This window comes from Lissotriton helveticus, chromosome 2_1 (genome assembly GCF_964261635.1).
Source record: "Lissotriton helveticus chromosome 2_1, aLisHel1.1, whole genome shotgun sequence".
Lineage (NCBI taxonomy): Eukaryota > Metazoa > Chordata > Amphibia > Caudata > Salamandridae > Lissotriton > Lissotriton helveticus.
In genome coordinates, this window is record NC_136059.1 from 342,738,052 (window position 1) to 342,882,230 (window position 144,179).

Sequence of the window (144,179 nt, forward strand, 5' to 3'; positions counted from 1 at the left end):
TGAAGTGAACTGTATTTAATGCTATGTGTCTTTAGGCCTTTTTTCCCTTTGTAGCTATACGTTGATACTGTTTGAAGTGAACGGTGTTTAATGCTATGTATCTTTAGGCCTTTTTTCCCTTTGTAGCTATACGTTGATACTGTTTGAAGTGAACTGTATTTAATGCTATGTGTCTTTAGGCCTTTTTTCCCTTTGTAGCTATACGTTGATACTGTTTTATTAGCCAGTGTAGCTGTCCTTTAGAATTTTTTCCCATAGGTCGTCGTATTTATTAGGTATGGGGCATGCGGTAAGGTCATTATCGGTGAGCACATATTTGAGGTCTGAGGGGGCGGGCATCATCCTATGGAGGTTCCCGCCCAGGGGGAGGGGCCTGCGGGCCACTCCCACAACTCCAGGGGCAAGGTAATGGATGCTACAAAGCAAAGGAGCGCGGGTAGGAGTAGTTCACGCTTTCCTTAGGCTGGTAGCCACCCCGCGCGCGTGGACTCACGACGCCACCGGCGCAGAGTAAGGGCCCTCCTTCAGTGGGTAAATGGAGTTCAGGGCGTAGACCGGGCAATTCCCGGGGTAACACTGCGCATGCGCACATCCAGAGGGGAGGCGCAGCTTGTAGGACCTGACACCGGTAGTGACCCTGCCATATGGCCAGAAATGTACAAAAATTCTAGATGAGGATGTTTAGTATAAGTTAGGAAAACAATCTGTATTAGAGTTGTTAAAGTCAGGCTCTCAAACTTATTGCTAAACCTAAATGTCCTGCTGAATTTTTGTATAAATTGTTGATTATGCAATTAAAAACCTTTTTTAATTTCATACTTTAATAAATACGGCCGGGCGACTAGCGCCCGCCTTCCAAAAAGTAAAGACGTCTCGTGTCCACGTTCCTGGGTATTGGGTGCCGGATTGGGGGGGAGGCGGCAGCTAGTCGCTGACCATGTGCACAGAAACAATCATTACAAGCGCTCACGGACTTGTGTGTTCCTCATCGGTCGTGGCTATATCTTCTGCTATTCTATAAATAGCCAAGCCCTTCTCAGAACAATGCTTGGCTTCCTGACTGTTCCAGGATTTGGGCGCGGGCTGGAGATCGCGGCTTTCTTTGATTCAACGCAAGCTGTACCTCGGGTCTTCTTCCCGATTTGCAGCCCTTAAGGCAGAATTGGAATCAGCGTCTCTTGAAGGACATAAGGACCGGTTAGAGCCAGGAACTACGATCTGAAGCTAAGTGCAGCACAGCCATCTTTGTTCTTAAGGAAACAATTCTTGTTGGGATTTAACCTGTGTTTTCCTGGCACTAGAGGAGAACTCTCTTTTGTTGTATCTACGAGGACAGATTTATTTGAAAACTCTTAATTAGGGTAAAATCGTAGGTTCGCTTCTTGAGAGAATTTAAGGCAGTGACACCTGTGTTTTTATATTACATGTTATAAGTGATGCAACTTGTAAAGAGTATTCATGAGACAGCATATATTGGCCAAGTTTGACCGAAAAGACAACTGAAGAAGGAATCTTCATGTGCAGAGATTCTGGCGACTACTACAGAGAATTATTTTAGGAATCTACGTGATATTAAGCAGGGTAAGAACCGCATTATTTGACTGCATAACTGGTTGGTTACTCATGTGACCCCTGAGCTAAATTTCTCTCATTTATATTTATACGGTGTTGTACCAAAGATGGTGCTTAAAGGGTATTAGAAAACTGTTGATCAAGAAGGTGTCGCCAGTTATCAATCCATTGAACTAGAAGGCATTTTAAGAACTATCAGCCTGATTCATGTAGGTAAATTGCACTCGCAAAGTGTCCTCAATAGCGAATCGCTATGATTCGCTATTAGGGCCACGCAAAACGGATTGTACATGAATCAGGCTGTTAGTTACTGTGCAATAGATACTGAGATAATAGAGGAGAGACTTTGATTATATTTATTCTTTATGGTTATTCTTAGTAACTAAAGACTTCATTCCTGTCACATGCTCTGAACAAACCTCGGCTGGTCCGGGTGAAGAAGCAGTGTACAAACAAGTCTTCAATCTCTTGTTTCTTTCTCAATCCCATTCCCTTCGGGACACCTGCCATGGGTCCTGTTGCATCAGCTGCTCTGAGAGGTGCTCCGGAAGGGTTGGAGAGGGATGTATGACATTACAACGCATGCTTTTACCACGCATGCCTTTACAGCGCGGTTTTTACAACGCAAACCTTTACAACGCATAGCGCTATGGGGTGCTGGAGAGTGAATAGTTTAATTTACTATTCCAACTCCAGTCCCCGTGGACACTAGGGAAGGTGTTGGATAGTAAATTAAACTTATTCCCTATCCTAGAGCGCCCCCCAGCGCAATGCGTTGTAATGGTTTGCGTTGTAAAAGTTGCGTCGTAAAGGCACTGCATGGTAAAAGTTGCGTTGTAAAGGAAGTTTCCTGTTGGAGAGCAAACATCGCCCTGCAGACGGTCCTGGTTTTCAGGTGAGTGCTTGGTCATTACCTGACAGCAACCATATCCAATCTTCCTTCTCTATTCAGACATTCCTTCTTCTTATCTTTTCAGGTCCAGGAGTTTTCTGAGCAGTGCACTTTTGATGGCACATTTATGTTCAGTGCTAGCCTAGGTGTGGGGGAAATTCCTAGCCACTCCTTAATTAAAACCTTCCCGGGGTGACCCTACCCACTTTGGCAGCACTTCCTGAGTGTTTTACTGTACATCCAATATGACAGAACATTTGTTCCCTGGTCAGAGCTCCGTGTACCCACTCAGAGGTAAGGCTAAGATAATGGGTACTATAAGCCAGATCTGGGGCAGCTTACACCGGTGCACTGGGTTTGGAACCAAGTTGACTAGGAAGACTTAATTGCCTATTAGGATGGCGGGCGGACTTACGTCTGCCCACCAACCCTGCGGAGCTGGGACCATCCGCCATAGGTGCGCTGGTCCCGGCCACCAAATTAGGATGCGCCTGCCACACTGGCAGGCGAATCCTGGTAGGTTAACATTGCGGACGGTGCTGCTGGCTGCAGCACCGTACACAATGTCAAAATACCATGTTTTGCATTGAGATGCACAACTTGGCAGGCACCGCACGGTGCCTGCCAACTTGAGCATCGCAATGTAGGGGGGTACCATAGGTACCCCCAAGTGCAGCCACTCCCCCCCTAATCCCCCCAGGGCGCCGCATTGGGCCCTGCGGCGAAAGACCATATGCCTTTCCATGGCGTTATCGCAGCTATGGAATGGCCAGTTAATGCTGGCATCCTAAACAGGTGGACGGTGCCTGCTAGGCACCGCTACCATTTTGGGCTCCCTGGACCGTCCACCAGGCAATCGGAGCGATTGTTGGTGGCGGACGGTCTTTGCGTCTGCTGCGGCCGACTTCATGTTCTCACCGCCATCCTAATCTGGCAGTGGGAAATATCCGTTCGGTGGCAAAGGACTGCCACGGCAGGGCCTGCGGTTGCCACCGCCGGCCCTGCGGTGGCAGTACTTCTGCCTTGATAATCAGTCCAAAAGTATGGTAGACATGAGTGTGAGCTACATCTGCCACTGACAGTGTAGGCACTCTTTGAATTTCAGGAAGGGGCTGGCACATCCCCAGGGCAATCCTACTCAAAGTAGATATGCACCTCTCCATACTCAAGGCTTTTGTCTGCTGTCTAGGAGCATTACACATAAAACCACAGGAGCCATTAAGAGTCAGGCACTCTATCAATCAATCAACAAAATTTGTAAAGCGCGCTACTCACCCGCTAGGGTCTCAAGGCGCTGGGAGCAGGGGGAGATGCTACTGCTCGAACAGCAAGGTCTTGAGTTGTTTCCTGAAGGAGAGATGGTCCTGGGTCAGCCAAAGGTGGGTGGGGATGGAGTTCCATGTCTTGGCCGCCAGGTAGGAGAAGGATCTTCCTCCGGCGGTGGTTCTGCTGATTCGTGGGACGGAGGCGAGGGCGAGGCTGGCGGATCGAAGCTGGCAGGTGGGTGTGTAGAATGTGAGGCGGCTGTAGAGGTATTTAGGGCCTGTGTCGTGGAGAGCCTTGTGTGCGTGGGTGAGGAGCCTGAACGTGATCCTCTTGCTGATGGGGAGCCAGTGGAGGTCTCTCAGATGGGCAGAGATGTGGTCGTGGCGGGGATGTCCAGGATGAGTCGTGCAGAAGCGTTCTGTATGCGCTGGAGTCTTTTCGGGAGTTTGGCTGTGGTTCCCGCGTAGAGGGTGTTCCCGTAGTCCAGTCGGCTGGTGACGAGGGCCTGGGTGACCATCTTCCTGGTTTCGGTGAGGATCCACCGGAAGATCTTACGGAGCATGCGCAGGGTATTGAAACAGGATGACGAGACGGCGTTGACTTGTTTGGTCATCGTGAGCGAGGAGTCCAGGATGAAGCCCAGGTTGCGTGCATGGTCCGTTGGCTTGGGGGCGGAGCTCAGGGCCGGGGGCTTCCAGGAGTCGTCCTAGGCAGAGGGGCAAGGCCCCAGGATGAGGACTTCTGTCTTGTCTGAGTTCAGTTTCAGACGGCTGAGCTTCATCCATTCCGCGGCGTCTTTTATTCCTTCCTGGAGGCTCGTTCTGGCGGTGGTGGGGTCGTTGGTGAGGGATAGTATCAGCTGGGTGTCGTCAGCATAGGAGTTGATGTTGAGGTTGTGTTGGCGTGCGATGGCTGCAAGGGGGTTCATGTAGACGTTGAGGAGGGTGGGACTAAGCGAGGATCCTTGCGGAACGCTGCAGAAGACTTCGGTGGCCGCGGAACGGGGGGAGGTGGACTCTCTGGGTTCTTCCTGCGAGGAACGAGATGATCCACTCCAAGGCCGGTCCTTGGATTTCGGTGTTGCTGAGGCGCTGTACTATGGTGCGGTGGCATACGGTGTTGAAGGCTGCAGAGAGGTCTAGGAGGATGAGGGCGGCTGTTTCCCTTTGTCGAGCAGGGACCTGATGTCGTCGGTAGCTGCGATGAGGGCCGTCTCGGTGCTGTGGTTTGCTCGGAAGCCGGACTGCGAGGGGTCGAGGGATCCGTTTGTCTCGAGGAAGGCGGAGAGTTGTTTGTTGACGGTCTTCTTGATGACTTTGGCAGGAAAAGGGAGGAGCGAGATGGGGCGGAAGTTCTTGAGGTCCGTGGGGTCCGCACTGGCAGAAAGGCACATTTGAATGAGGCAGACAATTTTCTAAAAGAGGAATTTCTAAAATAATAATATAAAATCTGGCATGTCCCTTAAGTTGCATTTTAAATTCCGATTTAATTGAGTCCTTAAATCATGGTTGTAGCTGCCCCAAAACTGAAGTTAAGCATTATTGAACTAAAATCCAGTGTTTTTCTCTGGGAGAGTTAGCCTCGCCACAGTGAACAATTACATTGGAGGTTTTTCACTGCCAGGACAGGTAAATCATTAAACATACATGCCCTACTTTTTAAATACCCTGCACCCTGCCCTATGGGCATTCAGGACCTACGTTAATGGGGACATAGGCTTTAAAAATAATAATTGTCATTTTGGCAGGTCAAAATGGCAGTTTAAAATTACACACATATGCTGCTAGGGCAGGCCAGGAGATAATATTTTACAGTGCTACTGTAATGGATGCCACAATGAGTGCTGCAGGCACATGTAGCATTTAATATAATGGCCCTGGGTCCATGTGGTGCCATGTACTAGGGACTAAATTAAATGTGACAATTATCTGTATGCCAATTTACCTATGTTTACAAGGGGGGGCGCACAAACACTTTACCTCTTTTTGGCAGGGCTATGGACAGCAAAAACAGGTTCAGCAAAAGGGCACAAAAATCTGGGGGAATGCCATGCAAAAGATGGTCTGCTTTAACAGTTAGGTTTTGCCATTAATATTCACCAACTTTCCTGATTTATGGTCTGCAGGTTAAGAAATACATACTCCACTTCCCATTTACCAATGGAATAGAAGCTACCAAACCTGCCCTCAGATGCTTCTACTCACCTCTCCTACCTGTGCATGGACTGAAGTTACCACCTGCTCTTTAAAGCATATGTGCATCGTTAAACTGTTGGATTAATCTTGTAGGTAATGTATGAACCACAAATGAGCAAAACAATTAGGTAGCTGCAGATGTTCAGCAAAACACGTCCACAGAGTCTGCTGGCACTGGCCCATTTTGATACATACTTTCTAAAGTATCTACGGACTTCAGAGTGGGTCTTGTGTGCTGTAATATTCCATTGCTTAGGTGTGGTGGTCTGTTTGATGAGTATGAGTTCAGTGTTTGTGAAAAAGATTTAGAAGATGTTAAAAACAGAGCAACATACTGTAAAACATTGGGTTACTGGCTGACTGGGGTGGAAGTCCTGGTCAAGCAGTAATCACAAATCTTGTCAGGGTGAAGCACTAGCACACCCCAAATTAATCTGTTCTCACCCCCTATGTAGCTTGGCACAGAGCAGTCAGGTATAACTCAGAGACAATGTGTAAAGAGTATGGGGCTTATATATGTATAAGCCCTTTGCGCTGCCATTGAGTCACTTTATATATGGGGGAAAAATGACATCCCAGCGAAGCAAGGAGCTTGTAAAGAAGACCCCAATGTTTGCAACACATCAGACAATAACGCAGTGACAACACCACAAAAGGAGTTTACACTGTATTAGAAAAAAAGTGATTTTTACTAAATAAAATGACCAAAACAACAAAAATTGAATTACTAGAACAAGAGATATTGAATTTTAAAGTATTTAGAGAAAATAGCACCAAATTGCACAAAGCAACAGCTGTGGATATTTAGACACACCGGACTGCGACAGAGTCACAACTTCAGGCTGACTGAGGTGGAACGTGAGCTGAATACAGGGACCCAGTTAAGCCAGCTGAACAAGTACAATAAATCCTGGTTGAGGTGAGTTATGAGGTTCTGTGCAGAGGATGCGCCGTGAAGCCAAAGTGATGGCTCGGATCCTGGATGTGGCAAGGTTGTGTGAGGTCCTGTTGCATCAATGTTAAGGACCCTATTGATGGAGCTTGCGATGTGAAGTCAGGGATGTGGTGTGCAGTTCGGGTAATTCATCGATTCCAAAGAACTGTGAAGCGGCAATGTGGAGTCCGACATCGTCGTCGAGGCTACTGCTGATGAGAAATGTGAGGGATGAGTAGTGCAGAGACGGTTATAAAGGAGATGTGTGTTGTGGCTGTGATGCAAGTCCCTGCAACAGTTCCAATCCACGCAGCAGTGGAGAAATGTTTGTTGAGCCGTGCAGCATAGGAGATGCGTTGGTTCTGCTGGATCCACAGAGGCTGGTAAAGCACCTTGAGCCCACTTCCAAGGGTCCAAGACTGGGGTGGCACCACTTGGCACAGTAGACTCACAGATGGCAGAGTTCAGGTGCAGCTGTAAGGTTATTGGAAGCCAGTTATGTCCCTGAGTTCTCATTTCAGGAGCTTAACCAACTAGCCCTTGAGTCACTCTGGGTTCAAGAGATGCAGGTCTAGTCTTTCTCACCCGGGTAAGAGGGCGGCACGTCAGCAAAGCAGGATTCCAGGAGAGTGCAGTCCAGCAGAGTGGCACTCCTTCAGCAGCACCACAGTCCTTCTTTCTACCAGAGTATCTATAGGCCCAGAAGTGCACTGAAGTGGTGGTGTCTAAGGTCCGGCATTGAAGTGGGATAGAAGCTTCTGCAGGTTTCCTTTTGACATCTCCGACATCCTGCTTTCCCTGGCCTAGCTCCAGACTAACTACAGAGGCATGCAGCCCTTTGTGTGGTGACAGGATACAACCTATGCAGGCATTAGTGAGGCTGGGCCCAGCTGCTCCCTCCCATCCTGCTACTGATGGCCCATCCAGTAATACTTAAGCACCCATTGTGTGTAGCTGTCTGGGAGAAACACAAAGGCCAACTACACCCAGGCATGTGACCATAGACAGACACCAGACATCAAATGGCTAATGTAAGACAATGCTGAGTATTGGGAGCACGGTTCAGCTCCCAGTCCAGAAGCACAGCGTGAGTTATGCCGGTTGCAATAAAGTATACCACACTTAAACTGCATTAGGTTTCTTTTATTCACATTCTATTCAAGTATTTTCTCACTTCTTTTTCGTTTTCTTTTGTCACATGAAAACCACCATATTATGTATGTGTAATTCTAATGCGGTAGACGTGTCCATCAGGACTTTCATTTTCTAAAGCAGGAATATATACATAATTCATCCTCAATAGTGTTACATCTCCAATGCATTTCGGGCCTGTTTTGTTGCCCTTCGTCAGGGATTCACTATAAATGTAAACAGGAGCATTAGACTCAATATGGATACAACCCACAAGTTTAAACAATTTACAAAAACACTCGCTTATATGATAGCATTTTTAAAGAACGACGTTTCCCTCTAACTAATCATGGTTATGGTGTAACCAAGTATCGTGACTGTCCCTCCTTTTTATCAAGCATTGATTAACAAAGCAATCTTTAAACTTTTGTTCCCTTGTTTTAAGTTTATAAATTATAAGGTGTCCCAACATCGTATACACTCCCCTCTTACCTATCTCGCAAGTATTCACCTCTTTCATGGGTCTACAGAGCGTCTAATCACTTTCAATCACCTGTTAACCTTATAGCTTCATGGAACGTAACTCCTCCTCCATATGTTCAAAGTCAGTCATTATACTACAAACCCCATGATTCAACAAAATAGATGTGCATAAACGTAAAAACATTCATTGATTAGATTACCCCTGCCCGCCCTTAAGGTGTAAACATCCGCGCCGTTATTTCAAAACGATATGCTTTTGTAATGTCATTCCAAAACGTATGAGCTTGGTACAAATGTTCAGGAATTTGGAGTCATGTCAATATTTCCGCGATGTTCGTTAGCGTTGGAACAGTTCGAATGGCTCCCTACAACGAGGAGAACTGGTTAAACATGTGACTGACGAATTTTTGTTCCTTTATTTATTTCACCGTATGGTCCGTGGGTGCTACCTCGCACGTAGGGCTGAAATTGATTGTCACAAAGATAGATATTCGGGTGCACTCCTTTTTAAATCATTCAAATTCCAGTGAGCTGGTTTCAATTAAATTCTTTGCGTGCATCCTGGATTTGTGGTACGCCCTTCCACCACATGTGGTAAATATACAACGCTGAGTATTGGGAGCACGGTTCAGCTCCCAGTCCAGAAGCACAGCGTGAGTTATGCCGGTTGCAATAAAGTATACCACACTTAAACTGCGTTAGGTTTCTTTTATTCACATTCTATTCAAGTATTTTCTCACTTCTTTTTCGTTTTCTTTTGTCACATGAAAACCACCATATTATGTATGTGTAATTCTAATGCGGTAGACGTGTCCATCAGGACTTTCATTTTCTAAAGCAGGAATATATACATAATTCATCCTCAATAGTGTTACATCTCCAATGCATTTCGGGCCTGTTTTGTTGCCCTTCGTCAGGGATTCACTATAAATGTAAACAGGAGCATTAGACTCAATATGGATACAACCCACAAGTTTAAACAATTTACAAAAACACTTGCTTATATGATAGCATTTTTAAAGAACGACGTTTCCCTCTAACTAATCATGGTTATGGTGTAACCAAGTATCGTGACTGTCCCTCCTTTTTATCAAGCATTGATTAACAAAGCAATCTTTAAACTTTTGTTCCCTTGTTTTAAGTTTATAAATTATAAGGTGTCCCAACATCGTATACACTCCCCTCTTACCTATCTCGCAAGTATTCACCTCTTTCATGGGTCTACAGAGCGTCTAATCACTTTCAATCACCTGTTAACCTTATAGCTTCATGGAACGTAACTCCTCCTCCATATGTTCAAAGTCAGTCATTATACTACAAACCCCATGATTCAACAAAATAGATGTGCATAAACGTAAAAACATTCATTGATTAGATTACCCCTGCCCGCCCTTAAGGTGTAAACATCCGCGCCGTTATTTCAAAACGATATGCTTTTGTAATGTCATTCCAAAACGTATGAGCTTGGTACAAATGTTCAGGAATTTGGAGTCATGTCAATATTTCCGCGATGTTCGTTAGCGTTGGAACAGTTCGAATGGCTCCCTACAACGAGGAGAACTGGTTAAACATGTGACTGACGAATTTTTGTTCCTTTATTTATTTCACCGTATGGTCCGTGGGTGCTACCTCGCACGTAGGGCTGAAATTGATTGTCACAAAGATAGATATTCGGGTGCACTCCTTTTTAAATCAAAAATTCGTCAGTCACATGTTTAACCAGTTCTCCTCGTTGTAGGGAGCCATTCGAACTGTTCCAACGCTAACGAACATCGCGGAAATATTGACATGACTCCAAATTCCTGAACATTTGTACCAAGCTCATACGTTTTGGAATGACATTACAAAAGCATATCGTTTTGAAATAACGGCGCGGATGTTTACACCTTAAGGGCGGGCGGGGTAATCTAATCAATGAATGTTTTTACGTTTATGCACATCTATTTTGTTGAATCATGGGGTTTGTAGTATAATGACTGACTTTGAACATATGGAGGAGGAGTTACGTTCCATGAAGCTATAAGGTTAACAGGTGATTGAAAGTGATTAGACGCTCTGTAGACCCATGAAAGAGGTGAATACTTGCGAGATAGGTAAGAGGGGAGTGTATACGATGTTGGGACACCTTATAATTTATAAACTTAAAACAAGGGAACAAAAGTTTAAAGATTGCTTTGTTAATCAATGCTTGATAAAAAGGAGGGACAGTCACGATACTTGGTTACACCATAACCATGATTAGTTAGAGGGAAACGTCGTTCTTTAAAAATGCTATCATATAAGCGAGTGTTTTTGTAAATTGTTTAAACTTGTGGGTTGTATCCATATTGAGTCTAATGCTCCTGTTTACATTTATAGTGAATCCCTGACGAAGGGCAACAAAACAGGCCCGAAATGCATTGGAGATGTAACACTATTGAGGATGAATTATGTATATATTCCTGCTTTAGAAAATGAAAGTCCTGATGGACACGTCTACCGCATTAGAATTACACATACATAATATGGTGGTTTTCATGTGACAAAAGAAAACGAAAAAGAAGTGAGAAAATACTTGAATAGAATGTGAATAAAAGAAACCTAACGCAGTTTAAGTGTGGTATACTTTATTGCAACCGGCATAACTCACGCTGTGCTTCTGGACTGGGAGCTGAACCGTGCTCCCAATACTCAGCGTTGTATATTTACCACATGTGGTGGAAGGGCGTACCACAAATCCAGGATGCACGCAAAGAATTTAATTGAAACCAGCTCACTGGAATTTGAATGATTTAAAAAGGAGTGCACCCGAATATCTATCTTTGTGACAATCAATTTCAGCCCTACGTGCGAGGTAGCACCCACGGACCATACGGTGAAATAAATAAAGGAACAAAAATTCGTCAGTCACATGTTTAACCAGTTCTCCTCGTTGTAGGGAGCCATTCGAACTGTTCCAACGCTAACGAACATCGCGGAAATATTGACATGACTCCAAATTCCTGAACATTTGTACCAAGCTCATACGTTTTGGAATGACATTACAAAAGCATATCGTTTTGAAATAACGGCGCGGATGTTTACACCTTAAGGGCGGGCGGGGTAATCTAATCAATGAATGTTTTTACGTTTATGCACATCTATTTTGTTGAATCATGGGGTTTGTAGTATAATGACTGACTTTGAACATATGGAGGAGGAGTTACGTTCCATGAAGCTATAAGGTTAACAGGTGATTGAAAGTGATTAGACGCTCTGTAGACCCATGAAAGAGGTGAATACTTGCGAGATAGGTAAGAGGGGAGTGTATACGATGTTGGGACACCTTATAATTTATAAACTTAAAACAATGGGAACAAAAGTTTAAAGATTGCTTTGTTAATCAATGCTTGATAAAAAGGAGGGACAGTCACGATACTTGGTTACACCATAACCATGATTAGTTAGAGGGAAACGTCGTTCTTTAAAAATGCTATCATATAAGCGAGTGTTTTTGTAAATTGTTTAAACTTGTGGGTTGTATCCATATTGAGTCTAATGCTCCTGTTTACATTTATAGTGAATCCCTGACGAAGGGCAACAAAACAGGCCCGAAATGCATTGGAGATGTAACACTATTGAGGATGAATTATGTATATATTCCTGCTTTAGAAAATGAAAGTCCTGATGGACACGTCTACCGCATTAGAATTACACATACATAATATGGTGGTTTTCATGTGACAAAAGAAAACGAAAAAGAAGTGAGAAAATACTTGAATAGAATGTGAATAAAAGAAACCTAACGCAGTTTAAGTGTGGTATACTTTATTGCAACCGGCATAACTCACGCTGTGCTTCTGGACTGGGAGCTGAACCGTGCTCCCAATAGTCAGCGTTGTATATTTACCACATGTGGTGGAAGGGCGTACCACAAATCCAGGATGCACGCAAAGAATTTAATTGAAACCAGCTCACTGGAATTTGAATGATTTAAAAAGGAGTGCACCCGAATATCTATCTTTGTAATGTAAGACAATGCCATCTTCCTAAAGGTGGTATTTTCAGAATAGCAATTTAAAATCTGATTTCACCATAAGTTAGGATGTTAAATTGTGATTCTAGAGATACCAAACTTGAACTGCTCATCTCGTCCCATTTAAAGTTACACTCATAAAATGTAATGAGTCTACTCCAATGTTATTCTATTGGAGAGATAAACCTTGCATTAGTGAAAAATACATTTTAGTGTTTTTCACTGCTAGGGCATGTAAAACTTAAAAGCACATGTCCCACCTTTGAAATAAATTGCACCCTGCCTTCTGGTATGTCCAGGGCCTACCCTAGGGGTGACTTATATGTACTTAAAAGGAAGGTTTGGGCCTGGAAATAGGTTTAATTTGCAAGGTTGAAATTGCAGTTTAAACGGCACACACAAGCTCTGCAATGGCAAGTCTGAGCTATGATGAAAGAGCTACTAAAGTGGATAGCACAATCAGTGCTGCAGACCCACTAGTAGCATTTAATTTACAGGCCCTGGGTGCAGACTTACAAGTAAATTAAATAGGCCAATTTGATATAAGCCAATATTGACATGTTTAAAGACGAGAGCTCTTGGCACTTTAGAATTAGTAAGCAGTAGTAAAGTGTTCAGAATCATAAGGGCAACAAACAAAATGGTCAGAAAAAGTGGAGGAGAGAGCAAAAAGTTGTGGGGGGAGACAACTCTAACACATAGCTAAACTGGAAAACAACCTACACTGATCCTTCTCTGTAGACTATAAAAATTCTGCTCATTCGTTATCCTCTTTCTTAAGAAAACTAGCGCATATGTCATTTATTGCTAATTTGTATTCACGTTGACATGACCAGACCACTGAGTAGTGGATTGAGGCCACCCAAGCATTCTACATTCACCTTCAAATAATGTCCCATGTGTTCTAGATTTGAATACTCTGTCCTACGACTAATTTGATGTATCGACCTCTGGTTAACTATCTGCCCAGCCAATGTCTAGACTAGTAAGGATAGTGCTTGAGTCTGTCTGTGGAGCAAGAAAAAACCGAATTATATGTATGTTTCCTACTTACTTAAGGCATGAATAAAAAATTATTTTTCTTATCATTATATCTCAGTTTATAGACACCTGTAGCTGTCTGTTAGAAATCTATTGTTTCCAATACATTACATATTCTGAAAGATGGCTTTGCTTTCTATCTCAATTTCCTGCTTCTGATTTTTTGTTTTTCTACCCTCCAAGTTGCATTTTGCAATTAAAGTCTTTGAATGATGGATCCTTTTACTGACGTCACACCTTGATTTGCTGTACCTGGGATGGTCCATTTTCTCTCCTTATCCTTCCTGATCACTTTCACATCTTCCCCTTCTCCTGAACCCTCTCTGGTATACCACCCACCCAGCATCCTCTTGCCAACATAGATGACCTTCTCATTTTTCAATACCTGCCATGCTATCAGCGTGCGGCGATCTCAAAATGTTTTTCGATCATTCTAGGATGGCTGCCCAACATGTGCATTCATGCACAGCAGGCATCTATAAAAGGATTTTGTTTCATTGGAACAATTCCCATTCTACGAAATCCAACACTGATGCTCCTATACCCACAGCAGTCATCTTTAAAAAACACAATGTATTTAAAGGAGGACACCATGGATGCAGGTGCATCTGTGGCAACCATCTTGTAATGCATTTTTCTAGTATGTTTAAAAATCTTATTGACAGGTCTAACACATACAAAAACTGGAAAACAACCTACAGTGGCCCTTCTCTGTAGATAATAAAAACTCTGCTCATTCGTTTGTTGTCCTCTTCCTGAGGAAGCTAGTGAATATGTAATTCATGCTAATTTGTATTAGCGCTGAAATTACCAGACCACTGAGTAGTGGCTTGAGGCCACCCAATCATGTTACATTCACCATCAATGGCTGTCCCATCTGTTCTAGAATTTGAACACTCTGTCTTAGGACTGATTTGGTGTATCAACCTTTGCTTAACTATCTGCCCAACCAAAGTAAAGATAGTGCTTGAGTCTGTCGAGCAAGAATAAAACCTCATCATATGTATTTTTCATACTTACTTAAGATATGGATCGAGCCACTGTGGATACGTGCACATTTGCATGCCTAGCTAGGTAACTGGTTAGGGAAAAATGTTTCACGGATGAGGCTATTGGACTTGCCAATGCTTGTTGTCTAAGAATTTAACTTAGGCTGTCGCACTAGGACAAGTTGGGCTCAATAACTGACACAAGGACTGTAAAGTACAAGTGCAGTGGACAACTTTCTATTGCCTGTCCTTTATCACCTTCCTTACCTTGCCAAATGGTTGAGGAGCAATTAGACTATTCCATTTCACATTCACTTTTAGGTATGATTATTAACAGCTTTAGAAAGCTACTGACCTCATGCTATCAGTTCACAAGCGTAATATTAAATGCAGAGTGAGAGAGAGTGTCTTTTAGGTCACCTTCTTTAGCCATTAGCTTTCATTCGTTTTTTTTCATGGTTTTCCATTGCTGATTTGGCTGTTCTGAAAGGCCAAAGCATTTTGAGAAATTTTACATTATCCCATTTGTTTTCCCATTAGGTTTAGGTGATTTAGCCAACCATTAGACCTCTTTTGAGGAATGCAGATGTAACATGCAGCTAGTGTTAGGAATGTGATACTGGGAGGTTCTAACTTCTCAGAAATATTCCTGGGCGTAAAACTCCGCTCCGCTCGCGCAGTTTGTGGAATTTTGGCAACTCCACATTCCGCATAGAACGCGGAGTTGCCAGAAAACTCGTCAACGGAACAGAGTGTTTTTTGTGTTTGCGTACCCAAAATGCATTTTCGCGCAAGCAGGAGCGACTTACCGGGTGCCTGCGATCGCCGGCAAGATTTACAGCGCCGCTTGCAATCGCCACAAGATTTACTAGGCAGCCACATTGTCCTGCAAGGGTTTGCAAACATCCCTCATCAGCCAGGCTAGCTTGAATCCAGTGGCAAAGTGAGCTCGGGACCCACGTCCTCTCCTAGTGTTTTCTTTGTTCGCCCTAAGTATGCGGGGTATGCCCAGATGTGGGTCCCGTGCTCACTTTGCCACTGGATTCAAGCTAGCCTGGCTGATGAGGGCTGTTAGCCTGAAACCGGTCCCAGGATGCTTCTTTCCGGTCTGGGGAACACATGGCTTGGCAGTTCAGGCTGGACTGTTCCCATGGGGCACAGGGTCACAAATGATTTGCATATAGCTGTGTCTGAACTAGGGTGAGGAAGTGAGCTAAAGAACGATGATGGATTCAACCCAGATCTGTGACTGGGGGGAGTTTCTGAAAAGCTTCAGCGCTCCGTCCATCATCTCCTTGTGTTTGTTTTATAATAATAGTGGGCCAGCATTTGTTTGGCTGAGCCTCCCCATGTGGCCAGGGGCCATTTTGTAGAGTCTGTGTCCACATAGGCCTGCTTGAGTTTGATAGAGCAAGGTGGCAAGACAAAATTTTGTGTACCCCTTGTGAAATCAAGGTTCCATAACGTTAATATTTACTAATGGTATGTTGTGTTAAGTTAATCAACCATAGATAAGTTGCATACATTTTTACACACCGGAATACTAATTTTGCCTGCATGATGCTATAAAAATTAACTAATATGTGTTGTTATCGTGTTGTGAATTAATGCACAGCTTAGATATAAACAAACGCAGCTTAAATGTGCTTATTGTTCACGTTTTGTGCTAGAAAGTGGTCGGATATGTAAGTATAAAGCGCATTTATGTAAGCTTATTTGCTAGGTAACAACTAATGGGGAAACATTAGTATGGTGGGAGGTAAACAGAAGGGTTTTAATTCCATATTTAACATGAATTTGTGTTTGTTTCTATGATAGTTCCAAAAGTGGCCTCTGAGGCCTGTAAGAAAATGGCTGCTCGGGTAAACTGTGAGCGAGAGCTGGACAGCGCAGGCGCACCTAAAGCCTGAAAGTCCGAGTGAACTGACTGTGCTCGGGGAGGTTCAATGCTACCATGCCCCGGACCTTAGGATGGGTGCCAAACATGGATGATTGAATGTTCTGGTCCTGGGAAAAAGTCCTGAAGTTGCAAGTGAAGGAAGTAACTAGGCCATGTACTGTCCTAAATAAAGTCCCTTTATTTTTCTGCTGAATCATTATGAAGATGATGTTGTAATGGTGAGAAGATGCTCACCCACCCCAAATTGTCCAATCAGAACCCAAAATGGTAATGTTAGATACTTTTTAGATAGATTGAGTTAGGAAATTAGTGTATAAAAACCCCTGTTTTTGTCTAAGAGTCATCGCTTTTTCAATTACCTCTCGAAGTGCTGCCCGACTGAAGATCGATTCCTGGATGTAAGAGAATTCTAATTTACTCTTTGTTTGTTTTTCAGGATATTAGGATAAGATGAGGGTGTTAGTTAGGGATGTTAGGAGAGAATGAATTTGGAACTATCTGTTCTTTGTTAAACTTTTAACTGATTTCTAAATAAACGATATTTCCTGAGCTCTAAATAAAAGGATCATTTTGAAATAAAGTTTAAGATTTTACTGAATAAAGAATTAATCAATGCCTAAATGTCAGACATATTAAAGTTTTGCTTTTAATAAAATTGGGAAAATGGAATTTTAAAGCTGATCTTGTGATTTTCCTACGCCTAATTTTCTTTCTAGCAGATCCATTGCCACTATGGTGGTGCGTCTGAATAATTAAAATGTTTGAATAAAACCATGGTAAAGTGTAATAAACTGTAGGTGTAAATAATAACTGATTAGATAGGTTTAGACACTCCACCAAATGTTACAGCATTTCTCCATTGTGATTCACCAAAAGCCCTGAAGCCAAGTGTAAGTGAACAGAGTAAACGTGCAGTGTTATGGGCCCCACTGACGAATGTTTGCGTGTTTAAAGGTTTCAGGGAAATGGTGAGTACTAAGTAGAAATGATTTTTGGAGTCCCGCTGTAGCAAGTTCATTATTTCCAGGCCTCCTGCTTCTTGTTGTTGTGACTTGTGAGTGATCATGTGACTGGTGGACATTTTGTGGTGGCAGTTAGTCTGCTTTACTGTGCTTTTGCCAGAGCCCTACAAGTCTTAACTTTGTTCATCTTGGCATATTGCTTCCATCTATTGTCAGCTGAAGCTCCCCGAATGCTGCATCCCACATGATACACAATGCCAAACCGTTACATTTGTATTTTTGTTGTTCTTCTTCTTTCCTATTCTTCTTGGGTGTACTGTACAGTACACCATGAAAGCCTTTCTTCTTGTCAAAGTCTCACCAATGGCTACACTGTATTCTTATGTTTTTTTTAATAACTGAGGCAATACATTTAATAATATTAATAACACTAACAATTGTGACCACATGCTAAGTTATATATCATAAATGTGCTTTTGTACTACTAGTAATTACACACAACAATGAATGCCACATTTCACTGATGTTCTTCTTGCTTCTTTTTCTTTTAGGTGTAGAAAAGAGGAGGAGACGACATCACCCATTGTACTGCCAGACAGAAGTCCTGCTGCTCACCACGTCACATGACGTGTGACCACAGACATCTTTTCAACTTGTACCGCTGCCTGCTGCTGACATCTTCAAGATGGCCCCAAGAACATTGCCAGTGCGAAGAAGGCATTCCCATTACCAAGACAGGTATTGGGAAACCAAAAATTGCGCCTGCTGCAGCGGTTTACGGGGCGCAAGCTGGTAGCAGCACCCCCGCATTAGTGGACCCACCTCACCAACGTAGGCCCAAGCCCATGTCTGTCACGGAGGCAGACAGTCTAATCATGAGTTCAACGTCGAAGAGCAGTGATGTTGAATTTGAATTATCGCAAAGTAGTACCCAATCAATGCAGGAAACTCAGTTAAGTTGGCAACAACAGCTGCAACCACCCCCAAGAGTAGTTGGACCTCCTGAAGTAGGGGCAATTCAGGAGATCGAGCTTCCTGCCGAGGAAGAAGAGCAAGCCACTCTTTCAGAAAATTCCATTGTCTTCCAGATCGCCAGCACGGAAAAGGAGGGTTAGTCCATCAAGTTCTTCTCCATGCCCCCTTCTGATGATCTAGACACCAATAGTATCCCGCCTCAGTCTTAGAGTGAGGCATGCCATGCCCACAAGACAAGGCTAGGGAAAAGGAAGGTTCCGGAAAGCCTCAGAGTTATGGAGGTAGGTGTATAAGAGCAGGATGATGAAGAGTCAGTCATCATGGACATTAGTCCTGCCCCAGTGGAGACCAACATTGCAATCATCCCAAATTGCTGTGAGGCATGTGGCATGGATACCACCAACACAGATACCACCAACACCACCCCCAGCTTCCATATTTGCAAAGGCTCAGCAGCGGCCTACATTCACCACAACCACCTCAGTAGAAGTAGGTACTGCAGAGAGTCAAACGTCATGCCCACCTACCTGTTCATCCGACATTGCAGGTGGCACCAGCAGCGCCAGATAATTGACCTCCCCAGTTTGGGCCTTTTTTTCGGTTAGTAAGAAGGAGATAAACATTTCTATATGCTCCATTTGTGGACACGAAGTTAGTCGGGGTAAGCTCGGTACAAACTATGGTACCGGAGGTCAAACAACCCATCTGAGAAAACACCACTTGATCCAGTGGGAGGCGCACCTTAGCGGCCAAAAAACTGTTGGAGGTGGAGGGGATGAAGAAGAAGATCTGATTTCGGTGAAAGGTGAACAAGAGGGACGCATTTTCTCTGTTACACAAAACAGCCCTGTCCCCAGCAGTGCAGTGGTACCTTCCACATCATTATCAGCAAAATCGCAATGGCACAAGAGTCAGGCTGAGACACCGATGGGTCCAAGGAAAGAGAATATTGCAATGAAAAAGACGTGCATTAAGCCTAACATCTGTCAAGAAGTCACCTGCATCAGTGTCACCAGAAAAGAAAAAAATCCAGGCTATCATTCTCAGCATGTTTAGGTCAGAGGGGCAGTACAACCGCAACCACCCATCGGCACACTTGTACAACACAAAGCTGGCTAAAATGTTAGCTCTGAACCTCCTCCCTTTTTGAATTTGTGGCAGCCATCTGCCTGAAATGGAAAGTTACCAGCCGGTCCTATTTCGCCAGAGTTGCTGTTCCAGCACTACATGTCGACATGCTGGAGTTGCTTGTATAAGCTTTGCAGCAGAGTGCTGTTCACACTATCCACCTGACACCAGACAATAACATGCTTGTTGGGGAACTACAGGGACAATCATCAATCAACACAACTACCACTCCATGAGTGCTACAGTTTCTCTGTACTTCTGCCATGGTGTCCATACCTTCTTTCCTTTTTTAGTGCATCCCGTACTTTTATAGACAGTCTCTTCTGCCCTATGGCACCAATCAAGGTCACGCCTCCAATCCTCCCACCACGGGGTGTCTGCGCCCCCCTCACCCTTGCAATATTTCGTTTCACTACACCCACAGCCAGGGCCAACCATATGTCCACATATCTTGACCAATCAGTTTCCCCTTTTATCATCAACAAAAGCCACTTCGGGTCCATTGGAACCGTCTTCCCCACTACCCTAGACATAGTGTCAGTGACCTTCGTCCAGAAGGGAATCATCTCCGGACACTCCCATAGGAAATGAAAAAAGGAGCCCTCCTGTTGACAACCCCTTACACGTGACGCCGACTGGCACTTTCCCCATGCAAACAGGTCTGTATGAGGGTAGTAAGTACGGTGGAGGATTTTAAACTGCACCAGCCTGAACTTTGAATGGATTGCTATCTCTCTAGGACCCTGCAGCGCATCCTGCCAGTCTTCCTCGTCTAAACTCCCAAGATCCGTGGCCCAAGCTGTTCTAAGTTTGACCAATGGGTCCAGCATATTATTTATTATTTTCAGTAAATGGTTGATGTGGGTTTCTCCGTTATGGGGTCAAGCAACAACCTGTCTTCCATTTGGGAATATTCTGGAATAGATGTACCACTCGGTATATGGGATCGTATGGCGTATAGGAGTCGTATGTGGTGATATATCTGTGAGGGATGCAACTCGTACTCCCTTTGGAGTAACTCGAAGGAGTGGGGGGAATCCCCTTTTCAGACATCCCCAAGATAGTCGATGCCGATCAGCTGCCACCCCTTAAATCCTGTTAAAGCGGTCACCTCTCACATCTGTTAACCCTGCCACAGCGGTGTTCTCCCGGTCAATGTGCCTGCCCAAACTAAAATGTATTTGCCTCTCTCCAACACTGAAGCACTACCTTAGTATGTTCAGGCCACGTTGTTTGGTGTCTCGGCGCATAAAGAAGAGGTTCACCATTGCCCTTGACATAGCCAGCCTATCCACCCTGTGGGAAGGTTCGCTACTGTCCGTGTACACTCAGTCATTTCTCACCTGCAGCTGCGAGGCCCAGTAATATAGTTTTAGTCTGGAAGTGCCAGCCCTCCATCGTAGACTCCCTTGTGTAGCTTGTTTAACACAATCTTAGGGGACCCACCATACCACAGCAAGGTCTGCACCACCTGCGAGATTCGTTTAAACACGCTTGGGAGGGTAGGGCGTATTCTGTAGAATGTATAAGAGTCTCGGCAATGTAAGCATCTTAAACAGTGCTGGTCTACCCATGAGAGAGAACGGGAGGGTATGCCAGTGACCGACATTGGCGCTCAGGCGAGTCAACTGGGACACGTGATTTCTATCAAAAAATTACTTCTTATCACTCATGACATAGACGTCCAAGTATTTAAAACCCTCGGTAACCACCGGGGCCGAACAGCTAGAGGGGATTAAAGGGGAAGAACCTGACAATGGACAGATCACAGATTTCGACCAATATAGTATAGCCAGAATAACTGCCGAACAGCTCGAAGAGGTGTAACACCTGGGTGATTGAGTAGTATGGTCTCGCCAGATATAGTATGATGTCATCAGCGTATCGGGATATGCTCTTCCCACCCGTCCGTCGCCGCAAGGCCCCAAATCGCAGGGTCCCGCCTGATCCAGTGGGCCAGTGGTTCCAATGCAAGTACGAATAGGAGAGGAGACAGGGGGCATCCCTGCCTAGTTCCTATCCACAGTCCAAGTCCATGATACTGCCCCATTAACCCGCACCCGGGCCGTCGGTTGTTCGTAAAGAAGCCGCACCCAACTACAGAAGATTGACCGAACCCCAACCTCTGGAGTACCATGAACAAATAAGGCCATTCGATACTGTCAAAGGCCATTGAGGCGTTCCGCGCCATTAATGCCGTTTGAGTGTCCCAAACATCCTCTGTCATGTATAGCATCCCATAGAGGCACAGTAGAATATGGCGGTTGCTTCTGCGGGGCATAAACCCTGATTGGTCTACATGTACCAATTTCATAATAATCGACAGCACCTGATCTGCCAAGACCTTGGCGAGCACTTTAGTCTCCACATTCAGTAGAGATATCGGTTGGTACCACACACTGATCCGCCAGCTTCCCTGCTTTATGAATCACTACTATCATGGCTTCTCTCTGATCAGGGGGAAGCCTCAAAGACACGCGTGCCTCATTAAACATCTGGAGGAGGAATACTGGAACCGGCTGTCTTAGTTTCTCTGGATGTCACTTGATCGGGTTGAATGGGCTTATCTATTTGCGGTTCTGGCTAAAATGGGCCTTGGGTCGGAGTTTATTGGGTGGGTTCGATTGTTGTATGCCGTTCCTTTGGCCAGAGTGATTGTGAATAACTGTAAATCAGCTGTTTTCGCCCTTGGCAGAGGCACGAGACAGGGATGTCCCTTATCCCCACTTCTCTTTGCACTGGCATTGGAGCTGCTGGCGGCATGGGTCCGATGGGACCATTCGATACGCGGTTTGCGGTGGACACCGGAAAGGAGGATAAAATTTCGCTTTATGCGGATGACATCCTGTTATATCTTACTGACCCCAGTGCATCCTTGAGTAACTTTTTGGCTGTCCTGACGATATTTAGTAGGTAGCCAGTTTTCAATAAACTGAATGAAGTCAGTATTGTTTGTTATATCGGGTGATCCACCTGTGATCACGAGGTCGTGCCCTATTAAGGTCGAACTTGTGGGATTTAAATACCTGGGCATATACGTAACGCTAGATCCAAAGGTTAGGTATGCTAATAATTTGGAACCCCCCTTATGCCGGCTCAGAAGAGATGTGGAACGTTGGAAAGCTCTCCCCCTGTCATTGCTTGGAAGGACGGTATTGTTCAAGATGATTGCCTTGCCTCAGTTCCTATATATACTTCAAAACACTATGGACCCAGTGCCTGTTACTTATTACAGGGAGATTGAGACACTCCAACGCCGACTCCTTTGGGAGGGCAGGGCCCGTATTTCCTTTGTCAAGCTTACTCTTCCATGGTATGGCGGGGGCATTGGTCTCCCAGATTTGAAGAAATACTACTGGGCCGCCCATCTGGTGGCTGTGAATCCTGTAATTTATGGCCCTCCAGGGGACCCATGCTATGCCATGGACCATGGGCAGGCTCCGGGTGGGGATATAGTTTGAGCTTTGTATGCCAAACCGGAAAGATTCACGCTGTCGCGCCCGATGGCACACGCACACGCGGTGCACGTCTGGCATGCAGCTACTAAGGGTTTGAGGTGGGAAGGGAAACTGACGATGGCCACCCCACTGTTTAGCTCAGAAAGGCTCGGTAACCTGTGGAGGACTAAAGGGTTTGATAAGTGGGACCTCATAGGCATTAGTCAGGTTAAGGATGTGTGGGGAAAGGGCGGTGTGCAGACCTTCGAATCTCTCCAAAAGCAATACCGCCTACATGACAATGAACACTTCCGATATCGCCAGATTAGGCACGCCCTTCTTGCCCACATACCTCCTGGCACTGAGCCCTCGGAGGCCTCCCCTCTTGAGGACCGGGTGCTTGATGGTTACCTCCCAGAAAAAACAGTTTCTCTGATCTATAAGAAGCTAATTAATAATATGGAAGATCCACTGGGTGCATTCGAACAGCGTGGGGGGTGGATGGCTTGGAGTTGGATGATGAAGATTGGGTGAAAGCAGTCTCCTCCCCCAAAGTGGTTGCGGTTCAGATGAGGCTTAGGCTGGTACAGTTGAAGATCTTACATAGATCCTATGATACAGGGCCGAGATTGATGCATATGGGGAGAGTGGCGAACGGAGACTGTAGGAGAGGTTGTGGTGAATTGGGCACCTTCATGCATATCCTATGGCACTGCGATGTGATACAAAATTATTGGATGAAAATATATGATGTGATTAAAGATGTGCTGGGGGCGAAGATACGACCGGAGGCCCGCAGATGTATATTGAATGTATGGGAACTCACGGATCAGAATGGATATCAAAAACAGTGGGTGACGTTGGCGTGAATGGTGGCGAAGCGTAACATTGCTCAATTATGGGGAGCCAGCCAGTCACCCCAGCCTACCAAGTGGGCCCAGGATTTAGATTGGTCTATGTTTAGGGAGAGGGCTGTATATGTAGCTATTCAGCAATACGTGCCATTCCAATGAGATTCAAACAGCACAACAAGCGACACCCCACATTGTGAAGCCTTCTCTGCTCTCTTTAAGCTAAAGACCGACAACATAAGAAATGACCTCATCATGGATGTAAGCCGATTCCCCAACCACACCAGAATGTCTAACACTCAACCTAAAAACAAGGCATCATGGCTGTACTTCGACACCTACTCGGAAGAAGCAATACACAAACTGCTCTGCACCTTGAAGCCCTCTAATCACCTCATAGACCCCCTACCTGCTAATGCTGTAAAAGACTTCATCCCCTTGCTCCTCCCACTTTGGACCAAAATCATCAACAGCTCCCTTCAACAAGGTCTCATTCCAGACTCCCTCAAGGTGGGGCAAGTCACGCCTATACTCAAGAAACCTACAGCTGACCCGTCTGACCTGAACAATTACCGTCCTATCACCAATATCCCCACCCTGGCCAAACTGCTGGAGAAATGTGTCCAACTCCAACTAACAAAACACATTGACCAATTTGACCTCCTCAACCCTCATCAATCAGGCTTCCAAGCGAAACATAGCACGGAAACAGCTATGACACACATAATTGATGACGCCCTCCAAATCCTTGATCGCAATGAGTCCTGCCTCCTCATCCTTCTTGACCTCTCTTCAGCATTTGACACGGTCAAACATGAGAACTTACTGGAGTTGCTAAGCACTAGAATGGGTCTATCGGGAACTGTTCTCAATTGGTTTTCTTCCTTCCTTCATAACCGGTCTCAGAAGTTCAAGATCGACAATGTGCTATCTACACCTGTGCCTGCAGATCTAGGTGTTCCACAAGGATCCTCCCTCTCCCCCACACTGTTCAACCTCGTCATGGAACCACTCGCCACCTTGCTCCAAGCATCCAATGTTCAATTCCATATGTACGCCGATGACACACAACTTTACCTAAAGCTACAATCCCCGGAAGATATCAAACTTCTGAATTCCACACTTATTAACACTCAATCTTGGTTGGCCGATAATCACCTCAAAGTAAATGCTCTGAAAACTGAGTTCCTACTCATCTCACCTCCGGCGAAAATTTTCACCACCCAAACCTGGCTCAATAACCTAACAGCACTCAATGTCCAACCTACCATCGTGGATTCTGCGAAATCCCTAGGCATCACACTCGACGCCAAGCTCAACATGCAACAGCACGTTAGCAAAGCCACAAAAGGAGCTAATTTCCAAATCAATACACTGAGGAAACTTAAACCCTTCCTCCCTGCCAAAGACTTCCAGACTCTGCATCGCTTTGTATCATTGATCACCTTCTCTTTTGGCACTATACTCCTACTTGATGGTGACACTACTACGCTACTCTCATACTACCGACCAATATATGATACACTTTGGCTTATTGAATCACCCTCCCGATGCCCCCACCCCGTGTTCTCTCTATCCTAAGAAATTGGTATAAGCCATCCACACATCCAAGATTTACCTGAACCCTTCTGTAGTGGGATCAATGACTTTTGCCGTCTTATATTACTTGTTTACCTGATTGTATATTGATATGTTTTAAGTACGTTATTGTTATCCTATTATGTTAGTGACTATTATACTGCTCCCATTATCTCTGTTCATTCCTGCTGCCCCTACCCCTGTCTCTGTGAAGCGCTCTGATATATGTAAGGATCTTGTTCGCGCTATATAAAACTTTGAATACAATAAAATGAGATAGGTGTCTTCCTTAGCCCTCTGCTTAATTCTGCCCCCTCTGCACCACCCCACCGAATCACCTCTGCATGCCAGTCCATTGGGGATGGGGGTCTGGCCGACTTCCACCGGGTGGTCACCGTTCGTTTGGCCAGAAGTAGTGCTAGGTTAACAAAGCGCGTGGAGGGATTTCCCTTCTTTGCTCGTGGCCCCAATCCCAGGATGCAATAGTCCAGGAAATCATACGGAGGCGCCGGGACCACTTCTGCCAGGCTGTTACGCACTGTATTCCAATAGTGCCCCAGCCTAGGGCAGGACCACAGCATGTGCAATAATCAATGGGAGAGAGATAGAGGCTCTGAGAGACACAGGAGCCAGTGTTACATCTGTGAGGTGTCAGTGGGTGTCTGAAGAGCAGGTCATCCCCAATGTACTCCGCCCTGTAGTGGCAGCTGACAGCTCAGTGCACCTCTACAAAGTGGCGCGTGTTCCCTTCGAATGGGGAGGGGTCTCTGGTCTCTTGGAAGTTGTTGTCAGTGATGCCTTGCCTGTAGACTGTCTGCTAGATAATGACCTGGAGAGTTCTCTATGGAAGGATGTGGAGCACCAAACTCTTTTGGAGATGATGGGTTTGCCTGCGTGGATCTGTGTGGCCACGCGTGCTATGGCAGCCAGTAAGGGTGATTCAGCAGAACTGGAGCCTGAAACAGTGGCCCAGAGACCTGCCAGGAGAGGAAGAGGCAGGGGGCGCGGTAAACCAGCCCCAGCCGTTCCCACGGTCCAGGAAGGAGCAGAACCTGAGGGGGATGCCCTAGAACCTACAGGGGAACAGGTGGCCGAACTGGGCGGCCTGCCTGAGCTGACCCATTGGCAGCAAGAAAGTGGGCCCTCCAGGGAGGAATTCTGCAAGGCGCAGAAAGAGTGTCTTTCCCTCATTGGTGTGCGGCAACAGGCTGCAGACCAGGCAGCAGGTGGAGCATCCAAACATCATCTCATTTACTGGGAAGATGAGTTATTGTATAGTGAGCCTAAGTTTGCTGAGCCCTGTTCAGCCCGTGTGCTGGTGGTACCGAGCGCTTCAGGAACTTCCTAATGGGTCTGGCTCATGATGTGCCTCTCGCAGGACATCTGGGGCAAGACAAGAACTTCCAAAGGCTTTTCACCCACTTCTACTGGCCCCAGATGAAGAAGCTCGTCGGTACCTTTTGTAGAACTTGCCAAACATGTCAGGCCAGTGGCAAGAGTGGAGGGAAGTGCAAGGCACCCCTCCAACCCTTTCCTGTGGTGAGCACCCGTTTTGAGTGGGTGGGCATTGACATTGTGGGGCCCCTGGACCCCAAGACAGCCTTAGGCAACAGGTTCATCCTGGTGTTGGTGGACCATGCCACCCGGTACCCGGAAGCAGTCCCTCTCCGGACAATCACAGCACCCGTGGTGGGTCGTGCATTGATGGGGATCTTTTCCCGTGTGGGGTTCCCCAGAGAGGTGGTCTCTGACCGGGGTACCAACTTCATCTCCAGGTACATGAAGTCTGGAAGTTCTGAAAAAAAGACCGGGGATCATTATAAAACCGGCAGACAAGGGAGGGGCGACGGTTATACAAGATACCGCAGCAAACCAACAGTCTTGTCTGAACCTGCTAAGTGATACAAAATTCTACCAAAAAATCAACAAAGATCCAACAGAGAAACTGAGAAAAACCATCAACACAATGACAACGGAAGCTCTAGATAGAGCCTGGATATCAAAAAAAGATCACGGGTTCTTGAATCAAGAGGAACCGAGGATCCCGTTGTTCTATACTATCCCGGAGATACAAAAAAACAAAACGCCCCCACCGGGAAGACCCATTGTTTCAGGAATAGGGTCGATTTTGGAACCTTTGTCTCAGTACACTGACTGGTTTTTGCGACCATTAGTGAAACAAATAGAATCATTTGTACAGGATACGAAACACTTTCTTAACCTTCTGATGGACATCGAATATGATCCAAATGACAGTATACTAGTGTCTAAAAAAGAGGAGGGGTCCAAAAAGACTCCAAGGCTATATCAGTCTTCACGTAGTTTAGTGTAAGCGGGACACACTCAGAAAACTCTGGACCTCTTGAGTTTTGAACAGTAAAGTTTTTAAAGGGGATGGTGAGTGTGCTTCCATGTTCATGTTTTAACTAGAAGCAATAAGATTCCGCTGCACTCCTAAAGTTAACCAAAATATTCAAATCGGTGTATACGAGGAAAGCAAAGTCTCTTAGGGTGCTCAGGGTGATGCTCCAACTGTCCCAGGAGAGCAGAACGTATAATGCCTGAAAGAACCCTGTAAGCACAGGGTGGTTGACCTGAGCACACCTGTGTGCTTTAAATGAGCAAAGGTGATTCGAAGGTTAATGTTCAAGAAAAGTTTTATTCACTTTTTTGTTTTAAATATATTCGTTGATCTGTATCATAATTCTGTTTCGGAGCAGTATTTTCAATGAAAATTCAAATCATAAACGAATGTTCAAACAGTGAATACAGATATATCCAAAGTGTTCAAATTCCATGTAGTAATGTCATACATAACTCCTCACCCCGATGCATTTCGAGCCTAAGGGCTCTTCGTCAGGGGGTACACTGTAAGTAAAGTAAAGGAAGGTAGTATCAGTATGGAGCTGGATCTGTGTGAGAGCTAGCAAATAGTGACATTCAGAGCTATAGATATCTCCAACATGCGAAGTGCTTTTAGTCACCTCCTGGTGCGCGTGCATAAAAACGTTAAATGAAAGTTAAATACAACGAGCCTGAAGGGCTAAATTTAAAAGTGGAAGGTTCCCTGAGTTTAAACGTGAGGGGTGACAAGGGGTTTCATAACCAAAAAACGAAAAAGTGAAAAATAAAGTGCATGCATTAGATGGGCGAACCTGCATAATCCACAGTGAACTATGTGGTGCGCATTTGTGAAATGCCGTTCAATCGCACTTACCGAGGGTTAGAAGGGTGGAAAAACCATGCATCACAAAGAAGCCGTTTGTGAAATACGCTAGTGAAAAACGCCAACAGACGTGCGTGATGGTGTACGCGAAGCCGCAATGGCGTTTAATGAAAACAATCAGTGCAATAGAAGACGGGCTGTGAGCGAGTCAGGGCCGGTAAACACAAACAAGGGACTAAACGGGAATACACATATCGGGGAAGTGAGCTAAATGGGTAAACAATGTGGAGGGAATGAAAGACAGAGCTCAAAAAGATAAGTGAGAGCTGTATGTAGAAAACCGCGAGGGAAAGTAAGGTTCAGGATATCAAGAGGGTCAAAAAGAATCAAAAGATAAGGAACACAGAAAATGTGTGATATAAGGTGACTGAATACTAATCATCAAATAGATAATCAGAGCATATACAAAAAAGTTAATCAGAGCATATACAAAAAAGTTGATCAACCAGCAGTCAAATACAGTTCAAAGGTTAATATGTGTTGTTATAGGAAGCTGCTAAATTCCAGGCGCTCGTTGAGCCCATGTGGCACAGTCGTTCCCAGTTTGAAAATCCAAAATAGTTCCCTTTGCAATAAGAATTTTTTAGGATCCAGGCCCTCCGGTTTGTTTACAGTTTCAAGGACCAAAAAACGAATCTGACTGTTCGTGTGATTTTGTTGTGTAAAATGTGCTGACACGCAGGACTTCAAGTTCTTATTCCTGATGTTGCTTCTGTGTTCATTAAGGCGTGTTTTTATCTTACGCTCTGTTTTGCCTACGTACGGTAGACCGCAAGGGCATTTTAAGAGATAAACCACATTGGTGGAATCGCAAGTAGCATTGGTTCTCAAGGGTATCAATTTGCCCGAACTCGGATGGTTGACATTAATTCCTGGTATAATATTGTGGCAATTTTGACAGTTGTGGCATGGAATAGTTCCTTTGTATGTTGTAGATTCCTTTCTCTGTGGTTTGATGTATGACCGTAGGTTTCTAGATCTTTGATAGGCAAATATAGGCATGTCATTGAAAATCTTATTGAAATCTGGTTCTAATTGTAGCAGTTGCCAATGGTTTTTGATGGTTTTTTTGATCAAGTGACTTTTGGTGGAGAATTTGGAGACAAACACATTGGGTTGTGTATTCGATTTTACTCTTTCTTTGGGTTGCAACAAAGTAGAACGAACAGTAGATCTGACACGCTGGTAAGCAATGTTGATGATCCTCTGGGGATAGCCTCTTTTTGTGAACTTTGTCATGATGGTAGAACTGTCCTGTACAAATGCCTCTTCAGTGGAAGCTATTCTTTTTGCTCTGAGAAGCTGTGAATACGGTAAATGCGTTTTGAGACTGGATTGGTGGAAGCTAGAATAGTGTAGATAATTGTTGCGATCCGTAGGCTTAATGTGCATTGATGTTTCCAGTTTGTAGTCTTTGTTAGTAATGTTGACATCCAGAAAAGTTATGTTGGAACTATTGTATTGGTGGGTGAATTGAATTCTTTCATCAATGTTGTTCAAATCAGAAATGGCGAATAGTAGTTGTTCCTCTGTGCCTGTCCAGATTAGAAAAATATCGTCGATGTAACGATAGTAAGTTTGCAAGTGATTTTGCCAATGTGGGACTGAAAGGATATGTTCATTTTCAAAATCCTGCATAAACAGGTTGGCATATGCCGGAGCAGCACAATTGCCCATGGCTACTCCGGATAATTGGCTGTAAAATTTGTTGTTATATCTGAAATAGCTATGCATCAAGGTGAATTCAATCAGTTCCATTAGAAAGATTTGCAAATTTTGTGGTTTGTCTGATCGTAACAGTGCTGCTTCTGTTGCTTGTATTCCTAGATTATGAGGGATGGAGGTGTAAAGAGAATTTACATCAATGGTACATAACAAGGAAATTCCATCAGACCCAACTAAGGAGTATGCTGCTATTCTTCAGACAATCGTTGACAAATCTACACTATTCTAGCTTCCACCAATCCAGTCTCAAAACGCATTTACCGTATTCACAGCTTCTCAGAGCAAAAAGAATAGCTTCCACTGAAGAGGCATTTGTACAGGACAGTTCTACCATCATGACAAAGTTCACAAAAAGAGGCTATCCCCAGAGGATCATCAACATTGCTTACCAACGTGTCAGATCTACTGTTCATTCTACTTTGTTGCAACCCAAAGAAAGAGTAAAATCGAATACACAACCCAATGTGTTTGTCTCCAAATTCTCCACCAAAAGTCACTTGATCAAAAAAACCATCAAAAACCATTGGCAACTGCTACAATTAGAACCAGATTTCAATAAGATTTTCAATGACATGCCTATATTTGCCTATCAAAGATCTAGAAACCTATGGTCATACATCAAACCACAGAGAAAGGAATCTACAACATACAAAGGAACTATTCCATGCCACAACTGTCAAAATTGCCACAATATTATACCAGGAATTAATGTCAACCATCCGAGTTCGGGCAAATTGATACCCTTGAGAACCAATGCTACTTGCGATTCCACCAATGTGGTTTATCTCTTAAAATGCCCTTGCGGTCTACCGTACGTAGGCAAAACAGAGCGTAAGATAAAAACACGCCTTAATGAACACAGAAGCAACATCAGGAATAAGAACTTGAAGTCCTGCGTGTCAGCACATTTTACACAACAAAATCACACGAACAGTCAGATTCGTTTTTTGGTCCTTGAAACTGTAAACAAACCGGAGGGCCTGGATCCTAAAAAATTCTTATTGCAAAGGGAACTATTTTGGATTTTCAAACTGGGAACGACTGTGCCACATGGGCTGAACGAGCGCCTGGAATTTAGCAGCTTCCTATAACAACACATATTAACCTTTGAACTGTATTTGACTGCTGGTTGATCAACTTTTTTGTATATGCTCTGATTAACTTTTTTGTATATGCTCTGATTATCTATTTGATGATTAGTATTCAGTCACCTTATATCACACATTTTCTGTGTTCCTTATCTTTTGATTCTTTTTGACCCTCTTGATATCCTGAACCTTACTTTCCCTCGCGGTTTTCTACATACAGCTCTCACTTATCTTTTTGAGCTCTGTCTTTCATTCCCTCCACATTGTTTACCCATTTAGCTCACTTCCCCGATATGTGTATTCCCGTTTAGTCCCTTGTTTGTGTTTACCGGCCCTGACTCGCTCACAGCCCGTCTTCTATTGCACTGATTGTTTTCATTAAACGCCATTGCGGCTTCGCGTACACCATCACGCACGTCTGTCGGCGTTTTTCACTAGCGTATTTCACAAACGGCTTCTTTGTGATGCATGGTTTTTCCACCCTTCTAACCCTCGGTAAGTGCGATTGAACGGCATTTCACAAATGCGCACCACATAGTTCACTGTGGATTATGCAGGTTCGCCCATCTAATGCATGCACTTTATTTTTCACTTTTTCGTTTTTTGGTTATGAAACCCCTTGTCACCCCTCACATTTAAACTCAGGGAACCTTCCACTTTTAAATTTAGCCCTTCAGGCTCGTTGTATTTAACTTTCATTTAACGTTTTTATGCACGCGCACCAGGAGGTGACTAAAAGCACTTCGCATGTTGGAGATATCTATAGCTCTGAATGTCACTATTTGCTAGCTCTCACACAGATCCAGCTCCATACTGATACTACCTTCCTTTACTTTACTTACAGTGTACCCCCTGACGAAGAGCCCTTAGGCTCGAAATGCATCGGGGTGAGGAGTTATGTATGACATTACTACATGGAATTTGAACACTTTGGATATATCTGTATTCACTGTTTGAACATTCGTTTATGATTTGAATTTTCATTGAAAATACTGCTCCGAAACAGAATTATGATACAGATCAACGAATATTTTTAAAACAAAAAAGTGAATAAAACTTTTCTTGAACATTAACCTTCGAATCACCTTTGCTCATTTAAAGCACACAGGTGTGCTCAGGTCAACCACCCTGTGCTTACAGGGTTCTTTCAGGCATTATACGTTCTGCTCTCCTGGGACAGTTGGAGCATCACCCTGAGCACCCTAAGAGACTTTGCTTTCCTCGTATACACCGATTTGAATATTTTGGTTAACTTTAGGAGTGCAGCGGAATCTTATTGTTTATAGTTCAACCTTTCTGTCCAATCCGCTTTTGCACCCGCCTACTAAATCATGTCATATGCGGACATTGCAAATTTGACATCAAACAAAGCTGATACTTTCGAATTTACAACAGATGATACGGAACGGATCTACACTTTAATTCAGGAACCGGAATGTGTGAGCTCTAGTACCGGATCTACACAGTCCAACATTCGTCAATTACTCTATGCAGCAAAAAGGGAGATCAACCAGCGTCTACACGCTAGCACACTGATTCGCTACCACAAAGTGTCAAGAATACCAAGGGGTCTACGTATTCCTTTAAAATCCACATTGTGTAAGAATAACAGCAAATTCACTGAAAGATGGTATGGGATACTAAATAAATGTTCACTTGACTTGATCTTATTGATCGTAGAAGAACTCTCAAAAATGTTAGATGACCTTACCACTGAAGTAAAACAACTAAAACAGGAACTCAGCTCTAAACTCACTGGTGAAGAACTTAAACAAACTTTAGAAGACATAAACACCCAATTGGAGAAATACACCAAAGAAATAAATGAACGCAAACTGCGTAAATTCAAACGGGACACCGTTGATTATAAACTGGGGGAGGTGTACAACTGGGCGGAGATCTACGCAGCAAGACGACAACAAAGGACTCAACAAAACAAATCTACAGAAGGAGAAAGCTCCTCTTCAGAGGATTCTAGCCGCTATCGACAACCGAGACCACCATTCCGTACGGCTCCACATCAACAAGGAGGCCCCTCGGCGAGTACTCAACCACAGAGCGCTGCATCAACAAGTCAATCTACTACACAAAGCACTGGGCCTGTTCCTTTTTTAGGGGTAGGCACAGACGCAGCCGGAGATCCCGGAGAACACAGTACAACAGAACAACAACGCTCGATAGCCCAGTCAACGAGGAGCCACAGAATTTGATCATAAACATTTCTAACATGACGATTTCCTCTACTCAAAACAACGTCCTACAAAAAGGGATCTCTTTTGTCCCCACCTACAATTTGAATGACCTTGAAATTCAGACCAGTTTGTTCAAATTCATGCGAAATTTGCGACTAAGACACTTCTTCTCTAATATTTGTCCTACTCCCTCCAGTACAGAAGAACATACATCTTTAGATTTACGTCCCAAAAGTACCTTCATGGCCCCTGTGAGCCACAAAACTTTGGATTTATTTGAAACCTTGGTACAAAAAGATCTAGACAAAATCTGCAAATTACCCACAAGACAGAAACAAAATTTGAACAATCAAGAGAAAATGGCACTAAAACAATTAGCTACCAATGATAACATCACGATCTGCCCCGCGGACAAGGGAGGATCCTTAGTAATCATGGATAGCCAATTCTACCTTGATAGCGTACAGAAACATCTTGTAGACACCAACACTTACATGGAAATTCCATCAGACCCAACTAAGGAGTATGCTGCTATTCTTCAGACAATCGTTGACAAATCTGTAACCAATGGAACCATCACGACCAGAGATCGCAGCTACCTTATCAAGAACTATCCCAGTGTCCCATACTTGTACATGATTCCCAAAGTTCACAAGCATCTAACACAACCACCATTCAGACCCATTGTCAGCACCATCAATTCCATTCACGAACCAGTTGGAACTTACATCGACCGTCATTTACAACCATCTGTTAAATCCATGACCAGTTTTCTACAAGATACCACAGATTTTCTAGCTAAACTCAGCCAGATAACCATTGATCCTCACAAACCCATCTTGTTATGTACCATTGATGTAAATTCTCTTTACACCTCCATCCCTCATAATCTAGGAATACAAGCAACAGAAGCAGCACTGTTACGATCAGACAAACCACAAAATTTGCAAATCTTTCTAATGGAACTGATTGAATTCACCTTGATGCATAGCTATTTCAGATATAACAACAAATTTTACAGCCAATTATCCGGAGTAGCCATGGGCAATTGTGCTGCTCCGGCATATGCCAACCTGTTTATGCAGGATTTTGAAAATGAACATATCCTTTCAGTCCCACATTGGCAAAATCACTTGCAAACTTACTATCGTTACATCGACGATATTTTTCTAATCTGGACAGGCACAGAGGAACAACTACTATTCGCCATTTCTGATTTGAACAACATTGATGAAAGAATTCAATTCACCCACCAATACAATAGTTCCAACATAACTTTTCTGGATGTCAACATTACTAACAAAGACTACAAACTGGAAACATCAATGCACATTAAGCCTACGGATCGCAACAATTATCTACACTATTCTAGCTTCCACCAATCCAGTCTCAAAACGCATTTACCGTATTCACAGCTTCTCAGAGCAAAAAGAATAGCTTCCACTGAAGAGGCATTTGTACAGGACAGTTCTACCATCATGACAAAGTTCACAAAAAGAGGCTATCCCCAGAGGATCATCAACATTGCTTACCAGCGTGTCAGATCTACTGTTCGTTCTACTTTGTTGCAACCCAAAGAAAGAGTAAAATCGAATACACAACCCAATGTGTTTGTCTCCAAATTCTCCACCAAAAGTCACTTGATCAAAAAAACCATCAAAAACCATTGGCAACTGCTACAATTAGAACCAGATTTCAATAAGATTTTCAATGACATGCCTATATTTGCCTATCAAAGATCTAGAAACCTACGGTCATACATCAAACCACAGAGAAAGGAATCTACAACATACAAAGGAACTATTCCATGCCACAACTGTCAAAATTGCCACAATATTATACCAGGAATTAATGTCAACCATCCGAGTTCGGGCAAATTGATACCCTTGAGAACCAATGCTACTTGCGATTCCACCAATGTGGTTTATCTCTTAAAATGCCCTTGCGGTCTACCGTACGTAGGCAAAACAGAGCGTAAGATAAAAACACGCCTTAATGAACACAGAAGCAACATCAGGAATAAGAACTTGAAGTCCTGCGTGTCAGCACATTTTACACAACAAAATCACACGAACAGTCAGATTCGTTTTTTGGTCCTTGAAACTGTAAACAAACCGGAGGGCCTGGATCCTAAAAAATTCTTATTGCAAAGGGAACTATTTTGGATTTTCAAACTGGGAACGACTGTGCCACATGGGCTCAACGAGCGCCTGGAATTTAGCAGCTTCCTATAACAACACATATTAACCTTTGAACTGTATTTGACTGCTGGTTGATCAACTTTTTTGTATATGCTCTGATTAACTTTTTTGTATATGCTCTGATTATCTATTTGATGATTAGTATTCAGTCACCTTATATCACACATTTTCTGTGTTCCTTATCTTTTGATTCTTTTTGACCCTCTTGATATCCTGAACCTTACTTTCCCTCGCGGTTTTCTACATACAGCTCTCACTTATCTTTTTGAGCTCTGTCTTTCATTCCCTCCACATTGTTTACCCATTTAGCTCACTTCCCCGATATGTGTATTCCCGTTTAGTCCCTTGTTTGTGTTTACCGGCCCTGACTCGCTCACAGCCCGTCTTCTATTGCACTGATTGTTTTCATTAAACGCCATTGCGGCTTCGCGTACACCATCACGCACGTCTGTTGGCGTTTTTCACTAGCGTATTTCACAAACGGCTTCTTTGTGATGCATGGTTTTTCCACCCTTCTAACCCTCGGTAAGTGCGATTGAACGGCATTTCACAAATGCGCACCACATAGTTCACTGTGGATTATGCAGGTTCGCCCATCTAATGCATGCACTTTATTTTTCACTTTTTCGTTTTTTGGTTATGAAACCCCTTGTCACCCCTCACGTTTAAACTCAGGGAACCTTCCACTTTTAAATTTAGCCCTTCAGGCTCGTTGTATTTAACTTTCATTTAACGTTTTTATGCACGCGCACCAGGAGGTGACTAAAAGCACTTCGCATGTTGGAGATATCTATAGCTCTGAATGTCACTATTTGCTAGCTCTCACACAGATCCAGCTCCATACTGATACTACCTTCCTTTACTTTACTTACAGTGTACCCCCTGACGAAGAGCCCTTAGGCTCGAAATGCATCGGGGTGAGGAGTTATGTATGACATTACTACATGGAATTTGAACACTTTGGATATATCTGTATTCACTGTTTGAACATTCGTTTATGATTTGAATTTTCATTGAAAATACTGCTCCGAAACAGAATTATGATACAGATCAACGAATATATTTAAAACAAAAAAGTGAATAAAACTTTTCTTGAACATTAACCTTCGAATCAACTTTGCTCATTTAAAGCACACAGGTGTGCTCAGGTCAACCACCCTGTGCTTACAGGGTTCTTTCAGGCATGTTTTAACTAGAACAATAAAGATTTCCTTTCTATATAAAAAAATTGACTTTTGACTCAATCTATACCAGTATACTAGTGTGCCTGGATGTTGAGGCGCTATATACTAGCATACCACAATTGGAAAGTATCAGCGTCATAGACGATGTACTCAAGAATGGGGAATGGGAATGGTCAGCGCCTGTAGAATGGGTTGTATCCCTCATTCTTCTGACGCGAACTGAAAACTTTTTCAAATTTGAAGACCAACTATATCTCCAGACCCACGGAACATTGATGGGTAGTACTTTTGCCCCGAGCATTGCCTGTCTATATATGAGTCAATTTGAGGAGCTATACATCTGGGCTCCCAATCCATACACCACCAATATCTGTAGATGGTACAGATATATCGACGATGTCCTCATGGTCTGGAAAGGGGACGAAGGAAGCCTGAGGGATTTTGAGAGCTGGATTAACCAGATAAACCCACACCTGCACTTTACAATGAGTAACAACAGGGCGACAGTGCCCTTCCTGGACATCAACATCAATTCTAGAAATGGCACATTAAACAGCTCTCTCTACACAAAACCAACGGATAAAAACAGCTTGCTGAGGTTTGACAGTGTACACCCTCGTACTCTCAGGGAAAATCTACCAGTAGGACAATTCCTAAGTATTCGTAGAAATTGTTCTAACATCCAGGACTACAAAAAAGAGGCAAAGATTCTTACCCACAAGCTGGAAGAAAAAAAGTATCCAACTAGGATCATTGAAAATGCCAGAAAAAGAGCCCGAAATACCCCAAGGGAAGTACTCCTTGAAACTCATGAACGCCAGAAACGAAACAATTGATCTGTGTCACAACTTACAATTCTTCTTCTAATGAGATAAAGAAGATGGTAAACAAAAAATGGGACATTCTTACTTCCAATCAGTTACTATTTCAGAGACCTATGTTCTCGTTCAAAAAGAATAGGAACTTAAGAGATACGTTGGTACACACCAACAGTTTCCAACCTAAGATCAGTATTCAACCGACCCTCTGGAATGCACAACAGTTATGGGACATTTTCCATGTGGCATGTGCATAGTCTGCGAATTCACGGAACACACTAAGCATCTGGATTTGGGCTTATCAACCCCTTGGGAACAGAGGTCACATACAAACTGCAATACGGAAGGAGTAATCTATCTCATAAAATGCCCTTGCCACCTACTATATGTAGGGATGACCTCACACAAAATAAAGACCTGCATTTGCGAGCATAGAAGCACTATCAGGAGAGCGATCACAGCGACAAAATTGACAGCCCATTATGTGGAAAAAGGTCATAAAGACACAGACATTGAATGGACTGTTATTGAGAAGGTTAAAGCTACAAACAACTTTCAAAAAATACTATTGGAAAAGGAACAACGGTGGGTATACCGTTTGAGAACTCATGAAGTGGGACTGAACGACTCTATATCATGGGGCCAGCTGCGCAAATGATTTTTGATACATACGAGGGGACAGGGCCATGGGAACTTGTCTATGATTTTTAGTAGAAAGGAAAGATAGTAACATGCATTTTGACCTTCATCGTCTGGAACAATAAAGCAAAATCTATTATGGGTGATTCCAACCCTACGAGCATGTGACATCACTCCTTACTCAAGATAACCTCTTTCTTCTTCTTTTCCCCTATTTCATAATGCAGGCGTGTAAAGTGCTGACAATAACCTTTTAGCCGATTGAGCAAACATTGACACCATTATTCACCAACTACGGTGGACATTGATAAAGAATCTTAATTGGTTGCCCCTACTGTGGTGGATACTGACAAAGAATCTTAATTGTTTGCAACGACTGTAGATGGTGCGTTTATTATTGTCACCTAACGTATCAGCAACCTTTCATGTCACAATATGTAATAAGTTGCTTTACTCTTACCAGCTACACCTAACAAAAAACATGTAAAAAATTACAGAATATTAACAGAAGACTGTTTGATATATTGTTAATATTCGAACTCAAACTACTCATATTCATATCCCAAAATATCGCTACCCAGGACGCTATAAACTAGCAAAGAAAGGCTGTGCCTGTGTCCCGGCATTTTTGGACAATAAAGTTCAGTTTTGACCACTGCGGAACTACGACTCCCATTATCATTTTGGCCAGAAAACATGAACTCCCGAAAAAACCGCAAAGGAACGCCATTACGTCACTTCCGGGTCACGCGTCACTGCTACGTGGACCCCGGAAGCTAGGGAATACGACCGGTGTTCCTTTAAGACCAGTCTCCCAGCTGCATGTTCCTGCGATAAGGTGGGGACCGGGAGGAACGAAGGTTACTAGATGGTGAGGCCTCGAACTGAGTAAGTTTTAGATACGCGCCTACACGATCTGGGCATAGTTGATGATCAAACTAGCCCGACATGTTACCGCACTTTAGTTTTTTTGAGATTGCGAGGCATTCAACTCCTCGTAGTTACAGCCCCACACTATGATTTTGTTTGTTATTCCCTCACTATATAATTAAGACCACTACACTGCTACCCTCGTCCTTTGAGTGGCACAAAGCCCCCAAAATTTGGGTAAGTGCTAATGACAATACTAACATGCACATGGTATGTTTGGACAATTGAATTACTGAAAGCACCATATGAACAAACTAACGCGTACGTGGTATGAATGTACGGATGGAGTTCTGCAAGCATGACAGTATGCTTATGCGTCCCTCTGCAATTGAGACTTTTTTACTGGTATTTTATTCACTACGCCACATATTCTCTATACCGAACTGGCACTAGAATACAACGGATGACTTAATGAATGTGTCACTTCAGTAAGCCGGTCTTTGTCACGATATGGATGACTGGCACTGAGTGGGATCAAGCAAGCCACTCTTTGGGCATGCACACAAAAGAGAGCATGCGTGTTTGTGGATTACGCACTATGCATCAACCGTAAATTCATAATGTATATATGATTATGTTTCTTTGTAATCTTTTTGTGCCCTACAGATGGAGCCTGGCAATACAGAGTCACACTCATACACCAATAAGGAGAAGATACTCTTCCCTTGAAAGACAAATAGGATAGGGACTTCCTTCCTATAATTCCCTACACATAGAGGGGGATTCTACAACTGCCCTGAAGAAAGTCCTGGACCTTTACGGCCCTCGTGGACTGAAACATGTCGGCACTTACACTAGGGTCTTAGGACCATCGAAATCCAAAGAGACCCGTTTTTTATAATTTTTAATAACCCTATCTGACCCAAGAATGAAGGGAAACCAGGGGTCAGATTTAGGTTTCTTATATTTAAGTCCCCCTGCCTTCATCTAATTAAGAGCTACCCAACACTGTGGTTGAGCCTACCTCAACTTTTAGGGGTCGGGGTGACCCGATGATGAAGCACGACACCACTAGGGTGTGTGAGGGTAACTAAAAATAACTAGTTTTTTTTCCCTTATACAGCAGGGACATGATTAGCATGATCCCATCTCCCTAAGTGGTTAGGTGCATATTCCATACCACAATAGATGTTCATCCTTACAAAATACACTATTCGAGAACTGGTCTCGAATGTAATTGGAGTATTTTTTGATTTCTTGGGGAGGACATACTCCAGTCTCCTTCCTCTCAAAACCCCCACAACCACTGGTGAATTTACCAGCGATCCCTTGTGTAATTAACTTATAAGTTCACCACTCCTTACCACCCTCAGGAAATGGGTGGTTGAAAGGTTCATCCGCACCCTGAAAGGTATGATTATGGGCCTAGCGGAGCCCTTGATGCCTATTGTTTGCCTACATGGAGGTGCCTCAGAAGTCCTTAGGGTTCAGTCCCTTTGAAATCCCGTATGGCCACCCTGTTAGAGGACCTCTCACACTGGTGAAGGAGGGGTGGGAGAATTCCCGTGGGAAGACACCCCAGGATGTGTTCAGCTACGTGCTGGCCTTCGGCAACTAGACGCAACGCTTCAGGAAGCTCACACAGGAGAACCTAGAAGCTAGCCATGAAGAAATGAAAAGATGGTAGGACCAGAATACCACTCTGGTCGAATTTCAACGTGGGCAGAAAGTGTGGGTGATGGCGCCAGTGGAGCTTTGTACGCTCCAAGACATGGACTGGGCCATATCAGGTGGTGGAGCGCAAGAGCGAAGTAACCTACCTGGTTAACTTGAAGACTCCCAGGCAGCCCGTGAGAGTCTTGCATGTGAACCGTATCAAACCCCACATTGAGAGGTCAGAAGTGACAATGCTCATGGCTACAGATGCTGGAACGGAGGAGGATAGTGATCCTCTCCCTGACCTCCTGGCAGCCAAGGAGCACGACGGGTCAGTGGATGGTGTGGTCCTCTCGCCCACCCTGACCCCAGAAAAGCAGATGGACTGTCGCCAGGTGTTGGGTCAGTTTGCCACTAACGGGTGCGTCCATGATGTGGACGCTGGAGATAGTCTGCCTGTGAAACAGAAGTTTTACAGGGTAGCTGACAAGGTCAGGGCCAGCATCAAGGAAGAAGTTTGCAAGATGTTGGCGCTAGGGGTAATTGAGCCCTTCAGCAGCCCCTGGGCTAGCCCAGTGGTCTTAGTGCCAAAAGCTGCTGCGCCCCGTTCCACTCCAGAACTCCGGTTTTGTATGGACTACCGTGGGCTCAATGCGGTCACCAAGACTGACGCACACCCCATCCCCAGAGCTGATGAGCTCTTGGATCGGTTGGGACCTGCCCAGTACCTCAGTACGTTTGATTTTAACTTCTGGGTACTGGCAGATTGCCTCAACTGAGGGTGCCAAAGAGAGGTCTGCCTTCTCAACGCCATGGGGGCACTTCCAGTTCCGAGTCATGCCCTTTGGGTTGAAGAATGCCCCTGCCACATTCCAGAGACTGGTTAACAAGGTACTGACCGGGCTGGAGGAATTCAGCGCCGCATACCTGGATGACATTGATGTGTTCAGCTCCACATGGGAAGAACACTTGAAACACCTATGTGAAGTGTTGAAGGCTCTGCGAAGGGCAGGCCTTACTATCAAGGCCAGCAAGTGCCAGATAGGGCAGGGATCTGTGGTGTATTTGGGACACCAGGTGGGGAGCGGCCAGGTGGCGCCCCTACAGGCAAAGATTGACACCATTCTGGCTTGGGAACCCCCCAAGACCCAGACAGAGGTGAGAGCCTTTTTAGGTCCCACCGGGTATTGCAGACGGTTTGTCAAGGAATATGGCACCATCGTTGCCCTCTTGACAGAGCTGACTTCCAAGAAGGAGCCCAGGAAAATGAATTGGACCGAAGCCTGCCAAACTGCTTTTGATGCCCTGCAGACTGCCATGTGCACAGCACCGGTGCTCAAGGCACCTGACTTCTCCAGTGAGTTCATAGTGCAGACAGACACTTCAGAGAATGATGTGGGAGCAGTACTCTCACAGATCAACGACGAGGGCTGGGACCAACCTGTAGCTTTCATTAGTAGGAGGCTACTCCCCAGGGAACAGAGGTGGAGTGCAATTGAAAGGGAAGCTTTTGCTGTGGTCTGGGCACTGAAGTAGCTGAAGCCCTACCTGTTTGGAACTCACTTCCGTGTTCAGACGGACCATAGGCCCCTCAGATGGTTAATGCAGATGAAGGGTGAGAACCCAAAAATGTTGAATTGGTCCATCTCCCTACAGGGAATGGACTTTACAGCGGGACACCGCTCTGGCACAGAACACTTCCATGCTGATGGTCTGTCCAGGTTTTTCTGCTTTATTGAAGAGAACTCCCAAGAGGGCGGGTAGTTCTCCCCACTTTCAGCTGGAGGGGACACGTGTTAGACCTGGCATCCTTGGCATGGTTTCCCCCTATCGTTTTGCCTCTACCTCCTGTGCTGGATTTCGTTTTTGCTGGTTTAGATGCTTTTGGCACTTTGCCACTGCTGTTCAGTGCCAAAGTGCAAGTGCTCCCTGTGTAAATTGTTATTGTGATTGGTTATCCATGATTGGCATATTTGTGTCACCAAGAAGTCCCTAGTAAAGTACACTGAGTGTGCCAGGGCTGATGATAACAAATGCTACTAGTGGGCCTGCAGCACTGCTTGTGCCACCCACATGAGTAGCCCTAAAATGGTGTCTCAGGCCTGCCACCGCAGTCCCTGTGTGCAGTCTGTGAACTGGCATGTCCTCCTTGTCAGTGTCCCCACTAAGGGCCTAACCCTTCCCTTTCTGTACACATTGGTCACTCCTATGGAAGGCCCAAGGTACCCTCTTGGGCATGGTGCAGTGTAGGTGAAAGGTAGAGCATGTACTAGTGCAGGTGACATGCTCTGGTAGTGAATTACAGCCATTTTCGTTTTTCACTATTGTAAGGCTATCTTGCCCTATAGGCTATCATGAGGAATGCTGGTTACAGTGGCTACCAGCATATATTCCCATAGGAGCAAGATAGGACACACAAGTTTGCTATCCCTGAACTCAGAATTTAAAAACACATCTTTTAGGAAAGGTTGTTTTTAAATCCTGTGTTTGAGAACAGCACTTTTAGAAAGTTGCTGTTATCTTGTCTGACCTTTCTGTGTGCCTTGGTCTGTTTGTGAATTGACTGTCTGGTTTGAGAGTGACAGAGGCCGGGAGCCCCCAGGAGGCTGGCTGAGTCAGCCCTAGACTGAATGACAGCATCTGCATCTTGAGTGGTGGGAGGGAATAGCACCTGGACCTGAATAGGGCTGTGCCTGCCTCCCACAATGCTGGCTCCACCTCCTGCTGGGCGGCTGATGACCCTGCCCCTCTCCCTGAAAGGAAAAGAGAGGCCAGGAAAACAAAGTGCTCAAGGAACACCAAGAACTGGTTCTGACCGGGCTCAGAGCCCTCCAGCACAAAGAGATCAAAGACTTTTAGGGGTATAAGTACAGGACCCCTGACTACAGAAAAGTAGATCTTCCTGGAATCAAGAAGGAACCTCTGCCAAGGAGAAAGCTGAAACTGAAGAAGGAAGACTGTCCTGCTGTTGCTCTGCTGGACTGACCTGCTGTTGCTTTGCTGCCAAGGAGAGGGGAAGGACTTTGCTTTTTGCTGTGTCCCCTTGCTTGAAGTAATCCCCAAGGGCCTGAGAAGAGCCGGCTCCCTGTTAAGAAGTCCCAGGAACAAAAGGACTTCACCCCCAGCTTCCCTGAACTCTGCTGAGAGAGTTCTGACCTTCCTAGAGTGCTGGGCCAGTTGTTGTGCCTCTGGAAGTTGTACCTGTGTTGGGAAGCTGGAAACCAAGGACCTCATTTATGAAAAGTGACGCATCGCTGCGTGAAAACAGCGATGCATCACTTTTCACTGCGCCCTCCTTGCACCAATGATGCGTCCTATTTACAGTATGACGCATCATTGCGCAAGGAGTTACAGATACGTCAGTATTTCCAACGTATCTGTATGGCGCAAAAGTGGCGCATTGCTGGAGTGTGTCGCAAAAGCAATGTATCCTTTCACATGGGGCAAGCCCCATGTAAAAGGGCTTGCATCAGTCTTACGCCTGCTGTGAGGCAGGCGTAAGAAATTGACGCATTTGTGTCCTAGAAGTGGTGCAGTGAAATCACATAGATTTCACTGCATCACTTCTACGACCCTTTCTTGCGTCAATACGCCCCCTTGCATACATTATACCTGGCGCAGGTATAATGTGGCGCAGGGGTTTACAAAGTGACGCATCTACCTAGATGCGTCACTTTGTAAATATGGCGCAACAAGGCGCATTTTTTAAGCCACTGGTGCGTCACAAAAAGTGACGCACCAGTGGCGTAAAAGTGACACATAGCCTCATAAATGAGGCCCCAAGATTTTAAGGAACTTTTCTGCAAGTTTTATCGCATCCCCGGCATAGCGAGCAAATTCCCGCCGCTACGAAAACCCAGATCGTCGCAGCAGACATCGCATCCTTCGTTTGCGGGAAGATTTCCGTTGCTGCGAATATTATCGCAGAGCCTGTCGCCGCTGGGTGAGATCACCGCATCCAGCGCTGCTAGAATGGTTGCAGAGCCATCGCATCCAGGAACTGCAAGTGAAAGATCGCCGCTGAGCCGCGCATCGTCGCCCCGGAGATCGTTGCAGTCCCTTAAGATCGTCGCTTTGCGAGTATTTTCCTATGGAACCTCCGCACCGGAATCCATACAAGGTATCGCCTTCCTCCCCATACAGACCGGATTCGTCACAACACGCCCGCTAAGTCCAGCGGGGTTGTCGCACCGCCTCCTCAAGGTCTCAGGAGTGACGCATCGCTTGTTTTCCACCGCACCAGCTTCCATTTTGGAACTTTGTCGCATTTAAAGGTACTGTTGGCTAAACGTGACGCAACTGTGGATTATTTTATCTCAACTTTAAGAACTTTTTTGAAAAAATAATCTTGAACTGTGTATGTTGGATTTTTATAGTTTTGGTCGTGTGTAGTTTAGATTAAATACCTTTATTTTTCTAAACTGTTGTGGAGTCAGTTTGTGGTGTTTTCACTGTGTTACTGTGAATGTTGGTAAAAATACTTTACACATTCCCTTTGATAAGCCTCGACTGCTCGTGCCAAGCTACCAAGGGGGTGAGCAGGGGTTATCTAAGAGTGAATTCCTCCTTACCCTGACTAGAAGCAAGGGTCCCTATTTGGACAGTGGTACCTACCTCTCCTAACTAGAGACCCCCAGTTCTAACAACCTCAGAGCAAGGACTTGTTTCTGTGCTCCACCCAGGCATCTCCATTCAGCCAAACTCTTTCTGGCCAAAATACCAAGGATTCACCGTTCCAGAATGAGCACCTTCAACATGGAACATACTCTGTTTGGAGTTACAGAGCATTTCAGTTACCTCCCAGTTTGAGAAGAAACTGAAAACATGGCTTTTTAACCCCTTCGGCGCTGGGCACATTTTTGCCCTGTGCGGGTGATTTAAATAGTAAACGGGATTCGGACGGCCCCTGGCCATCCTCTACACACGCTCACTGTGATGCATGATGGCCAGGGGCCGTCATGCGCACCGAAGCGGTTACGCAAGATTAGTGATTATATCTTTCAGTCATTTATCACCGAGGTGCAGAGCACGAGGCCACACCTTGGAGTAACAGATTGGAATAGAAATGTCCTCTACATTACATTACCTCATCATGTCCCCTTCTCTAAGGCCAGTAGTGCATCCCTCCCCTCACTATGAATGTGCCTCCCAGGGCTGCCCCCCAATCATCTTCAGAGACCCTATTAATCTCCAGAGCACCTCCTAGGCTTCAAACCACTTTTCAATGTCATTTCCCACAACACAGTTAGGCACTAGTTCCTTGGGAGTTTGTGCCCTCTTGTCTCCAGAAGGCTCTGTGGATATGCTGCCACCATTATTACTAGACTCTACCTGTTTATCTCTGATGTCCACCTCACTGAGACTCAGCCCATGGGCCATCCTTCTCTGCTCCATGACTAGTCTGTTTTCCCCCAAGGCTCTCTCAACGTCAGCCTTTTCACTTGCTAAGGCTCTCTCAGCCTCAGCTTCCTCTCCTTTGCTTCCAACTTGAGCTTGGTCATTTCAGCTTGAAATCCATTTCAGCCTTCCTGTCCATCATCTTCTCTGGGGACAGGCCTTGCGAAGACATGCTGCTCTCTGCTTTGGAATGGAGTTCCAATGCAGATTTCGAGTCTTTCCCTCTTCCCTGAGTTCTGCATTTCAGGACTCTCATCCTGCTCCTTCATATCATCTTCCTCACCTGCTGTAACCAGTGATTGGTGAACTTCTGCTCAGGCCCTCAGCGCCTTTGGGAGCAATAGCTTTCTAGTGTACCTCTTGGCAGGAAATCTCATCTCCTTGCAGAATTCTTCGAGCTCAACCACACTGTAGTTATCCAGGGTGGCAATTTCAAATTCCATCAAATACACTGCACCCTGCCCTCTGGGCTGAATAGGGCCTAGCCTAGGGGTGACATGTATGTATTAAAAAGGAAAGTTTAGGCCTGACAAAATGTTTATTTTACCAGGTCAAAATTGGAGCTTAAACTGCACAAATAGTTTGCAATGGCAGGCCACCCACAAGTTAAGTGGGTGGCACAACCAGTGCTCCAGGCCCTCTGGTAGCATTTAACTTACAGGACCTGGGTAAATGTAGTACCACTTTACTAGGGACTTGCAAGTAAATTAAATATGCCAATTCTGTATGAATAATGTTACCATGCTTGAAAGAGATAGCACAAGAGTATTATTAATGTGTTTCTTTGGCTTGAAGACAAAAGATCTGATGGTATGCCCCAGAGCCACAAACGTGTCAACCTTAAAGGTTGAGCCTGGAGTCGGTTTAAGACAATTAGTCAGCAAATCCCAGTGATCGATCCAAAGCCTACACTGGATGTCATTCAGGTTTGCTGTCCTCCATACTAGCCTTTGACTATTATCCCCTGAGTGTACATTCATATCCCTTACAGCAATATGCCGAGGACTAGTCTCAGGACATTCCAAAGTAATTATAAGTGGCTTATAATCGCTGTAGATACTAGGAGATACCGTCCCATTAACAATACAATTTAAAAGGTTCCCAGAAGAAAAAATGTAATCGATTGTTGATGTATGCACCTTCTCCCATTAAAAGAAGAAATTGATAGACATTGAGGTGCTACCCATTCCAATGCATTACGGAGATCAATGTTGAGCATGTAAGGATGCAACATCATGCCTCTACGATCAGTAGGACTGATAGGGCTATCCAAAGGATCAAACTCAAATATGTGTTCCTCTGGTGCTACTACCCCATAGCCAAGTTTTGCAATAAAATCCTCAGCATAAATATTATTATTGTCAACTCTTCTATTGTAAGGGCTGTGCTCAAGTACACCTATGAAATCAAAGAGGGATGCAAAGTTGGGATTGTCATTAGTGGAGAAGTTGTCATTATAAATATTGATTAAAACACGTAAAGCTTACAACCATTTCCCTTAAAATACCTGGATTAATCCACTATCCATAGGGATGGGCAGTATAGAACAATCAAAGATAATTTTCGACCAAACAGTTAACCCTGTGTGAGTGCTCCCAGCCTCAGAGGCATAGCAGGGGCTGAAAAGGTTATACAACTTTCACAGAATAAATCACCTGGGGCCCACGGTTCCAGTTGCATAACAATATCATAGGAGGTAATTGATTCTACCCAGTTCTTCATTCAGAGTTTAGCCGAAAGCCCCACAATATTCCAGCTCAAGAACTAAAACCTTTTTGCCGAGCAAGAAGTAACCAATGGAGGTTTAGCTATTTGGAAAATGCCTTCCTAAACAACCACATCTTTGTTTGTAGGCCTCATAGTTGCCCTTTAAGTGATAGAGACACCTGTGGTGGCTTTGGGTGTAGAAAGTGGAGTTGCTCCCAGATGTGAATCATTGGTGCACTCCCCAGCCAATACAGAAAAACTGTTGTTAGTGGGCACAAGGGAAAGCGCAACTTCACAGGAGTTGTCAACTCTGTTGGGGCCCAGGGCCTCCTACCAAGGTCTCTTTAAAAGTGCCCCAGTGGAGGTACCTCGACTCCACTTTGTCAAGTAAGGCCCAGATAACATGACTGAATCAGTTCCCCTGCAACAAACCAGGTTGCCAAAACTGATAATGATACAATCCCCACGTATTCCTTTTTCATGGGTTCCACCCATCCCATTCGGCGAACAAACAAGATGTCTAAAAACAATTGAGCTTTGTAGCAGATATTAGAATGTAGCCAATGAGTCACCTTATTTATTGACTGATCAGTACTCTTAGTCACCTGAGGGAGCACTGTGGGAACACTGGCCACTTACGGGCAGGAGGTAAATGGCACACCGAAGTACTGCCCTTTATTCTATCCAAGGAGTAGCTCAAAGCGCATTGGAGGAACGGGTGATCCAGCTACTGGTACAGGTTGTGTTTGCCGAGAAACCATGTAAGAATGTTGTGAGACTTTGGGCCATATGTATCAAAGACGTGTTTTGCGATTCTCAAATTGCGATTTTTAGGGAATCGCAATTTGAGAATCGCAAAATGCAATGTAAGTAGGATTTGCTAAATGTTTTGCGAATCCTGCATATTCCTTATTTGCGAATCGCAAATTGAGATTCGCAAATAAGGAATACCTTCCCATTCATTCCTATGGCCCTTGGGAAGACATTCTCAATTTGTGATTCCCAATTAGAGAATCGCAAATTGAGAATGCAATTTCAAGGCTTCAAGGGTGTCAATAGTACACCCTGTTGCACCCCTGAAATAAGCATGTGTGCATGTATGTGCGCCACATGGCACTTTTAAAAATGCAAAAAAGTGATTTTTCTAAGAAATCGCAAATTACCACCAGCCTGAAGTTGGTGGTAATTTGCGATTCCTTAAGCCAAAATGACACAACTTGGGTGCTTCCTACATTGCATTTAAGGAGTTGCAATTTGGGATTCCTTAAATGCATTCGCAAAATAGGGAATCGCAAATTTTGCGATTCCTTATGTTGCGAGTGGGTGTTTGTGTGCTACATTGCACACTACCTAAATTCTGCGAATTTCAGAGTTTGTGATCGCAATTTGGCTTCATACATATGGCCCAGTGTCTTTACCAGTGGGGGAGAGTGTCTATGGTGTACTGGTAGCAGAAATTATGTTGGGGTCTGCTCTGTGGCATGCCACTGACCCAAGCCCCATGACCTCTGTCAGTTTACTTTCAATGGATAGTAATCAATCAAGCACAGGTCAGAGGCAGGCACTCAAGGTGGGTTTAAGTCTGACAAACATCCAGGAAGAGAAAAGTCATCGGCGTCAATGTCCGTCAAAGAAGAGTCAGAGGAAGGGTCAAAGGATTGCATCACAGTTTGTCCACAGCAACATTCACCAATCTTGACTGTTTCCCACTTTTGTTGTGTTGTGCAGGGGGTGATTTGGCTGCAGAAGGCAGGATTGGTACCTTTGGCAGAGAGCAATTTGGGGAGTGTGAGCTATTTGTAAGGGCAAATTCTGAACTAAAACTTTGATCCCCTCCTGGTAGGGCGAGCAAGTCACTAAAACTAGTCACTGAAACCAGTAGATGGGGACTGTTCATGGTTATCAGTTGCGAGGATGAGCCACCTTTCGACAAGCAGTATTTATTTATCTAAACCCACAGCCAGGTCAATAAAACCATCCAGGGTAGAGCTTTTAGCTTTCTTTCAATTAGATGTCCCCACCTTGCACTTGCCCTTATTGCTATCTCACACTCTAGCAGTGTCAAAGACTAATCATGTGATGTCACAAACAAGCTATCATCTTACTAGCTGTGAGGATATTAAAATTCCGGGGTGTATACATAATAAGCACTACAAAGTTCCCAATCCAACCTTACCAGAAGGAAGTCTGAGGGATTGACGTACCATAAAAATAACATAGGGAGCTATACTTACCAATAGCCCCAAAACCAATTACCCAATAACCAGTCTGTTGGCAGTGAAGAAAGTTCAATTGTTTATTATACAGAATACTCTACAGAGGAGCCTCTCCCATCCTCACCCATCCAGGTGCGTGTGGAAGACTGCTGGCTTACATTCAAAACGACACATATATACTTTCGACATAGCGCATGAAACACCGTAGAAGGAAAAACACTACTTGGCTCTTGGCCCTCGAGGAAGGACCATATATGGCACACATGATTAGTACAAAGCCCTGCGTTAGTTATTATTGGGAGGTCAGGAGGGGTGACTCCCGTTCGTCTCAGTGCCCGGGAGTGCAGGTGCGGTGCCTTCAGGAATGCGCTTATCGCACCCAAAGCAAGATGCGACCTTGAGTCCCAGGACAGAGAAAGAATAACGGGTATTCAGCTGTCTCCTGCAAATCAACTAAGTTAGGGCCTGACAGCCATTGGAAGGTAGTACGTGATCCACTGTTCATGCTTAACGCAGAGGAGAAAAGATGGCGTCTGTATAGTTTTCGGCCTATGCAAGTTAAACGGGACACACACATACATATATCCTTACTAACTTAGTTAAAGAAGTTATAGATTACATTCTGTGTATACCTGTATACTAGAAATATATAGATACATCATGCTAACACAATATACATATACAACATGTGGTACACAAACAAAGATGCGTAGTCCAGTTGTAGTAATAGATCCCTCTTTATTGACAGGTAGTAAGGTGGCAGGTTACAGGATAGTTAGATACAAGTAGAAAACCCCACCAGGAGAGAGCTTCCAGCTCCTCAGCCTGAGATGACCAACTGACTCTCTAGCTAGAGTCAGGCACTTAACATTCCATGATGTCACAGGACATTCTGATGCAGTGGTAGAGAGGGAAAATACATAGAACTATTTACCACACATCCTCTTCCGTTAACAAACAACAGCAAGAAAGAAGTCAAGACGGAGCAGAAGGATTCAGAGGAGACTGTAGACTTCAGAGCTAGTAAAAGAGACAATTTGAAAAGCAGGAAAGTCAAGCATGAAAGTAGAAACAAAGAACAATAAAAAGAGGCATGTAGAAAGATAAACATAAGATGCACAGAAGAATTAAATGCAAATTACATAACATGCCCATCCACTCTCCTTAATAAACAAGGTAGCGATCCTAGCAAATCAAGCAGAGTGTAACAACTTAATGACAAAATCAGTGCAGATGGAAATAAGCACAATGAAAAGAACATAGCAACCTACACAGAAAAGGAATGCCTTGCAAAAGAGACTAGTGCATGATATGCACTGACAACTTCCCCATAAAGGGTACACATAGAAAGGCAACCTTAAAACCGTGGAACAAAAAAAAACTTCCGAGGAAAGGGAACACCAGAGGAACCTAACACCCCTGGAGCAAAGTAGACAGTGGCCACACCAAAGTGGCACAACTACACCAAGAGGTAGCGCTGACAACGCACCTCAACTATCCACACAGAGTGATGCAAATTAGACCAACACAGATAACCTCCCCTAACAAAAGGGTACACCATTGAACAATGTAGGAATTGTTCAAGATAACATCACTAAATGGCGGCGCTGACAACGCACACCACCTTCCCCAGAAAAGGGTACACAAAGATACTAATCTTTGAAACTTTCTAACAAACTAGTTACATGCAGACTACCTCCCCTAATAAAAGGGTACACCACGTGAAAATGCGCAACGTATCTTCTCCAAAGGGTGACAACAAGACCCTAGGAAACAAAATGTAGGTACTGACTAGCACCATAACCCCACAATCTCCCCTAAGTAAGGGTACACCATAAGTACTAACCCTACGTACATGGATGGAGTAAGATAAGACACAAACACCCTAGCCGCCCAAGCAGGGTGAAACACAGGATACACACCCTGTGAGACTAAAACCACAACATCCCCTATATATTTAAAGGGTACACCATAAAGTACAACATCGCCCTAGTTTCAAAGTATGGCATTGACTGGCCACAGACCCTCCCCTAAATAAGGGTACACTTTAGGGTTAAAACATTGCCTTAGGAACCAAACCCAGATGGTAGGGTACAGCACAAAACAACCACTGATATACCACAACCTCCCAAATAAATAAATATAACAATCCATTATGCTCAACACACACACCAACCCACAACATACACTGAAAAACAAATAAGTTGAAGCATAAGCATATGAATAAACAAAAGAATTTAGCTCCGGTGAGCGATATCTCACCCGAGGTCTTCTTAGCTAGGATTGTCCAAAAGTTCTGATATTAGAGGCAACCTCTAACCAAGAGTTCATCTAAAGGTGGAACATTCACAATCCCCAGATTCTTGTAAACACGCCCTCTTGAAAATGGTAAGAGTCACATGCAATAAGTGATGTAGATGAAACTTAAAAAAACATCAAAATGGAGATGTTTAAAACGTAATAAGAGTCACGAAATTAATGTCACACCCAAGTCCCAGTAAGGAACTCCTCTTGGAAGTGATAAGTTCCAAATGTGCCGAGAATGCTGAATAACATGGAGGAAGACACTAAAAGGGAAACATTCTCGGTAGGACTCCGAAAGCAAACCTTGCTGATGTTCAGCCATCCGGTGAAAAGCTGCTGATGCTCAACCGTTCGGTGAAGTAGTTATCGGACGATATGCACAGAAGGCAGACTGGAGCGGACCATGAGATAACAACAAAGCTGACAGCTGACAGGAGCAAACGATCCAGCACATACTGCGTGGACTTGCGCAGTAAAAGCAAACAAAATGGAGGCACGTCGTCACGTTAGCGCCGGAAGGCTCACGGCGAAGATGCGCTGTCCAGAGACGCCAAGGAGGAGACAGCGGCAGAGGGGAAGACGTCACACAGGGCAAGACGCGAGCTCCACTAGGCAGGTAAGAATGTGTGCGCGCCATGGCAGTTGATCTATTAACTTGTGGGAGCTCAACCGCCTCAAAGTAGAACAAAAATAAAAGTACAGAAAACACCTCAAATGTGTCCTCACTCACCGCAAAAAGTTCCATACACGCTGTTTGCAGACGCTAAAAGGCTTAGAAGTTGTGAGCAGACACATGAAGAACAGTGCTTGCTGTTGTGAAGGGAGTACTGCTTGCGCCCGGCGCATCCATGAAGGCAAAAACTCACACGTGGGAGAACATAACTGTGTCACAAGTCCCACAGTGAAATGTAGCGAGGGCGAACTGTCAAGGTGTAAAAGCAACAGAGACACAACAGGTTGATCAGGCCAGCTGGGTCACACACGCTTTTAAAGCTGGAGGCAGACAATCTCCAGATGACAGCAGGATGGCAGTTAGTTCCTTCACATAACAGACGCCCAGGGTGCAGGCTGTCCAAGTTGAAAAGGACACTGGTGGGGTTAGCTGGGCGTTACCTTTTAGTTTGTTTAGGTTCCTTCTTAGTTCTTTAGTAGACACTTGTCCTTAGTTGACACACGTAGATTCATCAGCTTCAAAACGTCGCCAAATTGTGGTACACAAACAAAGATGCGTAGTCCAGTTGTAGTAATAGATCCCTCTTTATTGACAGGTAGTAAGGTGGCAGGTTACAGGATAGTTAGATACAAGTAGAAAACCCCACCAGGAGAGAGCTTCCAGCTCCTCAGCCTGAGATGACCAACTGACTCTCTAGCTAGAGTCAGGCACTTAACATTCCATGATGTCACAGGACATTCTGATGCAGTGGTAGAGAGGGAAAATACATAGAACTATTTACCACACAACACATACCATTACCATAGGGAGAATCAGAGTTTTATCCCTCAGGATGATGAAAGAAGACTAAACCAGGAGGGGGATTCTGCCCGGCCTTCTCTGGTTGATGATGAGCCTGCCCTTGGCCCGGGCTTTGCCCCAGTGTGGCCCACGCGTGTCCCACACAGTGGGTCAACAAGGTGCCGGTTATAGTGCTCTTAGTTGCTAAGTTTTCTAATTGCTTCTGTATGACATTTGTTTTGTTTCACTGTGGAACATTGCAATGTCGAATGTGTGACACTTTGAGTGACACTTTTTCTGGAGTAAATCAAAGCAATAACCAATATTTGAGTGCCTGTGATTTTTCTGCCCCTGTATCCCGACATCACCTAGCAACGAACATATGCCTAAAACTAGCCAGTCCATTTGACTTCGCTAATGCTTATAAGCAATATCAGATCAATAAGTAGAAACAATGATTCTGTTATGAATAATTATAATTATTAATATTTAAATTCTGAGAATATTAGACTGAATTGAAAACTGCTAGGACTGTGGATGGGATATGGACAGTGTCTCAGTCACTCCTGTTCTTTCGTTCACACCACTTTAATGTTCAGTTTCTTGCTCTATAAGCCACATTTGCTCTTTCAGAAAAGCTCCAATTGCATATCTCATATGTCATCTTTCTCTTGTCCACTGTCTCTTCACTCTGCCTTTCTGCATTACTTCCTTGTAATCACACGTGCGGTGATCACACACACACGTAGTAACGCACACCCACACATACACTCTATCAAAGCACCGGTAAATACAGCAGTAACAAAATGGTAATGTGTGACAATCAGTCTGTCTGCTCTGTAGAAGAGTACACATTGGATAGTGATGTAGTCTAAACAACTTAATGACCCATTGAGAGGCCCTGAGAGAAACTTTCATTGACTTCAGCCTCAACTCTAGAGTAATCAATTATGAACTGTCATGCTTACCCACCCTTAACCTGAATTTATAGTATTACCTGGAAGCAACTCTTTTCACGGCATGCACTAAACAGAGTCTGACATTGTGCCACTGACATGAATTAATGAAAAGGAAGGATTTTCCGTCTTTCTGTGCACTCTGCAGAGAGGACAATGATTGGATGAACAAGTGGTCTGAAAATGTTTATGAGACACCAGCAGCCACTGTGAGTTCTCACTGCCTTAATCTTCTCCAGGTACAGTCTGTGCAGATAACAGCTGTAGGGCGGTGGGGCAGGGTAAGAGGGGATTTCGAGGGATGATGCAGAGGGATAATTAATTATTTATTTAATTTTCCCTCTGTGTCGTCTCTTGAAACCCCCCTGAACCCGCCCCACAGCTGTTACCTGCACAGACCATGGCTGATCCTCACCCTAGATCTTTCATTCACTCTCCATAATGCACACCAAACATAACATGAACTCACACAGACATATATAGGCAACTCATTTCAGCTCTTATGCACTAAAAGTCTAGAAGAGTCACATACTAAGGGGCATATTTACAAGGGCTCAAACATGTTGGCATGACATTAGGGTCATAGGACCATTACCTCCGGACGACCCTTTGTGTATATATATATTTTTAATATCCACTACGTGCCCGTCAATAAAGGGATACCTGGGGAACGCAGTAGGATTTTTATCTTTAAACCCCCTGGCCTTACTCTCCTAAGCACTCCCTGAAATATGGTTGAGCCCACCCTGACTTTTAGGAGTCAGGTTGAACCCTATGAGGAAGCATGACACCAATAGGATGTGTGAGGGTTACCTAACAAAGATGAATTACTTCCTTTTCCACGTTTGAATGGGTCATGTCACGTAAGTCTAATTCTGAGCCCCAACAGGTTGGTTAGAGAAAGAAGCATATAGGTGCTTCGCCTTATTTACAAGACAGCGTTAAGCAACATAACGCAGCCTTGTGAGTAAGGCACCCTTTTACGCTTTAAGGGGAGAGCAATGGGTGTTGCGAAGGCCATTCAACCGCAACAACCATTGATACTGTACCTGCCCCTATTTACAAGGGTGGTGTAAAAAGGAGGCATTGCCAAAATGAAGTCAAGGAAAAACCTGGTCTTAAACAGATGTCATATGGCCGTTGGGGTCATTGTCGACATTGCTAAGTTACCATGAGCTCTGCTGCCATGATGCTGCCTTTGAGCACGTTACCACATGACTTTATTTTGCAAGACTCTGTGCCTTTCACATGAGAACCGTCTGCCTTCTGCCTTCTGCGTTCTCTGCTTTCACATGAGAACCGTCTGCCTTCTGCCTTCTGCGTTCTCTGCCTGTTCCTGGAGTCTGAACACGGAGTGCAAGGTCGATAAACAAAGCCCCTTGTTATTATGTTCTGATCAGTCCCTAGCACTTAGACAAAACATGCTACACAGCTGCGGCTGCTGGAAACTCGGGCTTTGATATTATGGGGATGCATATTGGTTTAACACACACTTAGAGAGGGACCTTTCCAGTTAGAAGAGCTATGCTGTTCTTAAGATGTTAAGCTACCATGCAAGCACCAAGGTATAGGGTCTGCTAACAAAGCCCAGATATCTTCCTTTATATAATAAAACGTTTTCTTTCCATGGGGAGGGTTATAGTCCTTTATCCACTGTCTGTATACGATGACATCCCTTTTCATAGTCTATGGACTTGCTACAATGCTAACTGTTTTAGGTTTATGCGTTTTGCTACTGGTAGTGGCTCACATACTGCATTATAGAGCACTAGTAGTTAAAATAAACATTATGAACTATAACAGTGACTCTATATTCTTATTGTGGACAAGTACAAGTGAGTGAGTGAAAGGATACGTCTTGCTACCGCGATTCCTGAGTGAGTCGGGAGTGTTGCTTTCTGAGTTGTCTAAACATATTTAGCTTTGTGATTATGTGGGAGCAAATGAGACACTATAGCTAGTCGGTTCTGGGATTTTGGGTACTGTGGCGGTAGGAAGGCTTAGCCGCTACACACTGACGTCCTGTTTGTCCTGCACATAGTGTATGTGCAGAATCCCCACAACATGGTGCCGCCAACGTTTGGTCTGGTACTTATCTGCGAGACTACTGAGTAGCGCTTGTGCTTGTCCACAATCCCCTCACTTCTGTTTCCGGAAACGTTTGTGACGGTTTAGTCTCCTATTGTTGAAATAATCTAGGTTTTTCAAGCTTGAATTTTAAAAGGTCTTTCTCTAGCCCAGTGTTGTGCTGCTCCTCGTAGGTTGTTATAGTATTTTTTCAATATGGCGGTTGCCATAGTTGCTCCTAACCGCACTCCAGTTACAGCTTATATGACTCAACATGGAGTGCCTAATACTGGTGCTGCTCTTATTTTTGTTGTTGGAGCGGATGCAGCTCACCACTTCAAGGTATTTTATTCTTGGGTCACCTTTCCGGCAGTGGATGGAAATGATCATTTCTTTTACGAATATGCTGCCAACGCAGGATTATCAACCTTATTGATCTCTTGAAGTTCTGTTAACAGCTTGGCAATATACCATTTAGTTTAATTGCGCCCTTCCACACCCTGTAACAGTGGTACGTTTAGGCCCCTTGTCAATTGATGGGGCCACATGGCCCAATTTGTCCGGGTATAACCTACATCCAAATGATCTTAATGTTCCAGTCGCAGAGCTGCACGTAATACATACTTCATTAATATGTGTACATAGAGCTCTTATACAGTTCATGTCGCGCAACATGCAGGTGGCACCAACTGGAGTTGCTGCACAACCACCGGGACCCACTGCTGTAGTTATCAGTCCTGTCATGATTAATTCAGTGATGGGCAAGCGTCCGCCAAATAAGGAGAATCTTCATTATTGGCTTGCTGAAAAATTAGAAAAACTCGTAGCTGTTTTTCCAAATACCACACCTGGTGAGAAACACAGGATACTGACCATGAGTTTACCTAAAGGCCTTGTTCCTAAGTTATATAATTGTAACACTTGGGGTAGAGTGTTGGCAGCGGTATATACGATGGGTTTTGGCATTCCCTCCATGACCGTTCTCCCTTCCGTGATAAAACGTGCTCAAGATGAGCATGGGGCCGAGGCGGCCCTGGAGTTGGAGATGAGACTGTTGGGATTGTTCGATATTGTTAGCGATATGATCCTTGCTAATGTAAAAGGAGATGGAGTAAGCTTGCAAGTGGCACAATGCTTGTAGGCTGTTGCTGACGCAGATAAACAGCGCAAATTGCCAAAGATTAGCGCTAAAGCTTATAAAACCTTAGGGAGTAATATGTCTGGGTATTAACAGGCACATGCATCAAGCAAAAAATGCCTCGCAACATAGCGAATTGCAAAAGAAGGCTGTTTGCGAGCGCAATTTAGCCGTGTACAATGAAGGAACCCATTTAGCGAAAAATCAACAAATTAAGGACTCGCACAAATTGCGAGAACCAAAATGCGAATCCTTATTTGCGATTTCCCTAACTGTAATTGCAAATAGCGATTCTCTAATAAAAAAATCACAAAATAATGCATAAAAACTCGGAAATTGTGATTTGCCTTAAAATCGCATTTTTGCAAGTGCAGAATAAGGGGAATCACAATTAGGTGGTAAGTTGTGAAAAAAAAATCACACAGGTGCAACCACTCAGAAACCTATTTAACCTAACCCAAAAGGCCCTTGAAGCTTTTCACAATGGCAGTGCTCTACATGATGGTGAGGAGGAGGAGGATCCAGGCAGAAGCACAGTGCAGAATGAGAATACAGGCGCGGGTACTCAGAGTGCGCATCACATTGCTGGGACAAACAGAGGATGAAATATACGATAAGTACAGGTGGAATGGTGCAATGATCCTAAACCTGATAGCAGAATCAGAACCCCTAATGCAGCGCCAGATTTGTAGGGCCCATGCCATCCATACCCATGTACAGGTCCTATGTTGCGTGCACCTACTTGCCTCAGGCAGTCTCCAGGGAGTACTGGCTGTTGCTGGAGGGGTATCACAAAGCTCCCTGTCATGTTTCTTCAAGTCCTTCCTGGATGCCATAATGACAAGGCTCCACACCCGCATCAACTTCTCTACAAGCCAACAGGATTTGAACAAGACAAAACTGGACTAGCTACCAGGTTGCACAGTTCCCATATGTGATTGGATGCATAGACTGTACGTATGTTACCACATGTCCCCCAGCAGCTAATGAATACATTTTCAGGAACCGGAATTCATATCATTCAATCAATGTGCAATTAGTGGGCAATGCTAAGCATATAATAACTGACATTGTGGTGCAATACCCTGGAAGCACCCACGACTCCTAAACATTTAAAAACTGTGGCATCCACAGCCATCTGCTCAGGGGTAAATTTAGGGAAGGACATCTGCTCGGTAAACACATATACTTATTTTCTGCACAAATAGAAATGTAAAGGCATAACAGTCGCTAACCCTCTGCCCACTACCCTGTAGGTGACAGCGCATATGCTGTGCAGAACTACATCTTGACGCCGTACCTCCACCCAGCCACACCACATGAGCAGAGGTACAATTGTCTCTCTGAGGTCTTTTCTTGGTTCAGCCGCAACCACTTGAAGTGCAAATCTGATAAGTCAGCGATTATTTTCTTTGGCTCTCGTCCACATGAAGCGTGGCCGCCGGATATGTCCCCCCTCATCAGAGGTCACCACTGTGAAAAACCTGGGGGTCAAATGGGATGCTGCACTTTCTATGAAGGCACAAGTCCAATCAGTGGCAGGCACCTGTTTTGGGGTGTTGAAAATGTTGAAGAATTTTCTCCCCCTACTTCCAGTCTCCCACAGAAAAACAGTTGTCCAAGCTCTCTTGATGTCGACTATGTTAATTCCTGAATTTTTACTCAGCCGATTACAGATTATTCAGAATATGGCGGCCAGGGCCATCTTTTTGACGAGACCCAGGATGTATACGTCACTTCTTTTGTCCGCAATTCACTGGCTTCCTGTGCGAAAAGAATCCACTTTAAAGCCCTAGTCCTGGTTTTCAAAGCGTTTCACAAGATTGGTGCCCTCTACTTAAGGGAAAGATTTCAGCCTTACACTCCACAGCGTACCCTGAGGTCCTCTACCCCGTGCCTGATCTCAACTCCGAAGGTCGGGCTCTCCCGGGTTGGGGGAAGATCTTTTCAAGCTGTAGCATCTCGTCTTTGGAATAGCCTTCCTCCCCCACTGAGACAGATCTAGGATCGCTTAACTTTTAGGCGGAAGCTGAACACATGGATTTTCCAGCTTTTCCAGCTTTAGGCCTCCTCGTTTTCTGTGGCCTGGGTGGATCTCTGTCGGTTGTTATGGTGGTCTTTTATTCTCAGCTCCAGGACACTCCTGGGAATAGCCGCGCGCTCTATAAATTCCAATTAACATAACATAAGAATAACATAACAATGCAGCCCACATCAGCCCACAAAAAATCATTAAATGCACGTTTGGACTGCTGAAGAGTCGCTTCTGCATCTGACACAAACTGGTGGAGCATTGCAGTACTGTCCAGAGACCTGCTGCTGGATCGTGGCTGCATGTGCCATATTGCACAACATTGCCACCTGGAGAGGTATACCCATCGAGGTGTCAGACAGTGAGTCTGAGGGGGACAACCAACCACCCGCACAAAAACAGAAAAGTATTTACTGACATGAGCCCATGTAGTATTGTGTAGCCACACAGAGATTTGTGAAAAATAGAACAGTGACTGCATTGGAAAGAGGAGGAAATTAACAATATCAGGAGCCTTTAAACAATCACTATAATGGTTTTGACCATGGTTACGTCACCTTGGGTAAATGAAGAAGAACTTGTCTGTCTAGCGCTTCCTGCCACGCACCCCTAAATGCCTTTTGCCTGCATCCGCTATATCCCCGTGATGTGCAACATAAGGTGTTGTGCTGCGGGTACTGTGCCTCCTGGCAGTGGTCACTGGCATCGACAGACTGCTAAGGCTGGATACCTCCTCACTCCCCTCTTCCCTCATTAAGTTGCTGCCACCAACAGTGCCAGCCTGGATCTGTTCCACGGCAGTAGTCACTTGTCCAAGGGCCCTGGCCACATCCCCACAACAATGGCTCATATCAATTTGCATGGCCATGGATCTACGTTACAGCAGAGCAGTGGTGTTGCTGAACTTATTGTTGGACCTGGTATAGGCTGCCATGCGCATCATGCACTGCTGATGCCTTCTCCTCTGTGTGCTGTGGCCCTCAGGCATCGGCCTGGTGAGATCCTGCATGCTAGCGTTGGTCTGCCTATCTCCATCCACTACCGCTATGGTTTGTTCCCGCACACTGTCTGTCATGAAGCTGATGTTCTTTGCCGGTTTTGATAGTTGCAGCTGGATTGACCCCATGTGTCTTGCTTGCAGGGGCTGCATCCGCAACATCTGGGACCCCACGCCACCCCACACATTTGGAGCCTGGTCTTCCTGTTCTACAATGCAGGATGCCCACCGGCACCTGGGGTGTAGGTGTTGTGTTCACATGAGGGTGGCTGGTCACAGCAGTGGGTACAGGAGCCAGCTCTGATTCCATGGGCTGCAGTGATGGAACCCTGTGTTTTGTATGTGTGGGTGTGTGCTTGCTGGGGCAACTGGAGTCTCCACATCAGTCTCTGCAGGAGTCTCAGAGATGTGTAGACATTCGCTGTCTTCCGAGTCTACTTCAGCTGCATCTGTGGTGTGAAACAGTACAATGTTTGTTTGCGTTAATGTTACTAATGTGTGACATTAAGCATACTTGGCTCACATTAATTCACTGACTGTGATGCAGTGTTGGAGTGTATTACTTGCCATTGCTGTGTGTGACTCCCCACTTGACTACATGCCTACAACTCGCATAATGCATTGGGTGTATGAGGGAAAACATGGACTGGAGTTTGACCTGTACACTGGGGTTGGACTGGGGGCATGTGCACAAACGAACATTACTTAACAGTGTATGGTTGCATTCATCTTACCTTTTGTGGTACTAAACGCGCCGGATGCGTCCAGCTGGGTCACTCCCACCAGTGCTTCCGGCTGGATCGTGGCCTCCACCAGGTCCTCCAGGGCTGTGTTGTCTGAAACTGTAGATGATACAGAAAAGGGGGTGGTGATGAACAGAGTGTCTGAATTAAGCAGACCACTCTTACCCAGTCCAAAGATCAGGGCTTGATCCATCACCGTTATTTATCTCACTGCCCCATCCCAGCTCAGAACCTGGCTATATGCAAATTAGTCTGTCCCTGGCCCAGTCCATCATGGGAACAGGGCAGACCAAACTACCAAGCCAATTCTTCACCAGAAAGGAGACAAGCTACCGGGGACCGGTTTCTGGCATTTCAGCCTCTTCGGCCCGGCTTGCTTGAATCCTGATGGAGCAGTGAGAAAGGGACTCATGTCTGAGTATACCCTGCCACAACTATAGTGTCCAAAAACGATACAGAAAAGGGGGTGGTGATGAACAGAGTGTCTGAATTAAGCAGACCACTCTTACCCAGTCCAAAGATCAGGGCTTGATCCATCACCGTTATTTATCTCACTGCCCCATCCCAGCTCAGAACCTGGCTATATGCAAATTAGTCTGTCCCTGGCCCAGTGCATCATGGGAACAGGGCAGACCAAACTACCAAGCCAATTCTTCACCAGAAAGGAGACAAGCTACCGGGGACCGGTTTCTGGCATTTCAGCCTCTTCGGCCCGGCTTGCTTGAATCCTGATGGAGCAGTGAGAAAGGGACTCATGTCTGAGTATACCCTGCCACACCTATAGTGGCCAAAAACGATACAGAAAAGGGGGTGGTGATGAACAGAGTGTCTGAATTAAGCAGACCACTCTTACCCAGTCCAAAGATCAGGGCTTGATCCATCACCGTTATTTATCTCACTGCCCCATCCCAGCTCAGAACCTGGCTATATGCAAATTAGTCTGTCCCTGGCCCAGTGCATCATGGGAACAGGGCAGACCAAACTACCAAGCCAATTCTTCACCAGAAAGGAGACAAGCTACCGGGGACCGGTTTCTGGCATTTCAGCCTCTTCGGCCCGGCTTGCTTGAATCCTGATGGAGCAGTGAGAAAGGGACTCATGTCTGAGTATACCCTGCCACACCTATAGTGGCCAAAAACGATACAAAAAAGGGGGTGGTGATGAACAGAGTGTCTGAATTAAGCAGACCACTCTTACCCAGTCCAAAGATCAGGGCTTGATCCATCACCGTTATTTATCTCACTGCCCCATCCCAGCTCAGAACCTGGCTATATGCAAATTAGTCTGTCCCTGGCCCAGTGCATCATGGGAACAGGGCAGACCAAACTACCAAGCCAATTCTTCACCAGAAAGGAGACAAGCTACCGGGGACCGGTTTCTGGCATTTCAGCCTCTTTGGCCCGGCTTGCTTGAATCCTGATGGAGCAGTGAGAAAGGGACTCATGTCTGAGTATACCCTGCCACACCTATAGTGGCCAAAAACGATACAGAAAAGGGGGTGGTGATGAACAGAGTGTCTGAATTAAGCAGACCACTCTTACCCAGTCCAAAGATCAGGGCTTGATCCATCACCGTTATTTATCTCACTGCCCCATCCCAGCTCAGAACCTGGCTATATGCAAATTAGTCTGTCCCTGGCCCAGTGCATCATGGGAACAGGGCAGACCAAACTACCAAGCCAATTCTTCACCAGAAAGGAGACAAGCTACCGGGGACCGGTTTCTGGCATTTCAGCCTCTTCGGCCCGGCTTGCTTGAATCCTGATGGAGCATACAGCCAGGTTCTGAAACTGGGATGGTGCAATGAGCTAAAAAATGGTATTGGATCTAGCCCTGATCTCTTGACTGGGTTTGAGTACTCTGCTTAATTCAGAGACTCTGTCCATCACCACCCCTTGTTGTAAATAAATTTTTGTGTTTTTTTTTTTTTTTTTTTTGAAACTGTAGATGGGCCCCCTTCTGTGCTCCTGGCCTCCTTCAGCCTTTCTGCACTTCACTGCTTAGCACGGCTACGCACGTCAGACCAACTCTTCTTAAAGTCATCTATGCTGCGGTGTGTGACACCCACAGCATTGACCTTGCTCTTGAAACACAGTCATATCCTGCGTTTCTCTGCCTCTGGCACTTTCAATGAAAGTTTCCCAAAGAGCTTGTCATGGCTTGTGATACTCCTAAGTTTTTCACCATACGTCCCTGAGGAGGCTAAACAGGCATACACATTGGAGTGTGGTTTGGCCCTTGCCCAGCAGTGTACCGTAATCAAGTGGGCTGGGATAGAGATTCGCTGGCACACAAGATTCCAATACTGTCAATGCCGTAGCCACAATCACAGTATCCAATAAGGCAGGAGGCTAAAGCTCCTGTTTGTGACATTCTGACTCAATTGGAATATCAAGGTGTAATTGAATCCTGTGTATCACCGATGAATAATCCTCAGCCACAATATCCAATAAGGAGGGAGGCTAAAGCTCCTGTTTGTGACAACTGACTCAATTAGAATATCAAGGAGTAATTGAATCCTGTGTATCACCAATGAAAAATCCTCTTTTTCCGGTATCAAAACTGGACGGTTCATATCACATTGTATTAGACTATCGAAATTTGAATAGTCATTGCCGAACATTTGCAGTACAGAACACTCCCAGCTCTGCGCTAGTGAACAGCATTGTTCTTTAAAAATATAAGTCAACACAAGATATATCCAATAGTTTTTAAGTGATAACTTGGTTCCTGAGAGCCATGATTGGACAGCATTTACCACCATCCGAAATCAGAAAAAATGTACTTATATGCCTGTGAGGTATAAGAACAGCCCCGGGGCTTTTGCTGCACGTGTTGTGTCTTTGTTACACATGCTTAGACCCATATGCGTTCTCGTACGTAGATGATATTTATCTGACGGATGAAGAACTGATACTGCATTTTGTGCGAGTCGACCGAATTATTCTGTTGTTTGCCGACTATGGATACAAATTTAATTTTGTTAAATCACACATCGCTTGCTTTGTGGTGCTCTTTTTGGGCTACGAGCTCAATAATGAAGGTAAGGGTTTAGCCCCCCACTTTCTGGAGAAATGTGCACAAATGCAACCTCCGTCTACACTGAAGAAGAAGGGATTTTTGAATTTTGGGAGGAAATACACTCCAGATTATGCGCAGCATATCAAACCGCTCTGTACGTTGATACAACCTACATTTACTTCTGCCTGCTGGTTATCGGAACATACCTCTATTCTACGATCTTTGCAGTCTGATCTGCTAGTAACTAACTTCTTGTTGACACATGATAATTCTATGAACCTGGTCATACCTATTGTACCAGCTGTGGGTTTCACGTACTTAACGTTCAACGAAGGAGACACAGTACCTATTGCATACAAATCACATTCGTACACAGCAGCGGAAATGCCCTTATCGAATGTTGAAAATATTTTAACTGCGGTCCGAATGGCGATTCTGAAGGAACACTTGCTGGCACTGGGAAAGCGCATTCTTGAGGTTTCAACTATCCCTGCTTTAGGAGCAGTGACTAAGGCAAATGTACCAAACTCTAAAGCTTTACATCCCAGTTGGATACAATGGGCTACTTCTTTGACATCGGCTGATGTCATATTTATCTTTGATCCTGGTCTTCAGACACAAGAGTTTCTACAGTATGAACATGTTCATCCTCCTCTGTTGTCATTGCTTCCTTTGGATGAGTACAAATGTATAATTTACACCGACGGCTCAGCTCACCTGGCCATCGGGACCAAACATGCTTATTCTGCTGCTTGTGCTATTGTTGCAGGTTCAATTGTAAATGGTGAATTTAAGTCTTCGATTGTGCATATGCAAGTGCTTGGATACTGTAAAGCGCAACTGGTGGAGCTGCGTGCTCTTGTTCTAGCTCTCGAGTTTGCAGATCCTGATGTGAATACTCCTATTGTGTGCGACTCTTACTACTGTGTCCAGTCTTTTAATGACAACTGATCCTTTTGGTCTCAAAATGATTATTAAGACTCTAAGGGCCACGCAAGAAAGCATAAAATGCATTGGGATCGAGTGGCGGAGCTTAAAAACATCTGCCACTGACACAGTTTATTCATACTCTTGGCCATCAGCATGTGGGAGCACATGCTGTTGGTATTTCTTTGGCTGACGAAGCCACCGAATCTGCAGTAGCCACGTGTTCTGTTTTAGCAGTTACAAGGTCCATGACTCAGATACATAATGAAATTCTGGCAGCTATAGCTGCTACGAAGGAGGGAACTGCTTATCCGCAGTGCTTCCCTTCTAAATATTCTTATCATTTATCCCTCGAACAAGTTCCTTATGCTACACTTCTGTCAGTTGGGGATCGGCTGATTCCCAACATAGACCACAAACTTCCTTTGATCACAGCAGCACATGAGGGCATGGCTTCTGCACATGCAGGAGTGTCTGCGACTGTATCTATTCTACAGAAACGTTATTGGTGGCGTGGTTTATATAAACAAAGCCATGGTTATATGCTTTCTTGTGACATTTGTGCCACAGACACAGCCATGTATATGAAATCAGCTGTTCGGCTGTATATATCTTGAGCACTGCGGTCCATTGACTTCTGATATTGCTTATAAATATATTTTTGTTGCAGTTGATTCATGCACTAGATTCCTATGGGTTTGGCCACAACGCAATGCTAATGCTTGAAATGTCATTAGGGATTTGCCTGTCTTTGTCGGAACGTTTGCCTGTGGCACCTTTCATTCAGACAAAGGTCCAGCTATAAGGTATACAATGAAGAGTTTGGAGCTGCTGGTGCAGTTTTTATATCCATACAGGCCTGAGGGCAATTCTATAGTGGAGCGAATGAACCGTGACTTAAAGCAATCTTTGACAGCTAGAGTCTTGGGTGCTGGCAGGAACTGGCTGGCCCATTTGCATGGGGGTAAACATGCACTTAATAATCTCCCAAGATGATCGCTGGGTTGGACGGACCCCATACAAAATGCTGTTTGGCATTAAAATGTTTGTGCTTGACCTTGACGGTCTAGACATTGTGGCGGCTGCAATGTTTGACGTAGATAACCATTCTATGTTACAGGACCTACAACAGACCTGTGGCAGGTACGCAACTGAACATATACTCATACAACTATATTGTGGAGAAGTGTGACTCAGGGTTTAGAGGCAGCAGACCCGGAAGCTGAGATTGGTCCTGGACGAGGGTTCAATTTGCCGCCTCGGCGGGTCTTGGGCTAAAAATTCCACGGACTCGATAATTCTCGCTCCGGTGCCTCCTCGACTCACGGGTTCACACTCTGCGACTCTGGGCAATAGCTTGCTTAATCTCCACAACGCCCCCTCGCGGCGGGATGCCTGACTTTCACCTTGTGGATACCCTGCTATCTCACAGGGGAATACCAGGAAGGGTTCCCTAAGCAAGCGCCGGGACACCCACTGCGGGTAGCTGTGCGCTATATAAGCTCAACTACATTTACATTTACATTTACTCTCTTCCAATGACACGACAATGCTGATTCCAGTCACCGGCTGGCTTCCTAAGATCGGAGATTGGATACGAGAAAAGCTAGAGAACAAAAATGAATTTGGTCCCCCTTATGTGCACCAGTTCCAGTTCTTGGATTGAAGGGTACTCGTACAGTGATACTGCCACCTTTGCCCGGTCCCAAAGAACACAGATACATTTTGATTGACCATGTCAAACTACACCATCTGGCCGATTCTGAATAGTGTGACTCAGAGTGTTTCATGTAACGCTATTTCTTTGAATACGATGACTCCTGCATCTTTGCCTAATCCCCATGTCGTTGAGGGTGAAATGGAGACTACAGTTAGCCTTTTACCTGCAATGCCTTCATCCACTGTGCTTACCAACGTGGACATTTAGTATACTTATCCTGTGAATGAGTCCCATATTGAAGTAAGGGACAGTCCTTTACATCATGATGCTGATGCTCTGCTACCACCGTAAATGAACGTGGGAGCAACCGGTCATTTTGAGGACCGTACGCGCTTCTCTTATGACTCTTCATGTCCTCCTCTGGGGCACCTCCACTGACCAAAACGAGCATTTTCATATCTTTGTTCAAAAAGGCTTACCTAGTCCCACCCTGGACATACATTTGGGTGGTGTTTATTCTATTTTCCTATTCAAGGTTTGTGACAGTATTCTTCTTGCTTATCAATGGTCATTATCTGCCAGAATGCTCTGCATTAAAGTTGGTCGATGGAATTCTGGCTCCCATATAATGAAACATATTTGAGCCCTTGTGAACATTTCAGCTTTCCCAATTGCAGATGGCATCGTTAGGGATAAAGTTGCATTCAAAATCCATGGTATGACTGAAGTCCTCAAGATACAATACATGTTTTGCGTTTTCTTAGGAGATGGGGTACCACAGGACATACATTCTGATGATTGGGATATACAAGCAGTACATTCATTGTTTTCTGATTTGAAGTATTGTGCTGCTTTTGATGCTGAAGATTTGTATTTAAATACTGCCAATTATGCTGATTTATTCTGTTATCAACATCATGGCCACCATTTTTTGCACAAAACAAACATGTTAAGACCTACTTTCAATTACACACAGTGGGACACATTGTCCGACTCTCTTACAGGGAAGTTCAAAAACACTTAGGAATAGGTTCACCTATTTCACTGATTACAACACACCCAATCCAGACTCCTATTTCGTTAATTGAAATTTCTGTCTAAATTTTATTTATTTTGACACACATGAAGTTAATATATTCAAATTCTTTTAGAACTGAATTGGCCTTAAGCTCACTGGAAAGATACCATTGATTTGAAATGAATGTGCGGCGCTAAGGTTTGGCAGGTCCAAGGAACTGAGGCTTTGCAACATGCATGTCTAATTCTGACTCAAATATTATTTTTAGATGACACGGTGCACCAAACTAATTGTTTTGGCCTGGTTACTACCAAAAATGTTAATATTCCTTCGATCCCGTCATTGTCTGAGTATGATAATTGGCATAAAAACACCAATTATACAATTGGTGACCTACAAGCTGTTTCAAAATGACAGTTTCAATATCTCTGATGTTGACCCTTCAGGATGGTTGTTGTGACAAACCAATTCTGATGCTTGTCAACTGCGCTTTTATAATGCAACGACCGGTTTCACACACTCTAGACCCGATCCCTGTAACCCACATTCAGACTCGGTCACCACGTATTCAGTGGGAAAATTGAGTCAACAATGGTTGGAACACTCCACTCTGTCGTCAGTGAAACAACACTCGTCACTCTTGCCAAGCGACATTGTTTTAGCTGATTTTCTCTTGGGTCCTAAAGCTCCCAAAACAAGAAGTTTTAGCTATGCGGCTTATATTGAAATATGGAAATTATTGCAGATGGAGGCAGCATTGCGTCTGCGCCAAATTGAAAAAGCCAGTTTGGAGAAGGTTCTTGCAGTAGTCGACAATAGCATAAATACACTGTCATCCTGCATTTATACTTTGGATAATATTGTTTAATCTGTTATTGATATTGTTCAAAGTGATGTATCTGTGTTATATCATGGTCAAAATCAATTACGATCTCTGATGCAATTTGCATGGACGTTACAGACTCTCAAAATGGGAAAAGTACCATGGGATTTTTTGAATATTTCTGCTTGGTTTTTACCATTTAATCTAACTGATAAACAGAGATTCATGTCCATGAAAGAAGCTACATACACGCTGTTAAACATTGTACAATTAGAACACTTGCCATTTTCTGTGGATTTGGCTGTATGGTTAATTCATGGCGTTATCTCTCTTCCATTTTCACTGTTTCAATTTAAATATTGAATGAAACATTTCCCAATTGGCTGCTTTGAACCCTTGTGTAGTGCCTTTCTCCATGAATTATGGTCCCTACCTTTTACCTACAGATGTCAACGGGAGGGTACAGACGTTTTCCTAACAGTAGAGGACTGCAGTTTCACAGTAGGACACGCCCAAATTTGCAAACAAGTTAAATTGCACGGCGCTTGTAATGTGTCCACACATTCTTCTGACTTGTTTTAAAGGAACGCCTGTCCCAGCAATAATTCCTGCTGTCATATTGCTTTCTAAGGGCAGTTATCTTATTTTGAATGACAGCCACGGCTGTGGCTCATAGGCAGGCATCCCGTATATAGTAACGGTTTCACAACGTGTTACTTGTTATAGCCAGGTGCTATTTCCACCCCCGCATGGGAATGTAGATAGATCCATTTGGCCTTCCCTTCAAACTTGGAAAACAGATTTCAATAAATTAGGTAGACTCAAAGCGCTATTGTTTCAACAAGAAGTGGCTCTCACTTCGGCTCAAGAGACCTTCGAATTACAGGTGGCTAGAACATCTAGTGAGATTTAGTCACTGCTGAACACGAATCTCTCACTCCATTTTGGGGAATTAAACTACTTGATTGGATGGCATCCCTTTTTGCTACGAACAATAGGGAGGACCTTTTGGAACGGATTGCCTTCTTAGGTTGACGTACTTTGATGGATTTTCCAACTCCAAATCAATCCAGTTCTCATTGAACAACAACATTTTAAATGACAATGTTTTTTTGTTGTTGAATATTTCAACTTTGTTTTTTTCGAGCGCTTCTTGACGTTTGTCTTTGACCTCTGTTTGTGTCTTTTGTCTATATGCTACGATCTGGCTAATGAGAGGGTTGTCATATGGCTGTTGGGGTCATTGCTGACATTGCTGAGTTAGCATGAGCTCTGCTGCCATAATGCTGCCTTTGCGCATGTTACTACATGACTTTATTTTGCAAGGTTCTGTTTGTGCCTTTCACATGAGAACCGTATGCCTTCTGCATTCTCTGCCTGTTCCTGGAGTTTAGTCCGAACACGGAGTGCAATGTCTATAAACAATGCCCATTGCTACAGAGCTGTTGGAAACTCCTGTTTTGGTATTATGGGCATGCATGTTGGACACACTTGGAGAGGGACCTTTCCAGGGTGAAGAGATATGCTGTACCTATGATGTAAAGCTACCATCTAGGCACTAAGGTATGGTGTCTGCAGTGCTGACAAAACCCAGAGATCTTCCTTTATATAATAAAACTTCTTCTTTCAAAGGGGAGGGTGGTTAAGCCTTATAGTCCTTTATCCACTGTCTGTATACGACATTTCCTTTCATAGTTTATGGTCTTGCTACAATGCTAACTGTTTTAGGTTTATGCGCTTTGCTGCTGGTAGTGGCTAGAATACTGCATTATAGAGCACTATAGTTAAAATAAACATTTTGAACTAAAACAGTGACTCTGTCTTTTCCTATTGAGGGCAAGTATGAGTGAGTGAGCAAAGGGTATGTCTTGCTATTGGGATTCCTGAGCGAGTCGGGAGTGTTATGTTCTGGATTGTCTAATCATTTTTAGCTTTGTGATTATGTAGGAGAATGAATGAGACACTATAGCTAGTCAGTTCTGGGATTCTGGGTACTGAGGTGGTAGGAAGGCTTAGCCCCTAAACACTGAGGTCCTGTTTTCCTGAGCATAGTTCTGTGTATGTGCAAAATCCCCGCAACACAGGCAAAATGAGGAGAAATGCTTTATTTCTCCTTGTTTTTGCTGTTTCCCAGTGTGCTGCATTGGGCAGCACACATAGAAACATCAAATTGCCATTAAATGTTTATGTGCAGGAAGGTGCCCCTTCCGACACATAAACAATAACAAAAATTACGTTTTGCAACTTCTTTGTGTGCTGCATTAAGCAGCACCCTTAAAAGTTACAAACCGTCATTTAAAGATAGTTTATGTGCAGGAAGGGGGACCTTTCTGCCCATAAACAATCTCCCCCTCAACACAGACACCCTTGCACTATGGTGCATGGGTGCCTGCGTTGGCGCTAGGCTGCTAAGTTTAGCGCCACCACAGGGGAAAATGCAGGGCTGTACCATATTGTTGTAAATATGGTGCAGTCCTGCGTTTCTGAAGTGGAGGAGTGCGGCATTAAGCCAGGAAGTCTAACACCGCACTACGTCACTTCGCTGTATATAAGCCCTTAAACGTCTACAAGAGTCATGCATTGAATGGAAATAAACTACAGAACACATCTGGTAAAGTATATATGTTTACAGAATGCAAAATTAGATCAAATAAGACTGCATCTCTTACATGGATTACCTGGTTTAAACGTTGAAAAATCTACCTGTGGCCGTAGTGTAGGTGGCTGAAAATCCAAGATGCTCTCTAGGTGCACCGACCTAGCTGCGTCTGAGTAAGTGTCGGAGTCTCAGAAGAGCAGGGTTGGACTGGGACAGAAAATAGGCCGTGGCTCCAAAATTAAAGTGCCACACATTAGTAAATTAGACACCCAAAAAGTGACCCTCTGCTGTAAATCAGGACAGTTTTAAACTTGTAAAGACAAGCTGTATAGGTGTCCTGAAAGTGATGGGAATCCACATGCATTTGCGCTTGCTGCAGGCAATAAGAGGAACATGAACAGTACAAAACGCTCCAAGGAGCCAGTAAAACAAGCCAACAAGCAGCCAAAAACTGGTCCCCACTGACTTTGTCAGACTGGCCTTCTGCCAGATTGCCCTAAAAGACAGTACTGGATTACCGGGCAGACGGAGCACTTTGATCATTGATTACGGACGTGCTTGCACTAGAAGCAATGTATGTAAATTGTAATAAACGGGGCCAGGGGAGGTTTCTATAGTAACAACAGTCCCCTCCTCTCAGGATCCAGCTCACACGCCCTAGAGATATGACAAATGAGTGACGGTGACACTCAACCTAGCAGAAAGCAAAGCGCCTTGAGCAAAGATCAGACAGTTGCATGTTAGTGAGGCAATGCGGTAATATACACAAAAAGGCCTCACAATACCTCCTGATGAGTGATACTTGGCAGGGCTGAATGCTGATGTAACTAGGGCATCCTCCTTCTTGTAACCCTCTCCTTGTGGTGCCAGTAATCCTGAGGCAGGGAGTTCCTAATAAAAACAAAACATTCCAGTCATTGGGTCAACAAGGTGCGATTTATAGCACTGATGTAGTTGGGGCTCCTCTTGCTTGCAGTGCCAGGCACCTTGGGACGGGTTGGCCCTAATCAAAATAAACATTTTTCAAGTTATTTAATATACAACAAATGATTCACAGTGTAATTAAAAATTAAGTTAATAATGCTGTAGCATATTTTGTTTTACATTTAAAATAAATATTTTTAATACATTTGCATTAATATTTAACAACATTTTTTCATAAATGTATGTTTTAGTTTAATAAACGTTTAAAGTTTTCCTTATACTTCATCATAGGGAGATCTTTGCCCTGGTTTTGGGGCCTTCCGCCCACGAGTGAAAAGTTACAGGTGGTAATTTTACACTTGTACATTAAGCTTCACTCTCTGAACTGACAGTGCCTGATATGTAAGCTACACTTTTTAGTAATTTAACACTCATAAATAGTCAAACGTTGTAAAGTTACTCAAAAGTGAAGGAGTGAACTTAAATGTCTAGATGTACTCGTGTGTAAGTTTACTTTGTGAATTGCCCCTTGTGTGTTTGATCTGACAAGATTTTAGACTTATTACTTGGAAGGTACTCACATCCTCCCAGACTAATAAACCATTTTCCTTCAGAAATTGGAGCCACAAAGGGACATTTATCATCTCACAAATGTACAGCCACAACTCAATAAATCAGAACGAGATCCAATTTGCAGTGTTTGGTGCTCTCCCAAGTAGCAATTAATGGCACAAAAAGCACGTTTCAAAGACAAATAATACAGCCAGGTTCCCGGAATCACATTTTCTGGAATTATATATTTTGCATTTCTTATGAAATAAGATTCAAAGAGTGTGCTTGAAAAGAGGTCTCATGTTTCGATATATTTCTTCGATGGCCCTGTAGGCCCATTGATAATGTCGGTAAGGATGCCCAGAAAACTGAAAGAGGCATAGTAACCTGCTTGTGTCAACAGGGAGAGGATGAGTCATTGTGTCTCTGAAATGGGACTTGGTGAATAAAAATGCTTCATGTTGTCATACGGTTCATAATTTATCAGTAAGACTGTGCGTTTGGTCAACTTAAACGTTAAAAGAGTGTGAGACTGACTCAATGCACACCATCAGTATATGTTGTCCTTACTCCTGGCTAGCTCAGAGTACACCCTCTGGTCCTCTAAACTGCACAAAGTACTGGAAGCCATGTGCAATCTCAGAACATGACAACTCTGACTCCCCAAGAAAATCGTGGAACAGATCAGTTCCTTTTGTTTGTAACTCATGCATGCCTACAGGGGACACAAGAAAGACTCGAATTGGCATTTCAAACATTTATTGAAGCAATAAGATTCTAGTGTAAAATACATGCTCTGCAATGATTGATAGAAGAAAACAGTACAGAGTAATCTGCATTATCAGAATTGCAAAGAAGATGAACAAATCAACCATTGTACTGTTACATTGATAATAAGCGTACATTTATAATTATACCTACCCTCCTGCCTAGCGCTTCCTAGCCTAGTGTTCCATAGGGCGGGTAAATCTTCCAGATTCCCGGAGTGTGATTTAACGTCCCATTTGCCTGTGGGTATGTTTCATCGGGGTGCCCGTCTTTTTTAGAGCTGGGCAACATACTTCCCAAGAGGTAAACAGTATTTGGTTGGGCTGGAATTCAGGCATGGGGCGACCTCAACAGTGTAAGGGAAATGCTCCTCTGTTTGGAGTGATGTCATTTATATAATTAACTTCACAAATGATACCAGGCCGAAGCCTCAGTCAGGTCTCCATTATTGATTCTACCTTTACAGTTTTGTCGCTGAGCGGTCAATAACAAACATCTACATTTTGCACAGTGAGCTTAGCCCTTACAGAGAACGTTCAAGGCTCTGATATTATGATTATGAAGTAATGCAGATGTAAGCAAAACCTTTTCAGAGAATATTATTCCATACAGGCACGCAAGCCGTGTCAAATTTCAAGGTTCAAGGGAGACGTCAACTTTAAACGTGAGCATGTAAAATTGGAGGTGCCTAAGTGACCACATAAGAATATCTGTACATAGGGTAGTGTCTCAAGATGTAAGGAGTGCGAGTGCTCTGGAAGTTTCTGGATGAGAGCATTCTTAAGAGGAAAAGATTGCAAGTGTGATGTTAGCAGTATAGCTCTCTTAGTCTCTTCCCTGTATCTCCAGGGCGCCGGCACAGTCAACTCAGTGCTAGACAATGGACAGAATGCACACATTTTAGAGGTCAGAGAGCATGCTCAACAACCCCAACGCTCAACCATCAAGCATCAGGCTAGGCCCAAACCAGCAACTGTCATATTTTCTGGGCAAAACCTGGTGCCAAAAGCATCTGCAAATCAAAGACAGATGTAGAGGATGAGGAGGTGAAAGGGATCCTGGAATGGATCCTTCTTTGAGGCAATGAACAGTGTGATTCCAGTGGAGATCTTACTTCGTTGTCTAAAGGGAAAGCCTGCTTTAGATTTGTCCTTCACCTATATACCAATGATAGGTTCCCTCACAAGCAACTTTAGGCTTGTCTGACGTTCCATAAGCCCTGAGAGTACGAAGGAACGTTAGACCCTCACACTGGTTACCCTGGATTAACTAAGCTCTTGTACCAGAGGAGTGAGTTTAGGGCCCATCTCTATATCAGAGAACCACTTCTGTTTGAGAATAACATCTAGAGTATTGCATTCAGCCAGATGTTTTCATATGTCTTTATTGGTGTAAAATATGCATTAAGCAACAAGACTGATATGCTGTGCCTGGGGATTGGTGCCCTTGAAGATAATTACTATGGCTGTTTGATGGTAAAGTACAATTTGGAACGTGGAAAACTGATCAGTGTGGAGGGTTTGCCAGTTTTGCACTTTTGGATTAGGAGTGTAAATTTAGTGATTCAAATGCAATGGTCCTGCAGAACCGGATATTCACCACCAATTTTTTGGTAGAATTCCACCTGGGTAACCATGCAAAACTACTTCCACTTTGAAAAAACAGGCATGCATTGAGGATGCTGGGGGGAGTAACAGTCCCATGAGCCCATGAGATGTGGTGTCAGGTATTCACCACCGAAAAAGTATTCTTCAGTGTCTGTCCTAAGGGATGGGAGAGCCACCTGTAGACAAAAACTGCACTATGTTTGTGTGTTGTCGACTCCTCTGTACATGTGCTAACATTGCCAGTCAGTCAATGAGCTGAAGACTAGCTTAAATTTTGATAATGGGACACAAGGTCTGGTCTTGGCTTAGCACACTTTTTTAAGACATTACATATAATCTAGTCACAGTTATTGTAGTATTAATATGTGGTTCCCTTGCAAGGCAGATTTATATAGGGTGTACTTGGAATTATGGCAGAAAATGTTATGAGTGTTCATATGAGTTCTCAATTCTGACAGTGTAAATTACATTTTCAGAAGTCGATATGGAATCCGATATGGCCATATGTCCTTGCTGAACCACAGTATTGGATCTTTGTAGGTCAATTGAGCCCTTCATTATCCAGACTACTGAATTAGCTAAAATAAGATCTATTATTCATTTGGCAAGAGTCACATTATAAACAGAACTACATCATGGTGGTGCATCGCAAAACAGCCCGCTCTTTACACGTCACTAAAAATTAAATATGGCTGAAGCCTGACACACGAAAATAAATGTGTACTTTGCACATGAGTCTTATGTGTGTTAATGATACTTGCACATGTAACACCTGTGGATTCAGAGAGTTTTTCCTATGGAATTTATAGAGCTCACATAGAATGTTTTATTAATATCAAAAGAAATGCATCTTATACTTAAGTTAGAACCGCTTACATTGACAAGAGATGCTCTTATTGAAATCAATCAATCAATCAATCAATCAAGGCATTTATATAGCGCACAACTCACCCAGAGGGTCTCAAGGCGCTGGGGGAGTGGGGTCCGCTACTGCTCGAACAGCCAGGTCTTGTGTTGCTTCCTGAAGGCGAGGTGGTCCTGGGTCAGGCGGAGGTGGGTCGGGAGGGAGTTCCATGTCTTGGCGGCGAGGTAGGAGAAGGACCGTCCCCCTGTGGTGGCTCTTTGGATATGGGGGACGGTGGCGAGGGCGTGGCCGGTCGATCGAAGCTGGCGTTTGGGAGCGTAGAAGTTGAGGCGGCTGTTGAGGTATCCTGGGCCTTGGTTGTGTAGGGCTTTGTGTGCGTGGGTGAGGAGTCGGAAGGTGATTCTCTTGTTGACCGGGAGCCAGTGCAGGTCTCTCAGGTGTCCGGAGATGTGGCTGCGGCGGGGGATGTCCAGGATGAGACGTGCTGAGGCGTTCTGGATCCGCTGGAGTTTCTTCTGGAGCTTGGCGGTGGTTCCGGCGTAGAGGGAGTTGCCGTAGTCCAGGCGGCTGGTGACGAGGGCCTGGGTGACCATCTTCCTGGTCTCGGTGGGGATCCACCGGAAGATCTTACGTCTAGATTTAGTAAACATTTAAACCATGTTGATTAATAACAAATGACTGATGTATTAATAAAACATGTATGCTTTGCTGCAAATTAAAGGAATTACAATTGTAATACGTGCTAATGTGTAATTTACCTTAAATAAAATCCTCTTTTCATTACTGTTGAAGTATGACACGATTCATATATGTGTGCAACATTGCCTGTGTCACTGCTAGAAATGTTATTTTTAGCTTTAAATGATCCATATGTGTGTAGATCATTAAAATAGGCTACTCAATGAATGCATTACACATATGTACTTTCAATGTAGATCCCAAGCATACGTGCTTTTGTGAAGTTTCATTGCTTATTGTCCGATCTAAGCAATATGAATTAAAAGTACTGAAGAAGCATTATATACATATAATTTTAAATGTGCAAATGCATATTAAATGTGCATTATTAATTTCATTTCTTAAGATAGCGGCATTCAACAAAAGGCCTGAATCTTTGTCTCGTGAGAAACTACTGTGCTTCAATATTATTGCAGACTCGCTTTCTTTGCAGGACTTTTCATGATTTGTTAGCTTAGAATAGATACATTTCTCTGTAAGGCTTTCTGCTAGTTGACCTGTCCCTGTGTTTATTGCTATGCAGTGGTCAATAATGAATAACCCCCCACGGTGATCACTCTGAGTGCTTATTGGGGTATGAAATGGGCATCTGACCGTGAACGTTTCACAGCTTGCACAGCCTACATTTAAGCAGTAGCCTTCCTCTGCATTGGTGACGTCTAACTCTACTCCTTCTACTTCTATTTCCTGGACATTTGTATTCATGTGCATTTCATTTTATCACTCACCAAAAACATGCCAGGACCAAAATTTATCTTCAAGGCATCTTACGTACTATTACAAAAGCAAACTTAAAATAGCCAATAATAAATAGCTTTGTGTGTGTACAAACCTGCGGTCTTAAGCATTCGATTTGAGTTAGTAAATGGTCTCACTTTGTATACAATAAACGTAAATCATCCGTGAATGACCAAACTATAAGGAGAGGAGTCTCGCAATCTCCCTATATTGTATTTATGTTTGACTTCAAAGGGGCGATTATAAGAAAATGCCCCCGCCTGTAATAAGCTGTCCCAAATGACGTCACAACGCTCGAGGCACAGCAATCTTCACCCTAGTTTAAGGACGTTGCTGCGCATGACCCCAAACAAATGCATGTGTGTAGCAGCAGTGTTATTAAGTAAACTGTCAATTCACAAAGAAAGTGCTTGGGGGCGTGTTCCAATTTCCCTCATTGTTTCTGGGAAGGAATGCAAGCTGCCTAACTAAACCAGCCTACAAGAATGCACAGAGATGGCCCATATAAGAACCGAAAATCCTTCATGGGTGAAAGCTAAAGGAAATCGTTTTTTTGTTCCTTTGGCTTTCACGTCATCAGCAATACCTGCTGTTGCAGTTTACAGCACATTGCATATCTGCCACATGTCGTTTTGTTTTAGAATTGAAAATCCTAACCTGCAACGTGAGGTGAGCCAAAAAGGCAGGACCAGAAGAAGGAGTCACACATAATAAATGGCCACTTGTGAACCAACGAATGCGTTTTGTAGAAGAATGGGCAAAGCTCACATATTATATGAGATGAAATGCTCCATTGCTATACATTATAAGATATTGAACCTTGGAGTTTGGTGGCCAATAAAGGCACATAGCTGGCAACCTTGTGCCTCTAAATCGTCACGGAACTCCTCGGTGACTTGAAGTATTCTTATAATGTACAGAAGGGGTTATTTATTCCACATGTATGTTTAATTTATTAACACTTCAGGTTGCATCCAGAGTCATTAGTTTCAGATCATCAGAGTGCATTCCTTTGAGAAAGTAGATTGACTCCTCACTTCAGATTATCTCCGTAAACTATAACAAAGAGGTTGCATAAATATAGTCCCTGCTTGTCATCATAAATATCCATATTGTGAACTTTTAACATAATATTTTTCTGCAAGAACAGCATTATGTGGCATCAAAAACTAAACATCTGGGGCTTGATGCATGAAGTGTTGAATAGCCACGCATGCTCTCTCCTGATTGCTAGAACAGCATTCCCCCTACATGTTCAGTATTGCCAAAGTGGTGAAGGTACCTTATTTTTTACTATATGTTTTTTGTTGTTGTCCTCATTCGCCTTTAACCCTCTTAATAAATCCGACCACCTATTCGTAGCCTTACTGATTGAACTCAGGAGTCTTTAGCATTCTTATATTGACTCAAGTAAAGGTACGTTTTATAGGTCGGGAGAATGTCGAGGGGTGAGGTTAGGTTTACTCCAACTCGGTCTTTGCAGACATGATGGACCATATCGATAGCCTGTGAGCATACAGTAGTCCAAGGAGTATCCAAGAAGGCATAATCATAGGATACGGGGAAAAAAACCGGGCTCTCCACTTCCACTGAATCAGAAGGTCCCAAAAAGCGATTTTCTTCTTACTGCATGATCTAGCCATGTCCATCTTGGATACTTCATATAGTGAGGTTAGCCATTCTGGGTGCTTGGTGGAACTGGATCCACCCAATACTTGCAGATTTGTCTCCTAGCCATTAAATTGCATAGAATTTTCAAGGATCTAGCAGGACCAATGATGTTACCATTAAAGCCGAAGATTATCAGGGGCAGATCTATGTGTATTGGTACTTTCCAAATGGACTCGAGAGTCTTCCGCACCTTTTCCCAAAAGGTCCAGATGGAAGGACAATCCTTAAACATATGAATGTCTGATGCTTTAGCCATCCCACATTTATTACATACTTTCCCTTTCAGAAATTTGGATAACCTAAGAGGGGATAAATATGCTCTATGAGCCATGAACAAATGGTTCCGCTTCAACCAAGCAGGTTTAACTACTCTCTGAAGGGTTTTGAATTAATCCAGCCATACGGGATCACACTGTATATCCATCTGCTCTCCCCATAACTCATCTGCAAGTTTGAAGACTCCATCCACTTCCTCCTCAATTGCCCAATACCATACTGAGACCTCCCTTTTCCCCAAAGGTCTCACCACAAGCTGTTCCTCCAGGTTACTGCCCTTCCCAAATAATGTGTTGTGACTACACTGGGCTTGTACCCAGCTTTTAAGCTGGATATACTTGAATCTGGAAAGGCCTGTCCCTACTCTCTCTCTTAGACCTTTCCAGGAGAAAAAAATACCTTCATTTAACAGCTCTACCCATGCTACGATCCCAGAATCTCTCAGTGGTTTTATCAGACTATCCTGGAGGCATGCAGGTGTACCTGGGGAGTCCCAGAGTGGTGCTGAATTTGAGAAATATTTAAGCCCCACTTTGTTTCTTATTGTAGCCCAATTTTTTGCTATCGACTGGAGAACTTTCAGTTTGACTTTTTTAAAGAATTTTTGATCTCCAAACTTAAACATAAATCCTTCCTTAGGTAAACCTGCACCCCTTAACATGGCCCGAAACATATCTCCTCCCCCTGTACATGTAGGCATTTTCAGCAGCATTCTTGAGTGTGAGAGCTGAAATGCCCAAGCATAGTATTGCAGGTCAGGCAGCGCCAGTCCTTCTTTGTCTCTCTTCTGTGTGCCCTTCTTCCATGCCAACCTAGTCGATCTGTACTTCTAGATAAAAGAATTTACCTCTTGTTGGAATTTTTCTATCAGGTGTTTGTCAAAGAACAGTGGAATGGTGAAATGTGAGCTTAGTGAAGATTGACATTTTTACCAAGTTAACCCTCCCCAGGATGGATAATGAGAGGTGAGCCCTCATTTGTTTTTGACATTCTTTAAAAACTCGATCTAGATTAAGTTCTGCAATTTTTCCTACATCCTGTACGATTCTAACCCCCAAATAACGCAAAGTGGAACCAGCTTGAAATTGTGTGTCTCTTATATTCCATGCCATTATTTCGGTTTTGCTGGCATTAGTTTCGTATCCCGAAACTTGACCAAATTCTTCCGCCCGTTTAATAACTATCGAAAAAGCTGTGTACAAGTCAGCTGTCAGAATCAGGATATCGTCTGTATAAAGGGCCACCCTCCTCGCCCACTCTCCAAATTTAAAAGGAAGTGATGTTAGGATCTTCCCTAAGTACCTGTGCAAACGGTTCTATATACATATTGAAGAGCAACGGGGAGAGAGGGCAGCCCTGTCGCGTACCCCTAGTGATCTTAAAGACATCTGTCAGGCTTCCATTCACCTTTAACCGAGCTGTCGGGACCTGGTATAGAAGCTTAATGGCAAGAAGAAATTTATCCCCCAGGTTAAATTTTCCCATGACTTCTGACAGGTAACCACAGTTTACCCTGTTGCATCTAAGGTTGGAACGGCCAGGGGTGTAAAGGTGGAGGCGATATCGATTGCACCAACCAAGTCGTAGGTGAGATCTGCTAATTGACGTCCTTTAACAAAGCCTTTTTGGTCTGGGTGGAGAATACTATTATCCATGGCCCCCAGCCTGTTTGACAAAATGGAAGCAAAAAGTTTATACTCAATGTTCAACAGTGATATTGGTCGGTATGACCCGCAATTAGTTGGGTCTTTGCCGGGTTTCAAGATCAATACCTGACGGGGGCGGCCGGACGGGGACAGGGACCACGACCCCTGGTCAAAATGGGACAATGATATGCTGGATCGCACAAGAACTCCGTGACCTCTGTCCCGACTATGCCAAAGACTGTCTCCACAGTCTTAATGCGGAAGATACCAACAGCTGCAAAGTGTGTCAGTACAATTGGCAGAATAGACCTCCAACCAGGGCTGAGTATACTAGGTTGACGTGTGGGCTACTCAATACCAGATCCATGAGGAAACATAGTCTTGATATTTTTGACCTGCTTTCAGACATGAAACTCGATCTACTGTTTCTCACGGAGACCTGGCTCGATTCCAATTCAGAGCCGGACATAGTTGCTTCTCTTCCTGCTGACTACACTCTGGTTAATCTGAATAGATCTGTAGGCAGAGGCGGGGGGATAGCCATAATATCTAAACAGCCATTGTGTTGCCAACTTGAATCTCTCGATATCGCTGACAGCGAGACTGGAGCTTTCTCCATTAAGGTTGACACAGGGAACACGGTGAATGGCCTATTGATTTATTGTCCACCTGGTCCCTCTACCCAGTTCACCACCAGCTTGACGGAAGGCATTACGGAGACAGCCCTGCGTAGGGATAAGGTTCTGTTTTTGGGTGATCTCAACATCCATTTGGACAATCTAGAAGACAAAGGAATTACTGACCTCTACCAGCAATTACAACCCCTCCAATTATCTATTGGATTAATGGCCCCTACCCATCTAAAGGGCCACTTGTTGGATCCCTTCTTTGCCAACTGGGAAGGTGTAGAAGTTCAGTCCCCAGTTCCTGTCCCCTGGTCAGACCATTTTTTAGTACCTTTCATAATAACTATCCCTGCTATTAATGCACAAAAGTTTTCCAACACTAAATACCTGAGTCGCAAATGGACTGCGTTCTCCAAAGCCAAGTTCGACTCTGCCCTCACCAAAGGGGCAGACCAGGAGGTGAGGATGCTGCCACAGCATCCAATAGACTTGATGATCGTATTACTAATGCCTTGGACGACATAGCCCCTCTCTGTTACAAAAAACCTTGTAGTAGACCTCATAAATCTTCCCCTTGGTTTAGCGAAGAACTTCGCCTAGCTAAAGCTGAATGTAAGCAACTAGAAAGGCAATGGAGGGTGGCCTGTCTTGATCAAGCAAAACTGAGATATATAGGCAAACGCAGGGAATACCATGGCCTGATTAGGCGTGCCAAAACTAATTATTTCTCAGGGAGGATTGGAGAAGCTCATAATTCCACCAAGGAGCTATTTAAAATCTATAAAGAAATTTCTCTATGCGGCTCATCTGTCGACCCTTCCTCGGTTTCAGTGGAGTCCTGTAACCGCATTGCCACCTACTTCTCTGACAAAGTGGCTACTATCTATTCCGCTTTCACAGGGGGAAGGGAAAAGGCAACAGAGTTCAGTGAAAATTTATCGTTAGATGAAGGTGCTAACAGGTTAGGCAACTTTGTCATTCCACCCTCTAATGAGCTTCAGCAGATCTGCCGCTCTATCAAGTCAGGGTCACCCCGTGATCCGGCCTCACCGAAACTTCTTGGAGGGAGCATTGAAATCCTTGAACCTTATATCAGAGATGTTCTGGATCTCTCCTTCAGGACCGGCACCGTACCTAAAAGGTGGAAGCAAGCGATTGTGCTCCCGCTCCAAAAAAAAACTAATCTCAGCTGGGACAGGCTGGATAACCTCCGGCCTATTTCCCTTCTCCCCTATATGGCCAAAGTGGCAGAGAAGGTGGCCAATCTCCAACTTATGACATATGTGGAGGAAGCCAACCTTCTTCATCCTACCCAGTTTGGATTTCGCTCACGCCACTCCACGGAGTCGGCGATGCACCTGGCCACCGAGACCATCAGGCAAGGGGTAGATGAGGGACATACTATGGCTCTCATATTACTTGACCTAAGTGCCACCTTTGACACTGTAGCACATTCCACCTTGCTACAGTGTCTTAACAATGGCGGAGTAAATGGGGTGGCACTCCTGATAGAGAGGGGCTTTCAGGTTAGACAGGGAGAACACTACTCTCGTGTGTTCAATCTCGATCAAGGGGTTCCCCAGGGCTCTGCCCTAAGCCCCACCCTGTTTAACCTTTACGCCTCCCCTGTAGCCACTATTGTGGAAAGGTATGACATCCAACTAGTATCTTACACCGACGACACACAGCTGGTCGTCTCTCTGTCACGGGCACCCGGAATTGCGGCATTCAACTTCAGTGCTTGCATGCAAGAGCTTGCCTCCTGGATGTCTAACAACTGCCTGAAGTTGAATGGGTCCAAGACTGAAGTGCTCATGGTGGGAGGGGGCCCGTCTGTGTGGTCCTCGGCATGATGGCCTGACTGTCTGGGCCCTACTCCAGCGCCGTGTCAACAGGCCAAAAATCTCGGGGTACTATTCGACTTCGAGTTGTCTTTTGCTCCCCAGGTAAATCGGGTGGTGGGAATGTGCTTCGGGATACTCAAGAGCTTACGTAAGGTCCTTGACCTACTCCCTCTTGGTGCCAGACAGACTCTTGTGCATGCCTTGGTTACATCGAGACTCAAGTTCAAGTTCAAAAGACCTTTATTCGAATTCCTTAAAATTCATAAAAGTACCGAACACAATTCATCAACACATCATGAATAAATATACATACAGTAATAAAATAAAATAGACATACATATGACATTTATATTCCATACAGTGACAATACAATACATTTCTAAACAATATACTAAATTACCATAGTAACACCAATAAACAGCAGATATACAATACTCAGGGGTTTTCCATCATCTTACGAGCTCGTATAGCCAGTCTTAAAAAGGAGCTAACCCGGAATGTTAATTCATCACTATCCAGAACAATCAACATGTTATATGAATCTTGGAGCGTCAGTGGTCTGGATTTTTTAAAATACGGTGTTAAAAACCATTTAATATACACAAGATAAAATTTACAGAAAAATAAAAAGTGCAAATCATCCTGGATACTCACGCCATCACAGGGACATAAAATAGAATCAATACTGTGACAATGGCCTAGTGGAAAAGACAACATATGTTTTACTGTTCCTGCCCTTAAACGAAACAGCAGTGATCTCTCCCAGCTAGTCATAGGCAGTGAGAGATAGGGCGGCAAAGTCTGTCCACACAGTCCGTTGCCTATATATTTCATTACAGTAGATTTTTGTGATTCGCTTCTGAACCTTTCACTGTTATAAAGTGCATATAGTGCATTCTTAACCTCGACTTTGTCCTGAAGTTTTATAGTTATCGGATCAGTAAACAAAGTACTTCTACCAACTTCGTCCAGTGTTTTAGAGACTTCAGACAACCATGGAATTCTCATGCCATGGTCGCAGTTTAAACAATCCTTAATAATATTCTGAGTAAGAGCAGCGGCCTCATTCCTCCAGATTCTGATCCAGAAGAGTGCCGGTCTTGCTCTAATAAAATCACTAATGTATGGTAGGGTTAATTCACTATGACAAATGAAAGTGGAGGAGGAAATTGGTGCACCCAACACTTTCCTGCAGAAGCGATTTTCCTCCCTTTGGATGCAGGGGCTATTTCTTGATCCCCATACCTCTGCACCATACGTGGCAACTGGTGCACACTGTAGTTTAAAAATTTTAAAAATAGCCTTAGTGGCACCTATTCTCTTTGGGCGTGGGAGGCTCAGAACAGAATTGTTGGCTTTCGAGAACTTGCTCGTGGCGTGGGCCATATGCCCACTCCACGAGCCGTTCGCAGCGAAAACCAACCCTAAATATGGAAAATTAGGGACAGATTCCAATTTGTCTGTGCCTAACCGTATAGTGCTGAGTTTCCTTTTGCCAGGTCCACAGGACATAATAAAAGACTTTTTAAAATTTACCTTTAAATCCAGATCCTCCATGAACTTAACAAAACTATGTACAAGCAGGCGAAGAGCATTAGGGGTGCGGGCCATAAGCACCGCATCGTCTGCGTATAAAAGTACTGGAAGGGGTTTCCCTAAGATAAATGGGACATCCGTGGTCACTTCTTTCAGACAGTTGGATAAGCCGTTAATATAAATGATGAACAACAGGGGTGCTAAAACGCACCCCTGTCTCACCCCCCTCCCTATCTCAAATGCTCCTGATACCTCTCCGCCCATCCCAATACGTACCCGTGCTTTCAGGTCAGTATGGAGATATGCTAAGAAATTTACAAGAGTGATATCAAGACCATTGGTTGAGAGGATGGACCAAAGCTTTGATCTGTTGACGAGATCAAAAGCAGATGAGAGATCCATGAATGCAAGGTAGGTAGCGGAGGAGCGGGCAACACTGTATTTGTCAATTATCAGTTTCAAGTTTAAGCATTGCTCCACCGTACCTACCCCACTACGGAACCCCATCTGACACGGATCTAAAAAATCGTTGTCATTTGCCCAGTCCAGTATTCTATGGAAGATGATACGACCCAATACTTTTAGAGTATTGTCCAAAAGGGAGATAGGGCGATAATTCGCGGGATCAGATCTATCTCCCTTTTTATAAATAGGGACAATAATACTGGTAGTCCAGGTGGACGGCATGGCTGTTTTTGGTAAACTGTTAAAAATGTTAAGGAATATAGGTGTCCACAAATTAACATCGTGTTTAATGATGTCAATGGGAAGACCATCAGGTCCAGGTGCCTTATTTCCCAAACTCTCTTTTATGGCTGTTTTAACCTCATGCTCTAAAATTAGTAGACCACTTGGTTGGTCAAGAGTGGGTGGAAAATACTCCTCAATAGGGGCTGCATAAATGCCTGAAAAATGGGTCTCCCATGCTGTGCTTGTAATATTACAACTAATTTGGGTAAGTTTCTTTCCCATTTCCCGTGTTTTTCTAACTGCTGACCAAAATGGGCCACTACCACCCAAGTTTGCACTGAGTACCAAGGAGTCCCATTGCTCTGAAAGTAAATTTGCCTTCCGTTCGGATATTTTAGCTTTATAATTTTTCCTAGCTAATTGGACGGTTGATTTACACCTTGGTTTCATAGAGAGTGCCTTTCTTAATTCTCTATTTGCCAAGGAGCATGTCGAATCGAACCACCTTGGTTCTTTACCTTCCCTAGGAAGTGGAACGGATAAAAGAGTTTTGATGACAGAACACAGAGTTTCAAAATCTGCAATTAAATGACCATGGTTGTTACTTGGTAGTTTACAGGAATCAATCAAGTGTGGATATAACAGTTGTACATTAGTTAAAATGGCCTCACAATCCACTCCCCTCCATTTTAGTCGTAAACCATCAATTGATGGAGTGATGTCCCTAGCACCGGTTAAGTTTTCAAAGATCGGGCTAGGCGCAAGATCCAAAACTACAACCAGGGGGTTGTGGTCACTAAGGGGTGTCTGTAGCACAGAAGTTTTTACTATGCAATCTGTTAACAGTGGAGATGTAAATACGTAGTCAATAGTAGAACTACTATTTGCACCAATATGTGTGGGAGCGTAAGGGGAATCACTTTTTTGTCCTATTTTCAGGGCATCATCTAGATCAAAATCAGTGAGCAATTTGGACAATTCAGAACCCCTGCGCTCAGCTGGGTCAGAATAGGTATGATTAACAGATCCAGTACTTACTGTTAGTTTTGCATTGAAGTCACCCCCAATCAAGATACCTGACTTGTTGTCAACTGTAAGGGAACATTCCAAATTACTTAAAACCTTGGATAATGCCAAAAAGTTCTTGTTCGGTACGTGATAAAAATCATTGTTATAAAAATTTATTAAATAAATTGTGGTCTTTGACTTCAACTTATATTCAAGAATCTGGATGTTAGAATTTTGCGGGCCATCGCTCTGCAGGTTTTTAATTATGCCACCTGCAAGAATCTTGATCCCGACAAAGAGGCCACCCACCGCTCTGCCAAAACTTGGTTTGGACGAAGTTAGGCTGAAACAGTGATAGCCCTCTATAAACACATTACCAACAGCCCATGTTTCCTGAAACATAAGAATGTCCGCATCATTAATAATCTCAAGCCATGCAGGGTCTGATAGTTTAGATTCCAAACCTGCAACATTCCAGCTTAGGATAGATAACCCATGAATATTACAATAGTTGCCTAGCCTAACCCTATTACAAGTACTCACTGTATTACCAGAACTAACGTTAACAACATCAGTTTGGTTACTACAAACAGATTTTGATTCCAGGATTTCTACAGTAGCAATTGAGAGCTGACAATCAACAATCGAGGCTGAGTGACCCTCTTGTGTGGTGACTGTAGCTGGGTTATCAATGTGTGTTTTAGGCAATATATTCAGTCAATCCTGATCATCTAAATTAGAAAAATATTCAAAACGATTGTAAGTTGGAATGTTGAATGTTGGCCTTGCTTCAGTCATCGATTGAAACGAAAGAAGTTCGGGGGCAGGATAAGATCTGTCTCTATAATTAAATTGATGCATGTTTGAGAAACCAGAATGGTGCGGATGATGAATAGGGGGTATTAGCACTGGCATCTGTTTTGACATTTGGTTCCGCCAGTTATTGTGATCATTCAAATTACCAAAATCCTGATTTTGTACGAAGAGCGGAGATTTGAATCTTGCCCCAACATTCAAATCATGATGAAAAGTGATAGGATGGCTCTCCAAGATTTGATTCTGGGGTATCAGGTGTCTGTAAAAATAACCTAATGGAAGGAGTGTGGTGTTAAATTCTCGGTTTGAGGGTGATGGGGCATTTACTAATGTTTTCTCTGCCCACTGTGGATTCTTGAAATTGATTGTAACACAATCACCCTCAAACTTTTTCCTGAGTGGGCCTATCCAACCCACCCGCTGTGTGTTTATAATTTCCCTAGCACCCTCTATTGGAAAATTGCAATTTGCAATTAACCAATGTAAGGTTTTGTTTTTAAGGGACGAGGGAGTTTCTTCTTGATCCTTCCTTAGTTTGGTAACATTAACTAAAACAAGGACATAAGCCCCGCATTCAGGTGGTAAATTAATACGAGAAGGTACCTGTCTAGTTGTTTTTTGTGTCGGTTGGACCAAAATGGAGCCACCTCCAAGTTTTGGCGGCTGGCCAACCGCAGGTCTGCTTATATTTTTGGTGTTATTATCGTCCTTCCTTATAGCTGGCGCTGTCTTGTCACAGTTAACTATTGGTTGACTGACACTTATCCCCTTTGGTAATACCGGGGCAGGTTTGGGTAAGTTAACTATATTTACAGATGGTACTTGGGAGATATTAGAATCTGAACCCACTGAGCCTACTGTTTTAGTAAAAGTGGGTTTGATTACATCATTTACAACAATTGTTTTAGATAAGCTCCTGATGGGCGTGATTAGTTCCACTAATTGCTTTTCTATCCGGGTGAGCCTACTTTCGATAGGAGATAAATAGATACTAAGAAGTTCGCCCAATTTGGCCAACATATGGTCATTCACCAAATCGGTGCGGTCGATTATCCTATCATCCATTTCTTTACTTATTCCAACCTCATGCTCCTCAGGGTCATTAAATGTCTCCTCAGTCCTACTTGTATTTGGGTTGAGATTTAAATTAATATCTTCCCCTTGATATTGAGGCAGGACTTGTTTTTGTTTACTGACCTTAAGGGTTTTAGACGTAGGTGCATTTTGGTTCAATTGCAATTTCTCAATAGCGCCCTCTCGTCTTCCCCTTAATTCCCTGTTGTTGTCTACCGATATAATTTCCGGTGAGGGGGTCATATGTAGGTCAGGAGTCTTCTCTAAATCTAGACTAATGTCCGTGTCGGAGTCTATCAGGGGAATGGAGGCAGATAAATTCACCACATTTGGGATGGTATGGACATCAACACCTGTATATAATACAGGACCATTATTTATGGGCAAAACCTGGATAGGAGTAGTTGCGGAAGCAATGAGTCCCAAAGAGGAGCGTCTAGCATGGGCAAGATCTTGCGACACCCTGCGTTCTAGAATAGATATACCCTGGTTTATGGCGTCATTTGCCTTAGTTATAAAATTGTCAATGGGGCCAGTTTTGCAGATTTTGCTATTACCCCCGGCAGCTGCAGTTCTGCTGCGACTTCCCCTTGGAGACATATTGACTATAACTAGCAATAGACTATGGGTATAGTCACCTATTGAATTCAGGATGTAGGGCCTTTGCCAGGTACTGCAACAATCAATAGACTAGTTGACAAATGCCAAATACCTAGGACAGATTATGCGTGAACTCACAGTCTAATGATCAAATCGCAAATATTGGCTGATTAGTATTATGTTCTTTGTCCCAGTCCGATAAGATGCAAAATGTTCCAAAGTTCCTAGTTCTCAATATAGATACCCAGTCACAAAAATCAATGGCAAATGGCAAATACCTTTTTTTCAATGCGTTAGAGGGCTGGACCCAACCCGACCTCCTCCGGCCTCTGAGGCCCTAAGAGGGCCCGCCCTTTGCCCGGGCTTAGCCCGGCGCGGCCCCGCGCGCTCCCGCGAGGCGGGGTGACAGCTGTGCTTTAAGCGCCTCCTGGCGCGGAAGTCCGGTGAAGGGAGAAGGCGGCGCCCCAGAGGCTGCTGGGATGTGTAGTTCCCACTCAGGCTGCCGCGCTGGTCTGCGGCGACGGGGAACCACACGGACAGACAGCCGGTCGGCTCAGGTGTCACTGCTCCCCAAGGTGAGTTCAACCCCCGCTCTGCCGGGGGGACAGCTGTGCTTTAAGCGCCTCCTGGCGCGGAAGTCCGGTGAAGGGAGAAGGCGGCGCCCCAGAGGCTGCTGGGATGTGTAGTTCCCACTCAGGCTGCCGCGCTGGTCTGCGGCGACGGGGAACCACACGGACAGACAGCCGGTCGGCTCAGGTGTCACTGCTCCCCAAGGTGAGTTCAACCCCCGCTCTGCCGGGGGGACAGCTGTGCTTTAAGCGCCTCCTGGCGCGGAAGTCCGGTGAAGGGAGAAGGCGGCGCCCCAGAGGCTGCTGGGATGTGTAGTTCCCACTCAGGCTGCCGCGCTGGTCTGCGGCGACGGGGAACCACACGGACAGACAGCCGGTCGGCTCAGGTGTCACTGCTCCCCAAGGTGAGTTCAACCCCCGCTCTGCCGGGGGGACAGCTGTGCTTTAAGCGCCTCCTGGCGCGGAAGTCCGGTGAAGGGAGAAGGCGGCGCCCCAGAGGCTGCTGGGATGTGTAGTTCCCACTCAGGCTGCCGCGCTGGTCTGCGGCGACGGGGAACCACACGGACAGACAGCCGGTCGGCTCAGGTGTCACTGCTCCCCAAGGTGAGTTCAACCCCCGCTCTGCCGGGGGGACAGCTGTGCTTTAAGCGCCTCCTGGCGCGGAAGTCCGGTGAAGGGAGAAGGCGGCGCCCCAGAGGCTGCTGGGATGTGTAGTTCCCACTCAGGCTGCCGCGCTGGTCTGCGGCGACGGGGAACCACACGGACAGACAGCCGGTCGGCTCAGGTGTCACTGCTCCCCAAGGTGAGTTCAACCCCCGCTCTGCCGGGGGGACAGCTGTGCTTTAAGCGCCTCCTGGCGCGGAAGTCCGGTGAAGGGAGAAGGCGGCGCCCCAGAGGCTGCTGGGATGTGTAGTTCCCACTCAGGCTGCCGCGCTGGTCTGCGGCGACGGGGAACCACACGGACAGACAGCCGGTCGGCTCAGGTGTCACTGCTCCCCAAGGTGAGTTCAACCCCCGCTCTGCCGGGGGGACAGCTGTGCTTTAAGCGCCTCCTGGCGCGGAAGTCCGGTGAAGGGAGAAGGCGGCGCCCCAGAGGCTGCTGGGATGTGTAGTTCCCACTCAGGCTGCCGCGCTGGTCTGCGGCGACGGGGAACCACACGGACAGACAGCCGGTCGGCTCAGGTGTCACTGCTCCCCAAGGTGAGTTCAACCCCCATCTTGACTATGCCAATCTCTTATACCTGGGTATCACGGCTAGAAGTCTCAATCGTCTCCAAGTACTGCAAAACGCCACTGCCCGGCTGGTGCTGAGGCTTCCTAGGAGAACGCCCTGTAAAGCCGCTCTAAAGCCCCTTCACTGGCTTCCGATCCGTGAAACGATTACCTTCAAAGCTTTATGCATGTGTCATCGCATCTTTGGAGGTAGAGCACCAGCTCCCCTAAACAGCCTCATCACCCCTTATAAACCAGAGCGGATGCTTAGATCCTTTGGCACTGGTCTGGCTGTTGTCCCCAAAATCCGTAAAGCTCGTATGGGGGGCAGATCGTTCAGGCTTCTCGCAGCCAAGAATTGGAACCTGCTCCCCACTGAATTACGCCTCCAACCCTCTGAGGCCAAATTTCGCAGAGCCCTCAAAACCTACCTTTTCCGCCTAGCACTGCTCTAACCTCCTTACCGATCTCACATGCTCACTCTCAGCGCGGGGACACGCCGGAGCGCGTAACCAAGCGCTTTATAAAATTCCATAATAAAATAAATAAATACCACTGTTGCTTCATTCCACGAACTGGGGGGGCTTTCTCCCTTCAAAAGTATCTTGTTATATAGTTTGGCCAATACTGGGATAATAGCCTCTTTTAAGGATCGATATAATTCTCCAGGGAGCCCATCAGGGCCAGCCGCCTTCCCTCTTTTTGACTCTTCTATGACCCTCCTCACTCCCTCTTCTGTGATTTACCATTCTAGGTCTGTTTTTTGATCACACGTAATAGTTGGAAGGGTGACCCCCCAACCACCTTTTTGTTTTAGCATTATCATCAATGATAGACTCATTGTAAATATCTTGAAAGAAGTCACGGAAGGCCATACCAATATCTCTATCCGAGGAACGACTGGATTGCTCGTCATCTAATCTTATCTCTTTTATATGATTTTGCACCTGATCTGTTTTGACTTTCCAGGCGAGTAGTTTCCCTGCCCCTTCCCCACATTCAAAGTAGGAGATTTTACTTGCTTCCCATCTGCGAGTAATTCTCTCTCTGAGAATACTCTCCAACTGTTTTTTAAGCTGTCCTTGCTTATCCACATCATCTTTCAAGCCGATACCTGCTTGACTATTCAGTTTGTTCTCGATTCCCCTCATCTCTGCTTCTAGACCCGAGGTGACTTCCCTGAATTACCTTTTACTAAAACTTGCTCTGTTAGTGATACAGCCTCTCCAAAAAGCTTTCAAAGTATCCCAAACCACGGAAATATTGGCTGTGCCTAAATTATTCTCAAGGAAGTATTTAGTTTCCGTGAGGAGGAAGATAATTTCATCCTACTCAAGCACTATGGTTCGGTCAGATGACCAGGATGTAGTATGCTGTTGTTGTATATAATCTATGCTTAAGAGAATTCCTGAATGGTCAGAGAGATGCGACGGAACATAATCAATCTCCTTGACTCAATCTTTTAGACTATAACTGATCAAGGCAAAGTAAATTCTTGATTTGTGTTTATATTTAAAGTTTCTAAATGAAACTCCTAGTTGGTCACCCGCCTGTTTCCTCCATATATCAGATAGGCCAAATTGGGTCATAATTGTCAAAAGCAACTGTCGAGAGTTAGACGGGACTGCTGCCCTACAGTTTGGTGATTTGTCCAGTTTAGGGTTTAACACTATGTTAAAGTCTCCTACCCAAATTATTGGATCTAGAAAGTCAATAAGATGGAAAAGAATGGCAGTGAGATATGAGACATCGTCTTGATTAGGTCTTGTAGTATCCCACTAAGGTGAAAAATATACCCCTTAAAGAGATCCTCAGAATAAGCCACCTACCACTGTGACCTTCCCTATATTCTATATTTGGGCTTTGGCTTGTTTTTTAAAAAGGAACACCCCTCTGATATTTGCGGTATGGTCAGTACAAATAAAAACATCCACCCACTTCTGACTTTTTAACATTTCTTTAGTCTCTGTCTTAAGAAGATGAGTTTCCTGGATGACAATGACCTGCGCCGGAGAGTCTTTTAGATATTGTAAGATTCTAGCTCTTCTTGCGCAGGCTATTGACATTCCAAGACAGAAACTGTGGAGTTATTCCTACCTTCCCCTTAGCAGATGTTACCTTAAGTTTCTGAACACCACGGCCTAACCCTAGCCATACCCGACCACAACCAGCCATTTGCCTTCCGTCCCTCGCGTCGCTCCTGATCATCAACATAAATATCACTAGCAAGGTCTTGATGAATTTGGTATTTTTCATTTTTTGCCCCGCTGTGCCCCCTCCCCTCCATCCACCCCCCTCCACTTTACTCTGGTCTGATGTGTGACCAGATTTGCGTCCTATAGCCTCTCTTTCCCATCCCGTTTATTTATGTTTTGTATTTGTGCCGGTGTAACAGTGTATTAATATAGAACCAAGAAAGCAAGAAACCCCTAAAAAAGAAAAAACAAAAAAACCAAACCCCATAGTGAAAGTGAAAATTATTTTACGCTTTCCTCCTTTTCTTCCTTCTTTCCATCCTTCCTTCCTTCCCTTCCTTTCTGCTTTGCTCTCCTTTCCTCTCTTTCTTGTCCTTTTATTTGTTTTTCCTTCCCTTTATCCTTTTCCTTCGCCCTTTTTTTTCTCCCTCATAAATGAGGTGAACAGATTATATATGTATTTCTCTATATTTTTACTATATGTTACCATCTTTACACACGCAAAACACTTTGGAACTGTTTAACAAGGGAAATCCATGTATTGTCTCCACTTGACTCGGATTCCTGTGTTGTTTAAAGGAGGAAGGGAGGTGCAGTGAAAGCATTGCTGCAGAGGAGAGGGTCTAGATTAAGAAAGCACTATTCGAGACCTTGACATAGACAAGTAATTTAGTGGGAGTATTAGTGTTCTGTAGCAAACATTAGCATAACACAATCCAAAGGTGTAGATATGCAAATTTCCACTAACTGAAGATGAGGCATAGACAATTAATAGCGTGCCAATGAGGGTGAAAAAATCGGACTTGATACCGGACAACTGGCCACAGCAGACACATTTGATCCTTCCTCATAAATCAAACAATCATCTGCAAAACCATTAACAGGATGTTGCTTAAGGAGGAATGCCACTTCTGACATCTGGCCTCTGCTGCTAAAAACCTTTAATGCCTCAGTGGATGGACTCCAGATCCAGTCAGACAAACTGGACCTGCGAGTGGATCTCTCAACATCTGGTGGTACACATTTCAGGTATTGACTCAACACTATTGAAATTAAATAACCTAATCATTGAAGAGAAAACAGAAACTTTTCTCTATGTACTTGCTCTTGCTCTCATATAATGGATAAACTGGGATTTCTGCCAGACACCTTGAGCACATCCTTTGTGAATATAAAGTCCAACCTGGCAAGTTCCTTTCAATCGACATCCCCTCAGGTCCAGACTGAGGGTATAGCGGAAAGAAGGCCGGTTAAATGCCACAATCATCATCAACTCTCTGCTACTACCGGTGAACAAGATGGAGCCAGGCAAGGGCCCAGTGATCGAATAAAATGGAGGATGGAACTTGCATCATATCTCCTATGGGCACACTCCAAGCTAGCACAGTGTCACTGCTTTCAAACATCTCACTCACTAAGCTCCAGAGCATAAGACTCAGGAAGGACAGGAACAGCAGCCACGTGCGCCTATAGACACACTACTGCCTTTTATATTCAATCCAATCCATGGATCAAAAGAGGCAATAAAGTGACCCATTCGGCATCATCTAGTGCTGAAAACACCAAGGACGCCTAGGAGGCACCAAACCCTCATGGAAGTACTAGGGTTCTTATTTACAAGCTGTTTGCGCCGCCGGTGCATCACGTTGCATGACACACAGCGGTGCAACCTGCTTCTTGATTTTACAATCACAGTAAAGCCACCCTGCATGGCTTTACGCGTGCTTATAAATATCACCCTTTTTTACGCAACACTTTGCGTGTTGAGGCGTGACATGGGTTTTGCTCTGGGTGTTCCCATGCAGCACCCATGTCCACTAATTCATTTCCAGGTTTACAAGCAATCAGGATTCTGGAAATGCGTCTGAATCCTACCCCACCCCGGGGGTGGCCTAGCGAGGCGCAACAAGGAGAAATGTTTTAATGTCTTCTTGTTTTTTCCTCGACCAATGTGTGCTGCATTCTACAGCAAGCATTGGAAGAGGAAATCACCTAAATTGATTGTTTTTGTGCACTACGCAGGCATTCTTGCACTATTGCAAAAGGGTACCAGCGCCAGCGCATGGCAGTAGTTTGTGCACCAGCGCAGGGAAGAGCACAGAGATGCAACATATTGTTGTAAATATGTTGCATCCCTGTGCTTCGAAAGTAACACAGCGGGGCGCAGCAAAATGCCTTGCGGCACTGCACTGCGTTAGTTTCTTGTATATTGTGCCCTCGGGCTATAAATGTTATTTTACCTGCCAATCCCCAGAGTCACTCACATGTAGGACAAATGCTGCTTCCTGATTCCGTAGTAAGTTCACAGAGTGGCCCCGCAGATGCAGTACATCGCAGACTACCGGGCCCCCTGAGAAACACTCCTGCAAGGCCCACTACAGCGAAAAAAAAATTCCACACACTTGTGTAACCTGTGCTTCAAGTAAAGTGGTAACAAACCAGGGGATCAGTTTAAGTCTGAAACCAACAGCAGGAAATGACCATGTTTTCTGCACCCTGACCAGAAAAGCAAACTGAGTTAACAGTTTAGAATTCTGCCAAAGAACTATAACTACTGCAAAAACTCCCACACCTATGAGGCCAGGCATCTTCCCTCAACAGCACGGCAAAAAAAGAATTGTTTTCTATCCAGTATTCGAGTCTAGAGGTCCCCAAGACTTTCTAAACTTGGGAAATCTTCTAGAACTCTTGATGGTCTTGCATTTCTTGGCCCATGTAACCTCCGAGGACACCATGTCTGTTGAATTCCTCTTGGAGAATAGACATTCCCTAAAAGAATCAACAATGGCCTTCTGGTTGTCTATAGCCATAGTGACCGAAGTGCTGAAAGAAAAGGAGGTTTTTCATGAATGAGGCCTAAAAATCATGCCTTGCATGCTACCCTATTCCAACTGCTTTACTTGTTCCCTCACCCCAGTTTAAAAAAACACATCGAAAATTCACCTACTTTTTCTGTGCTAAAGGGTGCCGGCAGTAAACCATCAGTACACGCCCACACCTAAGAAACCCAATCAGTGCAAAAAGTAAAAACAAACTCCATTATAGCCCCAGACTGCAAATGGCTTTCTGGAACTTTAAATGCGGGGAGCAGATAATGAACTTGTAACTTCAGGAAGGGGGCATTCAAAACAAGCCTGAATCTCTGTTCTTGGAACATTTCAGGACGGGAAAGTAAAACAAAACCTTACTCTTTTGGAAACAGTGTGACATAGTTGTTGTTAGAAATGGGATTCCTGGTTGGCTGAGCGATGCACCCTGGCTAAACAGGAACTATCACTCTAGTCAGCATAAGCTAGATACACACTAAAAGATAACCTCTGCTCTCCTTTTGCTTGCTTGGCACAGATCAGGTCAGACTTATCTAAAGAGGCAATGTGTAAAGTATTTGTACAACATACACACACAATAACACAGTAAATACACCATAAAGACTCCACACATATTTAGAAAAATAGAATATTATATTCTGACAAAACAACACCAAAACAACAAAAATCCAATTAATAGAAGTTGAAATATGTTGAATTTTAAGGGAACAAATCACTAAATCGCTTAGAAGCAAGTAGCGCTAAAAGGGTAACTTTATGTCACACAGGACAGGGGCAAAGTCAAAGGTCAGGCTGACTGTGATGGAGTGCTGGCAGCTAAAGGACCCACGCAGGCCCGGTAAACAAAGTACCTTTCTTAGTCGCAAACAGTAAGTTGCATTGATGTCGAGGTCCGCAGGATGTGTTGATTTCTCCAAACAGTAAAGGCGATGTGTCCATCTTACCAAACTTCAACTGTGGCGATGTGTCTATCTCTGGAGGCACAGCACTAGTTTCGAGGTGATTTGCCAGGCTATCTATATGGGGTAGTCAGTCCTTTTGGGTAGGGACAAGGCACTGCATGTTCAAGTGAAGTGTTAGCCCCTCCCTTCCATCCTGCCCAGAAAATGCCATCAGAATGCAGATGTATGTAGATTGGTACTTAGACACATCTATTCTTCCTGTGTTGTAGTTGTTGAGAAGGAATGCATAAAGGGTAGATTTCACCCAGCCCAGATGTGTATTGGAGACAGGCTGCAAGGCACACAGAGTTATTAGGACATTCCAAAAGTGGCATTTCTAAAATAGTAATGCCAAATCCACCTTTACCAGTAAGGAGGATTTGTCATTCCAAACATTTGAAACTAGAAAATCTACTCTTCTTTGATCAGGAATTACAGCTTAAAAGTTTACTAAGGAAATTCCCAATTCTAACCAATGATTGGAGTAGGCATCCCAGACAGGTAAAACTTATAAGTCCATTTCCTATCTTTTACTTACACAGCACCCTGCTAGAAGGGCTACCTATGGCTTACCTTAGGGGTGACTTATGTGCAATAAAAGTGGAGTGAAAAGATTGTCAATAGGTTTTAAATGCCATGTCGAAGTGGCAGTAAATTGCATACACAGGACCTACAATGGCAGGCCTGTGACAGGTCTGAAATGCTGCTTCTGTGGCTGCACAATCCGTGCTGCAGGCCCACTACCGGTCCAGGGAAGACATGGCTTGGCAGTTCGGGCTGGACTGTTCCCATGAGGCACAGGGTCAGACTGATTTGCATATGGCCATGTCTGAACTGGGGTGGCTGAGTGAACTAAAGAATGGTGATGGATTAAACCCAGATCAGTTGACTGGGGGTGAGTGTTTGATTTGTTCAAACGCTCCGTCCATCATCCCCTTTTGTATCGCAGGCCCACTACCAGCATTTAATTTACAGGCCCTTGGTATAAGGTATACCACTTTAAAAGGGACTTAGGTGAAAATTAAATATGCAAATCAGGTATACACCAATCTCATTATGTTTAGGGGAGAAGCACAGGTACTTTCACACTGGTTAGCAGTGGTAAAGTGCTCACGGTCCTACAGTCAATAAAAAGAAAGTCAGAAAAAGAGGAGGGAGGCCAATGGCTTGGATTGACCCTTCAGAGAGAACCATTTTCCAACTGTCACCATCCAGGAGACATACATGATCACACCGCCCTACATTACAATTTATTCACACCGTTTTAAAAAAAAATATTTTATTAGGGTTGGTTCACATGATGATGATGATGATGATTACGTATTTGTATCGCGCATAGCTACCCGAAGGCATCCCAGCGCTTTAGACAACGTTCATTCACCAAATTCAGACAAACAGCAGGGTTTTCAACGCCTTCCTGAAGCTAAGATGGTTGCTTTCCATTCTGATATAGAGTGGAAGATTGTTCCAGAGTCTTGAGGCCTGTAGGGAGAAGCGTCGGCCGCCCATACGCACTTTTCTAATTTTTGGGATTGAAAGGAGGTTCTTATTAGAGGATCTCAATTCCCGCTTAGGAAGGTAAGGGCAGAATAATGATTGTATCAGTAAAGGTGCTTTTTTGTGAATTACTTTATGGACCGTGACCAAGGCTTTAAATTCGATCCTCTGCTGCACTGGAAGCCAGTGCAACTGGCGGAGTGCAGGTTTAGCAGATGTTCTTCGCGGGATGTTCAGCAACATGCGTGCTGCGCAATTCTGAACAGTCTGCAGTATCTTAATTGTCCCTTGAGGGGAGCCTAGATATAATGCATTGGAATAATCTAGGCGAGATAAGATCAGCGCCTGCACTAGGATCCTCCTGGCTTCGAAGGGAAGAAGAATGATAATTTTCCTCAGAAGCCTCATGAGTGCATAGCATGTGGCAGCTACCTTCCGGCCGTGCGCTGCAAAATTGAGAGCTGGGTCAATCCATACCCCAAGGCTCTTAATTTGGGTCTTAGGCTTGGATGGTTGGCCCAGAATGTCCGGCCACCAGCCCTCCACTGTGGTAGGTGCCTTATATCCCAACATCATCACCTCAGTTTTTGCTCCATTCAGTTTAAGGAAGGATTCGTCCATCCATTCCTGAACTTTATTAAGGCAGATGGAGAGGCTTTCAAAAGGGGCATCATGGGTAGATAGTGAGATAATCAGTTGTGTGTCATCTGCGTATGTAACAAGTTGTACTCCCCAGGGAAGCACCACCTCAGCCAAAGGCCTCATATAAATGTTAAATAAGGTGGGGCTGAGGGATGAACCCTGGGGTACACCGCAGTTAAGACACATTTGGGGAGAGAAAGCATCATTTTCAAAGACCACAAAGGTCCTATCAGACAGAAAGGAGTGCAGCCACTGTAATGCGCGGCCCGAGACACCAGCTTCCTCCAGCCTATGAAGCAGAATGGAGTGGTTCACGGTGTCGAAGGCCGCGCTGAGATCTAATAATAGTATGGCCGCATGATTCCCACTGTCTACGATTTTTCTTGCTTCCTCAACCACTGCAATAAGCGCTGTTTCAGTGCCTTGATTTCTCCTGAACCCTGTCTGCGTAGTATGAAGAAGGTTGTTATCCTCCAGAAAAGTAGCCAATAAAGAGTTGACATACTTCTCTGTGAGTTTGCTAATAGTGGGCAAAAGAGAGATGGGGCGATAGTTTGCCCAGTCTTCAGGGTTAAGGTTGGGTTTCTTCAACAGGCCTTAACTTTGGCCTGTTTACAGGTCGGCGGGACCAGGCCTGAAGTCAAAGAGGCATTAATCACCTCCTGAATGACTGGAGCCACAGTGTCTGATACCAGATTTAATATGGTGGGGGGTGCAGGGTCATTCGGGGAGCCTGATTTTAAGTTCCTTAAAAGACACTGAGTAATAGGAAGGTCTATAGGAGCGAATTCATTAAGTTGAATTAGAGCCATGTGGGAAACCGGGGAGGGTCCAGTGGGAAAATTATGGAAAGATGAATATATGATAGCTACTTTGTTGAGGAAGAATTTGGCAAGTTCCTCGCATCGTACCTGGACAAGTCCTGGGTCTTCAATAGGGGCAGGAGGGGTGACCAAAGATTTAAACATTTTGAAAATTTCTTTTGGGGAATTGGCAGCCATGCTAATTTTTGTCTGGAAGTAATTAGATTGAGTGATTTTAATCTCCTCCTTATACTTTTTCAGGGCAAGTTTATAATTGGCCTTATCACTTTCGGAGTAGTGTTTTCTCCACTGTCTTTCCTTTTGTTTGCAAGCAAGCTTCAATAGTTTCAAATCAGGTGTGTACCAGGCCTTCTTGTTCTTACCACTTCTATGGGATAACTCCCTCTTTGGAAGGGAAAGATCCAAGGAGGCCTCCACCCATATGTTGAAAGACATATCAGCTTGCAAAGGGTCCGAGGATGTTTTGGGTAGGGTGTTCTTAAGATTAGTATCCCAAGTTTCAATGGGGAGTTTAGACCAAATCCGACAAGACTTTTTCATAAGTTTGGCGTGTACGGGTTGATTATTAGAGGACATGGAAAACAGTAGTAGTGAGTGATCAGACCAAGGGATTCTAATCACATTGTCATAAATGAGGGAGTCGACGTTGGTGTAACAGTGATCAAGAATATGTCCTGCAGAATGTGTAGGGTCCGTGACTAATTGTTTCAGATGAAGAACTTCCAAACCGGTGGTCAATTTTATAGAGGCCGGTGCATCGACTTCCTCTGCGTGGATGTTAAAATCTCCCAAGATGGTAAAATTGGGGTAGATGCTGGAATAGTTTATAGCTGTACAAGAGAGATCTTCACAGAATTGACCGTATGGGCCGGGGGGTCTATAGAGCAGAATTCCTGAAAAGGTATTACACATCCATTACAATGTACAACTTGTCTTCATATCAGCATTTACTGGTGTTTTACTATACATCTTTTCAATTCTTTATAGAGCCATTCACAGTTTATTCACACCATTATAAACCCTCAGGGTAGTCATGCACTCTACAAATCTTTAGCATAGCATTGCATAGATGCTACCTGAATCGGATCCTAGCATCCTGATCACATCCATAATCAGTTCAAGATACAAGTGGGCCTCAATGATAATAAATGTCTTCGTTCAGCCAACTCCTCGCTCAAAAAGTAAAATCATTAAGGAAATTACATCAATTATTCTGAACCTCACAAACAAATTGCTAGAATCCAAATGTGTTAGCACGGGTGATTTCCTTAAAAAACATATTGGTGCAGTAGATAATGATGAATTTCTAAATGCTCAGAATAGCCATTGGAACATACAGCCCCAAGTAAAAAGCTTAAAAAGACGGAAAGTGGGGGTGGGGGTCGTGGCTAGCAGCCAACAAAAATGGCTGCAGCCTTAGAGAGCTCCTTGATTGACACAGTCTTCCCCATCAATCCTGGCATTAATCAGGTGAACCAATACAAGCAGAATGGCGGAGGTAACAACAGAGAGACTGATGCATCCAGTGAACTGACCCAAAGACTCAAAAGGCATACAGCGGGTGACACAGACGGAGGTAAAGTGACGCTGTCTGAAACACACATTTCAGCCTGGACCTCGTGTAACCTGGGGGTGGAGCAGCATAGAAGCTGAGAAGGCCGGGAGCGGGTGAAGTCATTAAGGGCACCGGAGGAGCATGAACACGGCCAGCGGCTGCTGTAGACGGAACCTCAAGTACCCTAGCACACGATATGAGGTGAGCCAACTGAGGGGGGAAGAATGCATCGTAAAAGCCGCAGGGGCACCAGAGTCCGAGTGAGACAGCCGACCAGACCCGAGTAGGCCGAGTGACTCTCTTTATTCTGAATCAAAATGCACTCTGGCATGCTTACAAACTTTCTGGCCATGTCAATTCTATTTGACCAGATGGAAAAATACCACAGCACGACGCATCTTTGTTTTGTTGACCATGAGGCAGCTTTTGACTGTATAGACTAGGCCTCTCAAATGAGCAGCTCATGAGCTACTGCCAGCTATCCAGCTACCTATAAGTAGCTCTCCTGTGTGCAGGCCGTGTATCAAATTTGAAACTTACCATTGGTTAAATATATGGAAACCAAAATTAAAAAGTGTGTATTTGAGATAAAAATGTGTGCATTCTCAGAACTTATAAGCTGACAGTTGGAGAAAAATGGTTGGGGTTCCATAATATATTTAAAGCTGATATTTGGATGATAACTCATGTGGCTATCTATCATGAGACTTATTACTAGTAATTTTACCTTGATTCACAGGCATTGCAGCTATTATGTTATGTATTAGCTATGTAAAGGCATTCCAAATTGACATTACTGTTGGCAACCCTCCTGATGCATGGAGGTGACCACTGATGGCAATCATGCATATGTTGGCCACTAAAATAATCCTATCTGATGGGATTACTGTTACAAAGCTATTAGTATCTCACAATGATTTTCATTTAACAAAAGTAGATCTTGCTATAGAAAAGGTTGGAGACCCCTGGTATAACTGTGCGAAACTCTGGGAAAAGCTTAGGGCTTAGACTAATAGAGTCACTTTATAGCTGTACCTGGGTACATATCAAAGTTGGAAATTACTCTCTTCTTTGAAGTAGCATTTTACACATCAAGGCTTAAAACAGGGGTGTGTGTTGGCTCCATATCTCTTCAACCTCTTTATGGCTAATCTCTCCCCATCCCTTAATGCAACCAACTGTCATGCTACCCACCTTGGAACGTTTGCACTGAACAATTTACTTTACGCAGACAACGTAGTTTTGTGTAGACAAACCAAAGTAGGCCTGCAAAGGCTGATAAACACCCAGCAGATGCACGCTATGAAAAATAACTTAGTCATCAACGAAAAGATAGTCACAATGCGACTCCTGTGCACCTTTACTAATAATCGGGATTACAGAGACAGACTAACCATCAGGGAATGAATAACTGTGTATATTCTTGATTGAGTAGGGGTTTCTGTAAATAAACCTGCTCAGATTAAACCTCCCACTGAGTGAAAATCATTAACAAGGATTTCAAAATTAACCAAGAAAAGCATTACTAACATTTAGTTTTGGAAAAAAGAATAAGAAAGGTGTGGGAAATGACAATTGGTTTAAGTAGGCCACAAATGATTCCTGTAGAAAAAGACAGCAAGGAAGGAGCAAATGATGTTATTTCCATGAGCAAATGTAAAATGAAAATATATTTATCGTTTAATTAAGCAATATTACTTACATAGAATAATAGTTAAAAAGGATTGTGTTTATAATAGACTAATGAAAAATGAAAAGGAGCTTTTATTTTGAGCAAATAACTTAATCTGTTTATTTTTCCTAGAGAAAACTACACGCTTTACGAAGAAGGCCTCAAAAGCTGCCATTAGGGTTAATGTTGCTTTAAAATGTAGAAATGCAGAAAAATGTGTTTTATTCTTCATATATGACTCTTGTGTACTTACTTGTCGATGGCTGCTACGTGTTCAGAGTATCAGCGGAACTTCCTATTGTAAGAGGAAATGTTTAGTATTGTGGATAACTGTGCTAGTAAAATGTTACAACTTTTGTCTGAATACGGGTGTTTTGAGGAAGCATGAGCCTAAACAAAGAACTTTTGAGAGAGAAGAGCGACGGAAGTGGTGTGACTTACCATCCCATGCTTCTAAACCAATGAGGATAGAGACTTTCCCAGATTTCAATAAAAGAGTAGGGATGGTCTTTTAACTTTAGGGTATAACTATTAGTGTTAGAATCCATGTTTTGTGGTCAGGTCGGGTAAGTTCAAGACTTCTGTACGAGGCGTTCATGTGAACTGTTTCTTTGAGATTCTTTGGCTGATGGTGTCTGAAACTGACTCCTTAACTTTGCTCCTCATAACTTTGGGAGGATTGCCCAATTTCCAGCCAGAGGGTTAGCGTTCCAACTATTAGCATGCTTTGCCATAGTTTTCTTAGGTTCGTATGAAAATCTGTATTTGCATTAATCTTGTTATAATGCACTTTTGACTCTTACTCTATTCATTCAACTCATGCTCCTCAAATGAGATATTATGGTGAATTACCGATTTGTGTTCTCTTGTGTGATGGTTCTAATTGGATACTGTACCTGAATGTCACCATTTCATATGCTTTCAAAGAAAATAGATAAAGCAAAGTAATCAGAGAAACTGAGTCTGTCATTATTGATTATTTGTAAATAATGAGATATATAGTTGTATATAGAGTGGTTTATATAATATTCCCTTTGTTCTAGGTCCTCATGAGGGGGATATTCATCTAAATCTTTTTCCAAATCCCTGTCAACTCTCCGATCTGTTGGAGGACCTGATGTTTATATGGGCTAAAATTCAGTCTTATAAAATAGAGATTTTTAGACTCATCGGTGCGTGGTGTAAATATTACACATTCTGCCTTAGTTTGCCAAAACTTCCCTTTTTCCCTGTGCCACGCACAATCCATTTTTGGTAGCAGGATTAGGATGGTTAGCGTCGATTGATTATATTGGCAATTGATTATGACAAGAATTATTGTTGTTATTAATCTTTCGTATTTTTTGTTACATGTAGTGGTTGTACCAGTTCGACCTTAAAGGAATTTGTTAGCAGGTCTGAAGAGGTCTAAGATCCCGGGATAAACCCAAGGGCTTGTCTTAGTGTGGCATACACTAAGTAGTTTTGCGTTGTCTGCTGTTGATGCAAGTATTGAGCAATAGCCATTTTGTCAGTATTGCACAGGGAACTCTGGAGTTAGTATAGTTGAGATTTTATTTGGGTACCATTAGAAAGCGCATCTGGAGAAGTCCCAAAGGTCTTTAATTGAATGAGAGTGGAATCAAGCTGGTTGTGGATTTTACCAGTAGCGAGAGAAATCTTGGAGAGTTTTTATCTATCTTCTTTTAGTCGGGCTGATAAATTGGAATGTCTATGTGTTTTAACATTGTTTGTTTAAAGATTTTGTAAACAGTGGCTAATAATTTTTGTAAAGGGAGGGTTCGTTGCAGGAGTTATACTGACGTCACAGAAAGCCGCGCTGCAATTGACTAGCCAGCGTGAGTCATCACAAAAGGTTGCGCTGCTATTGGTTAGCTAGTGTGAATGGCACAAAGAGAATAATGCTGCTATTGGTTGATTGGTGTGAACCGCACCAGTATTGGACAGTGAGAACAAATTGGATTTTATAGAATGTAGGAAGGAGTTTCTTGAATAGAGTTTTAGCGATCCATAAAAAAATTAAGTTAATCAAATTGTTGAAAACCTTGTTTAGAAAAGATGAGCCTATAGCCATTAGAGAGAGAATTCCTGTAGCGCCTGAGGGTACACCTGCACCTTTTAGGTCATTAGGAAGGGGTTATCACATGTGCACATGGTTGGAAAATTGGGTCAAGTATACAGAAAGAGAAGATAATATGGCATTTCCAGATTATGGTACTTTTAACACTAGGATTTGAGAGAATTTGAGATATTAGATGAATGAGTTGAAACCAAGTCCGAGACCTATACAGCCCAAAGTGCTTGAAGAGTGGGACCATGAGGCATACAAAAGAGATAAGGATGGAACTGAGAATAGATAGAAACACGGTAAGTAGATTCTCAGAGGCAAAATGGGATTCAAATATCAAAATAAGGAGGCAATGGGTGAAGGAATGTATCCAGTTGTACTAGTGGAGAATAATGAAGGAGGAAAATGTAAAGAAAATAATATTCCAGAAACAGAATTAGATCTAAATGAGGTAGATGATGAGTGGTTGGGTGAGTTATTAATGAATAGACCTCCACCGTATCATGAAGAACAAGAGAGACCTTCACTGAGTGCTCCATTAATTCAGATAGAAGCTTCCCAAAAGAAAAATACAAGTGTAGTAAATCAGGCAAAAGGAGATCTAACCAAAAGAATAAATCCGTTCAGTTTGAATGCGGATGCTTTGTCAGTTCCAGTAATTATTGGTCCTATAGTTTCATTGTATAATAATGAACAAAGTGTTTCATAGGTGCATGCTCTAACAGTTCATGCAGTACTAAATGACAGAACTAGTAATGGAGCAAGTGATTCAGAACCATTGATTGATATTTCTGAAAGATCAGTAGAAACTCCAAAACGTGGTGTACAGATTGATCCAAGGAGATCATTACAGAATAGGAAGGGGGTGACAGTGACATCTACATCAGGAGGATATTAAGGGCCTTCACATGAGGAATTGGATAAGTGGATTATAGGGATGATACCTAAAATAGTGAGCATGGATGTAGGTGGATTAAAGCAGATTTGGGAGAAAAGATATTGGGTACAATTAGTCCAGAGAGATTGAGTAGGTATCAGGAAGAAGAGTTGTTATTCTTGTGTAAAAATATCACAAGGAGAACGAGAAATTTTCATGAGAAATTTGCTGAAGTTGCACAGACACATGGAGTGATTTTAGAACAGTCAAAGGCCTTACAGAAAACATATAGATTGGATTTCAGTGACAAAGATGGGGAGAGTTTGAATGCTTCAGGGAAGCAATTGCAGATCAAGGAGTTAATTAACACATTCAGACAATGGGGTGAGTTAGATCGTTGGAAAGGAAGATGGGCTAAAAAGAAGGAAGAAACAGCTGAAAATACAGGTGCTTTATCAATGTTTCCAGTGAGAGAAACAGGTACGGAAACGACTGAACTTATATATCCCATGAGAAGTACCAGGATGTGGATATGTTCATGTCCAGTGGTCAAGACAGGAAATATTGTCTTTTACGAATGAATTTCCCAAATTGAGAAGAAAATACCAGTAAAGTGGCACAAACTAGTAGAGAGGTTTGGGAAAGTTTAGAAGGTTTTGTGGAAAGACTTAGATGGCTTGTTTGATATTGTGGTTCCAACTGATTTGTGGATTGAATGTAAAATTGCAATAGATTGGCCAAAAGAAGAATATACAAGTGATGCAAAAACTGGAGCACCATCTGATGGAGGGATGAAAAAGTATAATCAGGTCATAACCTATTCGAAGGGGAAGATTTTGCCAAAGGAGACAGATTGGATTAAAATAGTCAGAACTACACAAGAAACAAAAGAGACAGTGAAGGCTTCTTCAAGTGTTTAACAGTATAATGGCGTTGAGAATATCACTGACAAGGACATGGGTCATTTTGTATATAGGTTTATGTACGGATTTAGACCGGAGATTAGCATGATGATTCAACAACATTTAAGGCCCTATTATGATGGCGGACGGACTTGCATCCGTCCGCCACCCCTGCGTAAGAGGGACCGTCCGCATGGGCAGTGGCGGTCCCTCCACGGCAATTAGGATGTGACCGCCACCCTGGCGGTCACATCCTGTATTTTTTACATTGCGGCGGGTGCTGCTTGAAGCACCCGCGGTGCCTGCCGCTTCGTGCACGCAAAGGCAGGGGGGTACCATAGTTACCCCCCATGTGCACCCCCCACCCCCCCCCTTCACCCAGGGGGCCCGCTACGGGCCCCCGAGGTGAAGATCCACATGCTTTTCCTCGGCGGAGAATCCGCAGCGGAAAAGCATGTTTGCACAGCCATCCTAATATGTCTGGCGGTGTCTGAGAGACACCGCCACCATATTAGGCCTTTTTCACCGAGGTTGTAAGCCAACCGCGGCGGAAAAGCGGCGGACAGAAACCAGGAACCACCAGCCATCCTAATGTGGCGGTGGGTCTTTGTTGGGTCCGCAGAGGATTTTCCGCATCCTCTGGGCCGGCGGTGGCTTCCGCCGGCCCGGAGGATGCGGAAAATCCTCCATCGTAATGTGCCCCTTAATCTGTTGGCAAAACAAGTCTATTGACAAGATATTGCGTTATGCAAAATATTGTAGTGATGATATTGAAACGAGGCATAAAAAGTTGAAAGAAAAACTAATATGGGTTCAGATGAAAGCTGCACAGAAAGGTGGATATGTAGATCATTCTCAATCAGGTTTTCAGGGCAAAGATCAGGGTGTTCAAGATACTCAGAATGCTACTGCTACTAAAGGAGGTAGTGCAAAAGGTAGAAATAATGAAGAATAAATGAAGAAGAAATATCCATTTCATGGTTGCGGTAAATTTGGACATTGGAAACGCAAGTGTCGAACTTTGTTGACAAATACAGGTGGTGGTACAAGTGTTAGTGATATGAATCAGAATAAGTTAGTTCAGATGCAAAATCAGAATTTACAAATACCAGATGAGAGAGGACAAGGTTTACAAATACCTCAACCTCGAATACCTGCAGCTCCTATGCCAAATTAGAATTTGAATGGTCAAGTACAGAGCTAAAGAGCGAGTATGGGTTTTCACAAGATGAAACAGCAAAACAAAATGTACAAGTGGCTTCACAATATTGATCACGGTCCCAAGGGAGTGCTTCAGATACATCTCAATGACGGAGCCTGAGGGGGGAGGAGGAGAGCGTGCTTGGCGCTTCCCTAGAGGTAGATCAGTGTGGTCCTCTTGTGGTTGGAGAAGTAGAAGGTAATGCGAATACATTCCTTGTAGACAATGGCGCTACTTGTTCTACTGTGAGAACTGTGGAAATTCCTAACCTATCCCTCTTTGGGGATAATATCCAGATAATATCCAAGTTGTAGGTGTTTCCAATCAATTGATCAAAACTCTAGTAACAAAACCAATGAAAGTGCAAATTGGAGATTTCAGAGATTTACATTGTTTTGTGGTGTGTGATACAAGTCCAGTTAACCTTTTAAGTAGGGACTAGTTGTGCAAACTGGATTGCACCATTTACTGTACAACAGATGGAATAGCATTCCACACAAAGGACAAGGATGTTGTTTTTATAATGGCAAGGCAAGGGACAGAATGATTTATATCCTTCATTTACAGCGAAGGATTTGCCTGTGAATTGAGAGAACTGTGTTGACTGATGTAAGGGATTTTTCAGGAAAAGACATTGGCATGACGAGGAGAGTTGATCCTATTCAAATTATAGTCAAACAAGGTACAGAATTTCCAAAAACCCCACCTTACAAAATGAGTCTTGAAACAATTGTGGAAGTAACGCCTGTGATTGAAATGATGATTTAACAAGGTATTTTAGAAGAGATATTAAGCAGTCATTGTAATTCACCTATTATGGGAATTAAGAAATTGAGTGGGAAAGATAGGATTGTTCAGGATTTAAGGAAAATAGATAGTAGTACCTTGGTGTCCAATAGTGTTAAACCCAGCAGTAATTCTTTATCAAATTCCATGTGACACAGAATGGTTCACAGTGATTGATTTGTGTCAAACATTTTTATTGATACGCTTGCATCCGGATAGCCAATATTTATTTCCATTCCAGTTCGGAGACTGTGTCTTGGCATGGTGCTAAGTTCCTCAAGTGTATACTGATAGCCCCTCAATCTTCAATCAAATTTTGAAGAGGTGTTTAGAGTCATGACAGATACCATTGCTCTACTTAACCATTTGGCAGTAGGTGGGCATAACGTATTACCAGCAAAATTACAATTTTGACAAAAAGAAGTTCTTTATTTGGGGCACAAAATTGAAAAAGGAGTCAGAAAGGTGTCACAAGATCGAAGAAATTAGTTCTTGCAAATGAAACATCCCAAAACGCAGAAGAAATTCGAATGTTTTTGGGTATGGTTGGATATTGCAGACTGTGGATCAATGGATTTTCATTGACAGCAAAGCCATTACAGAAAATGACTCACAAAGAAGTGTAAGATCCGATTCAATTGGATGAGGAAAGCATGAGGGCATTGTTGTGTTGCGAGACAGCCTTTGTCATGCACCAACATTAGGAATGCCAGATTTCAACAAGGATTTTGCATTATTCTGTTAAGAAAGGGATGGTTGTGCACTTTCAGTTTTAATGCAAATGCATGGAACAGCACGCCGTCCTGTGGCATATTTTTCAACCACACTCGACTGTGTAGCTGCAGCTTTACCAGGTTATTTGAAGGCAGTTGCTGCTACTTGTGTGAGTTTGGAACAGAGTGAAGCAATTGAGACGGGACATCCATTGAGGGTGTATGTACCGCATTCTGTTGTGGATTTGTTGACACAAACTCAAACACAGCATCTTACGAGTAGTCGATTGACAAAATATGAACAAGTGATACTGGGAGCTAAGAATGTAACAGTGACAAGATGTATGAATCTAAATCCAGCTACTTTGTGGTTAAATCCAGATTTTGAAATGGTGGTGGATGAAGCAGATCATGATTGTCTGAATGTGACTGAATTGTGTACAAAACCAAGATCTGATATAAAAGATACTGTGTTATCTGAATTAGATTATGTGATGTTTGTTGATGGATCTTGCTTGAGAGATGAAATGAGTACCCTGCGAGCTTTCTATGCAGTTTGTACAGTGGCTAATGTCATTGAAGCTTCATGCTTGAAAGGAATAAAATCTGCCCAAAGTCCAGAGCTAGTGGCTCTGACAAAAGCATGCTACTTTGAAGAGAATTGGGGAGTAACCATTTTTAATGACAGCCAGTAGGGCTTTGGGGTTTTCCATGACTTTGGACAATTGTGGTCTCAAAGTAGTTTCTTGACCTCATTGGGTTCACCAATTCGTAATGGAGAATGTGTAAAAGAACTACTGTTGGCACTACAATTGGCCAAAGAAATCGGGGTTGTGAAATGTTCAGCACACAGATCTGGCAGTGATTATATCACGGTTGGAAACAAATATGCTGATGAAGTTGTACGTTTTTGTGTGCTAAATTCGATTTCAATAAATAAAAAGATACAAAAATCTGATGGAAAACAATGCGATCTGATGTTCTCGTCAGTTGAAACATGGGAAGAAATTAAGCAGCTTCAAGAAGAAGCAAGTGCAGAAGAAAAATAGATTTGGATCAAGGCAGGTTGTATATGCAGGAAAGAAGATGAGGTGTGGATTTATCCTGATGGAAGACCGATAATGCCAGATAGTGTGTTGTCCCAAATAGCGAGGTTTTATCATGGTCCTGCACGCGTAGGTAGAGATGCTATGATCAGGATGTTTAAGGAATCCTGGTTCAACCCTAAATTCGGGATCACTGCAGAAAGTCTTTGCCAGAGGTGTGTGACTTGTCAGCAGCAACATGCAGGGAGAAAAATAGTCATTAGTTGGAGATGAACTTGAAAAGCAGCTGGTCCTTTTACACGATTACAAGCTGATTTTATAGAACTACCTAGATGTAATGGACTAAAACATGTACTGGTAATTGTCTGTTTGTTTTCTCAGTGGGTGGAAGCCTACCCAATAAGACGCAATGATAATCTAACAATTGCTAAATTGCTTCTTAGAAAGATCATCCCAAGATTTGGATTTCCAGTCTTTTGAGAATCTGATAGGGGCGCATTTCAACAATGAAATAATATGAATGATTTGTTCAGCATTACAAATTGAACAAAAATTGCCTTGTGCCTATAGACCAGAAGCATCTAGTGTGGTTGAGCAGGTCAATGGGACAATTAAAGCAAGACTTGCAAAGGTGTGTGCGTCCACTGCACTGAAATGGCCAGATGCATTACCATCTGAGAAGTATTCCTGCTAGAAAAACAGGGTTGTCTCCTCATGAAATCATCATGAGCAGAGCAATGAGACAGTCAGTAGTTCCAGCAATCGACTAATGAATATAACTGATGATTTGGTACTCGATTATTGCAAAGCATTGGCTGATGTGGTGCATTCTAGGTCTCATCAGGTTGGAGATGTTGCAACGAAAACATAGCAACAACAGGCACATGACTTGAATCCTGGAGAGTGGGTTCTTGTCAAGAAGCAAGTGAGAAAGTCGTGTTTGGAACCTCGATGGCATGGGCCATATCAAGTGATACTGGTGACAACGACAGCAGTTAACTATGGTGGCTTGCTGAATTGGATACATGATAATCATACCAGAAAAGTGTCCCACATCCACTTGAAAGTAAAGAATCAGTTGAAGGTGATCAAGAAAGGAAAAAAGAACGTAATCAAAAAGTACATGAACAGACTGAGAATCAAGTAAATTAGGCACCAGCTACTAGGTATCGTGAGACTCCCAATGTCAATACAGTGAAGAGATTGAGTCCAGAGCAAAACAGTAAAGAGGAGAAAAGGGAATCAATTAAAGGACATACTGAAATAAGTCAAGAACAAAATAAAACAGAAGAAATACAAAAGAAGAAAGCAAGAAAAGGAGATACATGGCCAAGAGGAGTGAAAAGACTGAAATACACTTTGAATGAGAGTGTTCCAAATACAATAGTCAAAATATCTGAACAAAGTGATACAGAGAAAGATACAGTTCGAAGAATACTAAGAGTAAGAGTACCAAACAAGAAATACGTAGCACCTGTATGGATATACTTGGTTGCTGAAACAATTGATCAAGAAGATAACAGTAGAGAAGGAATCGAGCCAAATCACAGAAATTGCTATGAGCCACCCTAAATGAACTATGTTAAAAACTTGGGTGCAGAAGATTGAAAAATTTCTGGGAATACAGAAAAGAAAATGAAATTGAAACTGGAACTGTGTTAAAGAAGACATTAAAAAAAAGAGGGGATTGAAGAAGGTCTGGAGAAGGTCTTGGAGAAGCTGTGGAGATGAAACAAAGCTGTGGAGACGTAAGGCCTGAAAGTGCTTGGATACACATATTTTTATCAAATCCGTTTTTTTAAAGTTTTTTTTAAATTTTCCTTAGCTTTTTTTTCAGCTTAAAATGGCTATGATTCAGCAGACTGGTAATCAGAATCATGGATCAACTAGGCGTAAGTGTATTAACGTTTGTTATGTATGTGTTTTACTAATAATGGTTGTTGGGTTATTACTAATAGTTGCTGTGCCTTACTTTATGTTTCCTACTAAGAGTAATACTACTAATGATTTAGTGAATATAGAAACTAATGTGGGAGAAACTCATAAAGAAGACCCACATACTAAGATTAGGAGAATAACTGGGAATGATTTACATCAAGATAATTCTATTAATGATTTTTTGTTAAAGTTTTTAGGAAACGTCTTAATGAGTGTTGATTCTAACAAGGGAAAAAAAGAGAAAACATGCCCGGCGCTACTTCTCAGTTCCCGTTTGATGGTGCTTTGTGATAAAATAACTTTAAAATAGCAGTTATGTCCGGTATATAGATAGGTTCTGAATTTGGGGATTTTTAGACTATACTATGTTAGTTGGATTATAATTTGATCTATAGAAGGTCACATTGGAATTGTGATTAAGCAAATTTCTGTGCACAGCATATACATTTCGCTGTTGTGTGTTAATTTGTGTAAGAGTAGCAGGAGTATAGTTGTATATACGTTTTGCACTAGAGTGCAGATTTAAGGTATGGGATAATAGAACGTTTTAGTGTTTACATTTTTATTAGTTTACAAAGTTAGTAATGTATTTATAATCATTTATACATTACATTCTCTATAGTAGCACATAACCGATAGGATTTTGTATGTTTTTTCTTTATAGTTATTGTGATATATCCCGCAAGGAGAATTTATTATTGGGAGCTATGTACTTTATGCAAGAACATATGATACTCAGAAGTGTTCGTGTATTTTCAAAGGTATATACCCTCTTAAATTCTTGACTCATGCCCCTGGTGCATTTACAAAACTGTCCATCATAACGACAGTATTACTTCAAGTAGACCTCAGTCAGCAGTGACATTTGATGTCTCTTTAGTTATGTTGAAAAGGGAATGTTCCCATAAGTAGGAGATTATATTGGTCTCAGAATCGAAATATGCACAATTCATTGTAAATTATAGATTACTTACCTTGACAAATTAGGTTTACCATCTGTATTTGTAATTTGTGTCCCTTTATGTGTAACATTCCCACCTCTGTTGTTTTTCCTTTTTCCTTTCATTCTATTTTTTTAGCTCGTATGCAACTTGGGTTTTGGAAATGCGGTAAATGTATTGATGAATTGTCTTGTTTTCATTCAAAACTCTTAATTTCTTCTAAAATAATATATTCTCATATCGACAGCCCTTAGGATGCAAACGAATTTCGCAAAACATGTGTTGGCTTGGCTGTTTTTATCTGTCGAAGGAGAATTTTGTATCAAGTCTTGACTGTATTTCCCTGTATTTGTTGAAGAAAATTATTGTAGAATTTGAAGAATGATCGCAATGAAGTTGAATTTTGGGAAAATGCAAGAACAATTTGAACACTAACCATGTTCAATGAACTATGTTAGTAGAAATGTGTATTATTCTCAGTACATAATTCTTTATGAGTATGTAAGTAGTATGGATACTAGAGATTGTTATGTGTGCATGCAATTACGGTCTTCTGTGTCAAATGTGGTGACTTATCACCACCTTTCCTTAACATATGGAATTTCCTGTAGTGTATTAACAAGTTTGTTATATGAAAAGGGTCAGATTCAGTACTTTTGTTCCAATCTAGATTTATTATTTTCTGAACTTCCTATTCGAAACAATATGCATGCAGTCAGTAGTGCAAATAATGCAGAGTGTATGGGAGAGACAATGGACACTGTATATGCCCATATAAATAACAACCTGTAGTTTGGGGAGTGAAGAAATTGAATTACTTAATGTTGTAGAGGATAGAAGAGAACATTTTCAGAGGAAAGCTGCAGAGGAAAAGAGAGGCAAATTACAAGAAAGGTGAGACATATTCTGAAATTACTCTGGATTGGCATCATAGAGGGATGCTTTGCTTACTGAGACAGAAATGCAAATATCGCAGTAATCCAGGTAAACCGTTCCGGAGAGTCTTTAAAAATCTTGACGCCACTGCTCAAGACTCGTGCTGGACGATGCTGCTTTTTTAGGTTCGTTGGTGATTCACTATTTTTTAAGACTCTCCGGTACGGTTTACCTACCTCGCCACGAACCATTTTTTATAAATATTCATGAGTGGATTACTGCAATATCTGCATTTCTTATTCTTTTGGTCTTAAAGAATCAACCTATAGAATTAGCCCTGAGGAGGTCTGTGGCTTATACCACTAAAGACGAAACACGTGTTTGCGGCTAGGATTGTTTATGATGAAGTGCTGTGAAATAAATGAAGAAAAGAAGACCGTCTCGACCTTGATTTACTAAGGACTTTAACTGATGATGAACTAAGCTCTGGATATATTTGTGTTTTGTTCTGAATGGTATAGGTTTTACTATACTTTCTGGCTGATGGTGGATGGCCGTCACAACTCTGCACAACTGTCACCCAGCCATCCGTTCGTTGTAGTGAAGGTTGACGATGCTTGGGAGAAACATGGTAAGGGTTTCTCTTTTATGGGAGACTGTTTTGTAACATTTAGTAACAGCTTGTTAGGGAGAATACTAATACCTACTACTGCTACTGGAATACTAATGCTGTTTCTAATATATACATGCAGCAAATGTAAGGGTAGAACACTAGAAACAAAACAGGGAGCAAAGACAAGAAAGAGAGAAGCATTGGAAATGGAAGACCGGAAGAGAAACTATTATGAGTTAATGAAAGATATAGATGGGGTTAAGTTGAAACAAATGAGAACAAGTGTGTTATGATACAATCAGATTGTAATCAGATTTTTGGATTGATTGATGGCTTAAGTACCCCTGGGCAGTAAAATCTGCTACGCTCGTGGAGTTTGCAGATTTTTGGCAACTCCGCGTTCTGTGAAGAACACGGAGTTACTGAAAGCTTCGCTCTCCGCAATGTAGCAAAGTTTGTTTCTTCTTCGCGCATTCAAAATACGTTTTGTGTGCATGGTAGCGTCTTACCAGGATCCCTGCGTTTGCCGACAAGATTTCCTATCCGTTTGCGTGCACTACAAGATTTGGTAGCCGGCCGCACTGTCCCGCGAGTGTGTGCGATCACGAACACACCATCTGACTTCCGGAAGAAGGTCAGTGAAGCTCGCAATGCCAAACATGTAAAATGTGCAATCTGGGCACCAGCTACCAGTATGCAGTTAGAATGACCTCCAGCTTCCCGCGCATGGCCATGGCTGCCAACTCTTTCCTGTCCGGCTAAGATTTTCCTTTGAAAGGAGTAGCTATATCAAGAAGAAAAAAAAGACTATTGTAACAATATACTCTTAGCAAAACAGTAAGACAAATTAATGCTGCACATGGTAGCACAGTAGCACTAGCATGCACAGTACATAACATTTGTGGTATGTATCTATCCCGAGTCCTCCCACTTTCTCAGCCTCTAACATTTGTGGGAGTTTCAGGCACTATACTAGCACTACGGACTCGAGTACACAGTACACCAGTCTTCTTCTTCTCTCTTGATTAGCAAAATTACGTAACCTTGTTATAACGGCAAGCCAGCTCAGTCCACTTGCGCCCAAGACAAATATATTCGTGAGGCAGACTCATGTTAGTTTTATTTACTACTGTCTGCAGGAGGGGCAGCTGACTGCACAATAATCATATTTTTCTATTATGGGCGGTACTGGTCATACTCTGTTACATTAAGGGCAACTGCTCAATTTCACGTTCACCCTGCTCTGACTACTACAAAAAGACAGATGATATCTGATCCAAATGATAATGGATTATATATGAACCAACATGAGGTACTTTGTTTTGATTGATTGTGTAAAAAATAAACATGCAGCTGTTAGGTCACCAATGGCAGTCTGACACAGTCAAAAATAAATTAACATAGGTAGGTAGTGGGCCTCGGAGTCGGAGGGAGATGCTTGATAACAACATACATACACATTATATATGCTGTGCTTGCAAACTACGGTGAGTCAAGGGTGTATTCTGAAAATACAACTCTTTTCTATTCTCCTTGGCTTTGCTACTCTGGCGCAGTTTCTTTACATTCTCTTCAAACTAAGACTCTTCATTCAGTGATAGTCTCCACCTATGCTATCTATGATGAATACCGTCCAGGCATCCATCCATTCGAAGTATACATGTCTATCATTCTTCTTAATCTCTCAACAAACCTTAGTTTGTTTCACCAACAACAAACATTTATTATTTTTTTTTTAAACCACCACACATGTGTCCTTCCTTCCTTGCTTGCCTTTGCTTTGAATTTGACCCATGAAACACCCCAGAGGATTCTTGCTATCCACCCATATAGTATCACCCACCCAGGAAGGCATCCTTTCTTTCACCTTCCACCCATCCTTTAACCATCCATGCATCTGAATCCTTCCTATCAGCCACCTATGCATGCGTCCCATGTATCATTCTCTGCCATTCATAAGTATTACATCTTGCCCGTCCTGCCTCCTTCCACCCTTCTTTCAGTTTTCGTTCAACCAATCCATCAAGGCTATCTGATCTGACTCTTAGTCTTCTCCATAAAACTTTAACAGCTCAGTTGAAGTGAGATAGAACAGGCCTTTAGTTACTCAACTCTAGCCGCTGATGCTATTGCTAATGCTAAGTAAAGGGTGTCTTCTTCAACTGTTGTTCACGAGAACTTAGTCTCTTTCAACAGTTCAGTGTACCTCCTTGCTGCAAGTGTAATATCAAGAATCATGGAATATAACTTACCCCGACCGCCACTGCTGCTGGCTCACCCCCTGCAGCTGCCGCTCCCTCCTCAGTGGCTGCATCGCCTTCGCCGCAGACCCCGGCACTAGTGGTCAGTACACCTAGAAAAAACATTACACATTTTTTAGATGCCACATACACCTCCCCCTATTTATTCTTTTTCACCAGAAAGATTGAAAAAAAACTTCATACATACATATACAACATCCATCACTAGTACAAATCGGGTACTAGAGTAGAATAGACTAGTAGTAGTCTGTCCTATTCTTTTTTTTTTACCTCTTCTCACCAATAAAGCATCTGCAATTCTTTAAAGAAGTCTCCCTCCCACATAGGATCTGGAAAGAATATGGGGAGGAATTGTTTCCTACTCTACGCCTCATTTGCAATCTGTCGTGAACTACCGGTGTGGCTCCCACCAAATGGAAACAAGCCCTGGTGTCTCCTCTGCTGAAAACCATCCTTAGACCTGGAATGTGCAAAAAACTATAGACCCATTTCTTTGCTACCTTTCCCTTCAAAAATTGTAGAACGTACTGTTAGCACTGCTCTCTCTGCATATTTGGAACAAGCTAATGTACTGGAGGAGGTACAATTCGGCTTTCAACCGGTGCATGGGACCGAGTCAGCACTGGTGACTGTCATGGACGAGCTTCGGAGGTGGACAGACAGGGGTCAGGTAGTTGCATTGGTGCTGCTTGACCTGTCTGCCGCCTTCGATACTGTAGATCATAAGCTCCTGCTGGATAGATTGAGTGGGGTCGGAGTGAGGGGTTGTGCCTTACAGTGGTTCAGCTCCTTTCTGCAAGACAGACAGCAGGCGGTGTCTCTCCCCCCATTTCAGTCTGCTTTCTCTGATATACAGCATGGTGTGCCTCAGGGATCAGCAATCAGCCCTACTGTGTTTAATGTTTATTTAACACCTTTAATTGATGCTATTAAAGCACACAACATTAGCATAGTAAATTATGCAGATGATGCTCAGCTGATCCTATCTATGGAGGGTGAGAACGCGACCTCTGGGGAGGTATTTCACGAGTGCCTTCGGGATACAGCCTCCTGGTTACGAAAACGCTCATTGCAAATCAATGCTGGAAAAACATAGAGGTGATTTACTGTGCAGCATCTAAGATTCCTCCCCCCTTTCCTGACAATTTCTGGCCTCCGGAAACGCCAATGACAATACAGCCAGTGCAAACAGCTCGGAACCTGGGCTTTATATTTGACAATAGACTTACGTTAGAAGCTTGTTTTGCAATTATCCGGTCTCTTCGAAAAAAAAATCCTTTACTCCCTTTTCATGCTCGGGCTCAAGTTGCACGATGCACAATACTTAGCAGGCTCGATTACTGCAATGCCCTTCTGCTAAACTCTCCGGAATTTGTACTGGATAGACTGCAGAGAATCCAGTCAGCAGCTGCCAAACTAGTACTGCCTCTTCCTAGAAGAGCCTCGACATCTGCAGCCCTAGCAACACTCCATTGGCTTCCCTTGAGACAGAGAGTACAATTTAAATCTCTCTGTTTGGTTTTTAAAGCTCTTCATGAGACCGGTCCCCTTTCCCTGCGTAAAAAATTTGATTGGTACACTCCTTCTAGAAGTCTTCACTCCTCCTCGGCAAGACTGGTGAGGATACCTAAATTCAGAAGAGTAAGAATGGGAGGTAGACTGTTTGAAGTGGCTGCGGCTAAGCTGTGGAATAGTCTGCCCTGTGAAATCAGACGAATTCAGGAGCTACTCCCATTCAGAAAAGCCATTAAGACCTGGCTATTTCCTACACTCTAGTTGTCGCCACACTGCACACCCTCCCTTCCTTGAGCTGTTCAGTGCCAGGATGCCTGCTAGGCGATAGTGCGCTTCATAAATTCTGTAAATAATAATAATAATACTAATAATAATAATTCTGACCTTTGCGCCCCGCGGCTGCTGCATTCACTTGAGTCCAGTCCAGACCTGCCCCTTTGTTGGTAGCTTGGTGTAATCATAGGACCAGGAAGAGCTATACAAGTCTCAGACCTCTACCCCACGATAGTAAGGCCTGCCAAATGTTCACACAATTCTCATTTCCTCCACCCTGATCCAAACAGGCCACTGCAAACACAGCTTTAATCCAATCTTCAAGCTTTAGGGGCAACATATCTTTCCAGTTCTTGCAAATTTCCCTCCGTGCAATTAAAACAAGATATAACAACATACTTCTGCGTAAATGCTTCAGCTTCTTACTTAACATGCCATCATCCTCAAATAAAACTGGAGTGACATTTACCTTGATTTTAACTTCAAAAATACCACAAAAGACTTCCTCGACTCCCCTCCAGAAAGCACTGAGTTCGGGGCACTCATAAAAAATATGAATACCATTGGCTTTAAAAAGATCACATCTTGGACATTTGGGGAAGGAGAGTGAGGCAAATTTAGCAATCTTTGCAGGTGTATAATAAAGTCTATTGATAACAAAAAGTGATTCTTTTTAATGCTGGCCGGCTTAACATATTTGTAAGGAAGCTTCAAAGAGGGTTCATAATGTTCTTCAATATCAGAATCTAGGGAGATCTGATTCCATACTAGATGTTGCAGGGTATTCCACCTCCTCAGCCTCCAAAAGTTTCTTATACCATTTTAAGATTTCCTTTCTCTTAAGGTGTACCGCTTGCAGAGTTTCCTCCGTCTCCCAATCTCCATGTATGTCTCCCTTTTCTGCTGCAAACCAAGAGACTAATTGCAGGTATTTAAATCTTGAGAGACCGCTTCCAATCCTAGGTCTTAAAACCTCCCACGGGTGGACAGCTTCTGAGGATAGAGGTTCTGACCATATAGTGATGCCTGCCTTTTAATTGATATTGCAAGGCTATTTTTAAGACATAACGGGGTACCGGGGAATCCCAGATTGGAGCAAATTCAGAGTAATACCCGATCCCCATCTACATCTGACCTTACACCAAAGACTGAGGAAGCCCTAAGTACTTTCAAACGCACCTTTTTGAAGTAACTAGGTGCCCCGAATTTGTACAAAAAACCATCTCCCCCACCATCTTCCCTTGTCATTTCAACAAATAGTCTGCCTCAAGATGTCTCCTCTGGCTTCGCAAGTAACATCCGAATATTTATAAATTGAAAGGCGACAGAGTACCATCCTATGTCTGGAAGGGCCAGCCCACCTTTAATGAGCCTACGTCTCAACTATTTCCTTGTCAGTCTATCACCCTTATATGCCCGAATAAAACTCATGATCTTACCTTGAATTTTACCAATATCCGGACAGAAAGTTAAGGGGGATGGCATTAAACAGGTATGTTAGTTTGGGGACGATAACCATTTTTATTAAGTTTACCCTGCCGAAAATTGTTAGTGGAAGATTTGTCCACCTAGCAAATAGTCGGTCCACTTCTTTTATAGACTTGTTCCAATTAATCTGATGAATTTTATCTAAATCTTTGACTACAGTGATGCCCAAATATTTAAACTCCTGGCTCATACTACCCCCCCCCCCCCCCCCAGTTATCAATATTCCAACACATCACTTCTGTTTTAGAGGTGTTGGCTAGATACCCTGACAGGGATCCAAATTCCTCTAACAAAGCCTCAACCCTTGGTATTGCCACCATTGGATTGTTAATAGCAACAAGTCATCCGCTTATAGAGCAACCTTGCTGCTATATTGGTGGGGTCTAAAAGGGGTAATCAGATCGTCCACTCTTATTGCTTGTGCCAAGGGCTCTATATAAATGTTAAACAACAGTGGTGAGACGGGACTGCCCTGTCTTGTTCCTTTTAGGATATTGAAACTAGATGTTAACGTACCGTTCAATCGAATTTTTGCAGAGGCACCTTGATAGCAATTTATCAGGGTCTGTATAAAAATGGACCCAAACCCCATCGACCTTAATACCTCCCAAGGATATACCCAACAAACTCTATTGAACGCCTTGGCCGCATCGCGTGCCACAATCGCCAAGGGTTCCAATTGTACTGTGGCCAGATCTATATTGTCAATTAATTGGTGTGTTTGTTCCTGGATATATATTTAGGGTATAAATCCTTTTTGGTCAGCGTAATCAACTGTGGGGCAACTTTTACCAATCTCCCTGCGAGAATACTGTAGTGCAGGAGTAACCCCCAAACCTAGTCTTGTTCAAGCCATCTTAGACGCTTCCCCACCCAAAGACAAAACTGGTGAAATTGTTTCTAGGTTTGACTGAATCTTATTCTCATTTCATACTTGATTATGCAACATATGTACGGACAATGTTAAACCTGCCTAAAATCCAAACTAACTTTGTGTGGGATGATGAGTGCAAAAATTCATTTGAATGGCTTAAGACTCAGCTCACCACTGTCAAGGCAGTGAGACATTTTGATCACGTGCTACAATGTACTTTAACTGTGGATGCGAGCTGTTACAGTCTCTGTGCTATCTTGACCCAGCAGTCAGGGTCTCAAGAACACACTACTGGGTTTGCATCGAGAGTATTGAGAACCACTGAAACACACTATTCGGTAATTGAAAAATAACTACTTGCATGTTGGTGGGCTATTGAAAAGTTCAAATGTTATCTTTGGGGCAGAATGTTCACACTACAACTGACCATGAACCTTTGGTGGCCATCTTAGGCAACTCCAGTCATCGCAACACGACACCATGTATAGCTCACCTTGCATCGAAACTTCTCCAATTCAATTTTGAGGTCAAGCACATTGCTGGTGGAAGGAACGTTCGTGCTGATGGACTCTCACGATTGCCATCTGTGCAAGACAAGTCTATTGAGGGTTCAAAAAACAACAGCGAAGAAGATCAAGAAGATTGAATAATTGCCAATATTGAATTACAACATGTCGGTGCTATTAATGAAATTGATTGGTATGATGCCATGCGTAGTGATGATGTGCTAAAGAGTGTTAAGAAGTACATAAGTGAGGGGTGGCCTAAAGAGAAGAGTTTAAATGTTGATGTTCAACCTTTTGCTAAGGTAAGTGAAGAATTGTCTGTAGAAGATGAAATCATATCCCGTTTAGATAAAATTGTACAACCTTTTAACATGAAAAAGACACTCCTCACCAATGCACCTGAGGGTCATCTGGGCACAACACTCATCAAACGTAGAGTAAGAGAATATTTTTGGTGGCCTCAGATGGACAGAGGGATTGACTCACTTGTCCAAGATTGCACCATGTGTGCAAGTAGTGATCAATCTCTTCAGACAGCCAACCCTCCGCTCACCCCCATTCCCCTCCCAAACAATCCCTGGGAGAAAGTAGGTATCAATATCATGGGTCCATTCAACACCCTACCTCAGCAATCACATTATGCTATAGTGCTGGTTGATTATTATTTAAAATGGCCAGATATCAAATTTGTATACAAAGTTGACTTGAATGAGATTCTCGATTTCATGAAAGAGGTTTTCATGCGGGAGGGCTTTCCAAAAACAGTGGTATCGGACAATGGTGTACAGTTTATCTCTAGTGAAGTTGAGGTATTTTTTAAAGAATCTGCCATCTCCCATTGTAGAAGCTCTCTTTACCACCCACAAACTAATGGGCTTGTAGAGAGACTTAACAGAGTAATTGGGGACTGTATACATTGGGCCAAAAATCACAACAAGAACACACCCAAGACAGTCAGGAGCACCGTTCCCTCTAGGGCGCGCGGACGCGCACACCTCCCCTGATGTCAGCTCGCACTGCCTCGCGTGGTGCACGCACGCAGGACGTCGCGGGAGAGAGTCGCACCGCCGGCCGCGTACTTTAGCACACACTGTGTTTGGAAACTGTCTCAACGCTTTTGTTCGTAAAGCGCGGGGCAGACTGTGGCCTTTTGTTTAAGTATTGTTGCTAATCTGAGCCCTTGAAGGGTGGAACAGAGGGCAGAAAGGCACAAAAAAACAGTGGAACAGAGGGCAGAAGGTCACAAAAAACAAGGGGGAAATGAATGGAACAGAGGGCTAAAAGGCACAAAAAACGAGTGGAATAGAGGGCAGAAGGGCACAAAAAACGAGTGGAACAGAGGGCAGAACGGAATAAAAAACGAGTGGAACAGAGGGCAGAAAGGCACAAAAAATGAGGGGAAAACTAAGTGGAACAGAGGGCAGAAAGGTTCAAAATACGAGTGGAACAGAGGGCAGAAGGGCACAAGAAATGAGGGGAAAACGAAGTGGCACAGAGGGCAGAAAGGCACAAAAAACGAGTGGAACAGAGGGCAGAAAGACACAAAAAAACTGTGGAACAGAGGGCATAAGGGCACAAAAAACAAGGGAAAAACGAGTTGAACACAGGACAGTAACGCACAAAAAACGAGTGGAACAGAGGGCAGAAAGGCACAAAAAATGAGTGGAACAGAGGGCAGAAGGGCACAAAAAATGAGGGGAAAACGAGTGGAACACAGGACAGTAATGCACAAAAAACGAGTGGAACAGAGGGCAGAAAGGCACAAAAAACAAGTGGAACAGAGGGCACAAGGGCACAAAAATTGAGGGAAAACCGAGTGGAACAGAGGGCAGAAAGGCACAAAAAACGAGGGAAAAACGAGTGGAACAGAGTGCAGAAAGGCACAAAAAAGGAGTGGAACAGAGGGCAGAAAGGCACAGAAAAAACAGTGGAACAGAGGGCAGAAGGGCACAAAAAACAAAGGAAAAACGAGTGGAACACAGGACAGAAACGCACAAACAACGAGTGGAACAGAGGGCAGAAAGGCACAAAAAATGAGTGGAACAGAGGGCAGAAGGGCACAAAAAACGAGGGAAAAACGAGTGGAACACAGGACAGTAACGCACAAAAAACAAGTGGAACAGAGGGCAGAAAGGCACAAAAAACAAGTGGAACAGAGGGCAGAAGGGCACAAAAAACGAGGGAAACACGAGTGGAACAGAGGGCAGAAAGGCACAAAAAACGAGGGAACAACAAGTGGAACAGAGGGCAGAAAGACACAAAAAACAAGTGGAACAGAGGGCAGAAAGGCACAAAAAATGAGGGAAACACGAGTGGAACAGAAGGCAAAAGGGGCACAAAAACGAGTGACACAGAGTGCAGACGGACACAAAAAAACTAATGGCACAGAGGCAGAATACAGAAATATAGGGGCAGCTAAGAACAGAAGGCAGAACAGACAGAGAGGCACGGGGGCAGCGAGGGGAACAGAAGGGAAAACTGGGCAGAGACACGGGCAGCGAGGGGTACAGAAGGAAAGACCGGGCAGAGAGAGCACGGGGACAGCGAGGGGAACAGAGGGAAGAAAAAGGGGCACGGACCACGTACAGGCAGCGGGGAAGACAGACAACAGCAGTCACAGAGACAACAATGAAAATACAGGCAATGCAATAAATTTGCAAACTGCCCTAAAGACCCTTATTGTGGCGCTGTATGTGTGAAAATGCACCATCTTTTCACTTTTTAAAGTAAACCTTTTGAGTGCCATTTGGTGCCGCAGACACGCGCGGTTTGGTTCCTGGCGCACATTAGCAATGGTTGCAGCGCACAGAGACCCTCCACTGCCACACACAGAGGAAAAAAATTAGAGGGAACATCGGTCAGGAGCATGTTTGGTTCTACAAATCTACCCCCCACTCGACCACGGGCGTGTCCCCATTTGAATTACTTAAAGGGAGAAAGGCTAGCACAGAGTTTAGACCAGCATGCATGTCTAAATGGTTCAAATCTAGGACTCCCCCCAGTAAACTAGATCAAATGGTTAGAAGAAAAGTCTGTAATGTTCAAACCAAGCAAAAAACATACTTTGACACCAGAAAACATTTTACTGAAAGGAATTATTGTGGGTGACATGGTGAGAATAAAAACCAAGGATTTTTCAGGAAAGGTGATTCCAGGTTCGGAGAGCCAGTCCGCATTGCTAAAATCTGTGGTATAAATGGACGTAATTGGTGGAATACGAACATAATTGTGAAAGTTAAGGATATGGGTGACATGAGGTCCGCACAAAGTTCGGATATGATTCAAATACATGTATCTGTTCAGAATCACAAAGTTTGTGATGTTGCCAATGACCCCCCTGTTCTTCCTAGAAGAAGTTCCAGGGACGAAAGAGTTCCTTTAAGGTTCAGATAGTTCTTTTCAGCTCTTCTCCCCCTTTCTTCCTTCTTTCCTTTCCTTGTAATTTCTCCTTCATCTCCAAGGAAAAGAGATATGTAGTGTCTTCTCCTTGCGCTTCCCTGGAGTGTGGACACTCTAGTGTCTTTGTCTCGCCTACCTGTTGACGCACGAGTCATGTTAGACTGGACAGTTGGATTTTGACAGTTGGACTGAGATTGTGAAGCATTACAGCGCGGTGCTTGCACGCACCGTGACATTTTGTCTGTGGGATTTTTGGCTTTATAAGTAAAAGTACTCACCTTGAACTCAGCGGTCTCCTGTCATCACTAGAAATATTCATAAAGATGTTATAGTTGGCATTCAGCAGGGAGATTGGTCTATAAGAATCCACCCTTAGGGGGTCCTTCCCGGGCTTCAAAATAACCACATATAGTTGCTTCTTTCCAAGATCTAGGAACCAGACCTGCAGAGTTGTAAAATGAATTAAATAAACTACCCATAATCGGGACCAGTTCTTCAGAGAGGAGTTTATAAACCTCACTGGGAAGCACATCAGTACCTGCTGCTTTATTGTTTTTACATTTAATTATTTGGGCTCCGATCTCACTCTCAGTAATTGGAGCATCTAGTCTTTCACTCCTTTCAACCATATTTGAAGGGTCTCAGTATTTGGTACAATCTCCTCTTTATAGAGCTCCAAGAATAGTGAAAGAAGGCGGGCCTGCATATACTCCAAACTACTCAACGTCTCCCCACTTTGATTTATTATCAATTCATTAATGTTGTTTTTTGCACGGTCTACTCTAGCTTTTAATGCCAAAATTGCTTCTGCCTTCTCTCCCTATTCGAAGTTCTGCATATTTTTGGTCAGCCATTGTGCCTTGCACTTCTGATCTAGCCTACCCCTATAACCCTGGAAAGCATTTTCCAAGTCCCTCTGAACTTGTAACATCCTTTCAGAGCCCCCTTGATTGAGCCGAATCCTTTCTACCTCTAATTGAGAGATTTTATCCTCCAAAGTCCGTAGCTTTTGTGACTCCTCCCTATTCTTCGAGCAAATACGACTATGTAACAAACCCCTTAGGTATGCCTTAAAGGCATCCCAGACATAGTCCATAGATGTTGATCCGATATTTACTATGAAATAGTCTAGGGAAGCGGATTTTGGAACCTTTACTATTTATGGATCCAACAACATAGACCTTTTTGATGTCCATCTGGGCCGTAGATTGTACCTCTTTCCTGCTAAGGCAAATACCACAGACATGATCTAATATATGACTAGGCAGAACAGTTATTGATGTCATATTGTCTATGCTAGGCCTGTCGATCAACGCATAGTCAATTCTAGAAGAGTGGCCATGTTTCTTGCTATAAAAAGTAAAACCCTGTTTGTTGCCCATCTTTGCCCTCCATAGATCCATGAGCTCTAGGTCATGGATCATATTTTTCAAGGCTCGACGTACTCGAGGCTTCCCTACATAATGGCTCTGATTAGATCTATCCCTTAGAGGGTCAAGAAGGACATTAAAGCCTCATGCAATAATTATGGGCGACACTGCATCCATCAATTTTGATTGTAACTTATAGATATACGTAGGGTCGTAGATGTTAGGACCTTAGAAAGACGCACATATTAGCTCTGATCCTCCAAAGTCTAATATACCCACTATCCATCTCCCTGTTGGATTGGTTTTAGTTGATTAAATAGTGCAGCCCGCTCCTTATTTTATCAGAATAGTCCACCCCTTTACAGTGAACTGTCTGAAGTACAAAAATATTTTACCCTGGGGTACCTAGAAAATATAATAGGACTCTCCAGGTGGCTCAAATGAGTCTCCTGAATAAGACAGACTTGAGCAGAGCTTTGCTCTACATATTTCATCGCTAGTCTTTGTCTAAGAGGGCATCTTTTTTTTTTTATTTGAATTTTTTTTATTGCATCTCATGGATCAGAAGATACACATAACAAAAAGGGAATTAACACAAGAAGAGGGATACAGAATAAGAGGGCATCTTAACCTATTTATATTTCATGAGATACATTTTACACCACTATCCATTGAGGCAGTTTAGCTATTAGATCGACCTTCCGCTTATATACGGGAAACCCAGGACAGACGGCCTAACATAAAGGTGTGATTAAGGATTTTTATTAAATGTTTTCCCACTGCTCCCCACCCTGTGCTCCCCCTCTCCAACCACCCCCACATCCCACCTCAGCAATATGTGGCTAGCAACAATGGAGGCAGATCCCCACTTGAAACCTTGAGCCTGAAGCTTTATTAGCCACGAACTATGTTTAAAGAGAGTGAAGGACTGTCAATTGTCACAACACTTCCTCTGCGGGGCCACACCTTTGGGCCCCCTCCCCGAAAGTAAAGACCTGCAAGTGCTGTCTATTGCTTACAAATCGCCTTGGCCACACAATATTGAAAACCAGATTGGCAACCACTGCTTGTTACATATTGCTGATGGTCACATCAAACCAGCATAATGCAGTCTGTTCGTGAGAAAGACTAACCCAGCCCTGATGAGAGTGCGGCAATTGATTTAACCGGCACTCGAAACGCGTCGGCAGACAAAGGAACTCAACTCCTTGGTTAAATATTGCAAATACATCCCCTTATGTCCCTGATATCTCAGAGGAATTGATTTATCCTAAATATAAGGGTGCTAGTTGTCTAATTTATCATTTTGTGTGACAACTTTGTATTTCGTATTGTGTATATATTGATTGTTCTTTGTGACATTTCATTTGTTTGTATTGATGTTTGATTATTATGAGTTTATTTGTAATTGTATGTCAAAACACATTTTCACGTTGTTCATTTTCACTGTGTAAGTACTAATGTGGTATTTCGTTTAGTTGACTATGTGTTCTTTTTGTGATCAAAGATATTAATTAAAAAAATAATGAAATAAAAGGCAGAAATTACTTCATATGAATAGGTGTTGTGAAGTCACTAGAGGCATAGGTAATTTTTTTCTTATGTACTTTTAGAAGTTGGCATCTCTGTGTGCTGTGTGCCTGCCTGCAGTTCTAGAAGTGACTGGGGCTGGTGAGGAGTGGGTGGCTCCAGGGAGGGCAGGGGGGAGTAGGTGTCAGGAGATCTACAATTGGAGTAGTGGGCGGAAAGGTCCCCTGTCCCTGAATAGTTCTGTGCCTACCCTGTACAATGCTGGCTCCGCCCTCCTGTGGTGTATCTGAGCTCCAGCTCACAAAGGGAGGAGGGAAGCCTGGTTACCCAAGTGCCCTACACCCCCCCAAAACCAGTTGGGACTGGTTTCCCCAAAGACCCTTCCGGAAGCTTCTGCCCCATTCTAGTAGCAGGGCAGAAGGGTGCGTAAATACAGGGGCTGTGACCCCATAAAAGGTGTGCTTGTGCTGACTTGCAGGGGACAATCTGTCAGGAGGAACCGCCATGGGACCCTACGTGCTGGCCCTTGTACCCAACTTGCCCCTTTACCTTCTGCTGGACCCGGCAAGAGACTCTGCAGGAGTAAAGGCTTCTGCACTGGAAGGATTGCCTCTGTGTTGACTGTTTTTAGGAATTGCTGCTCGGCTTAGTGTGCTGTCCCCTGTTCTGCTGACCTTGCCCAGCCTTGCCTCTTCATCGTGGGACCTAGCAGCTTGTGAGAGCTACAACTAGATTCCATCCCCAAGGACTTTCCTGCCTGCTACCTAGCGCCTCATGAGCGCTTCATCTAAAATTGCCAGGAAGAAGGAGCGTGGGTCCTGCAGTGCGGAGGCAGCAACGTGCTTCGAGGGAATCTCGGCATGTGGGATTCCCCCCTGCGCTCCTGAGACCAGCGGGAGCCCACCCTACGTTTTCTGCATCTTTAAAAAGAGCGGGTGCCCACCCCGCGTATTGTTGCTCTTTAGCGGGAGCCTACCCTGCTTCATGCCAATTCCAAAGAGTGGGGGCCCACCATGCGTTCTGAAAACTGCAGCGGGTGCCCACCCTGTGTTTTTGAAAATCCCAAAATCACTGCCGCTGCCCGAGGTGCCGAAAGCACCAAGGAGCAGGAGCCCACCCAGCGTTTCCTGCCTTCGCGCGGGAGCCCACCCTGCTTTGGTATTTATTTAAAACATGCACCTACCCCGTATTGCCCCTGCATGGAGGAATCACCCAAAATCACCACCGCCGGCCTGGGAGTCTCAGGAGCACTGTGTAAGCTCCCCCGCTGACCTCAGAGGGGAGCTGCGCTAGGATTGGTGCCAGCGCCGGGAGCTGCCCAGCAGCAGGAGAGTATCATTGAGGAAGTCCGGGAGGAGTAATGCTTGCGGCCGGCGGCAGTGTGGAAAGCAGTCGTCATGGTGCCGGATGCGAGGTGGGGCTCCAGTGTCAGTGAGGGAAGTCCTGCATGCCGCAAGAAGAAGAGACTGCCAGGCAAGATGAGGAGAGCCCTGGGAGTGGGTGAGGGCCTGCCGAGGTACACTGTCGGTGCCTTCCCTTCACCCACAGAGAACCAGAGGAGTCTGCACTGAGTCCTGGTGAGTGGGGCTCAAGTCGGGCATGGTTGGTGCCAGGGCCGTTGTTGTCATCCCAGCTGCGCCGCAGAGGCGGGCAGCTGCAACGCGGGCAAAACTATTTTGAGAGTCCCAGAGTAGGGGCTCCCCAGGAGCCGTAGCGCCACATGCTAATTTACACAGCTGCACCACAGAAGAGGGCAGCTGCAACATTGTGGGCACATCCTTGCATCAGAGTCCCTGAAAGGGGAGCTCCCAAGGCACAGTAGTACCAGTACTTGTCCTTACAACTGAACCACAAGAGTGTGGGCAGCTACAGTGAGGGGCATGTTTGTTTTACATATCAATGTGGGCCCTACAATAGGATGGGGGTAATCTGAGTGCACTGCTAATTATGGTAATTCAAATAGGAGTGTGTATAATGTATTTATGCTGGTGCTTGCCAAATGTGATTTATGCCCAATGATGATGCTGCCTAACGTACTTATAATGATTCATGCATAAGGTGATTTATGCCCCATGAGTGTTGCATAATGCATTTTTTTATGCCTAATGAGGTTGCATTTATGATTATGCCTAATGCAAAGAGGAATAATGTGTTTTACGCCTAATGAGATGCATCATGTTTATCATGCCTAAAGGGATTTTCTGCCTACTGGGGGTTCTAGGTTCATGTCTGATCTAAATGTGATTTATGCCTATCGTGATATAGTGCTAGGTTCATCCCTTTACCAGTAGCTACTGGCTGTTACTACTGGTGATTATACATTTATTACTGGTGGTTTTGCATTCACTGTTTATGCTTGTGATGGTTCTGGCAGCGACCCGATTTGCGCTGCCTTGTACATAATCCCCTGTAAATTATGACCTGGTGCCAGTTGGAACAGTGTATATATGTATGTGATTACATTCTTATGTGTTTTTCATGATAAAAAGGCTATTTTTATATAACCTTGTGTGGAGTCTGTTTTGTAGTGTGCCTAGTGTGTCGCTGCTGTGTGTGTGTTGCGCAAACGCTTTACACATTGCCTCCGGGATAAGCCTGACTGCTCGGGCCAAGCTACCAAACGGGTGAGCAGGGGTTATCCGCAGGGTGTAACTCCCTTGCCCTGAGTAGAATAGGGGTTTCTGCCTGGCTGTGGCGCATGCCCTAGCCAACCGGGAATCCCCACTGTCTCTTTTAATAGTAATATCACAAAACCCCTAATGTCAGCGCCTTTAAGTGCTTTGGGAACATTATTATTATTATTATTATTATTATTATTATTATTATTATATAAATTTATATCGCGCTACTAAGCCGCAGGGGCATCAAGGCGCCTAATCAGAAATCTAGCGAGGGCAAGTATGCGTTATTACAAGTAGGCCTTGATGAACAGCCACGTCTTGAGCGCTTTTTTAAAAAGCAACAAGGAAGGTTGGGTTTTAATCATCAGTGGGAGGGAATTCCACAATCTCGGGGCCACACTAGAGAATGCTCTACTGCCCCAGCGGACCTTCCTAATTCTAGGAACCACTAACAAATCAAGTTACGATGATCTAAGGGTTCTACAGGGTTTATGACGAGTTAACAGGGAGCCCAAGGGACTTGAAGAATCATCCGAAAGAGCTCTAAAAGCCAAGCACAAGATCTTAAAAGAGATCCTTTGTTGTATCGGAAGCCAATGGAGGCTTTTTCTGGCCATCGTGGCAGAGGATGCATTGGGTAGGGCTAAAACAAAGCGCGCGGCAGCGTTCTGAACAACCTGAAGGCGCTGCATGAGCCCCTTGTTGATATCTGCATACAGAGTGTTGCAGTAATCCAACCTGGAACCCACTAACGCAACCACTATCTGGTTACGTGCTTGAGGAGAAAGATAGTGCAGGATTTTTTTCAGAATCTTAATGACTCCTCAGCAGGTGGCCACTGTTCGATTGACCTGTAGAGTCATGGACAAGGATGTGTCAAACATAACGCCGAGGTTTCTGGCCGATTGGGAGGGAGATGGACACGTTCCCAAAGATGGAGGCCACCACTCACTTGACCAGATATCCTGGTCCTTGCCAAAGACCAGGATCTCGGTTTTGTCGCCGTTCAACCTTAGGGAGTTTTGAATCATCCACTCCGAGACTGTCTGCATACAGGACCTAAAGTTGGCGGCGGAAGTGGCAGCAGAGTGGGCCAGGGACACCATAATTTGCGTGTCATCGGCGTATGAAACAACCTCCATCCCCTGCGATTTTACTAGCCTAGCTAGGGGAGCCACGTAGATGTTGAATAGGGTCGGACTCAATGCCGACCCTTGTGGCACCCCATACTGAAGGGATTTAGCAGGGGAGAGGAACTCTCCAAGCATGACTCTCTGCTCTCTCAGATGTAAAAAAGAGTGCAGAAGGCTCAATGCCGGCCCTGCAATCCCCGCCTCCCTCAAACGAGATGTTAACGTTGTGGGAGACAGGGTATCAAACGCTGCTGTGAGGTCAAGTAATACCAACACAGTGGTTTGGCCCGAATCCACCTTCATCCTGATGTTATTCACAACCATAGTCAGTGCAGATTCTGTACTGTGGGCCTTTCTGAATCCATGCCGGGAACTATCTAAGAACCCAGAAGAATCAATGAAGGCAGATAGATGGGTGTTGAGGTGCGACTCGAGCATTTTTGCAGGGGCAGGCAACAGGGAAATAGGCCTGAAATTCTTGAGCTGTTCTGGGTCCAGAGTGGGTTTCTTCAGGAGGGGCTTCACTATTGCTTTTTTCCACACCAAGGGAAAAATGCCTTGGGCCATGGCCCCGTTCATCACTTCAAGAAGCGGCGGCAAAAGTGTGAGCCTACAGTCTTTCAGAGTCTTCAGGGGGCATGGGTCCAAGGGAGAGGCTGATTTTGTCCTCTCCAACAGGAGATCAAGCTCCTCAAAAGAGAGAGGGGGAAACTGAGAAAAGATCCGAGTCGGATCTCTTGACCAGACTTCTAGGTTAGCTAGAGTTTGGACAGAAGGATCCCCTAACATATTCCTCTGTACCTCCAAGGCAACATAAATATCCTCGATCTTTTTATGAAAAAACTCGGAGATATTGTTAATGAGTCTCAAATTATTCCTCCTTGCATGATTCTCCAGGCACTCTAGATCATCCTTCATTTCGAACTTCTGGCTTGCCAAATTAGCCATTTCTGTTGCGGAAATATTGAGTGTCTCTTTGATTTTCGGTATCTCCTGCTCTAACAGATCTGTTCTTAACTATACCTCTTCCAACTTTTGGGCTAATACTACACAGGATGCTTGCCTTGCTGCCTAATTTGTCTCCGAGACTGTAAATCTATTCCCCATCTCGTCCTTGAGTGCTAATAGAATATCAGCCAGAGACCCTCGGGTTGAAGTAGGAAGATGTAGGGGGGTGTCACTGGATTCATTGATTCTGGGTGAGAGCCTAGTTGCACATCTTGGGCCTCTAAAACACTAAAACGGTTAGAAATACTAACCATAGGATGGATGTCAGTTAGATGGTTCCCAGAGATCTCTAACAATGCCTCTGCTGATCAGTCCGAGACACAAGGTGTAGTGGGGGACTGTGATTCTCTCTGAGGCGCGGTTAACATAGCTGTGGTCGCGAGCGGGGTGGATTCTGGGAATGGTCCGATTGCATCCTGCTGGTATTAGGAGGACCTTCCTTGTTGGAACCCTGAGTTGTGGATGTAGACAAAACCTTGTAGTATGACTTTAGCGAAGGTGTTATTTTTACTTTGGGAGCCAGTACTTCCTTGCCTCTGCCTCTTCCTTTAATTCCAACTGAGGTCTCAAGATTAACACTCTTTTCCACTCCTTCCTTCTTCAGCAATAGGGGATGAAACTCGGGTTGACGAAGCAGTATCTATGATGGAGAGGGGCTGAACAGCCCTAATTTTAAGGGTGTATCTACACACTTTGAGAATAGGAGACCTATTCCTTGCAGGAATTGACCTTTCTTCATACAGTAGGGGTCCCCCTTTGCTCTCAAGACTCCCAGGCAGCAGCGAGAAACTTCCCCTGATGTTTCCAATATACACTGCAAGGAAGGAAGTCTCCCAGATAGCTAGAAGGTTCCTTATCTTCCTTCCCGGAAATGCCTCAGCCTCAGCCCTGAAGTTTAAACCAGGCTCCTCAAGCCCTACCTGCCATAGCAGCAGTACATTGGTTCATTCAGAACTATAATTTCAAGTGCCCATCTTTGTTTGTATTGGAATGTCTTAAAATAGTGTTATGTGACAACATCTTTGAATTTAACAAACAGCTGTACAAACAAAATCTGGGGGTGAGTATGGGGGCATCTTGCGCACCAACTATGGCAAATATATATATGTCACAATTTGAGAAGAGATATGTATTCACTGAGAAAGCCCCATTCTATGAATCTGTGACCAAATGGTCACGATTCATAGATGATGTTTTTTAATTTGGAATGACACTTACGAAAAGTTGCAACAATTCCTGGAATGGATAAACCTTTGTGATGCTAACATACATTTTACCAACCGTATAAGAAAAGAGCAGGTTGAGTACGTGGATGTACTAATCAAACACGACGTAGGTATCTTGGTGGTGGATTTATTCGTTAAACCCACCGCCAGAAATACCCTACTACATTATGACAGTTACCATCTATCATTACAAAAAAATAGCATCTCGTTCGGAGAATTTGTGCATCTAAGACTCAATTGTACTAATATTGAGGATTTTGATGCTAAAGCTGTAATTATGAAAAGGAAATTCCAGGTCAGGGGTTACCCTAAGAAAATCATAAGAGATTCATACAAAAGGGCCCGGTTTTACGACCGACAACATTTACTTAAAACCACAATGGCGAAAAAGGACCCTACATTAGTGTTTATCACCAGACACTCTGTGCTAAAAGAAAGAATAAGGCAGGCAGTCTGCTCAAGCTGGCACATTCTCAATGTTAGCACACCAACAACAGAGCGAATTCCTAGACCCATGTTTGCGTATAGACGCAATCAATCTATAAAGGATCATGTGGTACATTCTCGGATGAGACAAGTAAATACATCTCAACAATTGAGTATTACAGGTAATAATCCAGTAGTGGGAACATACAAATGAACAAATTGCAAATCTTGTGCAATGGCCATAGAAGCATCAACTTTGACTTTCAATGATCATATGATTTCACCCAAGAATCTGAACAATTGTAAAACATCCAATGTAATTTTTCTGATCATTTGCCCCTGCAAATTGGAAATGTAGGGGAGACAGGAAGAGCTTTAAATGTGCGCCTAACAGAACACAGATCAGCAATTAGAACTAAGAAAATGGCAGCACCCATGGTAAATCACTATATGGAGAATAATTATGCACCTGAAGAGATGCAATGGTATATTCTAGAAAAGATCTGCCAGAGAGAAGGTAAAGATTCGGACAAAAAGCTCCGAGAAGTTCACTGGATTTTTATTTTGGGAACATCAAATAAGGGATTAAATCTCGAGATACCTTGGGAGCAAGCTATCAAATAGAGATTGACCTTATAAATATGTGAATCTTCTTCGCTGAAGTACATGAAATATCTATTGAAAGATTAATAAAAGAGTGTTATCCTATATAAAGCTCAGCTTCATTACCATTTAATTGTATTCCAAATAAGGATCGTTTGTCATATAAAATCTCAATTTCAAGCACGTACGATCCGTAATACGAACTAGGAATACAGCTAGACATTATTTAACTTGGGTTGTTTACACAATAGAAGAGAGGGTAGCTGGTATTGTGTAGAATCTATGAGGTTTATGACATAAATTAGCAATCAGGATAAGTGATACTTCGTGGGTCTTAAGGGTGGTGGCAGCTCCCTGACACTCCCGCTTTGCTTGTGGCCACATATGTTTGAACAGCGGTGATTTTACTACTGAGTGTTCATATTTCTGCACAAAGATCGTATTGTTTTAAAAACTGTCATTTTACTCTGCCTAACTTTTAAAATTGTGCAGGTCCATCGCGGGTGAGTTTTTCACTCACCCGTCTATCTGGGGAAAGCCCCTCCTGGCTCCTCTGACCGAAGCTGCTATCTCGGTTGTGGCGAGGGTTGGCGGCCATCTTGGGGGTAGTCCTTCTCCCCAGCAGAACTGGTGGCAGCGTTCTAGCTGGTGGAGAGAGGACGGGCATAAAATTAGCATGCCTGCACCAACGCGCAGCGGTCGCGCATGGCGGGCGCGCCTTAGGCGCGCCGAAGGTAAGCCAAAGGTCAGCCCGTCTGCGCCCGTCCGCGCCTCGGACGTGGCGGACGCAGGGCGGGCTGGCGGGCATTCATTGATCTTGCCCAGCCCTATTATTATGTATACTCGTGCGACTTTGGTGGCGCTCTGCCCCTCATTAGACAAAAGATCTAACTGTACCATACTGGACCCTGTAAGCCTTATCCCGTGCTCTACCTGCGGTTTTACTTGCTGTATACATGATATGGCTTGTTCTGAACCCGTTTCTGAGCTGGGTTCTATCTCGGCAGCTCTAATAAATGCCCGCTCTATGAGCAAACATGCTTCTGACATTTATGCTATGCTAGAGGAGGGTGCTCTGGACCTGCTGTTTATTACAGAAACGTGGCTAAATGATTCCTGTGCTCCTGATATTGAATTGGCAATCCCTAGAGGGTTCAAAATTCAACGGAAGGACAGGATTGCTGGTAGGGGCGGGGGGCTAGCAATTATTTTTAGAGAATGCTGGGCTCTTAAGGTGGAAGATTCAGATATTTTAGCTGATGGTGAGCTTTTAAATTTTGCCTTGTGTCTATCCCCTCATTTCACACTGGGTGGTTCCCTCATTTACAGGCCTCCAGGTCCTTCTGGCCCTTTTCTTAAAGCTCTCTTGGAGACTCTTGTTCCCCGTGCATTGAGGTATTCACGCTTTTTAATGCTGGGTGATTTTAATATCCACGTTGATGTCCAGGACTGCCATGAAAGAAAGTTGCTATATGATTACTTTGATCTGGCCTCCCTTACCCAATGGGTTTCCTCCCCTACCCACTCTGGTGGTCATATCTTAGATATTGTATGCACTAACTTCCCACTGAAGGTCGAGGCCCCACAAGCAGTTACTTGGTCCGACCATCAGTTGATCAGATTCTCTTGGTCTGCCTCGAGAGATTTTCCTAAGTCCACTATAACAATGGGCCCCCCAAAAATCAATGTGGGTAATTTGATGACCTTCCTTGATTCGAACAGACCCATCTTAGGGGCAGATATGGATTCTGCGTTACAGGTTTTCGACAGATGGATGAAAGCAGCGGTGTCCTCTTCCTCTAAGAAGGCTGATTCAGGCAGAAATAGGATGACTCCTTCTCAACCATGGTATTCGCCCCACCTCCGCACTCTGAAACTTGCTTGCAAGAAACTGGAGCGAGTATGGAGATTAGCTTACTGTCCACAGGCTAAAGCAGTGTTTCGCTCAGCCCAGCGAGACTACTATACTAGCATTAAACATGCAAAAACAGAGTTTTTCTCCAAAAGAATTGAGAGAGCTAATAACAACAGTCGGGAAATCTTCTCGATAGTAAAGAGCTTTCTCTCTCCCTGTGCTGAGCAGGTATCTATGAGTCCTTCTACCGAATGGTGTGAAAAGCTCTCCTCCTTCTTCCTAACGAAAATTACTAACATTCAACAAAGTTTGAGAACAGTTGGAGGAGGATACAAGATGATGGATAATATTGAGACTAAGGTTCCATCCATCGCCATTATGGAGAGACTTATCCCCCCTTCGGTTGATGATACCCTGGCAGCAATTAAATCATTAAAATCTGGTGCTCCCGGGGATGTCTGCCCGGCCCGGGTGCTGGCCGAAGCAGCCGAAGTAGTGGCTTCAGAAGTCTCCCAAATAATAGGACTATCATTTACTACTGCAACTGTCCCTAAAATATGGAAACAGGCCAAGCTTTTGCCATTGTTAAAGAAAACAGGCGCGGACCCAGCTGTGCCAAGCAACTATAGACTTATTTCTCTTCTGCCAGCTATGGCTAAAATTGGTGAGAAGCTTGCATTCTCCCAGCTTAATGCCTTTGTTGAAACATCAGGGGCGTTACATCCAGCCCAATCTGGCTTTCGTGCAGCCTATAGCACAGAAACAGCGCTGGTAGAGGTTACATTGGCGATTAGGGGGTGTTTGGACAGTGGCGGCAGAGCGGTCCTGATTTTATTGGACCTCTCTGCCGCGTTTGATACTGTTCCGCATGCACTTCTCTTGGCACGGCTGGCCAATATCGGCATAGTGAGCTCTGCACTGGAATGGGTGAAATCCTTTCTTTCAGATAGGTCTCAGCAGGTTTGGATTCCTCCTTACTCATCCTTGATTAAACCGCTCACTACAGGAGTACCTCAGGGCTCTGCTTTGAGCCCCCTCCTTTTTAATATATATCTCACTCCTCTTATTTTTTTAGCTGAACAAATGGGAGCAAAAATAATAGCGTATGCGGATGACACGCAACTCCTGTTTACGTGGCCGGATGCGAATACTAATACTGAGGTCGTGCGTTCATGCCTTTCCGCTGTGTTCAACTGGTTAGCAGCAGCACAGCTGAAGTGCAATGAAGATAAAACAGAAATCTTGCTGTATGGCCAGTTCTCGCCTAACTTCAGAGAAACTCTGTGGCCTTCTGAATTTCCCCAGCCAGGCTCCGTCAATATTCCTGCTAAAAACTTAGGAGTCTGGTTTGGAGAGGATCTGCGATTCGAAGCACACATAAAAAGACTCACTGGGGTGTGCTTCGGGTCCTTAAAAGCTATGAGGAAGATTTTTCCTTATTTACCGTCCTCAGCAAGAGAGTCGGTTGCGAGGGCCCTTATTTTATCACGGCTCGATTATGCCAACTCTCTGCTGTGTGGATCTCCGGCTTTTTTAATCGCAAGGCTTCAGATTATTCAAAATGCGACTGTTCGCCTACTGTGCAATGTGCCATATAGAGAAAGTACTCGGACTCACATGAAGGAACTACACTGGCTGCCAGTAGCGCAGAGGATAAGTTTTAAGATTCTAACCATAGCCTTCAAAGCAATTCATGACCTTGGTCCTTCTTATCTGAGGGTAAGATTTACTCGCTATGTCCCTACTCGGGCTCTGCGTTCAGCCGACTGTAACTTTTTAACAGTACCCCGATTTCAGCGAGTTCGTTTAGGAGGCCAATCACTTGCTGTCACCGCGGCTAGGACTTGGAATACCCTCCCCCTCTCCCTGAGATTAACTGAAAATTTCTTGACATTTAAGAAGGCTCTAAAAACTTATCTTTTCAGAATGGCCTATTAAATACTAATGGCAAATAGAATAATTTAGATTTCTACTTTTCTTTTCCCTTCGGCCACTTGCTGTTTCTTTCTTTACGCGCCAGGACACTCTGGTAGTATATGAGCGCGCTACAAAACAGCTAAAATAAATAAATAAAAAATAAATATATTAATGGAGACTCATTTAAGTACATAACATGATCAAAGTATGACAGATAAACAATGTAATAATTTTGTGAGCTCTCCAGCTAGACATGGAGATAGAATTATGAAGGCATAGAGAGGGGTTATTATCAATCGTTTAAGGTAAGGTACATTGACTAAAAGGTAAGTACTACACTCTATTAGTAATAGTGCTTTTATTAACTGTAAATTTAGAAAGATCGTTTAATATAGAATTTGTTTGTTTATTAGCCCCAGGTTACGCTTTCATCAAGTAGTTATATATCATAGATTATTGAGATTAAGAACGGACCGTGGCATGGGATCATCAATAATATGACAGGACTTTGGTAAGGGATGAACGGCAACTTTAATCAGCACTGTCAAATGTACAAACAACTCAAATGCCCGTTGGTAAGGCATGAACGGCAAACTTTAATCAGAATTGTCAAATTTACAAACAACTCAAATGCCTGTTGCACTTTGCTAACCTTGAGTTATGGGTAAAAACCAGTAATAGTTTACACATTCCATCATGGCGGCCTCACTGACCGCACTTGTCCGTTGTCTTAATTGAGCGTAATGATGACGTTAGAACTCAGAGACCTGGAGTCGCGCTACGATATTTCAACTGGAAACAATAGGAAATGCCTCATTTACCGGATAGCTGGTCGGTAGAGAGGCAGGAAGACATCGTATTTCATCTCAGGTGAGCATTTGTGAACCTGTGGGGTGTTAACCGACTAGATATTCTGATATGTGCATTAAGCGCCAGATTACAGAGTTAAGACTTAGGAAGCCCGCGTAACTTAACATAATGTATATGTATGGGTCTTTGGACACGCGAGAAAGAGAAAAGTAAATATAGTAGGCTCTATATGTATATATAGGTCGAGGGGCATGATCAATAATTGGCCGTCATATATCGTGAGAGGATGTGCTAACATCTTTTATATATAGGGCTTACGTTATCTCTTGATAGTTAGTACATAGCAGGTTCATCAATAGATTGGTATGAACCGCCTATGCATAGTGGTAGTTATGTCCATGTGATACTTATCATATTTGAGGCTTTCCAGCTAAAAAGAGTGATTCTAAATAGATATATACGCTTAAATCACGGTCAATAATAACTAATATATGGCCGGACATAATGCGGTTGAGCAATTGGCAAGGAAGTCATGAACAAATATATGCCTACTACATGGGCGCTTATTCTTTGCATATAGTAGCAAGCATACTATAATTATGGATGGTATCTGGGGCTGACCGACAATACCTAACACAACATTCATTTGAAATCCATGGAATGAGATATAAATAAATATGGAGTTATAAGAGTTAAAATCATAGACATCTAGAGGCTACTGAAATACGAGTTAAATAAATAAATACTAAAACTGTTTTTCTCTATTGCTATAGGACAATAGAGAATTGTCGTATTGCACCAATCAACAATCGCATTAAGAAAATAATATAGAGGCGACTATCAGCAGATATATCTTCATTTTAGGTCAGTATATGTGAATCCAGACTTAGCGATAATAGAATATATCTGTAGATAATATGGAGGTCATTGCAACAACTGTTTCGTTATTGTTTGATTTCAGAATATGGTGGATAGATTCATCATACAGCCGGCCAGCATCAACAGCTAATAAACAAACAGAGACTTGTAACAAAAAAGAGAATAAGTCAGATAAAGAGTAAGTGATCCTTAATAGAATTACTAGGAATTGTAGGGCTTATTCCTAGAAATATGTGAATTAATAGACTAACCACCAATTCTGTGCATTGTGTCTCTAGAGAAAAGAATTCCGACGTATCTTCCTCTGCAATAAAACCTCCAATTTTTATCCTGAAGGCTTATCCCCTTTTTAGTATAAGGTATTCAACATATCCATTTATATAGATATTGTACAGCCGAGAGATAGCATGTATACATGTAGTCAAATTGAATCTTGTCTCACGTAGAGGGTTAAGTGGTCCAAACAAAGTAACATCACCGATGATAATTTGTGTCCATTAGGGAGCCATGGGTTTTATTTATACCACTATCAAAACCTCCATGCTATAAAGATAAAGGGGCCGATGTAGGTAATCCCAGATTACCGATTCTTAAATACCGAATCATACCGATTCGGTATTTAAGAACTGGCAATCGGGATGTAGGCAATTTTACCGAATTAAATACCGAATCGGTATGATTCGGTAATTAATGAATCGGTATTTACCGATTCTGTAATTGGCATTGATTCCTATGGGCCTTGAGGCCCATAGGAATCAATGTCAATTACAGAATCGGTAGATACCGATTCGGTAAAAATACCGAATTTGCAAGGGGGACAGGGTGTCACTTTGACACCCTGTTGCATCCCTGATACTGGCTTGTGTGCCATGTGGCCTAAGGGCATGTATGTGTGCCACATGGCACAGGTGTACATGCACAGATGTGCATGTACACCGGAATTCGTTATTTACCATGACATAGTATGTCATGGTAAATAACGAATTCTTAAGGGTCGGTGGCACTGTTTTCAGTGCCACCTACATCACAAATGTGAGATTCGGTATATTTACTGATTCGGTAATTTACAGAATCTGTAGATTTACCGATTCTGTAAATATACCGATTCGGTAAATTTAAGGCCCCCTACATCTCAATCACCAAATACCGGTATTTGGTGACCTACATCTGGCCCTAAGTATTCAATATGCTTAATAGATGTACACAATGGTAGTTCTGAACAGATTAGTGATAAATGACTGATACGAAGAGTTGTGTAAGTCATAAATACACATAACCCATATAGATTCATCTCTACTATTTTTTATATAGTGCAAATACAGGAGGGCTATCTATATTTCCTATTCTAAGTGGATGAAGAGAGATGTCTATATAGACTTCAAGAAGAATTCAGTACAGGTAATCTATTTTCATCAAAAAGAATCATATGAAGTAGATTTAAATTGTTTTTAACATCGCAAAATGTATATCTACTTTCAGAATTAGAAACTCAATGTGATAGTAAGCACAGGCATAGTTCCACCAGATGCTATAGTTCAGGACCTTAAAATGTTTTTAATATAAGGTAACTAGAAGGATCTAGGTTGACTTAAAGAAATCATTCTTTTTTTTTTACACTTTTTTGTCACAATGGATGAAAAAGAAAAAATAGCACTTTGTCACTTATGTAAGCGAGAATGGTTTACTCTTCACTTCACTGGGTATCCATACAGTATGACCTAATTTCAGTTGTCTCCGTTACTGTACCAGGCATATCATATAATCATCAAAGTTTGTATATAATGAATTAAGAAAATTATGTTGTTTAAACTATAGATCACATATGTTGTTTATATGTTTGTTTATTATAGCAAAACACTGGTAAGAAAATCCTAAGAAGGCAACTGCTGAAACGTGCTGGTGGTGTTCTACAATTCATTACCAGTGATGGCATAGGTGGCTTTAAATTCTTTATGGTGAATTGTGGTAACAACTATACAGATCATTATGAACGCAATGTATCATTACAAACGCATTGTATTGTTTGAATAATCAATTGTATTTGAGCTAGTACAGTTGTATCTAATATAAACATCTATTCCCTTTAGGACAATCTTGAATCAATACTCAGATGTGGTTTTGACTTGTTGAAATGTATATTCATTTATGCTTTGTAATAATTGTGTATAAATAGGAGAGAAAAAAAAGGTTTTAACACATATATCTATATTTCTACTTACAAACACTAACAAAAAGAATAATAAAATAAAAAATATTTTTTTACATTTTGCGTTCTTAGAATTTTTATGTTGTGTATCTAGAGTTTTCATGACCTTGACAGTCAATCAGCACTGAGCCCGGAGCACAAACTTTTCCAATGAATAGTCTGATTGCATCCTGCTGGTATTAGGAGGACCTTCCTTAGAACCCCGAGCTGTGGATGCAAACAGAACCTTGTAGTATGACTTTAGCGAAGGTGTTATTTTTACTTTAGGAGCCAGTACTTTCTTGCCTCTGCCTCTTCCTTTAATTCCAACTGAGGTCTCAAGATTAACACCCTTTTCCACTCCACCCTTCTTCTGGGTGGCTGATACTCTTACCTCAGCAATAGGGGGGGAAACTCGGGTTGAGGAAGCAGTATCTATAT